General features: G+C 45.6%; 6 protein-coding genes across 18 annotated transcripts in view; 4 read left to right on the forward strand and 2 right to left on the reverse strand.

Annotated features, from left to right (window-relative positions):
* Positions 1–10,830: 10,830 nt before the first annotated feature.
* NOL6 (nucleolar protein 6) lies at positions 10,831–47,417 on the reverse strand. Its single transcript, XM_031557221.2, has 26 exons — positions 47,307–47,417; positions 46,981–47,217; positions 45,394–45,510; positions 45,064–45,243; positions 44,294–44,462; positions 43,417–43,551; positions 43,110–43,273; positions 42,504–42,624; positions 42,148–42,206; positions 41,906–42,007; positions 41,379–41,494; positions 40,913–41,090; positions 40,472–40,594; positions 39,872–40,020; positions 39,053–39,128; positions 37,015–37,155; positions 36,594–36,711; positions 36,235–36,389; positions 35,530–35,693; positions 34,960–35,112; positions 33,573–33,670; positions 31,580–31,704; positions 31,330–31,419; positions 25,035–25,232; positions 12,442–12,543; positions 10,831–11,222 (listed from the first exon to the last, which is right to left on the reverse strand). The coding sequence occupies exons 1-26, from the start codon at positions 47,310–47,312 to the stop codon at positions 11,073–11,075; spliced, it is 3,426 nt and encodes a 1,141-aa protein (XP_031413081.2). The 5' UTR covers positions 47,313–47,417; the 3' UTR covers positions 10,831–11,072.
* A 16,258-nt stretch (positions 47,418–63,675) lies between these two features.
* Positions 63,676–116,729, forward strand: UBE2R2 (ubiquitin conjugating enzyme E2 R2). Its single transcript, XM_085212918.1, has 5 exons — positions 63,676–64,039; positions 105,049–105,135; positions 109,192–109,289; positions 113,013–113,147; positions 114,345–116,729. Exons 1-5 carry the CDS (start codon positions 63,863–63,865, stop codon positions 114,562–114,564), a joined length of 717 nt encoding a protein of 238 aa, XP_085069044.1. The 5' UTR covers positions 63,676–63,862; the 3' UTR covers positions 114,565–116,729.
* A 2,100-nt stretch (positions 116,730–118,829) lies between these two features.
* The window catches only part of UBAP2 (ubiquitin associated protein 2), a 122,746-nt gene continuing 98,354 nt past the window's right edge, over positions 118,830–143,221 (reverse strand). For 3 of the 13 annotated variants that reach the window (XM_085212913.1, XM_085212905.1, XM_085212904.1), the window contains exons 22-28: positions 126,600–126,678; positions 124,915–125,129; positions 123,974–124,073; positions 123,783–123,893; positions 122,290–122,357; positions 120,986–121,177; positions 118,830–119,998 (exon numbers count right to left, since the gene is read on the reverse strand). In XM_085212913.1, coding sequence (XP_085069039.1) covers positions 119,903–119,998; positions 120,986–121,177; positions 122,290–122,357; positions 123,783–123,893; positions 123,974–124,073; positions 124,915–125,129; positions 126,600–126,678 — 861 coding nt within the window. In that variant the 3' untranslated portion in view covers positions 118,830–119,902. Of the gene's footprint in view, positions 119,999–120,985; positions 121,178–122,289; positions 122,358–123,782; positions 123,894–123,973; positions 124,074–124,914; positions 125,145–126,599; positions 126,679–143,221 lie in introns of all 13 variants that reach the window. The other 10 variants (XM_085212912.1, XM_085212902.1, XM_085212901.1 and 7 more) reach the window with 7 other exon arrangements.
* On the forward strand, positions 132,446–133,470 carry LOC109363864 (interferon type B-like). Its single transcript, XM_019610317.2, has one exon. The coding sequence runs from the start codon at positions 132,473–132,475 to the stop codon at positions 133,136–133,138; it is 666 nt and encodes a 221-aa protein (XP_019465862.1). The 5' UTR covers positions 132,446–132,472; the 3' UTR covers positions 133,139–133,470.
* On the forward strand, positions 139,356–140,061 carry LOC104916592 (interferon). The gene has a single exon (XM_010727621.3). The coding sequence runs from the start codon at positions 139,435–139,437 to the stop codon at positions 140,011–140,013; it is 579 nt and encodes a 192-aa protein (XP_010725923.3). The 5' UTR covers positions 139,356–139,434; the 3' UTR covers positions 140,014–140,061.
* LOC146542117 (interferon) overlaps positions 142,728–143,221 on the forward strand; it is a 1,683-nt gene continuing 1,189 nt past the window's right edge. The window contains exon 1 of the mRNA XM_085212919.1: positions 142,728–143,221. This exon is cut by the window's right edge and continues 1,189 nt beyond it. The gene's annotated coding sequence lies outside the window, so the exon portion shown is untranslated.

Here is a 143,221-nt window from a genome sequence, read left to right on the forward strand (position 1 = left end):
GGGCAGTACCCAGCCAAACCCCAGGTTTTGGCTCCAAGCCTGCCCACAGGATACCTGAGCTGCAGGGAGGGTTTTGTTCAAAATGTTCTGGTTTGCTTTTCTGCAACTTCCTGATTTCAAACCAGCAGGTAGTAACCATAGGGAACGCTTGAATTCCGACAGCAACAGAGCAAATTTTGTACCAGCAGATGGAAATCAAAACCAAGTGGGAATGCTCTATTCAGTCTAGTTGCAGAGATACCCACAAGCTGTACAATGAAAGCCAGAAACTTGTTTGTATGCTCCAATATTTAGATTTTTCCAGAAAAAGTAGTTGCGATTCATGGATTTTAAAGCCAAAGAACCTTATAAAATTAGACCTGGAACTTCCAATTAATCCACCACAGGGATAGTAGGAGGGAGCCTCTCCTTCTGGAGATCATAAAGCTACATGTGGTTTAAGTATCATTTTTTTGGTAGCTTTGACTGGTTTTGGATAAGATTTTCTGTTTGAAAGCACTTAATGGCAGGAAATATCTGCAAAAGCTTCCAATGTGCCTTAGCAGCACCAGACTAAATGAACAGGGATCTCACTGCAGTTAACTTGTTGCTGTTGCTTTTAGTGATAACAGCGTACATTCAAAGGAAAAGCAATAAATGTATAGAGAAGGAGATACACTTAAATTAAACAGTTGTGCTTTGAAGTACCATGGAAAGGCCCAGAGGCAAAGAAAAGCTGGGAACTGCCTGATCCGTTGTGTCAGATTTACGGAGAAACTTCATATGCCAACAGGGAGATTGAAAGGTGTCAGGAGATGAGAAATATCCTCCCTGAGGACTGGTTTTGCTGCTGCCATGGGCTTCTAAATGGAAGGCGATTTTCTAAAAAGCAAGAGGGAATTGTACAGAATGGTATGGGTGATGCAGAGGATTCCTGAGCCTTGGAGGCAGGTGGTACCTAGCAGCTCTTCCCATAAGGAAGATCATGAGGACAGCTAGGGTTCTGTGCATCAGATTTAGACACAGGAACATTGAGGTGGCCAAAAAGTGGAGTGGTGTTTTACCTCTGTGGGACCTCCCAGAATCACTAGCAACAGACCTGGGGTTTAAAAAAATAAAAAAATTAAAAAATAAATTAAAATCCATTCCCAATGTGAAACTGTCAGAGCTGGAAAGCTGGAAGGGGACCAAGAGCAATTCCCACATTCCTTATAACAAGCCCTCCCTCCTTGGGGAGTTCCCAAGGGTCTTCTGCAGAAGTGAATGAGTCAAGAGTTTGTGCATGCAAATGTGCACAGGCTGAGCAGGGATCCCAGCTGCCATCCTTGGGCAATGGGAATGGTGAAGGTTATTCAGGAGGCCTTATTACAGCCAAGACCTTCATAGTCTGAGTCAAACAAGTCCTCAGGAGTGCAGACACCATGAGCACATCCACATGCCACCATCTGGCTACAGAACAAGACAAAACTCATACAGGTGATGCCTGCTGAGTGTGGTGGCCATTGCATTTCCATCCACCCACCCTCCTTTTCTTCAAAGAATGGTTTTAGTGAGGGGTTATTCAGTACACAAAGGCTCTTCTGGGCCAACGTTAGTTCACTGAGTCATTGGATGGAAAGCAAATCTGTGGCAGCAAGAGATAAGGGAGTGAGCTGCAAGCTCTTGCATAAGGCGCTCATTTCCCAATGATGACTGGCAGAAAGCTGCCAGATTTGTACTCGAAATGAAATTCTCTTGGAGGAGATGAGACATGACTTCTCCTCCAGCTCCTCCAGCTGGCAAACTGGTTCTGAGGCAGGACCAGGGAAATCAGGCCGTGGCAGTGCTCACAACAAATGCTCTTTTTGCATGGAGCACTGTTGAACAGCCACCTTCGCTCATGCTTTCCCAGAAAAGACAGATTTACTACCCACACCTCTCAGACAAATCCTATGTTCAGGAGATCCCCACTAATTACCAACGCAAACAGGCTTTGCTTTGGGACCTGCACAAGAGCAGGTAGGTAATCACAGGTCACGCTATTCTCATTAAGATCATGCACGAAGCTCTTACTAACACAAAGCTCATACCTAAGAAAAAACAAAACACAAGAGGTTTGGGCAAAATGGTCTCATAGTTGGTTCTGGCAAGCCTTAGGGAAAGTTGAGTAAACCAGATTCCCCATCTGATACACAGGGTGATGCCTTGCAGGGCTTTTTGCCACCATGGGCAGCTCACAATGGCCATGATGTAGACAGCAGGGGGCCCTCCCTCAATGGAGCTAAGAAGGATGGAGACGAGAGGCATTTGGCTCAAACACCTCCATGCTCTTACTGGAGAACCTTGTGAATTTGGGTAACGTGGATCCCCTGCTGTGCACTGCACAAAGGCCAGGGCAGTTAATACTGTTTTTCCTAGATGGAGAAGGCCACTGGGACTGGAGGTTGTCCTGTCACACAGTAATCCCCTTCTCTACGGTATCTCTGTGCCTTGGAGGTGTTGCCAGGATGGAACTGTGCCATGGGCTGACCAAAGAGAGTCACAGCAGCAAGATGGAGGTACACTGTCACCCACTTCCCTCTGTGCCCGGATATGCCTCAAGTTGCCCACTGGAGTCAGGGTAAAGTATAGGGAGATCTTGGAGGCCAGTCCATGCTGTGAGGCCAAAATTGCCTTCTGCGTGGAAACAGCTTCCCTCCATCCAAAGACCCTGCCAGAATAAACTGTTTTTCCCTCCCGCACCCCAGAAACGACTAAGGCATGGCAGTCTGACTAAGGCATGGCAACAAAAAGTGATATGTATATCTGGGTGAATGTAGCAATAACATTCTATGATTCTGTGACATTCGCACTTCCTATTGCCACAATAAAGTATTTTCCATTATCTCTATTAGTTACAACAAATATTAGGGTGTTTGCAGGACTCTGATGTTCAGACACAAGTTCACACACATTACGAAGCCATTATGAAAATGGTCCACGCTGCATAACAGCAGAGTCCATGAGCTTGGCTGGTCCAAATCCTCCAACAGACCTGGGTTTTAACACCACACCTGGTGCTGAGAAAATGGAGGACACTCTTAACAAAAAAAATCACATGCTGAGTTTTGACCAGAGCAGAAGCATCTGCTGCTGAGCAGAGGCAAGGAGCACTGCTGAACAAGTCTGATGATGCCCAGCTGTGGGGCTGGAGCCAGGCAGGGAAGGCTGCACCACTGGTCTCACCGCTCTCCTGCAAGGGGCCTCTTCAGTCAAAGTTAATGAGTTGTTACAAGGCAAATGAGGGTAACGCCTTCTTGGAGGTATCAGATATAGGCAGCCACGGACAGAATAGGCAGATCACAGACGTAACGTGGGAACACTCACCTCACCTTCTTCAGGTCAGCTAGGCACTCTTTGCACCTTCAACTTGATGTGCACCCTCCTGGCTCTGCTTGTGGGCTTGGGTGCTTCTCACATCAAAATGATCAAAGAGGGGAATAAATAGATAAAATAACTTAAGAAAGATCATCTCATCACACTAAGTACAAACACTGTCTACTCATCCAGATACATCTTGTAACCTGCAAGCAGGAACTGAAAGAGATCCTCCTGCAATGTTTGAACCCACATATAACAAGTACGTTGCCCTGGCCAAAACCACCTTCTGCATAGCTGGGTGTGAATGCTGTTATCTGCCACTCCATCACACATAGCCCAGATCTTTCATGGACCATGAGAAGTTCTTAAATTAGGGAGAATGGCAGCAGTGGCAGTATCAGGTCTGTTGTCCTCCTTAGTGCAGCACGGCAGGGAAGATTACAGCAAGAAGGAGGGGGAAGAATGAGTTCAAGGAGCATTTGGACAACACTCCAAGACACAGAATTTGAACTTTTTGTGGTCCTGTGTGTAGCCAGGAATTGGACTCAATGAGCCTTGTGGGCCCCCTCCAACTTGCAGAAGTCTGTGATTCTGTGAGTCAGGGAGAGTCACTTGAACCCCTCACTTGGGGAGAAGCAGTGGGGCAATGAGGCAGCAGGATGAAGCAATGATGTGGGCAGCACAAGGCATGAGCAGGAAAACCTGCTCAAGGACCAGATTCCTTAGTCCAGCCTAGGGGACCCAGAGACATCCAATTCCTGGCATTACTGCCACTGACCCCTGCAGAGCAAACGCTGTCACGCAGAGATCTGTCTACAACCATCAGCACTGACCTCCAGCATCATCTAGATCAAAAAGCTGTACACCCAGCATTTCCTGCCCAAGTCTCTACTTCCTGCTTGTCCAAGAGGGTCTGTTTTCGGACCAACAAGAGACCTTGTTTGAAAGGCCATGCCCCCCATGGCTGTGCTGGACAGGGAGGTTGCAGCCAGCTAACATGAGGTACAGCACACAGAGACCAGTCCTGCCTGATCAACATGTGCTGGGGCACCTCCCCCCCACCATACATAGGCTCCCACACCCCCAGTGTGCAAGATACTCAGAAAGAGAGAAGAGCAAGGCAGCAGAGGGTCTTTAGCTGTCTTAAAAGGGGTCTGCATGAATCAGACCTGCTAAGGGTTTGGACCTAGAAGTGCAATGCAATTATTTATTGGCCAGCACAAGCAGAGAAAAGATAGCTAGGAGTGCTCCAGCTGAGTGCTAGCATGCTCACCATTTTGAAAAAGTGCCCAAAGAGCCTCTGCTCAAACTCCCTGTGGTTCCCTAGGAAGTCCCCTCCATGGTCCTGACCTGCAATAAACTCACTAATTCCCTGAGCTTTTCCCTTTAGGGAAAATGCAATTGGGATAGCACAAGGTAGAGAAGCAGCCTACAAGGACTACGCAATCCAAAGTTCAGCCCCAGAAGAACGAACAGCAGAGAACAGCTGGTGGCACACATGGTCCCCAGCTGCATGTCTTGTGTGACATTCAACAACATCCCTTTGACACCCTAATTTCATTAGGATCAGAACAAATCTGCAGATAGAACAGAGGTAGCATCCATGTGTCCACTAAGAAATCGTTCTGTGGACATGTTGCTGGTGAAATCCTAAATGAAGTAAAGATGACCAGAAGAGCTTGTCACACTGTAGCCACACATGCACCACAAGAATACAAAACCCCAGACTACCCCTGGAGCAGCCCACATCCTTTGTGCTGTACAGAGAGAAGGTTCCACCCACTCCGTCTTTCCCAGCCTCTCCCTGCTGTTCCATAAGATGCAGCAGGATGCAGAAGTAAGTCGCCATGACTACTGGTGTCAGTGGGATCACAAGATGCAGGGGTCCTGCTCATACCCCAGGACCGGATACACTCACCGAGACTCCAGGATGGGGACAGGCAGGTACTGACCTCCAGCCTGCCCAGCTGCTTCACCAGCTGAGATGACACTGACCTGCAGAGGGTACAAGGTGTGAGCTTAATGGGCACAACTTGTGTGTAATCAGGACTTTTGTGGGTAATGCACAGTCAGCCTGTCCTTGTGGAGCCCAAGAGTTTAAGTGGGGATGGGCAAATGCTACAGGAGATATAATGAAAGTAGTATGAGGAAAGCAGAAAGTGCAAGCTCTCTTCTCTTCTCCCGGTACTGCATCTATGTACACCAAGCAGCTGCCACTGCGTGGCTGCTTGCCTGGCCTGAATTCAAGTTTTTTTGGTAATTTGTCACCAGTGTATTGTAAACTCAATTTGGGGGCAAGCAAAGCAGGTGTTAGGGTGTCCCACTTGCACAAAGCAACCTCAGCAGCTGCTCAGGAAGGTCTGTGTGTTGCTGGCTGATAGTTTATCTTAAAGAGTTCCTGAGCACTAGCAGTCCCACCCCAGGAACAAAGCCCTCTTGGCTGCTGCAAATGGCACTGTGTGTGTGCAGCAGCAATGATAGTAAGTTAAATATTGTCATGCCATGGAATGAGCTATATATAAAACTCCACATTGCTCTTCCCCTACTGCAAAGCTACCATCCAGCTTCAGATCCTTTTCTAGAGAGGGCAAGTGGCTTGAGCCATTTCCCCACTGCCAGCTGCTTGCCATGTGGCTCACCCCAAGCCTCACAGCACCAGCTGAGACAGAAAGATAATGACAACTGTGTCCCAGCACTGCTAGACCCTCGCTATGCCAAGTTTTTATGGCGCTTGTCACAAACAGGCTGAAAAAAGGGCTCAGCAAGTCTTCTTGATGTGACTCAGCACAGGAAAGACCAGCAGCCATTCTGCGATTCTGCTCCTTCTGCCCTAGGTGACAAGTTTACTCCACAGTGGATCATTCTAGGACTTCTCACCACAGCAGAACTGGGAAGTGCCACCCCATCCCTCCCCCAAGACCACACAATCCTCCCAGGGCATCCTCTTCTCACACCCCTCCAGTTGCCACGTCTGATGGTGATGGGAAAAGAGCAGGCATACCAACCCTGATACAAGAGAGATAGGCTTATCCTGAGGAAGGAAGAGACACATGGGGTCTATTCTGACGGGCACAAAGAAAAGAGAGGTCAATGAAAAGAAGGGACCAAGCCCAGGACCTGGTGCTACCAGCTGCAAGACATGGAGGAGGTTACCCCTTCTGGAGCCCCAGGTTGACACAGGAGAGAGCATGAGATTCATTTGCCCATTATTCCACCTGACTGAGCATTTAGGAAAGCTAATCCCCATCGACAAGATGTAACAAGAGCTGGCTCGCCATGTGCTGCAGGCTGGCCTTCACACCAGTTCTACAAGTCCTGATCCCACTGGGTGCAGAAAGCCAGCATGACCTGCTCAAGTCCAGCAAGAGCTGACCAGTACAGCAGACCCACAAACCCCAAAGTAGTCAAACTGCTTGGATGATCTCATCATCTTTCCAATCAGACACTCCACTTTCAGCTGCATCTTGTCAGCTTGTTTCCCTAGTTTTGTTTGAAAAATCCTGTGATAGCTGCTCAAAGCTATGAGGGACACTGGGCAAACAGGGCCTTGCTGCAAGCAGAAAGGTTCTGTCCCTCAGCCTCTCATCGAAACCAACACCAGTTGTGTTCCAACAACTGCTTTTTTGTAGCATATCCTTAGCAAAACATGAGTTGATCCTTTTAGCCTGAAGCTCAGATAGAGGCCAGGTAAGATGCACCAGCTTTCGGCAGTGTATGCCAGAAAGCACATAGTGCTGAGACCTGTCTCAACTGACCTCATCTACTGACTAAACGTACCAACATCCCCTCATCACAGCCCAGCCTGGCATTTGGGAGCACATCCCCTTTTGTGCTCAGCCACCACACACAAGACTCAGTGAAGAACTTCTAAGGTTTCTTATTTTTCAGAATTAACATGGCAGCAATGCCTGCACACTCAGTGTCAGACTAGTGACAACATGTTAAAACCCCCTGCCATCAACTTAAGCTCCAGCACTTCCCTCCTCCTAATCCTGCCTCTTGCACCATCCCATGGCTCTCAAAGGTCAGCTCTGTATACATTTCTTGTTTGTCGGTGGACCACAAGTAAGCAAACACAGATAAACTTGCAAGCAATTGAGTGCCCACTCACTGGAAGTGGAAACCCAGAACAGTTTGTCATCAAGCGTACTCTGAATAACCCGGGCCCTACCCCAGCTTTCACAACAACAATTTATCAGGACAAACCAAGAGCCATAAATCAGGCAACAGGAGTTTGTGAGACCTTACTTGTCTTCTCTTATGTTTGTGTTGCCTAGGAGATCAGAGAACATCAATGTGCAGTCCCTAAAAGTACCACAGAAAATGATGCCATGGACTCAAGATCCTTTGGCTTCACTGGTCCCTACCAGGGCAACTCCTTTAGGAAACATCTGAGTTTCCAGAAACTTCAGAACTGGTTTGGTCAAGTAAATGAGCCTTATCCATCACCTCAAGAAAGACTGCCACCCTGGCAAACAAACAACCTCTCATTCTTCCCGTTACCCTAAGACATGCTTCTCAGCACCATCTGCCAAGCTGAGGCTGATCCAGTGCACCACATCTCCTAGACCACATCTGCACCCAGTAGGCTTTGGTGGTATCAAAATCCTCTCATGAAAACCCAGCTCTTGAAGCAAGAGTGCCAACCAGATCAGGACACAGAGGCCATAACGCCAACTCAGGGGATTCATCTTAACCTTGCACATTCCTCTTTTCCCTTCCCACTTCTATGATTTTTTTACAAAATAGTTTGTTCAGCAAAGCCACCATCACCACCTTACTTTCACACAATGATCACCTAAGCACTCCAGCTTGACAGTGTCCCAGGCTGTCACTGTCCACCATCACTGGCCACAAGACTAACTCAAGCTGGTGACATGATCCAAGGCATTTGCAATGTTAGATTGTGCAAACATGGGCTCCAGTAATGGCTTTTAAATACTAGCATACTGCAGTATTTGGGACATTGAGGACTTCCTTCTTCCTCTGAAAGAGGAGGCAGGAGCCCATGGATCAGTCAATGCTCTGGCAACATGAGAAACACAGCTACTTAGGATAATGTATATACTTGGGTAGTTTCTGCTCAAAGATGGATCCAAGTAATGACAGCTGGGCTAGCAGTGACCAGAGTTGCTTATCTTAAATGTTTTGATGCTTCTACTGAAATACCCATGTCAGCCACCAAAATGGACATTCAAAGCAGCAGCCATCTGCACAGGCCTGACCTCAGCTCACAGCTGGCTGCTGTGGCATAAGCTTGTGAAATACTAGCACGCTGGTACTTGCATGAGGGATTGGTTACGAGTGAGTTCACTCATCATCAGTTAACTTGGCATCATTATTTTTATAGGAGGCTAGCCTGGACACTTCCCAGCCCTTTGATGCAAACAGCATGTTCTACCCAACAACAAAGAGGGCAGAATATGGCTGTGTAGTCAAAGGTTTTACACCTTTCTAAAAGCAAAAAGGGAATGGAGTATCAAAACAACATCAGATGGTAACACAAGGATATGAAAGGAGAGGTGCTGCAGAGCTTCCTTTACAGGTTATGTATTTTACGTATCTCACAAACTGCCCTGAAAGGGAGGACAGATAGGGAGAACTACAGAATGGTCCAGCTGCAGAAGCTAAAAGCATCTCTCCATGGCAGGGAAATATGCTAGCAAGCAGCAGCACTTCTACATGTCCCATTCTGTGACACCCCAGGAAAGGAGGGGAGCAGAAACTTTCCAGATGGGGCAGAAGGTTTGGAGGAACTCTGCTCCCCTGCAAGTTAACATGGTCTACAGCACATGCCTTCGGACCTTAAGGAAAAACATCAACAGATTCAGCAAGGAGAGTGCCCCAGTTCCAGACTATTTACATCTAAAGCATACAATAAGTGGAAAAGCAAGAATATAACAGAGCATACAAGGAAGCAAACTTCAGCACACACAACCAATGCAGCAACTTGAGTGCTGTCCAACTTTTGGTGAGTATTCAGGAAGATTAGCCATTGCTAAAGGCATACAAACACCTAGAGGATGATAAAACAAGATAAAGAAGGTTTAGAGATTAATTGTTCACTGCTTCTGAAACCTGCTGAAGTCAATACCTGGATCATGTTTGCTAATGGATTTGTCATCAGTATCTTAACTACAGGGGTCACAGTAGCAACAGAAAGTGCCACTTTGTTCTCAGATTTGATGCGTGTTTCGTATACTAAGTACTTTGGGTGTTTTCAGTTTAGGTGTTCCCAAAAAGATCTTGCAGGTAATAGATGTACAAAGGCACTGGAATGGCCTGCCCAGGGAGGTGGTGGAGTCGCTGTCCTTGGCAGTGTTCAAAAGGTGTCTGGATGAGGAGCTACGAGATATGGTTTAGTGCTTGTGGTAACAATGGTAGTGGAAGGACGGTTGGACAAGATGATCTTGCAGCTCATTTCCACCCTTACGATTCTGTGATTCTATGAAAGGTTTTCACCCTCAGCCTTTCTCAGCTGCTGGCATAAGGAAGAGAGAAAAATGTTTTTCGGATGCTACACATAAGTATCCAGGTCCCATATGACACACTATGCCACCAAACACTGGGCCAATGGGCACTAGCTATGCAATATCAGCCCAGTATCCCATCCCCGACATAGCCTGTTTTGAAATGCTTCAGAGAAAGTACTTGGGAAAACAAAAAAAAAAAGAAAAAAAAAAGCAACCTGCGAGTCTTCTCTACAAAGCTTCGACTCACTTCTCATAGCTGGAGAGGCTGGTAGGTTTTGACAAAAAGATTTAGCATCCCACCCAAAAGCTTCTTTATCAAGCAACAATTCTCTACAGTTATCTACATAACATTCACTTGGCTTCCCAAGTTCAATTTATTTTTGGCTTCAGCAATATCTGCTATCACCAAGTTGGCTTCCTTTACCCTACATTTGATTCATACACATGAACTGACACACGTGCTTGCATTTTTCTGTTTACTGCATGTGCTACCTAAATCGAAAGAGGCAGATGGGACTAGTTCACTCTCTTATTTCTTTTTCCCCATAAGAAGTCCACACAATAATTTCAGCCAGGGGCTTGGTAGGTCCAACACCCCCTGCTCCTCAGGGCTCCATCTGCTTTTCTCCCTCATCAGACATTTATACGTACTGGTAAGATACTCCTGAGCTCTCTTCTCCACGCTGGACAGTTCATACAGCTTCCTTGTATAACTGACATTTCAACTCCTTTATTATCTTCACCGGAAGCCACCTGGGTGGCTGGAAGCCTTCCTAGGACCCACCCCAGCATTTCCATCTCCCTTTTACCGGGGTGCCCAGCGCACTGGACACAGCACACCAGTTGACTGTCATCAGAGCTGAGTAGAAGGGAATAATCTGCTTAGTTTTCAGTGTTGGCTTCTTTAGATGTGCCAGCTATTCACGTGACAGAAGATGCTATGATCTAGGAAGCTGCCTTCCTATTCCGCACTCCAGACAAAATTTTCAGGCCTTGACATTTTCTTATGAACACTGTTTCCTGTGATGAAAAGAAACACTTTCAAAAAAATTATTCCATCTTTATATTTTCTTCAAAATAAAAAGATAATTGCATTCTTAAAAACAATAAAGGTCCCATCACTTTTCTGGACAAGGTATACTAAGTTAAATACAGTCAGATACACAATTCTGAGATTTGAAAAGCCAAAAGCCTTTCCTGGGACTGACTTATAAAATCAAATGGCTCCAGAGTGAACAAAATCTGCTTCAGGACAAGTCCTTCTCATGCTTCTTAATGGCCTCAGACAGTCCATTTCTCTGTATGAGCTTCCACTCTTTTCACCAGGCCTTCTCCCAAAACCTCAAAGTCCTCCAGAATTGCTTCTATGTTGGGAACGCAAACCAGCTCAGAGTTCAGAGTTGTCACTGTTCGTCCTTTCATATTAGAGACCTGCAGGGCATAAATGAACATTATACAAATGGCAACACCAGTTCAGAGCTGCTTTGCAACCTTTACAAGCCCAAAAACAGATGTAAATTGCTCTTCTGGCTTGTTACATACAAACCCCACCAAACCTCTATACCACTTCTTGCTACCATCACTGCTCAATATTAGATGTAATGAAGTGCTGTTGGAGCTGCAGCACAAAGACTGCAAGGGAAGAAGAGAAACAACTGCCAGAGCATGGTGAAGATGGGAAGAGAGTACACAGACACATGGAGAAGCCTGTGTCAACAGAACAGACAGAGAACAGCAAAGGCCAGGCACCAGACCATGACCAAGGATTAGGAGCTGGCTGGGTTCTGCTCTGTAGTTGTATGTCAAGACCTTGAGTTCAAAGAGATTGCTAGCTCCACTAGGATGGGGAAAAAGAAGAAGAAAAAAAATGAAAAAACACACCTCAGGTCTAATCAAGCTATACTCAACACAGATGCCAGCATCTCCTCCTATTATTTCACCATCATGAACAACCAGGTTTCACAACTCCAGCTAAGCTGAATGGCCAATGCCCCCTAGCCATGAAGAGGGGAGATAAATCACCCAGAGAGTAACAGCAGAAGAACCTGGGCTGCCAACTCCATACTGTGAGTCACTACTCAGTTTCTTTGTGTCTTTCTTTCATAGAAAGCACCATGAATCACTTCAACATGTCTCACACCTAGTTTAATTACCCTCTAGAGATCACCAACCCACACAGCATGGATGGAATGCATCTCCATAGATTTACAGGACTTAAGCACTTTAAAGCTGGACTTGATGATTTAACATCTTGCAGACCAGATATTTCTATTAAGAGAACCCAGAACCATGAGAAAGGGTCAGCCTGCTTCACAGAGCAAACATTTTTAGCAAACAATGCATTGCCGATCTCCCAGAAGGGGACCAGAGAAGAACACTTGGGACAGTGAGCCAGTACATAGTAATCATAGTGCTAGGGCTTGTCCAAGAACATAAGTTCGTTCCCCTCTTGACTCTGTTGATGATTGTGGGGAAGCTGTGGCCACATCTCTTTCCTGGTTTCACCTTTCCTAAGGCAGGGACAGAAGTATTTGTTCTATTTCTCAAAGGGCTTTGAGACTGATGAGAATTAGACAGCAACTGCAGGAAAAAGCGCTTCAAGCTTTCAAGGTATGAAGGCAATGTGCCTTTAGCAGAATCAAAAGCTTACCTTAAAAGGCTGAGGCTGAAAGCTCGAAGGTTTCCACAAAACTGCAATCACTTCCCCACCATGCTTGTCATAGAAGAATAAGGCAAGATCACCGAAGGCTTCCTGGGGTGAAAACAAAGAGGTTGCGTCAGATAGCCCACAGTACCTCTGCATGAGCCAGGACCAAGAAGACCACATTTCCAGTGGATTAACAAGAAGGAAAACAGCATAAGGACAAAACGTAAATGCCTCCTGCTGCCTCTATTCCCTCTGTCTTGATGTTCAGAGCCTCCAAGTTTTGCATGAGGATCTGACTGCTGACTACCTCTTGCTGTCCCAGATGGCCATCACCTCCCATAGGTCTGCAAGAACACTCCAAAAATGGAACCAAACCTAGAAACTTGGATCCCTGCGGCAGCAACACATTCTTGATCAATGTCCCCTTGTCAGCTAGATTTGGCACTATTAAGCTAAGTCCGGAGGTCCAATTGCTGTGTCTGAGAAATCACAGTACATCAGATGGTATGGGGCAGGTCCTGTCCAGCAGGCAACCCAGACACAGAAAGTTCCACTAGAAGATAGCAAAGGTAAACCTCAGACAAACCAAAAACTTATCACCAAAGGGCAAAATCTAGAGTTCTGCAATCTGTGCAACCAAAGTATCAAAAATCCATCTGCAGGACAAATCCCACATATGCAGTCAACACCTAGCATCCCAAAAGATATTTAACAGCAGAAACCTGAAGTAATTCACAGCCTCAAGAGCTGCAAATGTGGCAAGATGGGGGTCTTCCAAGTAACAAGCAATAGGACAAGACAGAACAGCCTCAAGTTGCACCAGCGGAGGTGCAGATTGTATATTAGATAGAATTTCTTCTCAGAAAGAGTGGCTAGGCATTGAAACAGGTTGTCTAGGGAAGTAGTGGAGTCACCGCCCCAAGAGGCATTTAAAGAAAACACAGATGTAATACTTACAGACATGATTTATTAGGCAGTATTGGTGATAGGTAGGTGGTTGGACTAGATGATCTTATAGGTCTTTTCCAACCTTAATGATTCTATGATTCAAATACAATAAACACTCAATGGAGGCACTGCAGGAACCTGCTCTCCTTGCCCCTGTGTTTCAGCAGCTATGTCAGTGAGTAACCTATCATGATGGCGCTCAGTGGGAGAGCTCAAAAAGCCCACTGTCTTGTTTCCCTCTAGCCCACACAGGCTGGATTTCCAGCACTGCAAAGAGGTAGAGGATGAGCATTACAGCAGAATTAAACAAATCCATTTGCAAGCAACTTCAAATCCAAAAGGCTTGCCCAACAGCTCAGCACTCAACATGCTGATATCTAGAGATATACATCCCAATCACAGCTGACCAAAACAGCCAAGAAGCTGCTTCCTGCTACCTGTTCATCTCACTGGAGATTAACATCAGGCTATGGCTTACGCTTACTGGGCTGAGCAAAGATGGCCTCCAACATTAGTACATGGTAAGTTTCTGCAAATGGCCTTGCTAGTTTTGGAGCAACCTAACTACAAGAAATGCAGTCCATCTGCTCTCTTTAAATCTTCACATAGAATCACACAGAATGGCCTGGGTTGGTAGGGATCTCAAGAATCACCAAGCTTCAACCCCCCTGCCACAGCCAGGGCCACTAACCTCCCCATTTAATACTAGACTGGGCTGCCAGGGACCCCATCCAATCTGGCCTTGAACACTCCAGGGACGGGGCATCCACAACCTCTCTGGGCACCCTGTTTCAGCACCTCACCATTCTCTCTCTAAAGAATTTACCCCTGAAATCCAACCTAAATCTTCCCTCCCACAACTTCAAACCATTTCCCCTTGTCCTGCTGTTACCTACCCTTTCAAAGAGTTGACTTCCCTCCTGTTTATAGGCTCCCTTTAGGTACTGAAAGGCTGCAATGAGGTCACCTGCAGCCTTCTTTTCTTCAGGCTGAATAAGCCCAACTCCCTCAGCCTGTCTTCGTAGAGGAGGTGCTCCAGCCCCCCAATCATCTTTGTGGCTCTCCTCTGTGTACCCTCTCCAACAGCTCTCTGTCTTTCTTGTACTGGGGGCTCCAGACCTGGACACAGTACTCCAGAGGAGGCCTCACAAGAGCAGAGTAGAGGGGGACAATCACCTCCCTGTCTCTGCTGGCCACTCCTCTTCTGATGGAGCCCAGGATACCATTTGCTTTCTGAGCTGCAAGAGCACACTGCTGGCTCATGTTACATTTTTCATAGAATCATAGAATCACAAGGTTGAAAACGACCTGCAAGATCATCTAGTCCAACTGCCCTGCCATCACCATTGCTACCACAAGCACTAAACCATATCTCGCAGCTCCTCATCCAGATGCCTCTTGAACACTGCCAGAGATGGCAACTCCACCACCTCCCTGGGCAGCCATTCCAGTGTCTGACCACTCTCTGAGAGAAAAAGTTCTTCCTTATTCTAACCTAAACCTCCTCTGGTACAACTTGTAGCCATTTGCTTGGGTCCTGTTTGTTGCCTGGGAGAAGGGACCAAACCCCTCTTCACCCCAACCTCCCTTCAGGAAGCTGTAGAGTGCAATGAGGTCTCCCCTGAGTTTCCTCTTCTCCAGACTAAACAATCCCAACACCCTCTGCCACTCCTCATAAGACCTGTACTATAGACCCCTCACCAGTTTCATTGCCCTTCTCTGGACGTGTTCCAGGGCCTCAATGTCCTTCTTGTAGTGAGGAGCCCAAAACTGAACGCAGTACTTGAGGTGCGGCCTTACTAGTGCTGAGTAGAGGGGATGATCACCTCCCTGCTCCTGCTGGCCACACTATTTCTAATGCAGGCCAGGATGCCATGGGCCCTCTTGGCCACCTGGGCACACAGTCAGCTCATGTTCAGCCGAGCATCAACCACCACCCCAGGTCCCTTTCCTCTTCACAGTCATCCAGCCACTCATCCCCAAGCCTGTAGTGCTGCATGGGGTTATTGCGGCCAAAGTGCAGGACCCGACACTTGGCCTTGTTGAACCTCATCCCATTCATCTCAGCCCAGTGATCCAACTTATCTAGATCCCTCTGTAGGGCCTCCCTACCCTCAGGCAGATCGACACTATCTCTCAACTTTGCGTCATCTGCAAACTTACTGAGGGTACACTCAATCCCCTCATCTAGGTCATCAATAAAGATATTAAACAAGATGGGTATACCAACCCCTAGGGGACACCACTTGTAACGGGTCGCCAGCTGGACTTAGCTCCATTAACCACTACCCTCTAGCCAGTTCCTTACTCAAAGAAGGGTATACCTGTCCAGGCCACAGGCAGCCAGTTTCCCCAGAAGAATACTGTGAGAGACCACGTCAAAGGCTTTGCTGAAGTCTAGGTAGACTACATCAACAGTCTTTACCTCATCTACCAGGCTGGTCATCCAGTTGTAGAAGGAGATGAGGTTGGTCAAGCACTACCTGCCTTTCATGAACCCGTGCTGGCTGGGCCTGATCCCCTGGACTCCACGCACATGCCCTGTGATCTCACCCAAGATGATTTGCTCCATAACTTTCCCTGGTACCGAGGTCAAGCTGACAGGCCTGTAGTTCCCCAGATCCTCCTTATGGCCCTTCTTGTATATGGGAGTCACGTTGGCAAGCTTCCAATTCTCTGGAAACTCTCCAGATAACCAGGAGTGCTAGGAGATGGCTGACAGCAGCTTGGCAATCATCCCCGCCAGCTCCCTCAGTACTCTAGCATGAAGTCCATCCAGTCCCATGGACTTGTGACAGTTCAGATGGAGGAGAAGCTCTCTGTCTCCACCTGAACCACCAGGGGTGTATTCTGCGTAGCATCCCAGACTTCCAGATCAGGGCACAAAGCGCCCTGAGGATAACTGATCTGTCTATTAAAGGCAGATGTAAAGAAGGCATTGAGGACCCCAGCCCTTTCCTTATCCTCAGTGATCACATTCTCCGCTGCATCAAGTAAAGGATGGAAAATTCTCCCTGGTTCTTCTCTTACCATTGGTATATTTATAAAAGGATTTCTTATTCTCTTTTACTGCAATGGCCAATCTGAGCACAAGTTGGGCTTCTGCCCTCCTAACTTCCTCCCTGCATACCTTAGCAACTTTCTTGTAATCTCCCCAAGTAGCCTGTCCCTTCTTCCAGAGGACATAGACTCTCTTTTTCTTCCGAAGTCTCAACAATAGCTCTCGGCTCATCCACATCGTTCGTCTTCCCCTATGGCCCGCCTTACGGCACTCAGGAACAGCCTGTTCTTGCACCTTTAAGATTTCCATCTGGAGGAGCATCCAGGCTTCCTGGATCCCTTTAACCTTAAGGAGCGACTCTCAAGAGACTTGTGCTACCGGCATCCTGACAGGTCAAAGTCTGCCCTCTTGAAGTTCAAGATAGCAGTTTTGCTAGTCAACCTTCTGACATCTCCAAGAATAGAGAATTCTACAATTTCATGATCGCTCTGCCCAAAACAGTCCCCAACCTTCACATCTCCCACCAGTCCTTCTGTGTTAGAGAAGAGCAGATCTAGCAGGGCACCACCCCTGGTAGGCTCTCCCACCAGCTGAGTAGGGAAGCTATCTTCCACACACTCCAAAAACCTCTTGGACTGCTTCCCCTGCACTGTATTATATTACCAACATATATCAGGGAAATTGAAGTCTCCCACGAAAACAAGTGCTGGAGATCACACAACTTCTGCAAGCGAAGTTCACCAGGATCCACAGGTCCTTTTCTGCAGGACTGCTCCTTCCCATCTCTATATGTGCCTGGGATTCCACCAGCCCAAGTGCAAAACACTGCACTTTGCTGTGTTGAACCTCTTTTCCTGGTTATCAACAGGATCATAGCAACTGCATCCCTTTAGCTTCCCCAGCTACACTGCTGTCATGCCCTTACAAATAATTATCTATGCTGGCATCATTGTATAATGGTGTTTTCATGCAGATGTGCTTGGGGAAAAAAAAAAAAAAAAAAAAAAAAAAAAAAAAAAAAAATCAGTAAAGGCACATTTGGTAGGCACCTTTTATGAACATGGCAGTAAGAGGAAAAAAGGTGGACTGAGTTGGTATTACCGCTGATCCCAAGGGTAGCATTTTAAGTGTTAGAAGCCAATAAGCAGAGAGGTGCAGTGTTGTCTGCAACCTTCAGAGATAGATTTATGAGTATAAACTTGAAGTAGCACAAAGAGGGCAATATGATTAGGTCAGCAGGCTGGGATGGTCTAGAGAGCTGCCAGCTCATCCCACTCCACGGGATTTTCATGGTGGCAAGGCTGGTCAGAGAATTAACTGACCAAACCAGCATGAAAAACCACTGACTATAAATACACTGACAATGAGGCAAACCTGCCTGGTGTTTCTCACCTGAGACTAATGGGCAATGCTCAACGCCTAGTCTGAAAAATCCTTTCCCAGCTGGCAAACTCCTAGTTATGGCAAAAAGCAATGGCAAGAAGGAAGGAAAGCACTGCAAAGGCAAATCACTGAGCACACTGACTGCCATCATGCAGGTTTCCTCAGAGGGGACCAGATCATGTGAGAACCTAAAAAAGATCCATTAATCTACCATGTGAAGTCTCAAGTGCCACATGTTGCTATGAGAAAGATATTTTTACAAGCATATCTTGTTGGACAGAAGCCAGGAGCATTTGCAGGAAGGGAACCCTCCCAGGCTCAGCTCATTTCCTGGTAAAACTGTTCCTCTGCCTGATGCTCAGCACCTTTTATAAAAACAGGAGGGAGCAGAGGACAGACAAGAGAACCACAGTACCCAGTTCAAAACCCCAGCAAAAAGCAAGCTCCTGCACTTCTGCTGCTGCCAGCACTATCCACAGGACAGTACTTCAAGCCAGCTTCAAACTGCAGAGATGCAATTGAATTGGAAAACTGCAGCATTAAGATTTGGTTTATTAGTCAACGCATTTCTGTTTGTTCTGAGGTTTGAGAAATAAAAGCAAGCAGAGTTTGCTTCTTTTCCATTTCCCATTCTCTATGCCCAGTGCCACCAGGCTTGCTTCTGCTTCCGAACACCCTTCTCAAGGGAAAGTTTAAAACAAACAAACAAACAAACAAACAAACAAACAGAAAATGGTAGGGAACATATCTAAACTCATGGTTCCTTCTCAAGCTGTTCTATCTTTGGTTACAGTTTAGTTTTAATGGCCCTGCTTAGAAAGATCCCTACCATCAAGCCCTACAGCCAGTTTCCTACTTGCAGAGGTAAGAAGGAGCTTTACCATCTGGGAAAAGGCAAGCAGTGCCTAAAATATTAAAGTCCCTGCAGTCTGCAGGGAGCTACCTGGGTGGAAGAACTGAAGACAAAGAAAGGTGGTGAGTAAAACAATACCCCTCCTAGAATGGGATTATTGAATTTAGCCTTTCAGGCTGAAGCATGAATTTTATAATGAGTTAAGAACTTACACTAGTTAAGCAACTACATTACTGTTGTTTAGAGGTGAGTGGGTTTTTTTCCAGCAATCATTTATCCATTCATTTTTTGATTGTTCCTACTTAAACCTGGAAATTGGGCTCTCATTGCACCACATCTGTTACAGAAACAGGAGCTGTCTGGGGAGACCTCAGAAATGGATCTGTCCGTTCTTGTTGGTGTAAGACAGTTCTAAAAGCAAACATATTCATCAACATTTCCTCAGGGTTCAGGACATTTTAAGTGCTCTCAATCAGACACCTGACAGCATAAAACTATTAGAAGTTACTTACTTCCAGCAAACAACTACACATGTGGTTAACACTTACAAGATCTTGGTTTATTCAGCCCATCCAAACTGTTCTACCTCCTACTGGCTCACCAGTGCCACATGAGAATCCTGCTGCTAAGGATTCATTTTAGAGAAAAACTGGTATGGTAAGAAGGGAGGGGAAAATAAACCACCACCAAGAAAAAAAATGTAAAGAAAGAGAGAAAAACAACCCTTCGCCTATGATCTCCTGGTTCTATCAGTAAATATACCTTGTCCAATGATACTTGACACAGAAGTCTTAAGTTTTTTCCAAGGGATGAAGTAAGGCATTACCAAAACAGAAATGCAAGCAGAACTACCTCCTGATCTCACCCAAGCAGCAGAAGGAGCAGATGCATCAATACACATCTGCACACTCATGTGCACACACTTCTGACTGTAGGCACGGTAGTAAGGCTGATAGCTGCTTTGCAGCTGTAGGAGCAGAGAATTTCCTGTCATTTCTGCCCCTCTGAGGGCAGACATTCAAACACAGAGATTTACTCCATGACATAAAAGCCAACAGAGCTTTTTAATTTTGCCTTTGCCTCTTCAGAAAGACAATATGGAAAGAGTCATGCTTGTCAGTCAAAACTGAAAGGGAGCAGTCTGACCTGAAATTATTTCACTGGTTCCAGCTACATACCGTAAACCACAGCTTCTACACTGTATGCAATGCAGAACTTCTAACATCATTAATTCATTCCTAACAAGCACTAGCAAGATATACATTCCTACACTGTGGGAGGAATAAAGGAAAGGACTGTAAGTCTTCCAAACAGGTCTTGTCTGAAGACATTAGAAGTACAAAACATTGCCTTAGAGGAAAGGATGTTTACTGTAAAGCAGGAAATATACTTCTGCTCATCCATGCAAAAAAGAATCTCCTCCTTACAAGATGGGCAGCTCCTTTGCCATGACCTCTTTGACAGGCAGGTGCAGCCAGAGCAAGCTAAATCTCTCAAACAATTCCTTTAACAGCCATTGCAGGTACACAGACTGACAGGGCTCAGGCAGCTTCATCGAGTTTTCCCTTTGATGACAGAACAGCTCGGGATTTTTGTGAGACAGTAAGAGACTCTGGGCTTTGTGAGCTCCCAAAAGCATGCAGACAGACATAACTGCATCCACAAACTTGCTGGATCCAGGCAGAAAGATTTTATCTCGAAGAACAGAGGACATCCAAGCCACCCTTGAACAAGAGCTGTGCTGACTGATTCTTCCTATACTACATCTCTAGCAAACTCAGCAGACACAGAGGCAGTTCACAGTTCTGCAACTTGACAGCAGCCATGACACAAACCTACAGTCACAACAGGGGGAACACTGGCTGAGTTGCTTAAAAATATAATTGTTTTGCTGGAAAATTTCTGTCAGGACATGACCAGGTGTTTGATCACCGAAGCTCTCAGGACTATAGGAACTGGGGAATCTGGTTATGGGTCAAAGTTCCAGGGAAGCCCTCTTTGTGGGATGTTTGACACCTGCTTTCCTTCAAAAGCATGTCTGCAGAGCAGAGCCTTCTCATCTGGACCAACTCCCAGAAAAGATCGCCTTTTCCATTACATCTGCTTTGGAATTTAAGCATTCACTGTCTGAATGCCATGACTGGCCTTTCATCTTTACTCAGAGTCTCTCAGGCACGAGTGCAACTTGATCAGACCAGCTCCTGTAGCACATCTTCTTGGAGAAGGATGAATTGAAGCAGCCAGGGTTTAACACCTCCCCTCCTTTTATTTCCTCCTCTTAGACTGCCTGGGAAAAGCATGCAGCAATCCTCCAGCTCCAGAGCACTCCTCTTCAGCCTACCCCTTTGATTTGAGAAAACCAGGGCACTTGTGGTGTACAAACAGAGAGGGCAGACGTGGGTCTCCTGGTTACTGGAGAAAGGAGCTGCCTCCTCCTTGCTCCTTTCAGCTTAACATGTCCAGGCATTTAAAAACCTTTTCACGTGACACTCTGAAAAGGACAGATTTTTCTTTTCCACTCATAAAAGAGAACACAATCCCATAGAATTGCTGCATAGCAAATATCTCTCTGTTGTTCTAAAACCACTACAGCTAAAACCACGTCAGACACTACTAAACTTCATTGCTCAATTCTGTGGTTTGTGCTATTAAGGCAAAGCAAATTACTCTGAGTCAAAGCCAGCCACTTCTGTGTCCAAATGCCTTCTTGTCCAAAGTCCCTTGTTAAGATTCACTGTTGTCACTGAGCTGTTCTCACAACCCTTTCCAGCATCTGCATCTTGCTGCATTCATATCAGCCCTAGGGCTCCCAGCCTCCAAGACAAGGAGGAGCTCAACTGCTTTGAGCAATAAAAAACAGGGGAAGAAAAACACAAGGAAAAACACAAAGCTATGACAAAGGCCTTGCTTCTAAGCAACATCAGGACCCTGAGACATCGGGCTGGATGATTTCTGACAGGGTAGTGTCTACCAGCAGCTCCCCATCAGCTGCCTGTTGGTATCTGCACAGCGCAAAATCAGCTTTTGGAGCACTCTGACACAGCTAAGCATGGCTGAGTAATCTGAGAGCAAAGGTGTCCAACAGCAACTCCTTCATGTGCAGCTGTTACCTTTGGTATTTCCAGAAAAAATACCAGTTTGCCCAGACAGATATTCATCAGCCTGATCAGGTCTGCCTGCTGCTGACTTGGACGCTACAGGAGCAAAGTGAACTGGTATTGCAGGATACCTCCAATAAAATGGCCACAGAGGAACACAGCTTGGTCTTCTGGGAAATCAGTGACCAATTCCTGCTCTGTTCCTCCCAAACACTCTCAAGCCAAAGACAAGAGATGCATGCTCCTCTTTGGGAATGTAACACTTCTTCCAGTAATGCAACATAACCATAGCTTTTATCCATGTTTCTTCACTGGGATGTTAGTATTAGGGCCAGCTATAATTTGTAATAAAAAAAAATCAAGCCCTACTCCAAGCTCTACTGTTACTACCTGCATAGGTAATAAAAGGCAGTAAAAATTCACTGTTTGGATGCCATATGTGACTGGTTCAACTAAGTAGCTTTGTTTTGTTTTTAACAGGATAATTAAAACTGCTTTCTAAGGAATCTTCTTTTGCGCTTTTCTCTTTCTGGAGCCATTGTTGACACCTCCTTGAAGGCACCAGGTTGACTAGAAGCACAGAAGCACTGTAACACGCCCTGATGAGTTTCCTGACAAGTTTCCTTGTAAAGCCAGATTTGCTGCAAGCCTATTAAAATGCTCCTCAAGAAGCCTGCTCTCCCCATTAGCTTTTCCAGTAGTTGCCAATTCCTCTTCAAGTAAGATGTCAACCTCCTGCCAGGTTTCCATAAAAGTCACTTAGCCCTGACCTCTCTGAAGATGCAGTAGCTCTGGCCCTGTGCACCTTGGCAGCTGCTGAAAGACTCCACTCAGCCCTAACCCTTCAAGTATGGGATGGAGACAGATTTCAGACTTAAGAAACTTCACTTTCTACCCAGATTCATTCCTCCTTGTCCAAGTTTCACAGTGGTAGGGGAAACTAATCATCTGGATAACAAAAAAGGGAGCCTGGACTGATACTCTTTCTCAGATCCAGACATCAGTAGTGGTTGAAATAACAAACAGCTCCCAATCACTGGGCTTCCTGCTCCATTTCAGAAGTACTGTACAAAATATTTCTTCTTCTTCTTGCATATCCTGGACCCCAAGAAATCCCCCAGTGGTTTCTACTATCTGAGCTTCCCAACCACCTTCTTTCTTGTAGGTAGGACAGCTCTGGACACCTCCTTTTCTTTCTCCTCCACATCATTCCACAAAAACAAGCAATGCCACTTGCAGGGACATTAACGGACAATTATGATGTTTTCCTCAACTTAAAAATACCTTGATTACATTCCTGTCTTTTCCCTCCTCCCAGACAGCCTCAGTCTGCTGTGGGTGACAGCATGCATACTGTTGTGCCTGACAGTTCTAGTGAAGCCAAAACGTACTCACATGGACAGGGCAGAAATCGGTACACAATATGGTTGGCCGACAGCTTGGGAAGTAATGAGGCTGTGCCCAGAGTGAGGAAACCTACAGAGAAATCCTTTCCAGTTTTCTTTGGCCATCTCCTAAGTTATCCGACTTAAGGTGAAAAGGGAGATTCCACGAGAAGGGCCCAGCATTTTCCAACTTCAACAGGAGTTTAAAGTGAAGCAGCTCTGCAGTTCCCTCTTTGGACTTGCAGGCCCTTCCTGCCATCTCTTTCTGCAGCTGCTGCAACCATCAAGACTGGTAGCAGCAACAGTGAAACATGCAGTGGCTGTGCAGCATTAAGCAACCTGGGGACAAGCAAATGCGGAACCCTGCAGGCCCAGAAAAATTACAACAGTACCCAAGATCTGTTTTCTTTTGTGGGCACACTTCCTACCCTGACATGAGCTTGGAGAGAAACTGATACAGAATCTTCAGGCAAGCAAAGCATATGGGAAGGCAGACAAAGCCTTCCCAGTGTGTTAGTTCAGGGAGGGGCAAGAGCCCCTGTAAACCCTCAAACCTGCTAGGAGATGCAAGAGCACAGCTCAAGTCCACAGGGCTGACAGACCTAGTTTTGCCTTGCGAAAAGCCACCCCCAGAGAAGTACAGCCCAGTTGTTGTGATGGATTTCAGGAAGCAATGTGCATTGCAAGAAAGGAAATCCTAATTAGATACTAAGAAACAAATTTTCAGAATACTACTGACTAAATATTGGAACAAAGCTCACAGGAGCGGGAAATTTCCAGACCTGGAGATATCTAGCACTCAACAGGACTAGGCTTCCCTGATGGCAAAGCTCAATCTGCTCTCCGTGGGAAACAGGACTGGAGACCTTTGCAGTACCTTCCTGCCAGAGATAGCTTACGGTTCTTGTGTTCCAGTACTGCTTACAACACTCAACAGTACTGCTTACAACACTACAACAAACTGTTGTAGGAGATGACAGCAGCTGAAAGTCTAGACAACTTTCGAAAATGGGGCATCAGAGCCTCACCTATTCACACATTAACATTCAGCTACTGCAAGCAAGGAAAGGAAGTGCCAAAAAGTCATAGGCTGTACGTTTGCAGAGCACTGGCTTGGAGATCACAACTGTTACTCAGCATCTTGCCCATCTGTCATGGCCATGTGGTGGAAAAGCGCTGGATTGATGACTTTCAGACACAGATGTTCTCAATTTACTCCTTTCACCAACTTCCTCTGCCATCAGACACATAACGAGGCCTAGATAAACCAACCTGTGGCCAGTATTCGCCCTCTATGGTTCAGGCAACCATTGGATTTACAGCAGTAGGCTTACTGTTATCATATTACGGTTATCTATGGCAGACACTGCCTTGTACATCACCCTAGAAAACGTGGCTAGTTCTGTCTGCAGTGCAAGAAGCAAGAAGCCAGCAAGAGTCAATAAACTGAATGGAAAGAAATGGCTTACAAGATACTTATGCATTGAAATGTCATATTCTTCAACAAAGCTCTGGATGTTTTACATCTGAGGTCATTCTCATAGCAGCAACACTCCTATTTCTAAGGAATGAGGTTTTCTGCTGAAAAACTGATTGCAGAGTGTATAAAGAGTACCCATCACATGCAAAATACAAAGAATCATGAAATGGTATCATTTCGAAAGGACCTTGAAGTCACCATGGCTAATGACCAGGTTTCCCAAAGCCCCACCCAACCCAGCCCAGAACACTTCCAGGGATGGGGCATCCGCAGTTCCTCTGTGCAGCCTTGGCCAGCACCTCATCTACCTCTGTGTAAAGAATTTCTTCCTAGCATCTGATCTAATCTAGCCTCACCAGCAAGGGCAGGCAACTAATGCCCTAAATTGCAAAACACAGTTCTCTCTTAGACAGGCAGCCCATGTACAGTCCCAAAGAGCTATGCTTACTCTCAGGTCCTGGAGGTAGCATTGTACAGGGTCATAATCCACGACAGGAAAGAGGATCCTTGCTCCACTGCTGTTCTTCACCACTCCCCGGGAAAATGACTTCACTGGCTGGTCCACACTCTCCAGATGTCGAGGAATCTGATTTGAGTTCAAATGGATGAGGACATCGTAGAGGTCCAAAGGAGGGCGGAAGACAGTCTGCAGGGAAAAACAGACCAGTGCCACTTAATAGAGGACACAAGCAAGCAGGAGCAATGAGAGATTTGCCAAGTCATTGTTTATATTTTATTCCCTTCTCCCTAGAAAGCAGTAAAATCACAGCTGAATTTTTGCGAGAGTATGTTAGAAGTTAGCCAAAACATCCTCAAGAAAACATATCTGTACTGGACTGATGTGGAGCTCCAATCCAGGCTAAAACACATCCCTGTCCCAGCACAAGCTCTGCTTATACCAGAAGGATGTGACCCTCCATCCCCTACACCCCGTGAGTGCTGTAATCAAGACACGGTCAAGAGAAAGGCAGTATCACCTACAGCCCTCTCCTGGTATACCAGCTAAATGTTTCTTGGATCAGAAAAATGCGCTGGGAAGGTCTCACTTTACTCTTGCAGTTCAGCTGTCCAGCAAGCTAGACCTTTTAACAAGAGAGCTGTTCCTTACCCACACCAGACATCTAGACAGAAGGGCTACATCTTCTGCTCCACCAGTCTTCCAGATCTGCAGAAAGAGGTAACCACTATCCCAGGATTACAGGACTGTCTCTAAAGAAGAACCTTCCAAAAGGCCAAGCTGGTCCTCTCCACTTCTGACCCAAGTCTCCAGGAAGATCACATGAGAGCACAACAGTGGGGTGGGAAACTCAGCAAGCTAAAAAAGGTAACCACATTGATGCAGTTTCCCAAAACAAGAGAAGGGAACTGAAAAGTTAACAGGAGCAAAGCTAAACCTCAGAGGACATAAAGAGACATCTAACAACAGGACAGTCCTATCTGTCCAACAGGCAACACCCCAAAGGGCGGTAGCATCTTCCAGCAAGCAAAGAGAGGATGAGAACAGTCCCTTCTAATAGAAGAGAGCAATTCCAGACACAAATCTTTGGATACGAGGAATATGGAATTCTATATACAGCTGTATTAAAACGGAAATCTTAAAATTATCTGTATATTTTCATAGAAATGATGTACAGGGGGACACGTACAGAGCCACTGGACATTGTTCAGCATGAGTTGGTTTCTAGCCAGGCTGGAGAACACACACAAAGAACACTGACCAGCACCAAATCTCAATGGTGGCCCACCAAGCGCTGCTCTCCCACTCACTCTTTTTAAGTCTGTAGCTTTACTGCATTCCTTCTGAGAGTAAAGAAATGGAGCTCACAAACCCATTTCTGCATCCACATGAGAACTGGCACATCCTCAAGTGACCCAAACATAAGGGGCAAAAAATAAAATTAAATTAAAAAGCCTTGGAGTACCCCATTAGACATATAAGAAGCATCTCCAAGTTGCCTTGGTAAGTCTTCTCCCCCTGTCCCAGGCTCATGTTTTGCTTACAAACAGATCAGCAGCTCTGGAAATCCCAAGTTATCCCCAGGAAACATGACAGGCCTGGGAGGACAGTGGTACAGACCAGAGAGATGAGGAGGAATTTCACCGCAGTGGCCAAGAGGAAGGGAACGGGATTAAAATCAGAGGACACCAAGTCAAGGGTTTGGGAGAATGCTATGGTCAGGCAACAGGTTGTTTCAGGAACAAAGCCCTACAAACCCAGCTCAAATACATAGTTTTGGTCTCATCTCCCTGCTGTATTTGTGCCACACCAGGCGTTTCTCATACATACAGCCAAGTCCATACATACTCCTCCCCACAGCGGGGTTCAGACATCAAGCCTGAAGTCCTGAGAAAGACCAGACCCTGGGGCAACTCAGCCTCATCTCAGCACAACGCAACAGTAACGTGAGGTCAACTGCAAAAAGCTGGCACCCAAGTAAGAGTTTTATACCAGAACAGCAGCTGCAGTGACATCTCCTCCCTAACTCTGGGCTGTTTCTTTTCCTTACCTCAGCTGAGTCAAAGGCTCCTGACAAGCAGTGGGTGGCTGGAACAAATGGGGCCCAGAGAAGTAAGAAAACACTCCTGAAGCCTCTTCCAGAACCATTTCCTAACCTCCAAACAAATGATGCTTCAAAAGGGAAACTCATCCCAACAGCAGCACTGCTTTGCTCCACCATACACAAAACTACCTGAGTTAATCTGCTATTTTCAGCTGGCCTACGAGCACTCACAAAACAAAGCTATGAGTTCAGAAAAAAAAAAAATAAATTTCTTCACAGCTCTGTAACAGACAATGCTCCCACTTCAAGTAAGTTTCACCCCAGTACTATTTCTAGCAAAGGACAAAGCAGAAGTGAAAGCAGTATCAGCAAGTCCATTATTCACTGCTCAAGCAGAAGAAAAGCTTCTAAACCAAGTACCTCTATTGTCTAGATATTGTTTGGCTCTCCAAGTCCTGTCAGCTTTAACTGCCTACTACTTAGTACACCAAGACAAGCTCCCATCCAAGACTGACATGATCTTTTTAAAAGAAGAAATAAATGTATCTTAATCTCCCACACCCATTTGAGTAATGGATTAAAAAAAAAAAAAAAATCATGGTAAAAAAAAAAAAAAATCAGTGAGAAAGCAAATAGGGATAAAATACATACAGACTTTCTCCTGTGCTCAAACTATAATGAAGCCTTCTTAAAATGTATTAGCAAAATCTCAGCCTGGGACAGACTTGAGCACACAAGTCAAAGTTGCACAGCTATGCCGAGGCAGTCTCGGAGGTACTGTTTCCCCCAGCCATGGAGATGTGACCAGTTTGACACACAAACATCATGTGCTTGCTCACACCCAAGACAATTAGAGAATACAAAAAGCTTCAGGGTAAATAAGCTTGGATTACACATCGTCAGTTAGGACAGAGCTGCTGTGCACAGTCAGGTCTGCCAGAAGCCAAGGCACCAGCCTCTGTGTTACCATCATCACTGTTTTTTATCCCAACACAAGTGCATGTGGCACAGGGTGAATCCTACTAAATGCTTCTCAACTATCATCACTAGAAGACCAATTTTTTTCTTGTTTTTTGGTTGGTTTTTTTTTTTTTTTTTTTTTTAAATATAATGTATTTCCTCCTTCAGACTAATATAATCTATTTTCTCCTTCAGACTATGGTTGCAGCTCAGCTTACCACAGACCAGACTCCTATTCTGGAGCAGAAGAGCTGGCAGCTACAGAGGATCTAACAAGAGGAGCTGAAATGGCTGCAGCTCCCTTGATTGACAACAGCACCTCTGACTCACAGGCACAGAAGATGCCTCTTTATCCTCAGCAGTTTAACTAGGCATGAAGCATTATAGTTCAAATACTCTTTTTTCTTTAAAATAACTTTTCAGATATATGGGTACAGATAGCAGAGGGAAGGTGGAATACATCTGCCCATTCTTCCAGGTCACTCTCCTACAGACAAGCTCACAGATGAAGAGTGAGGAAGCTTTCTGGGTTTTGTCATTTGATTCACTTCACAAAGTCAGTTTGCAGATCACTTCTCTTCCCAATCAAGCAGCTCAACAAAAGAGCAAGTAACCTCATCTCATAGTGCGATTCAGTGATTTTACCATGGCAGCAGCACAAGTCTGTGGTAGAGCCAGAAATTGATCCTAATTACGCCCAAGCTCAGTCTCCCAAAAGACGTCTTTCTCCCTCACACCTTTTATCTCTTCTCAGGAACTGGTAACTCAACCTCAGCCAAAAGAAGATCCTACAAATACCAGGGTTCAGAACACCCTGCTGACATCCTAAATAGAAGAAAATAAGCCTGTGAAGCCCAAAGTATCACTATCATGGCCAGACACCGGGCAACAGCATCATCAACTGGAAACACTACATCGGGTATGTTCACTTACCAGCAAGTCCAAAACCTCTTTTCTTCCCTCACTATCATCACTCATACATCCATTTTCTAAAGTACAGGGAGTGTTGCAGGTAAACTCACCCTTTAAAAGGCATCAGGAGCCAGCAGGTTTGTTTCCTTCAGTAATAAGTAACAATGCAAGGAACAGAAAGCTACTAGCACGGGCTTCCCCTCAAGGGGCTGCTCAGAGACACCCACCCCTGCCCTAGGATCAGGACTAAAATAGATATCCAAAGCCCATAATGATACACAAGGGTGGTCAAAGCGTTACAGCTAGCCATAATGCTAATTCCAGATGATAAAGACAAGCAATGGGAGGAACCAGGCAAGTCTCAGCGGAAAGCAGCATATGGGTGAATAAGTCCCCTCTCTGCTGCTTCCTATTTTAATTATTGTGGGAAACATCACTACTGAGTCTGCAACCCACCCCTGTGACCTCGGTCCTGACCTATCCAACCCTGACCTTTCTTGAGGCCTTGTACTGAGTCTTCAGCTTAAGTACAAGCTGTCTCCCACAGGACAAATCAACTGCAAATTGAGGCCCTTCTTCCCAGATATCCAGAGCACAAGAAGATCCCATCACCACCTTGCATGGGAGCAAAATGGCAGGTAGCTGCAAATTCACACCAAAGGCAGCCAATAATCACCACATAACACAACATCCTGGATCCCTTTCAATCTGGAATTTGTCTGGCCATGAATCAGAAAGGAAGAGTAGTTACCGGCCATTCTGCCCGTTATCATCTTCCTCTTCCTCCATCCCACAGAGGCCTCCCAACAGAAGGGGATGTAATGGTTACTTGGCTATGGGAAGGTGCAAAATCTGTATGCAAGGCCCATGCACATGCCTTGCTCCATGCAGCTCTTCACTAGAAAGCAGCATACCTCTCAGATGCAAGGAATGAATCTGTACCCTGAGGCAAGCCCCCTGCCTCTTTCCTCATCCCTCTTTGCCAAAATACCCTCATCCCTCCTAAGCAATATCAGGTTCAGCTTCTCAGCATCCAAGCATATGGCAGGAATTATAAGAAAAAAATGTATGTGGAAGGAAGGAGGATGCAACACCAAGCACTACTACATGTGAGAGTCTCCTCCTACCTGCATCAACCTTCCTCATATCATTCTCATAACCCTCTGAGGAAAATGCCAACTGCAATAGCACCACGCCCAGGAGAGGAGATACAACAATCACAGTATTCACATTCCTGACCAGCACATGCCACTCTTAAACATGAACAGTGCTGCCAAAAACAGCAGCACTTGGCACTGCAGCCCTTCACACCTCAGATCCTCCAGCCCAGATCTCAGCTCAGTTGCACTGCTCTGCGGCTTTATAGGCAGCCTCAAGCAAAATCAAGGGTTCTCACAGTGCTAGATGCTGCACTGAAAAATACTGTTTTGGCACATACTGCAGTGTATGCTGCAGATCTAAAAGCAGGGGATAGGTGTCTCAGAACATGTGTTTTATGGAGGAACCTGGTACACTAAAACCACTGTTTGCGAGATGACTGAGCTCGTCATGAACAGGCTACAAAGCCAACACTGAAAGCATCCACATCACAAATCAGAATAAAACCAGAAATAAAGCATTTGTCCCATGGGCAGAGACAGAAATGGTGCTCCTGTTTAGCAGAAGAGAGCACCAACACAGACCAGAGAATTTTGCTCATGGTCCTGAGAGACAATGAAAGAAACTCTATTTCCACATTTCAACTTGATCTCTACGTAGCAAAGATGCAATGACTTGGATTTTAATTCTGCTGAAGGACCATAGTTCAGCTACACAGGGGACCATACAGAGTTGAGCACTCACTTCTCAGCCAGGTATTTCATGCATCTTTTTTTTTAAACCAGTTTAGGTAAACAGCTTGTTTCCTCTAGCCTTCTCTAACCTTTTTCAAACAAGTAGAAAACTCCACATTCCTTTCAAGAGTTTCTAATTGAAGCTGCTTCACTGCAAAAGCTCACTGTCAAGACAACAAGGTCACCCAAAACTAGATACTATCAGAAGTCCTGCAACAGCATTTGCCACTGAGCTCAGTTCAGATTAAACTAGAAGTGCTGGGGAGAGGTTTCTGATGCTCTACAGAGGGCAAGCGGGGAGCCAGGATGAGCTGTTCTTCCACTGCAGGAGATGTGGAGAGAGAGAGGATTTATAAAATTGCAACTGGGCAGAAGTTTTGGAGCTCAGGTTGCGCACACACAACTGCACATGGGGTCAGGACTGGTTGGGCAGCCTCCAGCTTCCATCTGGATGGCTGGAACTCCTCCATGACCAGCTCCTCTCCCAGTCTGCTTTGCCAGAATCTGGAATCCCTCACGTTGTGCCCCAAGGGATTACCTTCACATCCTGGCTGCTGAGCGGGTCCATGAGCTGCTCCTCAAGGGCCCGGACAGACTCTGAGGCCAACACAAGAAGGCGCTGCAGGATCTGTGGAGGAAAGAGAGCTGAAGGGTGAAACTCATGACGCCTTGGACGTAGCAGGAATCCCACTTACCTACTGGGCCAGGGGAGCTCACCAGCACTGGGCGTTTAGAAATGCCCCCAGGCAGCAGGCACTGCAGTGCACAGACAGGGGGACCCAGCTCACCTGCGCTGATGGTCGCTCCTGGGTCCATATTGAGTTCCATTTGTCTTTGGGGGTGGCAATGAACATGACAGGAAGGTGAGAGCGAGCAGCCACAAACTTGTTCTTGATCTCTGTGCAGTCAGCATCTAGAAAGGGCAGGTAGATAGGTGAGATGCTCCACTGACAGGTGTCAAGACCAGCAGTAGAAACTACCTTTTGCCCATTCCCACTGAGCCTCGGCTGAAGCATGGCCTTGGCACTGCTCTGCTGTGTGGCCATATGAAGCTGGATGATGCTGGAGCAAAGACTGACTGCTGGATTTGCTAGTAAAGCAGCCAGTAGCACCTATAAAATGCTGAAGGACATACCTCTGCAGCATAGCAGCAATACCAGCAAACGCTGCAAGCGTCTGAGAGAGAAGCTAGGAAATTATTGCTCTGGGGCTTGCTCTGCTGTCTACAAATATCTAAAGGGAGATGGGAGGCAAATGGATGAGGCCAGGCTCTTCTCAGTGGTATGCAGCAATAAGACAAGGAGCAACGGCCTTAAACTTGAACATAGGAAGTTCCATGCCAACATGCAGTAGAAATTCTTTACAGTAAGGGTACTGGATCAGGTTGCTCAGAGAGGCTGTGGAGTCCCCTTCTGTGAAGTTATTCAAGGCCCCGTCTGGATGTCTAACTGCATAACCTCATGTAGGATACCTGCTTTAGCAGTGGGTTAGGACTCAGTGATCTCAAGGTCCCCTCCAACCTCTGTAATTCTGTGCTCTTGCATTTCACTCTGCATTTGCTAACAAAGAATTTTGGTAGCTGGATGCAAAACTCAGTGAATCTTTGCTCTGAGGCAAAGATTCTCATTCAGGCACTTTTGCATGCGTGCAGGCATAGACCAAGGTGCAGTCACTGGGACTAGCACGGGCTGCGAACTCAGACTATAATCTAATGAACTAGTTCACACCTAAATAATCTTCTATTTTGCTTTTTAAGTGGAAAAAACAGCTCTTTGGTCAAGAAGACTTCCCACTTTGTTCACTGACAAAAAAAAAAAAAAAAAAAAAAGGTGGAATGTAGAAAAATACAACTTTCCAAAACCCATCTCTTTCCCAAGAAAAATAGAAAGTTGGGGGAGTGCTGAAACCCACAGAAACAGCTGCTCCCTTCAGGAGCTTGCTCACACTCCCATGCAGGTTCTTCATCTCTTCTAAATTAGCCTTAAAAGCTAGGTGTTGTTATCTCACCCACACCAGCATCTCATTAAAGCCAAGACAATCGCACGGTCTAATCTGGCTCCTGAGAAAGACTGCAGGTACCTAAAAGATGATCAGACAAAATACAAGGAAGAGAGCAGGATCGTGAGTCTGCTTGGATGCATCAACACGCTCCTTTGGAAAACAGACATATCTATTAGGAAATCCTCAAAGCTCATGAATAAACACTGGAGGATTGTAGCCCTCTTTCCTGGCAGGTTTCACAGCTGGGGACTGGTGGACAGACCCTGTGATGTGTGCTGGTCAGGAACCAAGATAGCCAGGAGGCTTCAAACTTTCCTGTTTAAGAGCCCAGCTGCTCCACTAGCAGCCCAAAGTGACTAGCTCTTCCCACTCAACAAAAGATGTGGCTTCGAAGAATCAGGACAAAGCCTCAAGCCAAAATGCTGGCGACAGATGAGTGGAAGACTTTAGAGACTCAACTGCATCCAACACTCAAATCTCAGCAAGAACAAAAGTGGTAGACTATTACCACCAAGATTCAACTCTTCACAGGCAGATATATGGGAACAGGGAAGAAAGAACCAATTAAAAAAAAAAACAAAAAACATATTCACACAAACCCCAAAGCCAAGTTATACACAGCAGGATAAGAGGGAAGGAATGGAAAGTCTTCTTGCCCTATTTAGAAGCTGTAAAACGCTACATATTCAAGAACCCTGGAACCAGGGTTGACCAAAGGAGGGCACAAGACCCTCACACTGCGGCTCTCCCACAGCTGTGGCCTGTGTACTTCCTGCTTACCTGTGAGGCCAGCATTCAGGTTGACGATGAGCGGACTATTTCTCCAGTCATAGGTTGCCAGTAGGTTGAGGAAGCGCAGGAACCCAACCTGGGGAGAGCTAAGGCAAGACAAAACAGTTCAACGCAAGCATTTATTTCCCCTAATCTGGCACCAGCTTCAGGAACAGGGTTCAGGAGTGTCATAGCACTGCCCAAAGGGATGTACGAAGTGAATGGGGAAAGCCCAGGACTATAGGGCACTTACCCCTTTTCCAGGACATCAGTGAGAGTCCTCTCCCTTGTTCTCCCCCAGCCCACGCAAAATAGCTTAAACCGGAAGCCGGTAGGTTTAGACTAGATATTAGGAAGAAATTCTTTACTGTGAGGATGGTGAGACATTGAAACAGGTTGCCCAGGGAAGTTGTGAATGCCTGCACCCTGGAGGCATTCAAGGTCAGGCAGGATGGGACTGTGAGCGACCTGGTCTAGAGAGAGGTGTCACTGCCTACAGCAGAGGGATTGGAACTAGATGATATCAAAGGTCCCTTCCAACCCAAACGATTACTATGATTCATCCCTTGCATCACCAAAAACCCAGACTCTTGGGAATGGAACAAGGGTAAACTAGAGACAGGGCTTGTCCCATCTCCAGTAGAAATCCAAACGAGCTGGCCAAGCCCTCACACCTGCCTCCCCGCAACCCAATTCGCTCACAAAGCAAAGCATCTGGGAAGGCAGGGCTCTTGCTAGCAGTGTATTTTAGGATACAGGAAAGCTTTCCAGACATGTTGCTAATTTGGGAAGGAAAACAGATCTTTAGCACAGGTTAGCATAACCCTTTGCCTCCACACAAAGCACAGAAGCAATATAACTTGATACTTTAACATTCCACCTGCCAGAAGACAGCACGCAATAGGCCCCAAGGGGATTATTTCCCAACATGCTGCTCTGTTCAGCTTCCAGCAGCTGACCTTCTGCCCTTCCCTTGGGAGTTCTTTCCAGGACAAACACAAGCTGCAGCCATGAGCACTGCTGTAACATCCTTCCCAGAGAACCAAGGATGGCCAACACTTTGCCACCACAGAGCGTTCACCCCTCCTTCTCCCAGCAGTCACCCCTAGGACAGGGAGTCCCACGAGTCCTCAAGAAAGCAGAAAACACCCAGCAGCTGTACTGCCAGCACCCAGAGCCCACAAGCATGCTTGCTCTCATCCTTACCTGCCTTCCCCATTACAAAGGGAAGCACATCCCCACACACCAAGTATTTTTCTCCTGCACTCATTCTGGCAGCAGTGGCCCACAATTCACTGCTGCATGCCCTTCCAGCACCTCCTGCCTGGCAGCATCAAATCATGAAAGAAAAAGGCATTCAATGCCCACTGTTTCACTCCGAGCTCCTCATCCTCACCTGGGCGACGTGAAGGGGGCTGGGTGGAGGAAGAGAGATGCCACGAGCAGGTCCACGCACTCCTCAGAAATGTTGTCACTCAGCAGCTGAGCACTGATCCAGCGCTTGGCCAGCCGGCAAGTGCTGCCAAAGGCAGGATGCTGCTGCTGGAGCCTGTAAGAAGGCAGAGAAGTACCCATGGCTGCTCAATAGATACACCCCAGGACTCCAAACATCCTCATTTGCATTCAGGACAGAAAAAATAACTGCTAGGAACATGAGTCCAGCACCACAAGCACGAAGCACTCCATGGGTGTTATGATTCTGGGAAAACAAAGGGGAAATGCTGCTATATGCTCCCCTTTAACCGTATCACTCTTTGGTACTTGTTTTCCCATACCAGAGGCCTTCCATGTGCCAAAAGGGACAGCCAGTTCCCCTCTCCCCTTCCACCAGCTTACAAGGAGGGTTGAAGAACCGCTTCCCACACTAAGGTTCTCTCCACATCACCACCTTCCACCATGGAAGGGCACTTCCATTCTATACAGCTCCTGGCAGTACCCCACACCACAGACTCCCAGCCTTGCCTACCCATGCAGGGAGCTGGTTAGATGGGGCTGATGCAATATCTCCAGCTCCAGCCGCTGAGACTCCTCTGTGTCCTGGTACTTCAGCATCCCTTCTGGAGTGACTACTTCCTTCAAGATTAGGGGCTCACGATGGTAGGCCACTTGGAGACGGAAAACATAGCCATCCTGAGATGAAGACAGGAGGTGAAGTAAGCCTTGGTGGCATTACACGGAATCACAAAATGGCCAGGGTGGGTAGGGACCTCAAGGATCATGAAACTCCAACCCCCTGGCCACGGGCAGGACCACCAACCTCCCCACTTAATATTAGACTAGGCTGCCCAGGGCCCCATCCAATCTGGCCTGGAATACCTCCAGGGACGGGGCATCCAGGCAGCCTGTTCCAGCACCTCACCACTCTCTCTGCAAAGAACTTCCCCCTGACATCCAACCTAAATCTTCCCTCCCTCAACTTCAAACCATTTCCCCCTTGTCCTGCTGTTATCTACCCTTTCAAAGAGTTGAACCATTACAACAAGACTGTTGTTTTATGCTGCACTCCAAGAAAACAGTAGTGGCATCCCAGCAACAAAGCATTATTTCAGTGCTTCCTGCTAATAAGCCAAGCATCCAACTCCAGTTTTTGTTCACTATGACTGTCTCCATAACCCCGTCTCCTCTACAAATCACCCATGGATCTAGAGAAAGTCTCCACCATCTCCCATACCTTGTATACATCAGTGTGGGTGACTGCAGGTCTGCAGATCAACTGGTGCTGCTGCTGGAGAAGCTCAGCCAGCTGAAGGTGGAAAGCTGCCTTGATGCGCTTGATGGCTTCTTTGTCCTGTGGCCACTGACCACTGCCTTCCATGTGACATATGACTGGATGCAAAGAGACAACAGACCAGTGAGGCTCATGTAGAAGTGAGGTGCTGGATTTGGGTGGCTGGGACTAGAGCTTATGGCAGGAATGCAGGATGAGCTGGGGCTCTGGTCCTGCCTGCAGCACACAAACAAAGAACTCAGCAACACCACTTCCCTGTTTTCCCCCACCAAATCATCTTCTGTTCACCCCTCCACACTCACTTTTCAAAGGGGTTATATAAGCAGGACAGGGCTTCTCCTCTGAAGGAAGCAGTAAGTGCCTGATCTTGACTTGCTTATGGAAGGAGTAAATTGGCTTCATGGGAACAGGAGGGAAGACCTGTGAGAAAGAGCCATCAGGGCAACTGAGAATACATAGCACAAACCCAGTGGCACAACACACCCTCACCCCTAAACCTCCTGCTCTTGCAAAGCTCCTGTATGAAAGGCTTGGCAACTTAAACACAGTCAGTCCTAGAGACTGGACGGCAAAGAGCTGTATCACCCCAAGCACACCCAGTAGGCACAAAATAATGAATAATTCTCTCTGTCCCCCCCACCCAGTCCAAGACCCAACAGCCAGGATATTCCTCCAGCTCCTTACAAACTATCCCCTCTGTGTGCCATGCCCAGGCATACTCACGTCCGTGTACCGAAGGGCTGGGTGGACACCTTGTACAGCTGTCACTGTTAGCGGCAGCCCCTCCAGGTTCCACAGCTTGCGGCTCAAGTCATCATAGGAGCAGACAACGCTGACCATGTCCTCCTCACCTGTCCCTAATGCCTACAGACACACAGAGAATCTTTGTTTTTACTTCTCCCACTATTGTGGCACAGGCACTCACCTTGCATAACTCATGGGCTGGCATTACAGTCAAGTTCTGAGGAGCTGGGACTGCAACCCAGCAGCTCCTGGACAGTGCATTCAAGGGAGAGGGAAGCCAATGGATAATCTGTCTGCCAGCTGCTACAGGCATACAAGATGGATTTCAAGAGAGAAATGAAATTATTTCCTGTGCAGGACACTAAAGCAGCAGTATGAGTTTTCTCCCTAGAAAGGGAGAAGTTTAAAGTGATTTGGGGATAAAGAGATCACACGCTAGTGAGAATTCTGCTGCTGCCTCCTCTCTGGTTGCTGCATCACAACCAGAGGCAGCAGTTAACAGAACATTGCTCTGACTACATCCTTAGAAAAGGCAGTGCTGTAAAGCATGGCGAAAATAAGATCAGAAAATACTCATCTCAAGAACTCTGGAGAGAGTATATAGGAAGCACTGAAGGGAGATCTGCTGCTGTCTTTGCTGCTTCTACCATCCGGAAGCACAGCAGAAAAATGTAAAAGAGGAGGAAACATTGCTATTGTAAAAAACAGCTCAGATCAGACATGGTCGAACCGAGACACATGCATGTGGCTTGCTCAGGCTTTACAGCAGAGCAGCAGCACCCTCTGCGGGGTGCACCACAGATGACAACTCCTTGATTTGAGAGGCTGCCTATTTCTAGAACTAACTATCCATCTTCCCTCACACATGCCCTCTGACCAGAAGCTCCCTAGACTGCCTGTACATGAAAACTAGAAAGCAGAGACAGTAAAACTCACCAACAATCCTGTATAAACAGGAATAAATTTCTCCTTTGTTCCTGAAGAACTGGTTATAATCAGACTTCTGAATACCTCTCAGGCAAGCATCCCTTCTCACAATGGAATCTATCAACCCTGCTTATCCCAGGCTAGCTTGTCGGGAGAAAATGCAGCAAAATCTGTGTGCGCTGTTACACAGTCAATACAAACTGCCATCTCATCCAAAAACTGACACGTGGCTCTGCCCAGACTGCAAGTGAAGCTCATTTCACATCACCAAGCTGGTTTTAATAATAGTCCTGGTGCAGAAAACTCCTCAGTCATATTTGCTACTCTTTACTCCTAAAAAGGTGAAAGGAACAAATTTCCTCTTCCATTCAACAACCAGATTGAGTTGGGTAAAAGCCCCAGCTTTTACCAAACATCAGTAAAGTAGAGCTGAAGTACTTGTGTCTTATCTCCAGGCTTTAATTTCACATGTTGAAGAGCTGAAGTACAAATTTCCTAGCCTACAAGATGCATCTTTTCTGTTTCAAAGTGACATTTCTTTGCTTCAAGTGCACATTCAGCAGCAGCACTAGGCATGCATGATCAAGTACTTTGCACTGTGACAGGAAATACCCTCCTCCTGGGCTTCCCAGTGAACTTGCGAGAAAACACAGCAGCAACCAGCCAATGCCCTGAAGGATGCAGAATACGAAGAGGTGCAGCCAGAGGATCACAGGAGGACCATGATATAACCATAGTTTATGTGGATGTACTAAACACAAGCAGAAATGGAAAGCTGGAGGAATATTTAGAATCACAGAATATCCCAAGTTGGAAAACACCCATAGGGATCATGGAGTCCAATTCCCAATGCTTGCAATGGATGCTTACAAGGGATAATGAGGTGTGGATGCTTGCCAGAGCCAGAGTACTTCAGCAGCTATACCTTGGGTTAGCAGAAAAGGCTTGGCAGATCTACTTCCCTTACTCTCACTACCACCTCAAGACTTCCCCAGCTCTGCCTGGTGCATAAAGCAAAGCTCCCTACAGCTCTTCTCAGATTATCTCTCTCCCTGAGAAACCAATAACCCAATTTTGTGAGCAACTGTACCTTTTTCCCATTCTTGATCACAGACTCCAGCAGCGCTCCTGTGTAGCAGATGGACGATTCAGGAATGTCCGCATGGCTATGTGAAGGGAAGCAACTGAGCATTAGAGCTATGGCCTGCCAATCCATCCACCCTGCACTGGCTGTATACAGGTGACAGTCAGTCCAAGCCAAGGAAACCCTCAGTACAGGAAAGTCATGGTGAAGACATTAATATCCCTGAGTTCTTCCTATACTCAATTATCCACTCAAACTAGCACAACTTTGCACCTTCACAGGACCCAAAGCCAAAGCTGACAACACAACCTTTCCTTGCAGAACTCCACCTCAAGTTGAGACAAAAGACCTAGGCCATCTCTTTTTAATGTGCAAGATGTTTCCACTTTTGACAAGTCTAAGCTTCCAAGGTAGGTTACTGGGAGATCCAATCTTTATTACCATTTCAAGGTCTCACATGACTTCAGGAAATGTCCTAGGGTCAGAGTGTCTTTCTAGCTCTGCCAACAATAAATGTCCCAGCATTCTCTCTGCATTTAAGGCAAGAACCTTGCTTCCTCCTTCCCCTTATCATATTGCAAGTAGCAGCTACTGCACTAAGTGGCTATCCTTACTACCTCGTCCTAGGAAGCAGATAGCAGTATCAGGACCACAATACTGAAATGAGTTCTACCCTTCACAAATCTGAAATGACCTACAACTTTCTGTAAAGTGCAAATCTGACAGTGGGGTTACCACAGATGTGGCACAAGCCAAGGAGCACAGCAGTGAACTCACATACAGCAACAAGCTTCTAAGCCTCTGCTGCTGCTCAGCGTTACTTACAGTTTCAGTAGGTGCCTGACGATCTGCTCAGGAATGAGACGTTTCTGGCAGATGGTGCTGGCCTCCCACACCACTGCCTCACAGATAGTGCCATCCTGGAATCGTCGTAGCTCAGACTTCTCCCCCCAGAAAGTCCGGAAATCCGTAGCCTGATAGGAAACATTGGCCAAGACAGGCCAGGAGCACAGGTCACCACCGGGGCTGACAAAAGTACTCCTGTGACTGCCAGCAACCCCTACAGCTACCCATAGCTATAGCAGGGCATCAGGTATGCTCCAACCTCCTAACTCCCTTAACCAAAAGGAAGCCTCAGGATGGGTGAAGCAAAAGATCAGCTCTGGGGCTTCCCACTTTTCTTAAATGTCCCCATCCCTTCCTAATCATCATTCATTCCACAGTAAAGAGCCTCCTCACTCCTCACTGCCTTCCTCTGATACCTCTCAGACCATTAGAGAGCACCATCAGTTCAGCAGTCTTCTCATCCTTGACCTGTAACAGTTTATCCAAAGCAAGCACTCAAAAACACACTTGGCATCCCAAAAGCTACAAGTCCCCCCCATCCACTGCTATCCCACTCCACACACAGAGAGCTGGCCTCACCTCAGGGCGATCAGCCTGTGGTCCCTTCTCTAGCTTGCTAGCAGCAAACTCTGGGGCAAACAGGATCCCAAACATCAGAGATCCAACATCCTTGTGTTTTGGGGGTTCAGCATCAATTGCCCACTGAAAAGAAACAGAATACAACGCACATGGGGAGATTAAATGACAAGATGACAAGATAGCTACAAAGGAAATACAGAAACCTCACCTAACATGTCTTCCTGATAAAGGACAGGACTTCCTCCTGGGACAGGACTTCTGCCTACACCAAATTTCCCAGCAGTACCCCATTCCCGAGTAAAGGACTCCAGTCCCTGTGTCCCCCACAAAGGTCCATTTTCTCCCCGGTGACCCAAGATTCCCTCCCCAGCATCCAGCAATGCCATATATAAAGAACCTCACAGTCAGCAAAGGATGCAGTGTCGCTGTTCACTGTGTTACCTCAGGGGTCTCAGGCAAGGAGTGAGCCACAAGCAGTGCTCTTCTGGCCAGCCCACGTGTCAGCAGTGAGATGATGAAGGGAAGAGCTGCAGCCACATAGTTCCCACCCCGATCCATCAGCTCATTCAGCAGCTCCATCTTTTTGCAGGCACTTTGCAGTTTGGAGACATGTTTAAGGCTGCAGGAGGAGAAGAGAAGCCAGTCAATTCCCTCTCTCTGACACCTCCACCAAATCCCTCCTGGGACAGAAAGACCCTAGAGGATCAGTGAAGTGAGGAGCAGTGGGTCCTTGCCTAGGATGGGAGCTACAAGAAGGGAACACAGCACTTTGGTATCCCAGGATCAAACAGTCACCCTCTTTCTCTCCTACTAGACAGGTCTGAATCCAGTTTGGCTGGAAACTAAAAGTAGCCCACTCCTCTCCAAAGAGGCTCCCTCAGCACCACCCAAGCATGAGGAAACTCACTGGAAGACATGGTCAAAGGTTCTAAGCATGGGCTTTGAGGTCATGAGCAGTGCCTGGAAGCCATCCACCATTCTGTCATCCAGAATTTCCATGGAGCATTTGGCCTCAAACTGAACCTAAGCAAAGAAAGAACAATAGCATGAAGGAGGTAAGCAAATCCTTCCAACAGCAGTTATCAGTGCTCTCCCATAAACTACGGTCACCTCAGCTCTGTGCTCACGAGCAGGACATGAATCAAGAGAGCCTCTATCCTTAGCACACTGCCAATCTACCAGTACATATGCTGCTGTCTAGACAGCCTCTCCTTGATATCTCTACCAACAAGGTACATTTTTCTCTGCTCCAAAACAATTATTTCTGCTAAACAGATGCTTAACTTCATCCAAAGATGCTCACATAGAATAATTTTTCTCCACTATTCAAGCAAAACAGCTAAGCTGCAAATTCAAGACTTAAAATTTACTTCTAAGCTTTAGAACTAAGGATGGATATTAATATCTTACTATGTTCTTTCAAGCCACAAGTACCTGGTGATATTTGCTTGCAGTCATATCCGCACAGAGGTTCACTAGCCCAGAGGGATCCACAAAGACCACTTCAAATGCATGGTGGAAGTCAGCCAGGGCAGGCTAAACAACAGACAGAGTCTTTATTGCCACAGCATAGCCACCAAAGCACCACCGCCCCACCACATCCCTATAATAAGCATGTGCTTGTCACAGCAGAACTGATAGCACAGCCAAACAAATGCAGTCAGACAGCTGCTCACCAGGCAGGTATCTGTGTCCTTTGCAAGGCTGATCCCTGTCACACACAGGTCAGTGGTAGCTGTAGAAAAAGAGAAAACAGCAAGTCACACTGCTTATCTACGTCTCTTGCAGTGGTCAGGGTGGTACAACCACTTGCCATCTATAACTACAGTTAGACTCAGTAACATTAAAAACAGGGCTGGAATGTGATGCTGATCTTCACCATGGGAGATAGATCTATCCATCTCACTCCTGTCTGTCCTACCTAAAAAGGGAGAAAAGCCAATCTTCCCACTCTTCCACTCTGTTCAGGCACCACGCAGAGACTCAACTGACACTAGCCTCCCATTACCCAGAGGGGCCCCTGGAAACTCACCTAGGAACTGAAGGACATTTCTCAGCACCTGGTAGCCACTCATCACCTTGACAATCTTGCGTTTCACCACCAGGTAGGCAACAAGCATCGAAACCAAAAAGCCACTAAAGCATCCCAAGCCCTGTGAAGGCAAACAGCTGAGTCAGCAAGAGCTCAAAGAGGCACCACAAGCTGCAGAGCCCAGCCTACACAGCTGCTCCTTGCCTGTCATCATCAGCAAAGCAGCCCCAGAGCCCCAGCCCAGATGACATGGTGGAGAAGCCCTGTACAACAAGCAGATATGTGGATCCTCTTGCACAGAGGCAACACCTCAGTATGCCAGGAAGTGGGACAAGTTCCCTGACTCCTTCCCCACCCTCCCACCCCCCAACCAAAAAAAAACCCACATCACTTCTAGGATCTCAACAAAGCATGAGCTTCTGATTCACATAGACATCACAGTACACAGGGCAGGATGGAGGTCCTTGAAACCTAACACAGCTCAAATCACAAAACACCACCACCACTCACCATAGCCAAACCATCAGCTTTCCAACCCTAAAAGAGAATACGCTGAAAGCACATTTACCGGGCAAAACCTGTCCAGTCTCCTGAAAGGAAACTCACCTTGCTGAGCTGCCTCTGGTTCAGCCAAACTTTGAGAAGAGCCAGGCCATCCTTCATGCCTGGAAAGTCAGTGGATACACTAGACAAGAAATGCAGGTGGGACAGCAGCACCGTGTCACAGAGAATGGAGTTGTTGTAGTGTGGAGTGGCAGGCTCAGCAGCTCCTGTGCAAGGAGATAACAGCATGTTGACCCAACCACAAACCTCCCATTCAAATGAAAGGGCTGCAGTAAACTCAACTCCTAGCACTCTGTACAGGCTGCAGCTGAAATGAACAGTCTCATGCTCCCCTAGCCCCAAGCCCTACCTTCTTTGGGTGTGCTCTGCTCCAGGAACCAGGCTGTCCGGACATTGTTCTTGCTAGGATAAAAACGGCTTGGCTTGAAGAAATTCGGGGCAGGACAGGCATGAAGTCGAACAGTAACCAGCTTTTCATCCTTGCCTGTAAGCATTAAGTGTTGGATATGTGGGAGGAAGAAATGTCAGAGATCCAGAGGCTACAACTTAAGAAAAAGAAGCAGACTCCAATTGGAAAACAAAAAAAGCTTCTTCCCAATGAAGCAGTAGTGGAAATCATCTCAGAGCTGACTGAGCACATCCCAAAGCCAACTTAAGTGCAGTCATACATCCCTGCTGACCAGCCAGGTACACATGCATTGCCCAGGACCCTCTTGCCTATACTGGCCTTGCTATGCCACTGCCTACCAGATCCACACCTGCTATTTCTTTGGACGTGTGGAAAACACAACCAACACCTGGTAGTCTATGCATTTCACATCACCTTAGAGAAGTACCAGACTGCATATAACTCCCTTGTGAAAGCAAGAGGATAGTGGTAAACAAGGGCTGGGGAGAAGGGACAGGAAGAACAGTGCGAGACACAGCCACACTTCTGTCTGCTTCAATTCATGAAATACCCAAAGCATGGTCCAACCAGCAGGGCTGGGAGTACAGCCAAGCTGCAGAAGACAGCTCAGAAACCATAAGAGGGGATGAGACCTTTAAGAGTCGCATGCGTGTGCAGAGAGAAGAGAACTAGGAGCATCAAAGCTCCAAAACCTATCACCAATTGCAGGGACAACTCTGAAATGACCCCTCCTCAAGGCGCCTGTTACATAGTGCAAGACCACTACTCTCCATCCAGTGCCAGATTACAACCCGATGGAGAAAGAGACGAGCACTACCTTGTGGCCTCAGGAGCAGAATGGGCTTGAGATGGTTGCTGTTCATGTAGGCAAACTTCACAGAGCCAAAGAGATTCTCTTTCGATAAATGCTGGGCAATGTGAGCCAAGTATAGAGCTCTCTTGCGGTGGTAGCGCTGGTTCAGGTTGTCTTTGTCCTGGAAGATTTCCTGCAAAGAGAGGGAAAAGGGAATCACACCTTTCCTGCCTCTGGAGTCTGAAGAGGCCTAAGGCACTATGGCACCTACTACTCTCCACAGCCCCACAGAGCACTACGTCAGATGGGCACCTACTGTCCCAGAGCCTCAAGTCAGTCAGAAACACTGCTTTGCTGCTGGCACTGGAGGCTCTAGGAACACAGATCAGAGCCATGCAACCTAACAGGACATTATGATATACCAAATACTGTTAAGAACAAGAATGGACAGCAAGAGAACAGAGCTCTGCTAACAGCCTATGAACATTACTCTCCTGTTAACACAGACTTGGGAGTATGGCCAAAGTGCAGTCTCATACAAAGCCAAATTGCATTCTACTTCACCAGCAGGATGGAAGTTTCAGCTGAAGCAGAAAAAATGAAGACTGTAAAGAGCTAAAGCCAAAGCAGCTGAAAGCTTTGTAAGCTTTGTCAGTAAAGCTGACATTCTGGGTGACCAGACACTTCAACTTCACTCACAAATTGAGACACAGGGCAAGGACAACAGGGGAACAGGAAGGAATGGGGTGCAGATAGGCACCAAGCTGCTTAGGAACTTTCACATCCAGACTCACCCGTGGCATGGTCACTGCCACATCCACATTGATCTCCGGCTTAATGCACGTGCCTAGCAGGTAGCTGCCCACTACACTCAGCTCGTCTGGGGGAAGGAAGCGAAACTTTCCCTTCACGTTGAAAGGCACTTGCAGGAATGGCACCTTCACACCCTTGGGAAGCCAGGTCTGGTCAGTGATCTGAGGACAGGACACATGTAAGCATCACCAACAGCAGAGACCAGTGTCTCACATGGTATAGATCAGTGCTGGCAAACACCTGCACTCAGGTGATGGAGCATTCCCCTCTTCCCTCCAAAGGGAGGCCTCCCCCATCCCTCTAGGACCTACATCAGTTTCTGGGGTCTCTGGGATGGCGCTCAACAAGCTATTAATTTCATGGAGGAAAGCATCGATCTTCTTTTTCTTTGTCTCCTTCAGTGTCACCTCCTTTAGAAGTTCTTCAATCTACAAAGGAAAGGAGAAAATTAAAGAGAGCTGCAACACTGAAACTGCACCTACACTTCACCTTGGCTTCTGACACTGATAGCAAGCAAAGCAAAAAAGTGGTAGGTGAGCAAACCAATATCCACGTCTCTTTGAAAACCCTGCTGAGAGCTGCGAGACTGTGATCAGCCCATAACACAGCCCTACTATTTTTGGTGAAGTGACAAACGGAAATCAACTCCATCCCATTCACTTCTGTGTGAGGTCCAGTCACAAAATGTGCAGTTATTCTCACATTTGCTCTCAGAAAGATTTTTGTATGACAAAGCCTCAACTTCAGGAAAAGACCTTGGCAGGTTCACAGTATGAACAAGGTTCTAGAAATCCTGCTACCAGAACTCACAAGCAGTCAGGAGACCAGAGCTGCTCTTCATCAAAATCACTATGGTGAGAACTAGCAAAAGCTATTTAGTTACCTCACAGAATCACAAGGGGTTGGAACAGACTTCTGAAGATCATCAAGTCCAACCCATGCTAAAGTATGTTCCCTAAAATAAGATGCACAAGAGAGGATCCAGATGGGTTTTCATTATCTCCAGAGACAGAGACTCCATAACCTCTCAGGGCATTCTGTTTCCGTTCTCTGTCACCCTCACAGACAAGAGTTTTCCCTCATTTTTGTATGGAACTTTCCTTGTTCCAGAGTCCAGTGACTGCACAATGGACAACACCTGACAGGACCTGGTCTCATCCACTTGACATCCACAAATTACAGATTTCTAAGCATTGATGAGATTGCCCCCTCAGTCTTCTCCAGGCTGAAAAGACCCTGGTCTCTCAGCCTTTCCCTGTAAGGGATATATTCCAGGCCCCTCGTCCTTGTGGCTGTCTGCTAGACTCTCTCTAGAAGTTCCCCCGCTTTCTTGAACTGGGGAGCCCAAACAGGACACAGTACTCACCAGGACAGAGAACACGGAGAGAAGAACCTCCTCCATCCTGCTGGCCATGCATCTTTTAATGCACCCAGGATATCACTGGCCTTCTTGGCCACAAGGGCACAATGCTGGCTCACGGTCAACCTGTCATCTACCAAAACCTCCAGGTCCTCCTCCACAGAGCTTCTCTCCAGCAGGTCAGACCCTAACCTGTACTGATGCACGTGGTTATTCCTCACCAGGTGTAGGCCTCTGCACTTGCCTTTGTTGAACCTCATCAGGTTTCTCTCCATCCAACTCTCAGCCTGTCCAGGTCCTGCTCCTCCTAACACAGGTTACCTATCTTCCCAGAACACAGAAGATGATGTCCACAACAGCCAGCTGCACCTGATGATGTTACTTCCCCAGTAAGCAACAGAACAGCTCTCAGATCAAGAGGGCCCGGGGCCTGACTGTAGCCAGCACTGCTTGTCCACGTCCAGAAGCCCAGAGCCCAGGCCTCGCTGCTCCCAACCCCCAGCTCTGCCCGCGCTTGGGGAACACGCGTAGGACTGACCTGCAGGCGGAGCAGGCTGGAGTGGAAAAGGTCCTCCGTCTCCTTCAGCTGGTTCAGCTCCTCGTTGGTGGGAGGCTTGTACAGTTCGGCCCGGCTCAGTTTCACCGGCTGCAGCGCTGGGGCCGGGGCTGGGGTCGCCGCCTTCCTCTTCTTGCCCCGTGCCGCACCGCGACCGGGGGTGTGCGGGCCTTGCTCCACCTCCTCGGCCTCTGCCGCTTCTGCTGGCTCCTTAAAGCCCTGTGAAGAGAAAACAGCATGACTCAAAGCGCCGGATCCCGGCCTGACCGACGGGACCGATCCCCGCAGCCCTCCCAGCACCCGCGTACCGCCATGGCCGCTTCCTCTCAGCCGCGTGCAGCACCACCCGCTCTGCCAGCGGCGCCACGCCGCCCTCCCATTGGCTCTCATTCCGCAGCGCAAAGCTTCCGATTGGCTGCGCGGCACTTCTCATCCCGCCCACGCGGCCGCCGAGATTGATTGGGAGGAGTCTCCTGTCACTTTGCGGCAGGTCGTGCGGGGAGCGGAGTGCTTTGCGGCAGCGACCTCTAATGTGTTCACAAGAGGGCGTGAAGGAGCCAGGACAAAGTGAGGTGCTGCCTAATGAATGCACTGCTAATAATCCCAATTAAAGCTTGCACTGTCTTATGTACAGTTTGCAATAAAACACTGTGCCAACACATGTAGTCCCAGGGACATGTAGCATCACGGGTGTGGCTGGGACAGGTGCACTCCTAGGTTGTCTGTGGCCCTGAAACCTCACACCTCTCCAGAGCTGAAGTTACTTCAGAACTGGATTTTTTGTAGTTTTGTCTCATTTCCCAGCATGAAATGAGACATGCTGAGACATCATCTTGGCATGTGAGATCTGTTCCCAACTTCCAGGCAGAAAAGCCAAGCCCTTCTTTTCAAAAGCTGGCCTGCAACAGATTTCAACCCACCCTGAAACAGAATCATGGAATGGCTCAGGGTGGAAGCAACTTAAAGATCATCCAGACCTCCTGTTGAAGGCTGCGTTGCCCCCACCAGCTCAGGCTGCTCAGGACCCCATCCAACCCAGCCTTGAGTGTCTCCAGGGATGGGGCACCACAGCTTTTCTGGGCAGCGGTGTCAGCACCTCACCACCCTCTGAGCACATAATTTTCTCCTAACATTTAACCTAGATTTCTCCTTGTTTAAAGCCATTCCCCTTGTCCTATCATTAGACTATAAAAAGTAATTCTCCTCCTGCTTGTTAACTTTCTCCAAGTACTGGAAGTGAGGTCCTCTTCTCCAGGCTGAACAAGCCCAGCTCCCTCAGCCAGTTTTCACAGAAGACGTGCTCCAGCACCCTGATGGCACATCCCTGGACCCACCCCACCAGCTCTGCATCCTTACTGTACTGGAAGGCCCTAGACCTGGATGCAGTACTCCAGATGAAGCTTCATAAGGCCAGAGCAGAGCATTTTCCAAAATTCCAGCAGCGCAGGGCCATGCCCACTGCCCTCTGGTGCAGACCCCTTCCCCAGTCCCCTGCCCTCCCCTGACACAGCTCCATGCCGTTCCCTCGGGCCCTGTCGCTGTCACACGGAGCAGAGCTCTGCCCTTCGCTCTCTGTGAGGAGCTACAGCTGCCGTCAAGCTCCCCTCAGCTCCTCTGCTCTGTGCCCAGCACACCCAGGGCACTCAGCCACTCCCCCAGACCTTTCAGCACTATTGTAACCCTTCTTCAGATGCTAGTATTTTTCTGTACTTGTGAGAGTTAAAATTGTATTTTTTTTTTTTTTTTTTTTTTTCCCAGCCTCTCATACCAGCTAGGGTATGTTTAGATAAACAGATAAGCAGATAGTGAGAGGCTCAACTGTCAAGATTAGGAAAATGAATGGGAGAAACATGATAAATGAGTAAGCACCTGGAAAATTGTGGACCTGGAATACGCAATTAAGGAGGAAACAGGAGGAATTCTTGGAGTTAGGGGATAGGGGATCTAAGGTCATCCTGTGTTTTTGGTTGTGTGCTCCTGCCTGCAGAATCCCTGACGCTACAATCACAAAATAAAACGGTTTTTTTTTTCCACATACTGTGTCTTCTAAACCTACACTCATGCTGGATGTGAGCCCACACAGCACAGAGCAGAGCTCTGGTGCCTTCACCTGGTGGCAGTGCTGAGCCTGATGCACCACCCTAAAATTGGCTCTTTGGGCCTTTTAACATGGTACCTTTGCACATGTAACTCCAGATCTCAGGTTCAGACAGATTCATCTGAGTTGTTGGGTTACTTAAAGGCCAACTCTACCTGCATACCCTAAGGGACGTCAAAGATCTGGCATTCAGGCGATTTTGGTTCTATTTCCAGCCCTTTGAATGCTTGCCCACAGGAATGTCACCTGAGCAATACTCACTCAAGCACGCCTTCGGCAGTGCCCACACCCTGCCGAGAGCCCCGAACGCCTCTCACGGCTGCCCGGGGACCCGCGCCCGTAAATGCTTCGCCGCTCCCAAGCCTCGCCCACCCACTCAGAATCCGCCCGTGACCCAACCAGGGAACAGGGGCAGGAGCTGGGGAGGGGGGGTGAGGTGCGCGGTGGGAAAAGTATGAGGCTGGAGAAAAGGGTGAGAACAGAAGTAGGGAAACAAAGATGGGGTTAAGGACAAAGATGGGAATAGGACAAGGACTGGGGACAAATAATAGAATCGGAGACAGGGAGTTGGGGACAGGAAGTGGGGACGGAGATTGGAATTGGGCGGGGATGGGGAAGGACAAATTGGGTGGGGTGGGGTTGGGGACAGCTTGAGATAGGGCTGGGGACAGATTCAGAAGAATGGGGTGGGACGGAGGTGGGCACATAGACAGGGCTGGGGACACCCTCACCCCCATTACACGTGCAGCCCCAAAACCCACCACGGAACAGCAGTGTCACCGCATTGCCAGGCTCTGATCCCAGGGCCACCAGCAGAGGGTGACACGGGAACACCCTGATGCCACCCCCACACTAATGTGGCCACAGCATCTCAGGACCACTAGAGATGGGTGGCTGGGGGGGATATGGTGCCTCCACCTCTATTAAGAGCACTAGAAGAGAAAGGGGGGGTGGCAGATTGTGGGTACATTGTGTGTGACAGCGACTAGTGTGATAGTGGGTGACAGTGTGTGGCAATGCGACAGTGGGGTGTTGATGCCCTCAATTGAGTGCTACTCACTGTGGAGAGCTTCTGTGTCACTCAGAAATGGAAACGTGGTTCTGTGGAAGGGACTGGCATCCCAGTCCTTGCAGTGGTACATGTCCTCACCCCCAGAATGATGTCCCTTCAGAAATGACACTCATGCCAGGCAGCTGATGTTCAGTTTGGGTGTCATCACCCTGGATTGGCCTCAGTTATGCTTGTCCCCTCAGCACTGGTGACACAGATGCCATTTGTCCCTCCATGTGCACGTGTTTCCCTGCACTCCATCAGATCCCAACATCACCTACAAGGAACGACTTCCAGCTATTGCGGATGTTTGACTCCCAGCCAATTTTGCAAGTAATTATTGTGGACAGGCCTGTGACTGCCAAGTGTGAATTATGGCATCAGCTCCTACCTCAGCAGGAATTCGTCCTCAGCACTCTTGAAAGAAACAATCTCCTGCCTCCCTTCCCTCCCAACCATGACGTGCCAAGGTCCCATGCTCCAGCTCAGCTCTTTTCCTAAATTTCCCATTGACTGTGTCCCAACCCCAAAGTGCCATGAGCTCTGCCCAACACCATTAGCTGCTATGGTCATGCCCATGGGGTCAGGTTCCTCCCTGCTTCAGGGTGAGGGTGATTACAATCCAGCTCAGGATTTTTAGGAAGGCTAGTAAAACTTGTTGGGTCATTGCTGCCACACAGTCACACCCCTAAGCCGCTCAAGAGCAACAGGAGACTAGGGACGTAGCCACTAGGGAGGGTGGATAACAAGGATGCCCGCGGGCATCAGGGGTGTGAGCCCCTTGGCATTCCCTAGGGGCTTCCTTTTAGAGGCACACACACTGCCACGTGCACATACATACACATATGTACACGTATACACTTAAATATGTACACACACGTGCTGTCCCAGAGTGGCCTGGCCGGCCCCACAGCAGTGCCAGTGATGCCTTCCCCACAACAGTCTATTTAACAAAGTGTTTCAGCACCAGCAAGTCATTAATTATGCCCCATCCTAACATGCTAATACTAATAATCATCGTAAGAAATGACTTCCTTGTATGCCTCTCCCCTATCCGCCCTCGCAAGCACTGCTCACCTCACACCACCACACCAAGCCCAAAAAGACGTGTGATCCCATGTTAGGCTGTGCCCCAGCCCAACACCCAGACAGCACCAGGTCTGGGAGGCATCCTTCCCCTGGCTTCATCCCCAGGAGCTCAGGGATTTCCAGCCCAGGTGATGCCATTCCCAGGGTGATGCCAGCATCTCCTTGGCACAGCATACCTGAGCATTCCTAAGGGGTGCAGGCAGACAGATAGCCAGCATCAGCACACCCCTAGGGAAATCCTTCAACACTGGCTATCCAGATGCTGTAGTCAGTATGGCATCTTACAAATGACAAAATTTCACAAAATAAAATGCGTAGTTCCTTAAAAACTTCTAAAGTGCACTAAAGAAACCACAACACAGTGGTTTAGTAGCCACTGGCTACTGTCATTTGCCTTTGGCCAAGTCACCCAAATATGTGACCTGACCCCAAATCCCAGAAATTATACAGCCACCGGCCCTTCCTGGGGCAACCACATCCGTTTGCTCCACGCAGATAGAAACTGCTTTGGGGTACTGAGCAGGGAGCAGGGTGTTTGGATGGGCTGAGACCCAGTGGCAGCATCACTTGCAGATGTCCCACATTTCCCACATGCAAAACCGGTTCCCTACTTGAGTTTTGCATCCATTCGTGGCCCCTTTGGTCACCCCATGGCCACAGAAAGTCACAGCCCAGCCACACAAGGGCATGGCACTTCTGGTCATGACTGTCCCATGCCTGATCCATGCAACAAAGCCAAAAGTCAAAAAGTCTGGAGCACAGTAGTGTTTGGCTCCTGGTTCTATTGTAGATTTTGCCCAGGTCACCCAGTCCCAGGTCCTACTCGAGTGATAGGCTGAAGGACTCAGGTCCCCGTACGAGGACAGGTTGCAGGTCCTCTGCTGTGTCTCACCAGCACCAGCCACCGCTGATGGCATGGCAAGACCATGACCTGCTTCATAGCACTGGGGTCCAGGAGATCCCACAACATCCAGAGCCCCCTGGGGAGGACCATGCTCCAGGAGACTGCATTACATGTTCCTCCTATATAAAAACAACAAAGAAGCCTAAAAGGTCAAAAATCCAGAGAAGACCAATCCATACACATTGGCTGGAGAGGAAAGAGAAAGAATAATCATGACTGCTCAAAGCCAGCAACTCCAACAGCTTTATCACAAAACTTGGATGACCAGAATTGCACAAAGAGAACTGAAGGAAAGTTCTCATTTCATAGCACGCCAGCAACATCTATCTGCTTTTAAATCATCTGTTTGCTTTTTGCATAAATGGGTTTGTGTCCTTGTTTTTATTTTCTGCCTGCTTTTGGCTTGCTTTCTGTGACAGGCTAGAGAGTGAGCCTGTCTGATTTCCCTGCTGTTACTGTGGGCTGTACACATAGCAACAAGGAGGAAAAACTCTTTTCCTTTTTTTTTTTTTTTTTTTTTCCCCTGATCCTGAGAAACAACATGCAGCCTCCAAAAATCACACCAAGGGACGGAAGGGACCTGCAGAGCTCTGATCCCTCTTGTTTTGCCGTAGTGCAGAGCTTTATTGGCGATACTTTTTTGGTCACAGTACCATCAAAAGAGCCCTCGGCAACCTCCCTATAGCAGAATATAGCAGAATACATTTTCCAAAACAAAGAGATAATTCAATCTCTATGGCAGCTCCTGGGAGTGGATGTGGTGGAGATAACGAGGAAGATGAAACACAGTGCTTATTCACCATGGCTTAAACCTTCCAGTCCTAGGGCACTCAGTGATGCACACCTACAACATTCCCTCCCTCATTTTCTTTGGTGATGTTTTGGGGCAGGAGTGGGCAAATGGTGTTGAACTGAGGTGAATGGTGCTAGAACAAAGGGATCACCTTGGCAATACAGAAAAACATCAACAGGGTGAAGAAGATGTTGATGACTTGATTAATTGAAAGCATGCTTGGTTCAGATTTGACAGCTCTGGCTCTTTTATCTCTGTCCTATTTCTCTGTAGTCCTTTAAGACCACTGTGGTCCATCCTTTTTGCTAACCAGATAGAGAAACTGAGACACAGCAGTGGCAGGGATTGCCAAGGCACAGGAGAGCTGAGCCAGGGATAGCACAGGTGGTCAGGCAGCTCACTTGCAGCTCTCATTCTGCTCTCACCTCCCACAGAAACAGAGATGATACAGCTATGCTATTGTCACTGCCAGATCCTTCCTGCTTTGAGCTTTGAATCCACAGAGCAGTTTCACCCTCAGGTGCAGACAATTTAGAGATGTGCTGTGGGAGCAGCAGCTCAGCTGGGAGGAGAAGAAGGACCAAAGGCAGTCACTCCACTGCAAGGGAGCTCGTGGAGTGTGCTGAACTGCATTAGCATCTGCAGGAGACTATACACAAGAGGGTGCTAGTAGAAACCAGGTCTCAAAGCTCTGCCTCTCCAGGAGCATCTCGCAGAAGTGAACAGGCACCACCGTTCTCTGTACTCACCAGTCATTTCAGGATTTCCTTGCCTTCCCAGTGCTCACTGTATGCCAACACAGAGACAAATTCCTCCAGTGTTGCAGTCTAGGTTAGGGCAGCAGCATCCAAAGGAGAAAATACAGGCAGGGATAATTTGAAGTTACCTGGGTGGTGACATCTCACTTTGAGACATTTTCTCTTTATTTGTCTTTTAGACTATCTGGGGGTGGGGGGTACACCCAAGATCCTCATGATCCTTATTATAAGAGGGATGGAGATAAAAGAGAAGTCATCTCCAGGTGATCTTAACACCTATGGTCTCAGCATCCATAAAAGGATCAGCTGTGCAGGTTAACTCTCCTGTTCACAAAAGATACGCGTGGGAAAGGTTATGGAAGAGTCTGTAAAATACTGAGGGGCAGAAAACAGTTGGGTAGTACAGGGCTGGTCATCATCTCCTCCAACGTAAGGATGAGGGCATCAAAAAGGTGGCAGGATCAAAACAAACCAAAGGAAATGATTCTGCACCCAAACAGGTCATTAGACGGGGCAGCTATTTGCCACAGGATGTTGCAAATGCTTAAAATTTATCCTGCTTCAAAAATAACCATACAAATTCCTGGGAGAAAAAATCTACTGAAGACTATTACATACAAAGACATACATGACTCAGGGAGAGGAGCATCACATCTTCTAACATCCTTCCATAGTCGTCAAAAGGTCACAGGGAGGCACTGAGTTTGACAGACCATTTCAGCATTCAATAAAAGGAAGATGTTCAAGGACTAGTTGTGATTTCCTTTTCTCTGCACTCACCATTGCAAATCCCTCTTTGTGCTGTAAGAGGAGATGGATCAGTTAACCACAGGCAGTAAATTAGTCCCAGTTTCCCAATACTGAAACACCACATTGGTCATGATAAGTTTGTTATCCAGCTGTGTGGATGCAGCCTTGGAGCTTAGCCTAGGACTGAGGCACAGAGCCTGCTGGGATCAGGGCACAATCAGGTGAAGCCTTCCCAAATAAACAGGGCATGCAGACAGAGAGAGATGTTCTATAAAGAGCTGGAAGAGTGAAGGTGCTGAGAGATGAGTGACACTGACTTGCACCAGCAAAACTCAAAGCCCTGGCAGTTTCAGGGCCAGAACTTCAGGATATTTTCTGTCTGCAGAGCTGGGCAACCATCTCTGGGAGGCATGCATGAGTGGGGAGAGGAGATAGCACTTGTCAGGAACCGTGTGTTCTGGCTGCCAAGATAGAGCAACATGGGGTATCGCTTGTTGCAGAAGCTTGATAGAGCACCAGCTGCTGAGGTGCCGAGCCTGAAGGCCATGAGATAACAAAGGAGAGGAGATCTAGCTCTGACTTGGCCATGAGAAATTCCAAATCTCCCCTCTTGTTCCTGTAATGCGGAATAAAATGAGTAGGATAGGACAAGACAGGACAGAATAGAACTCAACAGAGTAGAATAAGTTTAGTTTGTTATGGGCCTTCAAAGATAATTGAGTCCAAGTGCGTGACCATTTCAGGGCTAATCAAAAGTTAAAGCATGTTACTGAGATCATCATCCAAAAAGCTCCTGAGCACTGACAGGCTTAAGGCATCAACCACCTTGATAGGAAGCATGTTTCAGTGTCTAACCACCCTCACAGAAAAAAAAAGGGAAGTGTTTTATGCAATTAATGCACTAGACCCAAGCAGGTCTAGTCCAGTTTAGGCTTCCCCAGATCTCTGTCAGAGAGCCTTAAGGTCTCTGGTCTCTCTATAACCACCTCTAATGTCAGTAAAATGCTGTCAGTCACACTGGCAGTGCGGTAGACAAGAAACTATCCATGCTGACATTAAAGATCAGGCTGGTCCAGGCTCTGAGCACCATAAGCTCTGAGCTGTAGATGCCCCTACTCATTGCAGTGGAGCTGGACTAGATGGACTAGTCCAAACTCTCCACCAAACTCTGTACCAAACTCTCTCTTCTAATTCCCATTGTTCATAACTGTTCAGGTAAATGAAAATACAGCTCAATCTAGAGAAAAACTCTGCATTTCTGAGTCTGAGCCAGTGCTGCGCTGCCAACAGAAACATTTGAGTGCCCTGGCAATGCTACTCTTAAAGAGGAAAATGAAGTCAGAAATTTACTAAAAATGGATGCTGAGAGAAAATCACACTTGAGACCAAGAAAAGAATTAATCCAATTTCTGTGGCCTTCACACTATTTTTGACTCTTCTTTGCAGTAAGAGAAGTTTGCTCAGTACACCATGCTTGGTGCTCCATGCAATTCTCTGTCTCCAAATCTTTGCTCGTTTCATACAAGAGGGAAACGTAATACTTGCTTTTTGGGATCCTTTTTTGTGTGGAGACAGGACGAGGGGAAACGGCCAGAAACTGCAGCATAGGAAGTTCCACAGAAATGTGTGCAAGAACTTCTTTATGGTGAGGGTGACGGAGCACTGGAACAGGCTGCCCAGGGGGGGTGTGGAATCTCCTTCTCTGGAGATATTCAAGTCTCACCTGGACGCCTACCTATGCGACCTGGTGTAGGGAACCTGCTTTGGCAGGGGGGTTGGACTCAATGATCTCTGGAGGTCCCTTCTACCACCTATGATTTGTGATTCTGTGATTCTGTGATCCTTCCCACCAGCCAGCAAGTACATTCAGAGGTGTTTTATTTTCCCTAGGGCAAGAGCAAAGAAAGGTCCCTTGATGGTCCTGGAGATAAGGGCAGCAAGAACCAGCCAGAACTGGGCTGCAGTCAGCTCACCCAGCTGAATGCCTCCTGCAGCACTGGGAAATGCATCAGCCAACCTAACTTAATCCCAGCCTCTACTGGAGAAAAGAACAAGGAAATTTTGTCTTACACCAATTAGGCTGCAGAAATGAGAGTCCAATGCAAAAGTTGGGGTTGTAAAGGTATAACAAACCCAAATGAAATAAAATCCTCCAGCTGATAGTTGCAGCAGCATCAGAGCCTTCCCCCCACCTTCAACAGGAAAGTGCTTCTGCAGAGGGGACCAGCCCTGGTGAGCACCTGGTGCAAGCATGCAGCTCAGTGCCAGCTCCCTCTGTGCTCTGCCAGACTTTGAGCACACAACCGGTGTTCAGAGAAGGGGAAGGACTCCTCCTGCAGAGGACCTGGAGGATGCTGAGATATCCTAGGTGGGTTATGGACATGGGATGAGCAAATCCACCATGAACTGAGAGGTCTCAGTTGTGCAACCAAAGAGTTTCCTGCAGGATAGAATATCACAAGGACAATGTATGGAAACAACCTGGCTAGAAAACAAGTCTGAAGAAGATTTATCTGACCCGAGGAGTAGCTGTAGTAGGACAGTGACATAACCAGGGTGTGCTCAAGGTCTGCAAGAGACCAAGGGGCTGGTGGAGAAAGGGGGACCAACAAGGAGTGGCTGGAGGGAATATGAGGTGTATGGAAGCTGGTGGGGACAAGGGACAGGACTTCAGCCCCTGACCTTGCAAGCTGGCATTTGAGGCTCATGTCCCTGCATGGTCTCTTCAGAAAGGTTTGTGAGCACTGCTCTGCCATCTGTACAAAGCTGGAGGATTTAGGTCTTAAGATCAGACCAGTCATACTCTAGTTGATTTTTTAGACCTCTTAGAAGCTCTTTGCAAATTTCCAAAGGACTGAAGTCCCTGGCATGAAGATGACCGAACCATTCATTATGTTCAGGTCAGGTGGTGAAGCTTCTCCAGATTTGTTTGCCTGTCTATGAAATTTGCATAAATTACCTGCAGGGTGATTCAGGCTCCAGCAGGAACATTCAGCCTCCTCTTAGCCATGTGTGGACACACAGAGCAGAGTGCAGGGCTGCTGCAGCAGTTCTTCCCGTTTATCCAGCCCATTGCTTCTGAGCAGGGCTTCACATGCACTATTGTGTTTTCCAGAGCTTAGAGCCTGCTCATATGCATGGATGAGTGAGATACTGTATCTGTCACACAAGCCCTGCAATCGATTTTTAGAGGAACATCTTATTTTAGGAAGCTGGAGGTGGAGGCTCAAAGGGAAAATCTTGTGTCTCGTCTCTGGACCTTCTCACCCAAAGCCACCCAAGCCTTTCACTTGTTTCTGGAGCTCAATGGTTACACTGCAGTTTTATTTCTTCCTTCTGAAACCGTTCATGATTGTTGTGAGAAAGATTGTGGAAAAGTCAAAAGGTCCTGGGCAGGACCTGAGCTGTCCATCTTCAGCTCCAGAAGCAATGTGAGTCCCAGAAGAGCTTTCTTCTCTTGCTTGATTGCTTTTTGCATTGTTTCAGGATGCTCTGATGAGATGTCAAAGGAACATTTATCTCTGATGTATGTATTATCAGAGAATTGTGGAACCACAGAATGGCTTAGGTTGGAAGAAACTTAAAAGATCATCCAGCTGCAACTCCCTGCTGAGAAGAGGGTTGTCCCCCACCAAATCAGGCTTCCCATAGCCCATCCAATCTGGCCTTCTCATGTCTCTTTCGTACCTCCACACCCACCTCTCTAACCTCCTGCTGCCATCTTCTCTAAACTCTCCATTCAGCAAAGTGTGAATGCCCAAGCAGAAGCCATGGTATCTTCAAAGAAAAACAGAGGTCACCAGCATTTCTGGGTTATTAGGGTGTATTGCCATGCCCTGTCACAGGCAGGAGACTGCTGCTGTTCTGAAGATGAACACAGGGTCTGATGCATACAGCTGCCCCATGGGCTCTGGCCCCTGTCACTCCTCTCCCAGCACTTGCCCTGCCCGAGGATAGGGGTAGTTAGAAGGTCCAGCCCAGTAGTTACGCATTCTGAAAAAAAGTCATCCTTCCCCAAATAAACTATACCACCAGTCTTCAGCATATAAACTAGATTGCATGGACATCTCAGGTACATTACCATCAATAAAGTCACACACATCTCTCAGATGGAAACAGAAATCAGATCAGGAACCACTATGGACCATGGCATGTGCCACCTCAGCTAAAGGACTGTTCCTGCAGCCAACAGGACCCACAGGCTCAAAGTGCACCGAGCCCAGAATAGGAGGTGTAAGAAGACCTGAACAGTGGGTTACACAAACTGTTTGGAAATACAAACCACAGTCTGACAGGCATAAGATCACCACCATCATGCCTCTGAGCCCTGGAATCACAGCTGAAATAGCATTGTAATGTGTTTATAATTTATTCATCAGCTGAATGAGCGCAGCAGCAGGCATTTTCATGGCACTCTTTTATCAACCCCTGTGATGGACTTCATCCTTTTAAAAGAGCAAACAAGAGTAAAAAGGAAAATAAAAAGACAGATTTATTCCGTTCAAATTTAAACAAGCAAGAGAAAGGACAAATCAAAATAATGCTTAAAAAAACAAACAAACAAAAAAACACATTTTTTTTCTTTCATTTTTCTTCTGCTTTGTTCTGAATCTCCCAAACTTTGCATTTCTTTCCTGGTGGCTACTTTGATGCCTGAAGCCCCTGTTAACTCAGATGCTGCCAACTGCCTATCTAAAGCATCTCTTCATCTCTGTGACGAATTCTGCCTAAGGATCTGCTTGTCCCATTTTTAGGTGAAAGAGAGACAAAAGCTGAATTGTGATCAGACCTTTACCCTCAGAGGTTCACAGCTGCTTCCCCTCCCCCTATATCCAATCACTATTTATGTGAGAATTTCATATTGATTCCCCTCACTAAATACTTGGTGAGCTTTTGGGGAAATAATTCCTTGGCAGTGAGACCTCAGTGCCTGGGATGAGCTCCATCACCATGGTACTGGGGTACCTCTGGTCTGGGACCAAGGTTTCCAAAATGCTGATGGTGATAAATATTGGTAGTAGATGGACAGTTGGACTAGATGATACTGGAGGTCTTTTCCAACCTTGTTGATTCTATGATATTTCTCTGTCACTGTTTTCTTCTTGGCAGAGAACACAGTCTGTGATGTATGGTAGGAGATCTGTACCAGCAAGGATGACAGCACTCCAGAGAAGGGGTGGAGAAAATACCCACTGCTTGTTCTCCATACAGCATGCATCTTACAGTGTCCAGGCCCATGCTGGATTCTCAGAGCCACAAGAGTTCTTGTTGATGCCTCATCAGAGCAGAAGACCAGGGAAGAGGCAGTAGGAAATGAGATGGATTCATCTTTTAGCCTAGGCAGGTCCTATTTCCTGGAGGAAGGAACAGATATCTCATCCTCAAAGCCACACAGGAAATAAACTGCATACAGTTCTGCAGAGAACTGTGTGAGATGATTGTGCCCTGGGATCTGAACAGTGTAGGTGGGACTGGCCCTGTCTTCCCACATCCTGTCCCCTCGCTCTTCCAGCTCGTGGGACAGCAACCCTCCAGTATGACAGTGATGATGCATTTGCATTTTCAAAGCTCCTGTGGCAGAATTCCGCTGTTGCTAAGCAGAAGAGTTAACTCTCAGTTTGTCATTGTTTATGAATGCAGCACTCAGGAAGGAGGAAAGAGAAGAGGAAGAGAGATATTAAAAATAGATGAGGAGAACAAAGCAGAAAGGGCTTGAAGTTTTCATCTCATTTTTATATAAAAGTCCTAGTGGTACCTGAGGTCAGTCCAGTGTACAGCAACCAGCTCTGCACTGGAGTCTGGATTAAGGTTACATGCAGCCTTATCTCAGCTGCTGAGATTTCCCCTTACTGGAGCCACACTTTTCCACACCAGATCCTATTTCTCCCCCAAAGAGCAAAGCAAGTTATTCAGAAAAATAAAAAAAAAAAAAAAAGGAAGAAAAAGGAAGATGGAGAAAGAACAAGTATGAGGTGTATGAGAGCACATCGCACTGAAAGAGCAGTGCCATGGCTTCCAAGAACTCTGTTTCTGTGACAGTTTCTATTTTTCTGTGAAAAGGGAATGTTTCTGTGAAAGGGAAAAAAAAAAAAAAAACAAACAGGTTTGAGGAAAAAGAGCATTATTCTCTCTAAAAGCTGTTCTGATTGAAAAATTTCAGCCTGCCCTATTGAATACACCTGGGTTTTCTTTACTTTCTGTCTTGCATGACTACCTCGTTTGTTAACATTCAAGACAGGCAGCAGGCAGAGATAAGTGCCTAATGGCAACAAATTGTTTCTCCCATCTTTCCCAGCATTGGACCAGTTCAGACAAAGCCTTCAGTGGAGGCTAGCTACAATGAAAGGTGAAACTATTACCTTCAAAATAGAGGCAAGCACAATCCTGAAAGGGTTTGGCTTCAACCAGCTGGATCAAACCGAAGGGCTGAGTAAAGCTGTTGTTTCTTCAGCAAGCTGCGACGTCATGTTAACAGACCGGATAAAGACGGTAATTATGGTCTAACATCAGCAGTGAAGGGCACAGCACAATGCTCTGGGTTGAATGCTTTCCCAGACTCAATAGTGATGAAAGCAGAGCACATGGAAGGGCAAGTGGAAGTGGACACCAAGGCCTGCATGTCTGGGAATGATGGTGGCCATGGCATTAAACCTAGGTGTTTGGGAGATGAAGACGGTGAGGGTATGTGAATGGTTTTAATAAGGCTTAGGGAGCAGATGAGAGCAGGATATTGGGCCTGAGAAGAAGTGGGATGAAGCCAGAAACTCACTGATGGATGGGACAGGACAGGAAGGTGTAAGATGGGATGAGATAAACAGAGAAGTGCTTTCTCTGACTGCTGAGAGCCTGGAGCCCTTCCAGATGTGGCCAGATGTTGAAGCACTGAGTAGGGTGGCCAAACCTGCAGCACAGGCTGCCCCAGCCACACCACCAGATGCATGACAACCATCCCATGCATTCAGGAAAGCCCATGGGTCTGGAAAGGGCAGATGGCAGTGTAACAGTTACCCATACTGCTGTCCTCAGGATGGGAAAGCAGTGAGTAGTGATGGAGCAAAGTCAGAGGGGTAGAAGTACACAAAGGTAGAGGGATGGCTGAGTCCTGCTTCTCCACATGGTTGTCTGCTGGTGAGGACCACTGCCATGCGTAGAAGGATGAAAGCAGTGCATCTAATTTTAAGTTTGAAGTGTCCTATGAATCCCACTCCTTATTAAGTAGTATCTGTTACAACTGATACTCTTACAGTCTAGATACAGGTCTTGCTTCCAGTTCACAAGTAACGTCCTGCAACAGTGAATCCAGGGAAGGAACTGTTCTCTGTTACCATTTCCCACTTTGTGGGCTGTCCCTGTGACTGCTCTGGTCTTTCTAATTAACCTAATCTTTAAAGTAAACACACCTCAATCCCTCTCTATGCAGCAGCATCTCAAGGTCTTTTACCATTTTATTCCTGCACTCCATGTAATCCAATGTCACTGAGGAATTACATGATTTTTACTTCTATTCATCCACAATTTTTATTTGACCATAAGCAGAAAGACAGCAAATACTTCATGGAATTATAGAATAGCTTAGGTTGGAAGGGACCTTAAAAATCCATTTCCAACCCCCCACCAAATCAGGCTGCTAGGTCTCCATCATGCCTGGTCTTAAACACCTCCAAGGATGGGGCACCCACATCTCTCTGGACAGCCTGTGCCAGTGCCTTGCCATCATTTGAATAAAAAAAATTCTTCCTGACATCTAATCAAAATTTCTCCTCTTTTCAAAAGAGCTTAAAGCCTCTTGTCCTATCACTATCGGACCATGTAAACTGTTGGTCCCCCTCCTGCCTGTAAGTTCCAATCAAGTACTGGAATGCCTCAGTAAGGCTTCCCTGGATCCTCCTCTTCTCCAGGATGAACAAGCCCAGCTCCCTCAGCCTGTCTTCACAGGAGAGGTGCACCAACCCTCTGAGTATCTTCATGGCCCTCCTCTGGACCTACTCCAACAGCTCCACATCCCTCCTGTGGCGGGAGCCCCAGGCCAGGACGGTACTGCAGATGGAGCCTTACAAGGGCAGAGCAGAGGGGACAGTCACCTCTTTCCCTCTGCTGCCATCTCTCTCTTGATGCAGGCCAGGATACTGCTGGCCTTCCTGGCTGCATATGCACACTGCTGGCTTATATTTTTTGTCCACAGTGGTCCCAAGGCTTCTGCAGGGCTGCTCTCAGTGTGTTCTTCTTCCAGTCTGTACACATACCTAAGATTGCCCCAACCCAAATGCAACACTTTGCACCTTCAAATAGCATTTTGGGGGATGTGGTAACTAAATCAGAACTCATCACAGCATGTCAGCTATTAAAACTACCGCTGTTATAATCAGATAAGCCCTGATTGGGGCAGGGCTTCCAGCACACTGTCTGTGCAGGCCATGCTGTGTGTTCCCATATGTTGACAGGCAGGTGTGTGGCTCAGTGCTTCCAGAAGTGAAACGCAGATTGGTGCCATCTGCAGCCATGTTATGCTGCTTGTCCTCCTTCTGGATCACTGCTTTGTTATTTAATTTGTAAATACATGCTGCAGAACACCAGCTCACCAGCACTGCCAGAGGTCTGTGCTCACAGCTCTAACCGTGCAGGGCGATGCCTGCTCGCCTCTGGAAGCTTTGATTTGTCTCAAGGGGAATGGCAGGAGTGAGCCCAACTCTAATTCAGAGCTGCAGCACTTTGTGTATCTGCGGAGCGCTATGTAAACAGAGCCCATGTCAGAGCCAACGCTCAGAACCGCTGTTTCACTGTTGTTCGGCTGTGAGATTGCTAAGGGATGCCGACTGAGCACAAGCCCACATCACTGAGGCCACTGTCTGAAAATGGCTCCCCACCATTAGCCTCCCATCCTCACGGCTCAGCCAGAGCTATGCTAGGGCGGCAGCCGCCCACCGCGACCACAGCTGTTGGCTGTAGCTGTTGGCTACAGTCACCGTGCCGATCGGCAGGAAAGGGAATAACGGGCTGCTCCGGCTGCTCCTTCCCGAACGAGTGCCGACACGGCCGCCTCCCGCAGGAAGGCCCCGACCTCACGCACGCAGCCCCGCGCCGGCTAACACAGCCCGGCAAGAACAAGATGGCGGCTATCGTCGGGCGGCGCTGCCCCTTTAAGTCCTCCGGCGGGGGCGTGGCGCCGGCTGCGCGGGGGCGTGGCGTCTCGCGAGAGGGGCGGGGCGACGTGGGCGGGGCGCGGCGCGGCGCGCTGAGGTCAGCGGCGAGCGGGCGCCGTCACAAAAGGAAGTGGCGGCGGCGGCCGTCAGAGCGGGGAGGGGCGGGGGCCCGCGGGGCAGCGCGGCGGCGGCAGCAGCAGCAGGAGCAGCAGCAGCAGCAGCAGCAGCAGCAGCGGAGGTAGAGGTTGGAGCGGCGGCGGAGGAGCGGCGGGGGCCGCGCCATGGCCCAGCAGCAGATGAGCAGCTCGCAGAAAGCGCTGATGCTGGAGCTGAAGTCGCTGCAGGAGGAGCCGGTGGAAGGCTTCCGCATCACCCTGGTGGACGAGTCCGACCTCTACAACTGGGAGGTGGCGATCTTCGGGCCCCCCAACACCCTCTACGAGGGCGGCTACTTCAAGGTAGGGCTTGGGCCTCTCCGCCGCCTTCCGGCCCTCCCGGCCCCGCGGCTCGGCGGCCGGGCCTGCGCCGCGCGGCCTCGCTGTGGGCGGCGGGCGGGGGCCGGGCGGGAGGTCCTGGCTTTGCGGGGGCACAGCGGGCCCTGCCTGCGGCTCCCGGCGCCGGGTGGGCTCCTTCGGTGCTTTGTGATTTACGTTCTTGTTATCCTTCTCTTCTTCTGAACTTCGGAGGGCTGCCACGAGGGTGTTTAGTTTGTGAAGGTAGATATGTGCTTTCAATTCCTCTCTCAATTTTCCTGTTCATCCTGGAAAAAAAAAAAAAAACAACAACCAAAATACAACAACTTTTGTGGTGGTGGTTTCCCATCTTGTAAATAGAGAAAGAAACAAATCTGGCACTTCCTTACCCAAACGGAACTGAAGGGAAAAGACCTGAAGAAGAATTGCGTGGTTTGCTGAAAAGAAACAAAAGCTTGGATGCTCACAGAAGATGAGCACTGGGCATGTCCCTGTGCACTGTGTGCCCACTCGGTTTCTGACAAAATCGTGTCACTCTCAGCTCCATTCTCTCAGCACTTATTGGTTTAGTCTTCCAACCCTTATGGCTAGAAGAAAGCCTAGATGATGCCTTTGCTTAGCAAACATGCATCGTCAGTGCCTCTTGGCTTCTCTGGATCGAGGTTTAAGCACTCCATAAAAACAAAGTAACCTGTAGCTTGGGGAATATTAGATTTGAGTCACGTTTGGTTTGGCCTCGTTGTTTGGAAGGAAGGGAACATTTTGGCACCAGGCTTTCCTTTTGTGATGAGTTGGCTGACTTACTCATGTAGGTGTGATATGTGTATTCTTAGACTCACCTCCATTATTCCTCCTTCAGGAAGTCGCTGCAGCCCTGGGTCAGTAACTGGGTCATTTGTACATCAGAATGGACTGGTAACCTTTCCCTGCACTTACATTACTCATCAATTTTTCAGAGAAATCACAAGCGGTCAAAATATTTGTTTGGTTTAGAAGCTGCCCGGACCTTGTGTCTGTAATCATTCTTGGAAAGTAAGCTGAAGCAGCCAGTGCAATAATCTGAGGATGTGCCTTCAGCAAGTACAGGCTTTGGAAAGACTGCCAGTGTTACCTTATCTCAGCACTGTGACTGCATTGGCTTTCTGCTGTTTGTTGTCATCAAGCTGTAGTGCCTTTTATTTTAATTCTTCTCCTCTATGAACACTCATCCTATGATACTAATTTTGAGAATAAGAGGTTGCTTGATGCTTCTATCCTCTCTGCAGCTCAGCAGCTACTTTCAAGCAGCATGTTAAAGGCTGTTTTATGGAGTTAATCTGTTTCTTTTTCTCTGCTTGGTAGTTTTCTTTTGATAGCATGCGATCTCTGGTAATTCATCTTAAATTCTCAATTTCTGAAAAGATCAGTCTCAGCCTCTAGTTATGTCAGGATAGTGAAGGTTTGTCCCAGTTGTGAAGTTCTTTGCTTGTCTTTGTGTTGGGCCACTAAGGCAATGCTTTAAATAAGTTTGACTTAGCGTACTGAACATCTTGAAGTTTAGGATATCAGCTTTATCTTTATTTGGTGGAATTAATTTTTCATGATGTACACTTGTATTTGAGGTGAATGCTAGTTCAAAAACAGTTTCTGATTTTTTTCTTTTTTTTGTAGTTTCTTCGCTCAGTGACTTGAATATCTCTCTTTACTGTTTTGTATTTCAGGTTTCCAAATATTAACTAAGTAGGATTAGAAATAATAAAAAGTTCCATCCTGTAGTTGTGTAGGACTTTGTGGCAGTGAGAGTTTGGGAACTTTCTTCCATTTACTTGAGGTGAGGTTTGAGGGAAATAACAGAATCTTCTAGTTAAACTGAAGTGTAAATATTTTGGGGATTTTGTGCCTTTAAAGTTACTTTAATACAGAAAGTGTTAATGACAGTTGATAGGGAATGCAAATCCTTTGTTCACATGAAGCTTTCACCTGCTTTGGTACCTTGTTTATCCTTGGAGAAATATGACCTTTCTCCTTGGATTGTTGAGCTAGCTGAATTAACTGAAATGAGGAAAGTGCTCTCTCTGCACCTCTTTGAGAGGTGCTACTGCTGTTCAAAGCTGGTGTAACGTTTCAGCAGACTCTAGTTTCAGTTGCCAATCCAGGAATTGTACCATTTGATAAATTTGAGCAGAAAGCACGTCTTGCTAATTTTTATAGATAATTTGTATTGGTTATCAGTACCTTAGTAGGGGCCATAATAAAATTAAAACTTCAGCATCTGGTTACATGAGCTTATATCACTGATGGCTGTATTCTGCCTAGCTTTGCTGCAGAACCTCTCAGCTGGCTGGGATGGCAGTGTTCCCAAGTGACCATTTGAGCAGAGCGTGGTGTGGAACAGAACTGTCCTGAACCACGTGTCCCCATTACAGAACTAGCTGAAGTGGGGGCTGTGCCATGACCCCTGGGGTTTTGGTGTGACATTCCTCTCTCCTGTTAATCTCTTGCTTAATTATTGAACTTAATATATGGCCATTCAGTATGACTGGGAATGTTTTGAGCAACCCTTTGCTTGAGTTCAACATTGCCATTGTCAAGGAAGCTGTTTGTCTCCTCCACTGGCTGCCCCTTGTTCTTTGATGGCAAGGCAAAACTAGCTCATGGTCAGTGGTGCTAAATCCTCCTCCTCCATAGGAGAAGTCCTATGGTGGGAGCAAACATCTGACAAACCTCAGTTGCTGTTAGCAAGGACCTGTCTTGGCTTTGACCAAAGTTTTTTCTTCTGTTCTGCCTCAGTAGATTGCAGTTGGTTGTGGGTGCTTGACTGCTGCATGTTAACTTCATTTTCTTTTAATATCTGGTTTACTGGGTTTGCTTAAGCAAAAGCTGGGTAGACCTCATGTATTTAAGGTCAGGATTTCCACCCAGTTTATTCAGTTACTGAGCTCACAGCATGTTCTGAGTTCACAATTTACAACAATGTGACTGTTTTCTCTGGCTTCACAGTAGACAGCCAGATTACACTGTAATGTGCAGAACTGCATGTAAACAGTTTGTCCATGCTATCTTTAAGCCATAGGCATCTTCAATTGAAAGGGTTATTTACGATGTGGCTAGAGAACTTTTATTTGTTTTGTGTTTTTTTTTTCCTTTGTTTGGCATCAGCTGCTTAAATAGGTAGCAATAGAAGAGGGGGTTGTTAAGCTGAAATCTGGTGGTAGTAGGTGCTGGTCTCTGGAGTGGTTGTGATACTCTTCAGTAGTAGAGGCTTGTGTATGGTGGAACTTTCTCTGTCTCACTTCCCTCTTGTTCTATGGATAATGTGTCCCTTTACTCAATATCTTTTTTTTCGTGCCTTCAAAGCCTGAAGAATGATGAACCTCTGCCAAGTGTTGTAATTGAGTGATGGTCTTGGGATATCAGAAAAATAATTGGAATATGCATCCTAATGGCTACTAAAAACTCTGTATGTTTGTGCAGTTGCATCTTTGCAACACAGCTTTAGATTGCTTTAAAAAAAAACAACTAAAGTACCGGTAATTTTATAGCTGAATAGTATTCTGCTTGTGCAGTGAGCAAACCTTTCAGGTAAAACAAAAACACGTAGAAAATTCATTATTAATTACATAGCACTGCCTAGAAGCACAGTCTGAGCAAGAGGGCTGTGTCTAGAAACACGTTTCTTGTAGAGCAAGAGTCAATATTAAAGGCTCCTTCAGAGGTGATTTACGCTGGGTAGATGAAAATGAGTACACACAACATGAAAGGAAACAAGTAAAATTTAAACTGTACTGTTAGGGTTGCTATTTGATAGTTCTTTACTTAAGGCAATTTGATTCACAAGATATTTTTGCTGCTTGAAGGAGCAAGTCTTGACTCATAAGTTGGAGGGGGGAAGCAAGCATCATGCTTAATTTTCTTAAGTAAGGTGGGGGCTAGAACATTATTTTCCCGTTTTTTTTTTTTTTTTTTTATATAACTCCTTAGCCATGGGCTCTTTTGAGTTCTATATTGTTTGATCTCTGCTTCTTTCAATGGATTGGTTTTGAATTCACAGCAGTTTGCAACCTGTGAGAAAATGTTTTTCAGAGCAGATCTAGGTAGAATTAGAAGATACAAAGAATAAGCTGTGTGTTTAAAAGTTTGGCATCATAGGTCACTTCCCAGAAAGCCTGCAATTGGGCAGATGAAATTTTCTTGAGTGCTTGAGTATTCTCCTGGTTACATAACTCTAACTTCACAGAAATATTACTTCATGCCAGGGAAAAATTGTGTGGTACTGTCTGTACAAAAGCTGAGTTCTGTGAGCCTCCTAGAGAATTTCTCTTGGTCAAGTTAATTTTCAATTTTTGTTGCCTTTAGGTACCACAGATGCTATAAGCAAAGGTTTGCAACAAAAGGGAATGAAACTACACATGAGTAGTGTGGAACTGCTGCTGCAAATCTAAAGTGCTCTTTGCCCTCTTTGAACAAACTATAGGAGAAGAAAAGCTAAGCCATCTACAGGGAGGGAAGAAATATGAGTGTATCTCACTCACACTAAGCACTGTTATGATCCCTAACTCTAAGGCCAAAGAAGTACTTGTCTGGCTCCTGCTCTGGTGTTGCATGTAGATTTGTCTGATTACATCTATAGGCTGCATGGTCTCTTCCAGACTGTCATTCACAGATCCTGTCCTGGGCAGCTGCCTCTCCTCAGCAGGCAGTGGGCAAGGCAGTGGCAGTAGCCAGCTCCTACTTCTTTTCTAGGGCTTTTCTCTTCCAATTTGAATTATTCTGCATGCGATGAAGACAGGCAATGGTTTGCTGTTCTGGTACGGCTTCAAAATACAAGTATATGTGCAATTTGACACCGCTGTATGGCAAGAGAAGAGCTGTGGCACAGCCTACCTCTGCCATTAGACTTAAAAATGGAAAGCTTTCCATTTGGAAAGATTGAATGTGTTGGCTTGCATATTTTTTTCCTTTGTTTGGCTCTATTTCCATGAGTTTGCACAGAATGATCCTTGGAAAAGGTTAAAAAAAAAAAAAAAGATTTTTTTTCTTGGATAGCAGTGCAAAGAACTGCCTCTTGAAGGTTTGTGCCAATTTGTTCAAGATATAGTCTGAAACCATCGACATTCTTTGAATGACTGTACTGTGAATGATTGGAAATATTTACTTTATAATGTTAGGAACGTATTCTTAATTTTTTTGTTCATCTAGTAAATCTTCAAGTTCTCAATTATTGCAATGACATTATGCAATGAATATCAAACTTCCAACACTTAGTCATCACTCTTCATTATTATGAATACCAGAGGACAGCCAAAAACTACATGGCCAAACTGCACATCACCAAAAACACCTCAGTTTAAGGATCAACAAAGTTTTGCTTTTTTTTTTTTAATGCAAAATGAGCACCATGCAGTAGAGACCTAAAGTGCTATTAAAAAGAACTTGAATATAGTGGAAATATAACTGTGATACAGATGGGTTGCATTGTGGATGGATTAGGGGTTTTGTGACTTATAATTTGGGCTGTGTGTGACCAGATGTGCATGCACAGACATATATGCAGAATTAGCTTTCTATTTTCAGAGTTCTAGTACTTCATTTTTAATACCCTAGTATTTTATCCAGCAATATGAGTTAGAGGAATTGCAGTTAATCTTACTAAGCTTTTGCTATAGCTACTTGCTGCAAGTATCTAGTCTGACCAGACTAGTTTAACAGTACTAACACTGGTATTGTGTACTGTCCCCTGAAGTAGTAGTACCTATGTCTAGCCTATCTTATTTTCTGAAATAGTTAAAATACATAGCTTTGACAAAAATGGTCTGTAAATGGGAGAAAAAATAGAACTACCAAATGGGGGTACGTATAGGATACTTCATGATCAATTTGAAATGTGATTATAGGAGTTGCTGAAATTTTTTTTTTTTTTGAGTTGAGACTATCAAATACAGAACAAGGGGATCATACAAGGGCTGTTGTAAGTGAATAAAACTCTTAAATACTGTATCTGTGATTAACAAAGGCTGCCTGGATGGCAGGCTGTGTCTTACTCCTCAAGGTCTTAGTTCTGAAGGAGTATTGAAAGAGTAGCACTATATTCTTACTGGTCTATTTTGTTCTCTTAGAAGTATACAAGTAATTTAGAACTTCAGATGAAAGGCTTTTGCTGAGAGGTGAAACTTTGAAATCGTAGGCATGTGACTCATCCTAACTAAGATACATGTCCTGGATAAAGAACTTCTGCATTTTTGTTAACTGTAGCAAAATGTTTTTCATTACCTTTCCAAATTGTCAGAATATGAAATAGTGTAAAGACTTAACAGGTTGTACCACTTTGAATTTATCGTTCAAGAATTGATTCTGTTTTGCAAAACTTCTTGGTTTTAAATTAATCTCTATACTTTTCTACAACTGGAAGCCTTCACTGTTCAAGCTGAGCAAGGGCTGAAGCCAAGATTCACTTCTGCATCACTCCCTTTGGCCTTGTCAAAGCAGGGCTGTGCAGTGGAGTATCTACTGCTTGCAACACATTCCATGAAGATGCATTTGTTCTTGCATAAATTCTGCTGGCCTATGCTTCTAATTTATGGATGTAAACTGTGCTAGTGTGAGAGTGTTTGCTTATCTTGAGTAGAGTAACTATTTCCAAAAGCACTCACCTTTTATTAGAAGAAAAGCCCTCTTATAATGTGCTGAAGAGAACAACTTCGTTTCGGTGCTCCTATATCTCTTGCAGAGTAGAAACTGTACCTGCTTAGTAACTGAATGCCTTTCAGTAGTGCATTAAGCAGTATAACCTGAGAGGTTAACATCTCTTTTGTGCCTTTAGGTGTCCTGTAGCTATTATCTAAACCCATTCTAATTTTTTGTTCATGTGATAACAGAATGTCCAAATCTTTCAGATAAAGGTGTGCAGCACTTCATGGTTAAGTTGGAAAGAGAAGGTCTTGTCCGTTCTTAATAATACTGCCACTTCACCTGAATCTACCTAACATAATCAATGAAATTTTCTGGCGGCAAGGCATATTGTGGCCACAAGTTACTCAAAATGCTAAACAAAAAACAGCATGGAGGCTCAACTTGTGTAGAATATTTAACTGTTAAAATTATGTGAATGACAGTAATACTTTTTCTCTTGTATAATTCTGTGTCAAATGGCTGTTTCTTGAGAAAACCACAGCCATGTTTAAACAATCCTATGCAGATGACCTGTTGTCACTTCTCTAATGAAAGACTAGTGAACTTCTAAATGAAATTAGGCATCTTATATTGCTGGATGAAGCATATAAAAATGAAAGCTCTGAGACCAACATATGGAATGATTTCCATTTCTCAATGTCTGCCAGGAACCCAAGAGTTTATGTGCTTCAAAATTTGACTAATATGCTTCTTGTGAAATATAACTTTTTTTTTTTCTTGTAGCAGTCTTGCGTTTGTATGGAAGAAGTTTTAGCTGCTTTTAACCTGAAATACAGTGGTAGAAGTGCTACCAGGGGAAGATGGATAGATAGAACTTCGGAGTGAGTGAATGTTTGGGCTTCTGCACTGTAAAGCAGGCTAGATTATTTTTGAAAATTCATTAATAAGTTTGTTTTGACCCTCAGAGGTTTATGGACAGACTCATCAGGAGCTAAACACCAGCCTAGGCAGGATTATTGTGGAAAGTCACTCTGTTGGAGTTCCGTTTTAAATGGCAATAATAGCACAGTTCGCTGTCATAAACACATCATTCATGGCTGTTCTCCAGTTGGAGAGATTCTGTAGTTGTATTGGCTCCTACTGATGAGAGATGAGATCAACAGGCGGCTGGGCTTGGCTGCTTTTTTCTGGATATTATGGAATAAATCTGGCTTATATTGTTATTAGGGTAATATTCAGATTTCACTGATTTGAAGCAGCCTGCTTAATGTTCAACTTTGAACAAATTTAACTTCTATCTAAGTTGTAAGAATATCCTGTACCTACTAAGTATGTAGATGTTCATTTTTTTTGATGTAAAGCATGTTCTTTTTCTTCAGCTTTTAAACTGGGGACCACATTTGGCCTTCAGGGGCCAACTGAATAACATGCTGGTGGCCAGTAAAAACTGAAAAGCCATCCTACTTAATAGAAACATACATGGAAACCACAGCTAAATTGCCTTCAAGAGGTGCTGTGTGCCTGAGCCAGGGAGCTGCCTTCTGGGAAGTGCAGGAGTAGTGCTGAGTGGTGATCAGGTCAGGTAGGAGTAAGAGTTGTGAGTGACCATTCCACAGTATGGTATTGCCTACTCCCAGGCCTGATGAGGACACAGTGAAATACCAGGTGATGTTTTCTTCAGCAGTCTTTGTCACACCATGCTCAAAAACTTCCTTGCTGTCCAAGTAGATAGTGCTTCACACTGTGAGGTCACATGTTAACATCTCGTCAGGGGCATTTGGGCATGGTTGGCTTTGAAAGATCTATCACAACAATGCTGTCAGGCCTCTTTAGCTCTCTGGGGTCTTTGGGAATCCAAGCCCATCACAGGTGCCTTCTTTCTTCCTGCATCTCGTTTCCTGTACTGCTATGACTCTACTTTAGGACATAATTGAAGGCTAACCTAAGGCTGCCACATGTGACCTCCTGAGAGCTCCTACCTATGGTCTGTTTGTTCTGTTTTGTCTTTCCCTCTGTAGCTATCAACTTGCTGACAATGTGGATGATTTGCACCTGTTTCCAACAGAGCAGTGAAGTATTTTTGACCTGTCTACTCTAATCAAGACTTCTAAGGTGTATAGTTTCTGCTATTGAAACAACAAGCTTGCAGGTGAAGTTAGAGGAAAACCTGTGAGTTATGCTTCAGCAAATCTAACAAAGCTCCAAGTGGAGACTGGTTAACAGAAAGATACTCTTCAAGTGATGGAGCCTGCACTGATTGTATATTGAACTCTTGCATGCAATGATTTGTAACTAACTGTACTGTTCAGTGTGAATTAATTAATGGATGGGAGTATTGATGAATTTGTTTTTTTTCTTCTCTTTTTCTTAAATATAAATAAATTTTCTGTTCTATCAAGAAGAGATGCATCATCTTTCCTGGATAAAACTGTGTAAATGGCTTTTTCTTTTTTGTATTTTTGTAGTCTGAACTGTTATAGCTTGCTCCTTAAATATAGGTACATCTATTTTTTTATATATATAGAATATGAAGGATACATTTTGTAACAGAAGAGCATAATGATAGCACTGGAAAGAAGACTCCATATGCTTACTGGGATGTAATATGTAACTTGTGCAACTGTGGTAATACAGTAAGACCGAGGACGACAATGTTTAGACAGACCTTAAAGCCTACCACCAATCCATATATCATAATTTGCAGATTTGTAACTAGATTATGCCAGCTTGAAATAAAAGGGTTTTGGGAAGTGAACTTAGTTCTTTCAGGAAAGGGTTGTGTGTGTTACCTGGAGCTTTTTGAGCCAACCAAGTATGTTTTGCGAGCCAGGAGACTTTCTTCAGAACTTTTGTTAATTTTTTTATTTATTTATTTTTTTGTAAAGCTATTAAATACTGCTGTGTCTGGCAACAGTCTGATGTTAGACTGGGTGAAAAGGATGCACAGTCCAGAATTCATCCTCTGTTAGGCCCTTTGTGTGGATCAAGCATTGCACTTGTTGAGAACGGTCTGTGGACACTATACAAACAGGATGAAAGAACAATGCATTGTTCTGCATCTGTTGATGTAAGAGGTGCTCTTCTGAAGGACGTGGAGCTAGGATTAGAATAGTCCTATAGAAGTGTGAGGATTTGGCATAACTGTGCTTCAGTGCAAGGTAGGGACAAAGTGTTCCTTGACAGTAAGAGGAGACAGTGTGGTTTAGTGAACAGGATTTGGATTAAGTCTCTTATCTCTAATGGGTTTGTGTATATAATCTTTGAAAAATTAACATTTTTATGTAAAATGGATATGTCTTATAATAGAACTGTTGACTAAATCTGCAGGTAGAAAATGTTTTGCTTTTTATAAATAGTACACAGGAAAGCTTTCTTTCTAAGTAAATTCAACTTGTATATTTACAAGTGCAGTTCTTAAATTTGGAAGGGCTGAAAAAACTGTCAAGTAAATAACTTACAGCCTGCTTAAGCAAAGGTGGTTTTTGGTGGTGTTTTTTTTTTTTTTAATAAGAACTTCTACTTATTCCTGGTATTAAAAAAAGAAAGGGGGGGGAAAAAAAAACTGAGCAGTTTTCTGAAGCAATCCAGCACGGATCCTGATGTACTGACAAGTCACACTCCTCTGCACAGACTTTGTCCGTGAGGCAGCTGTAGCAATTCTCTAAGAGCAAAAAAATAAAGCTGGGGTTGTGTAACTTAACCTGGGGGAGGAGGAGGACATTCCTGGTGTTGAAGAAAAAGCTGTCAAGGCCTGGGCATGTAGGCTTGCTGGGGGAGACTTATGCTGTGCAGGCTTCACAATTCTCACAAGCAATGTATTGGGGAGGTAATCTGGGTGAACTTCTGAGTGTTGGAGGAGGCAGAACTATTCCTTGGCTGCCTCATTACTTCAAATGTCAGAGGGATCTGCACTGATTTCAGATCTACCCAGCTTCTGCATTTCTCACCTCGAATTCCTGTTCTGTACTGTCTTAATTGTTCCAGCTCCTGTGCTCTTCTACTAGAACTGTCCCAGGTCTTCTCTCCTGTGCTTTGGAAGATTAGGTTCAAAATAAAGCCTCTCAGCATAGTGAAATTGGCACGCAGAATTTGTGTTAAGTGTGGTGGCACAGCTCACAGCACTGTAGCATGGCCAGGAAGCAGCCTGGTGCCCTGCTTCAGGGAACTGGTGCTCTTACAGAATAAGATTGGTCTCTGGTAAGTTAAGATGAGGTTTAAAGTGTGTTACTGAATGCCTCTGAGTTCTGTTATGCTTGTCACCCAAAGTGCAATTATCCAGGCTATGCCACAACACTGAGCTTAAAACACATGGGCAGAAATCCAAATTCTACACTTAGCAAGCACTTTAAATAGAAAACTACAGCACAACTGACTTGCAGGTATGTTTTATAAAGAAAGCTGGTATTCCTAACTGCTAAGGGCTTCTTCATTTAATCATGAACGCATTGATAAATGCTCTTTCAGAATATATATTCAAAGTAATGTTTGGTTGTAGCTTAAAGTAACTAAAAGTTACTGCAGTGTAGGGTTTGAGTTTCAGGCAGAGTATAAAATCTTCACCTGTTCTAATTTTACGTTTGTATTAATAGGTACAGCGACAGGAGCACTCTCTACTTACTGCTCTAACACTGTATAAACCATGGCAAATAATCAAGGTTTACAGCACTAAACCACTGAGATCATGTAGTGTTTAAGTATGTCTGCATTGCAGCAGTGGTGTAATGTACCCATCTCAAGCACCACACAGCCTAGCAGCAGCAGTGTGGTGTTTAACACTGGTTGTGAAGTGATCCAGTGTGCAAGCTGGTTTTGCAGTCTGTGCCTAATCCTATGTTGCCATGGCTAACCAGCCACCAGATCTGAGCTCTCTGGGGCAGTGCTTGTGCAGGTGCAGCTGTAAATCAGTGTGAGAGTTGCAGCCACAATAGCTTTGTAGGTGTAAGCTTGAGAGACTGCTCTCACACTCCTTCAGATGCTGATGGTATGGTTGCTTCCTGGCAGGAGAACTGAAGCTGGTTGTAGTGCTTCTGCTGGCTTTTCCTACATTTTAAAAGATGTAAATTCTGATCAAAGCACTGTGTGGGGTCTTACTTCCCAACTACTTTTTTCATGATAGTAGTGGAATCTGAGGCCTTGGTCCCAGGTAACAGCTTCCATGGTGACACAGGGATCAGAGGATGACAGGGACAGCTTAGGCTTCTCTTTGTTAAAACACAAACATCACTGTGGGGATTATTTGCTTATTAATGTATTTGTGAAAGTTCCGTGATACTGAAATACAAATGTGTATGGGAGCTTATTTTAAAGATCTAGCTGAGTTCAATTTTATAACATACTGAGTCACTTTCTGCTTCTCATGGTAACAGAAAACAAAGTAAAATTAGGCTTCAGTAAGTTATTGAAAGCTACTGCACAGGCATGCATGAACTTGATTTAGAATTTAAAACCTCTGTGATTACAGTCTTCCCCTTCATCACCTCAGTGCCGTGGAATTTAAGCATCAGACTTCCAGCTTAACGGGAAACGTCACTTTCAAGGATGTAATCAAAACAAATCTGTTTCTACAGAGGAGGAAAAGTACCTAGGGAACTTGAGTTCCTTGGGACAGGAGATCTCAAAGGCTATAAAAGCTTAGGAAAGAAGGCTGATTTCAAAATGACTGCTGATGGCTCCCAGTTTCTTAGAAGTCATGGTGAACTGAAAGGAAGCCCAAGATAGATGAGCTGAGGTGCTGGTGTTGATGAAGCAGTTGTCTTGGCAACTGCAGCCACTTAAATATCTCTGGGAAAATAACTAGCGAATATTCAGACTGGGAGATGTCAGAAGAATCCAAAGTAACAAGTAGCTTGAGATTTATACAAGGAATGCACTTGACTACAATGGCAAGTAGCTGTTCTCAGTAGTGGGATCCTTCAGCCATGCAATAGTGATGGCTCTCCTCATACAGCCATAGCATGTCTTGCTGTCTTGCTGCATGAACTGACCTCTCTGGTTGCATTCGTGCCCATAATAATGGGAGGTGTGCTGGGAATTCTGGAACAACAGGGGTGCTTCATTTTGTAGCCCTACTGTTCAATGGAGACATACAAATACTGCAGTAAAAACTGTTGTGAAAAAAAACTATGGGGAAAAAAAAAACTATGGGAAAAAAAACCCAACCTACATATGAGAATTGTATTTTATTGTCAAATTGCAGAAGCTGTAACTGATTGAAAAATTGTTTTTAGGCTCCTAGTGCTTATCATGGTGAGAAATTGAGACTTCTTACAATGTGTGTTTTGTTAATTGTGACGGTACATGCTGTTTTGTGGTTCAGTAGGTAAAACTGGTAAGATTTAATCTTTACTCTTACTTATGGAACACTTAATTCTCTTTTATACTGGCACAAAAAACAAACCCCAGAGAAAGGCTGAGTAAAATGAGCAGAGTTTGAGCCAATTGTTTCCTGCTGCCACAAGCATATAACTGCCAACTATGACAGGTATTTCTACAGGCAGTGAATCTTAAGCAGAACTCCAGGTGTTAGTAGATGTTACAGAAGACTAAGTGTACATTTTCTGCCTCTCCTCTAAGAGCTGGCTTGTGAGCTTCTTTGTGTGACTTGTGTAAAATTGTGGTCAAAATCTTTCAAATGAAAGCATGAACTCTAAAGTTGCTACTTACAGGAAAAGATGGTATGGGGTGAAAGCTGGTAGTAGGATCCATTTCCTATCTACATTTTCCTTTCCTCTCTTTAGCAGGAAAAGCCCAATCCTACAGCAGTAAGAACAATCACTATAATCACATATGTAATTTTCTAACTTGTGTATTTAAAACCTACCTGGCTCTACTGATGGTGTACAAGATGCTAGGCAGGTTTGAAGTTCCTGTGATATAGATCCAGTTAGTGTTCTAAGTAAAGTATCCGCCATTTGATCAGCTATTTTTTCTTTTACTGTACTAAAAGATACAGCTAAGTCTCTTCTAACTTTCTCCACTAGCAATGTAAGCCTGTGTTACAATTTATAGTTGATTGGACTTCTGTATACTTGCCAAATTAAAGGAAGTTTTCCTTGGCAAGTGACATCAGCTTCTGCAGTATTGAAATGTTAAAGTAAAAAAATTCCAGTCCTTGGCATAATGCAGATAATGATGGCAGATTTGTTTTTTTGCTGGTGATTTTATTTTTTATTTTTTGTAACTTTAGCTGAAGGTGCAATGGCAGAGATGCTTAGCTGGTTTTCCCTCTGTCTGGCTAATAAGCTGTTAACCTCTCTCACATCTTCTTCTGAGCTTCCAAGGTGTTCTTATACCAGAAAAGTGCTAATAGCAGATGGTGTGCTTGAAGCTTTTAAGGCTTCTGAAACTTCATCTCACTCTATGATTAAGGTTCAAAAATCACCTTTGGAAATGGTGCTGCAACTTCCAAAATCATCTTATTGTGGGCAAAGAATATGTTAATAAAAAGTGAGAGTACAGAATGAAATCTATATAACCTGATGTGAACTCTTTGAATTCTGCACTAATAGTGAGCTGCTCAGCTGTTAGGATCTGCTGTTCTCATTTTGTCTACTTTGACTATTTTAACAGCTGAAAGTTCCAAAAAGGCCTGGTACAATCAAAACCACCCTCTTGTCAAAATGAAGCTTGATATAGGGAGCTTGATAAGCTTTGCACATGAGTAGTCTGGGTTTTCTGAAAAGAGCATATGGTAGCTGACACTTCAGCTGGAGATGACTTGGTAATTATAGCTCCTTTGTCAGAATTCCTTTGCCATTTCTTGGGGCTAACAGCAAATTAAGCATCTCTTTGTATATGTAAGGAGAGGCATGCTACTAAAAATATTTGGTTTCTGCACATCTTCAGTTATTCTATCCAATTGTATTGGGCCAAAAGCCTGGAGCCAGAGCTACGAGTTCTTCTAAAATGTATGAGTAATTTTATGGGTGGCAAGCTTTATTCTGAATGGAGAGGGGTCTTTATTCTGGTTGAGCTGTTCTGAAGCAGGACAAGGCAAGCATGGTATTTATTCTATGATTCTATTATACGACTTTGTCATGATTCTGTGATTTCTTAGAGATATTTTCCTTGAGTTTTTTTCTCTAGCTTCCAGCTCATTACTAAAATCAGCAGTGAATTGCTTACCTGAGTGTTTATTTATCATGGTTTGGGTTCAATTTTGGTTGTTGTGATGATCTAAATTTGAGAGTGATTCTATCCAACAAACTGACCTAAATGTCTGAGTTCTACCTTGTGTTACAAGTATTTGTCTGGTAAACAAGTCCTGAGTTGCTTTTATTCCTAGATGAATGTAATTTCCATTGAAAAAGCTCACTTAGATTTGAACCTGAGCAAGTAAAGTCTGGTTGTTTGGTTTTTTTTTGTAGTCTGATCCTTGGTATGATTTAGTGAACAGTTGCTGGAACAATGAGTATGGTTTCTACTACTCTACACAAAGTAGAACAATTGGAAAGAACAATTAGAACAACTTAACTATCATATACTGGCTGATGCATGCCACAGAGATTGGTATTCATTTAATCCTTTTATGTAAAACTGTACTAATGTGATTGTGGATGTTCTTATTGCCCATATAATGTCTAATCCCTTTTGAATTCTGCTAAACTGTTGGCCTTAATGTTGCTTTGCAATGATTAACAAAATACAGGTGTTCTGTACATTGTTTAACTGTCGATCGAAGCTTTGAGTTTTTTTGTGCTGGCCTGTTACATTTAGGTTAGTAGTATTCCACTGTTGAACATGTTCTGACTGATGCTCACATCAGCCTGATTTGCCAAATCTCATCTCAGATACGTTAAGCTTTTCTTTGGAGCACCTGTGTTACGTTTGCCCTTGATATGGAAGGCTTTTAAGAGTGCTTGATGGTATCCCTTCTAAACTATTGAGTATTTTCTATGCATCTTCAAATGTGCGAAGAACATAAAGCATCTGCATCCTTTTTTAAGCACTTTCATGAGCTGCATAGCTGAATCTCATTCTGCTACTTCCAGTTTAACACTAAGGTTAAGATAAAGGATGATGCTTTTACCCATTAGCTTGCCGTAGGGGGCCTGCTCTGCAGGGGGGCTGAACTCGATGATCTCTAGAGGTTCCTTCCAGCCCTTACAGTTCTGTGATTCTCTCTTTCTGTGTGGCACTGATAAAGAGGGAATGGTAGTTCTCATTCCAGTATGGTTGGTATCTGACTTGAAGAATGTTTAGTTTTGCTAGAACTTCGGAGGAATCTGTGTGTTCTTGATTACTGATGATCTTTCTCAAATTCATTTGCCTCATAGGCAAGTTGGGGTGTTTGAGGTCAAAGTTCTACTTAAAGAAAAGGAATACTATAGATTTCTAAAGTAGTCCTTGCTATGTTTGTTCCAAGATTTTTATTCATTCCAACTCTTATCAGAGTTCTAGAACAATCTCTAGTAAGTGAGATGAAGAACTAAGATTGTGCAAAACTGCCAAGTATGAACAGGTTCAGAATTGAAAAGTAAAGGCCATCCCCACCTTTTTGAGGACCTATCTTTTTAGTGAGACTTGAAAGGGTTCCACCATTGCTTCTCTGGGGACAATGCCCTTCTCAAGGCTTTGTTTTGTACAAGAAGTTTAGTAAGTGGCTCTCAGCCAAAAGCAGTGGGTTATTGCTTAGAGAGGGGTTCATTTCTCTCCTCAACATGAAGAAATGAAGCACTTTTCTGGGTGAGCAACATAGCCATCAAGCAGTCAGTTGCTGCAAGGTACTTCTTTATTCCACTTCCCCTTGCTGAAACTTCACCTTCCGTGCAGGGGTGGGACTGCACACTGGGTTAGGATCAGCTCCCTTTCCAGTGTAAAATATTTATAATCCCAACAGCTTTTTTCCAAGCCCTGTGCTCTGTAGACTCCCCTGGCTCAAACCCGAGCATTCCTGTCTGGCCAGGAGCCTGACGCCAACGGGCAGCCTGGCAAGCACTGTGCTCCATGTCCTCCAGGGCAGGCTTCCACCCAGAGCTGGACGATGCAAGCTCAAGTGTGTTTGAGCCAAATGACCCACTGCTAGCTGGGACTGAATAAGGTGTCCCAATTTAGCTGCTTTTTGAGGAAATAGGCCAATCATCTGAACCGAATGTGTGGTGAAGCTGGTCATGTACAGGATTTCAGGCTCTGAGTCAGCCTTTTACGAATACCTGCTGGTAACCTGGAGTTCAGGATTAAGTTCATTGAGTTTGGGACACTTCAAGGCATTTTCTTTCCTGTCCTGCTATTGAGCAGTTCACCAAGCATTACTGAGGAGGGATATATAGAGAATCCTGTGTTTAGGCATGGGGTTTCCTGGTGTGGCTCCCTGGGCCAACACTTACTCCTCTGATGTACTTTGTAAGTTCTGGGCTTGTAGTGCTCATCTGTCTTTCTTGCTCCAACTCTGTCTAGATCTGTCTTTCCTGTTCCAGCACTGTTCAGATCGTCAAAGGATGAGCTACTTGTAAATAGCTATTAATTAATAGCCTCTTTTGGACAGTGCAGGATCCTTTTTTGCTTGTACATATGTCTTTTTGGAGGACGCTGTGGAGATAAGGGGTAAGCAATAGCCTCACCATTTGCTGTTTTGAGCTCAGTGCTGTTGTGTATTTATGTGAGAAACTCTTTTAAAGTCATCTTCCTTCTACACTGAAATCCATCCTTAAACAACTGATTAGTCACCTAATTTTATTGTAATTTTTATGCGTGTTACATGTGGCTGGCTTATTTGCATATTGATTTTTAGTGAAATTTTCTGTTTGGTTTGCAGTATTCAGCTGTCTCTTGGATGAAGTTTTGACATTAAAGAAATCAGTTCACACTGGAAGCAACTTTAATGTCCAGTGATAACATGTACAAGAATGACAGATCTGTCAGTGTTTAATTTGCAAATTAAAAATCTTGTAGTTGTTACTTATTGTGTTAAACTACTGAACTGTAAGGATAATGAACTAGTGATGCGGACTGCCATGATCATTAAACTGATATTGTGCTGGCTGTGTTTTAAAGCTAACTTCACAGCAAAAAGCAAATGAGCTATGTGTTACCTTAGATATAATTAGATATCCTGCTTTGTATGTTTATTTTGGAGATTAGAGCAGAAGAACAAAAAAACCTTTGGTACAGTCTGCCGTGCTCATTGCTAAATTGAATGTACAGTGGATGTGAACTCTGCAGCACAGAGCTTAGGTAACAGTGTGTGTTACATTGCTTTGGATTTTATGAGATTTTTTTTTCCATGCTGATAGGAGACTGATAGTATTTTAATTTTCCTGGCTGTGCCCAATAAAATGGTCCTGCATGAAACATGAAATCTGTTGTCCACACATGGGCTGCTCTGAAAGGCTGAGCATTATTTCAGCAAACACGAAGGAGCTTGTGCTGCATATGTCACTGCTTGAATATTGCTGAGGTCACTTCCACAGCATCTGACTCCTTGGTTTTCCCTTTGTGGAATATTTGGACTTTTGAAGCCTGAAATGCCATCCCATTTGCTTATTACTTTGGGCTGTAAACAGCCACTATGCTCAACCTTTGTATCTCTGCAGGCTTTTTATCTTGAAAAGATGGCATGACTTTGCTGAACTACTCTAAACAATAGTTAATTATGTAAATGTCTTTCAGATATTTGTTTCAAGATAAGCACTTTGAAGACATAAATGTATTGGATCTGCAGCAAAGCTATCAGTACAGTTGCCTTTAGGACGAGAGCCATTTTGCCAGCAGGAATGTTGTTTTTCCTACATTTAAAAAATTAAAAAAAAAAAATAAAAAAATTGCACCTTAACTTGCAGTTGAAGTGTTATCACCAAGAACCTTGCAGTTTACTGCCCCACTATGGAATGCCTGAAGGTATATTGCTGAAACAGAGTCAGCGTGCCAGAGGCACTATTCTTTTTGCAGTTGGAGAGCACAACCATTACAGAAGGCTGCTGTGCTTGGTGTACGTGTTCACATGTACAGCTGTGGCTGTGCATAGACAGCTGCAGTGTGCCAACTAATACAGATAGCACTAGAACCTGCAGTAACAAAACAGAGCTTGTTTGGCTTTATAGTCCTCCAACAAGTGAAGACTAATAGGCACTACGTAAGCAGCTGGGTGCTCAGCAGGGCGGCCAAGCCCAGAATCCCAGTCTAGAAACCAAGCACCACATTACATGTGGTTTGTCTCATTGGGACACAATCAGAATTACTAAGACAGAGTTAATGTAGCCAAAAGAGATAATTAAAAGCTGGGTGAATAATGACATAGCATGGGTAGCACTGTTACAGGCATTTGAACTCTGACCCATCTCAAACAGAAGTGCGTGAACTGTTGTTTCTGCTCTTTGCACTGAACTGTGTTGTTATAAATCCTTAGTTATAAAAAAAAAAAAAAAAAATTGTCCAAACACTGTAGGTTCTGAACAAGAGTACATTGGGAAACCAGTACAAGTCACAGCTGCAGTTCTTCCACCAGAGCTGGCACTAGTGCTTGCACTGCAAATCAGGAAGTTGCTCATTTTAAGCTAAATGATTAGTGATCACTTCCAGCTTTATTTCTTAGTTAACTGTCAAGACTGTAGGCATAAGACTCTTCAACAAAGCTGACACTTTTTTTTTTCCCAGTAAGTGTGGGACTGCACACACATGGAAAAAGCCCAGTTGGGAATCTTTACCAGCTGTTGAAATCCTCTTGAGATGTCCATTTTTTCTCCTACTAGAAAACTCATGACAGGATAATTTTTTAAACTGTCTATGGAAAAACAAATTTACATGTTACTGATGATCTGAAAGTTGCATTCATTCAAACATGTAGATAAATAGATAGGTAGTACTGATTGGTACTTTTCCACTCTGGGTTGGTACTTTTCCATAGGTTTCCTTCCTCCATCTCAGTGCATAGGCAACACCTTGGGATGCTCCAGTCTGAAGTAGGTAGTGGCAGGGTGGAATAGCTAAGTTAGTGACTTACTTGCTGTATAGTGATATATAGCCAAACCAGCAATATTGGCCACACTTAGTGATCACTTGATTTAGAATGTAGATTTGAAAATTATGGCTTCAGGAACATGTGTTCCTCCACAGAGCATGTCATTAATGTGACATGTTTGTTTAACGTTATGAAAGAATACAAAAAACAAGAAGCCAGCTTTTGCATTGCTTAGTTATAGCAAAAACAGCGATCTGTCAGCAACCTTCAGAACACACTGGCTCTCAAAAGAGCTCTGATTTACTAACATACTAGCATACCATAAACTGCAAAGTGGGCATCTTTTTTGAGTTCATTAATAGCTCCTGACCCCTTCTTGCATTGTGGGCTGGATTAACTCCCCATTTGGGAACACCAGGCAACCCAAGGTCTCATGGCACTGAATTTTATGTCATGTAATGTACATCTTGCCCCTAAGATAAGCCAAGGACACCATAGCCTCCTGCAGCAGTAGGGAATTTATGTGTTTCTTGGCTTTTGGTATCATAGAATCATAGAATGGCCTGGATTGAAAAGGACCATAATGATCATCGAGTTGCAACCTCCTGCTATGTGCAGGGTCACCAGCCACCAGACCAGGCTGCCCAGAGCCACAGCCAGCCTGGCCTTGAATGTCTCCAGGGATGGGGCATCCACAATCTCCTTGGGCAACGTGTTCCAGTGCATCGATACCCCCTCTGTGAAAAACTTCCTTCTAATGTCTCACCTAAACCTCCCCTGTCTCAATTTAAAACCATTCCCCCTTGTCCTATCACTATGCACCCTCGTAAACAGCCATTCCCCCTCCTGTTCATACACTCCCTTCAAATATTGGAAGGCCACAATGAGGTCTTTTTGGAGCCTTCTCTTTTCCAAGCTAAACAATCCCAGTTCCATCAACCTTTCCTCATGGGAGACGTGCTCCAGCCCTCTGATCATCTTAGTGGCCCTCCTCTGGACCCGCTCCAAAAGCTCTGCATCTTTCTTTTGCTGGGGGCACCAGGCCTGGACACAGCACTGCAGATGGGGCCTCACAAGAATTGAGTAGAGGGGGACAATCACCTCCCTCTCCCTGCTGGCACCCCTTTTTTAATGCACACCAGGATACAGTTGGCCTTCCAGGCTGCAAGTGCACACTGCTGCCTCATGTCCAGCTTCTCATTCACCAGGACCCCCACTTCCTTCTCCGCAGGGCTGCTCTCAAGGAGATCTTCCTCCAGTTTGTATAAATACCTGGGATTGCCCCAACCCAAGTGCAGCAACCTGCACTTGGCCTTCTTGAACCTCATTAGGTTTTCATGGGCCCACTTCTCCGTTCTGTCCAGGTTCCTCTGGATGGCTTCCCTTCCTTCCAATGTATTGACTGCACCGCTCAGCTTGGCGTCTTCTGCAAACTTGCTGAGGGTGCACTCGGAGCCATCATCTGTGTCATTGATGAAGATGTTAAAGAGCACCAGTCTCAAGACCGACCCCTGAGGGTCACCGCTTGTGACCGGCCTTCATCCTGACACAGAACCATTGATCGCAAAGCTTTGGCTGTGACCAGCCAGCCAATTCTTAATCCACCGTACAGTCCATCCTTCAAATCTGTATCTCTCCAATTTATAGAGAAGGATGTGGTGAAGGACTGTGTCAAGGGCTTTGCAGAAGTCCAGGTAGATTACATCCATCGCCTTTCCCCCATCCATCGACACCACCACTCCATCACAGAAGGCTGCCAGGTTGGTCAGGCATGATCTGCCCATGGTGAAGCCATGTTGTCTGTCTCAGTTCACCTCTGTCTCATATGTGCCTTAACATAGCTTCTAGGAGGATCTGCTCCATGATCTTCCCAGAGGTGAGGCTCACTGGCCTATAATTCCTTGGGTCTTCCTTTTTACCTTTCTTAAAAATGGGAGTAACGTTTCCCTTTTTCCAGACTTTGCCTGACAGCCACGATTTTTCAAATAGGATGGAGAACATCTCGGCAACTGTGTCAGCCATCTTGCTAAGAACCAGCCTTGAGTACCAGATAGTTTGCTTCTGATTGAAACACTCAAGTTACTTTGCTGTATTTTCAGTTAGCCTCTTCCCAATAAGGGATCATTCTAAACAACCAACAATGCGCTTGCTTAGAAAAAGAAGAGAAAAAAAAGAATCTGATGCAGGACTACCCATTACAATAAAATCTGCAACTGTCTATATAACTGCTGGTCCTGTGTTAGTCTCAGGCTTCAATTTCTTCTTTCTTTTTTCTTTTTCCTTTCATGTATTGATGCTTGCTTAGGTAGCAAGCAAGCAAACTTGGTGCTGAGAAGTTGCATTATGTTCTTCGAAGATAAGTGGGGAAGGAGGATGTCTTTGCTGAAGAGAAATAAATTTACACAGGTTCAGATTTCAAAAGAGATTTTGGCCCTATTTCATTAGACGTTTATCAGATAGTAGCACGGAGACTTTTTGCCATCATTTCTTCTGGATAACTGTGACAATAAAAGTGCACCATGTTCTCTTGGTGATACCTTCTTAGAATTGAAATTTCTCTCTTCAACTGAGAAAATAGATTCATGTCTTTAATGTCCTTTTAAAACTTGTTTCTGTCTCTGTTCACCATCCGGTATGCCTTGAGCTTCCTAAGTGCTTTAATGAGTTCACTGCAACGCTTTCTGTTATTTTAAAATGCCTTCTTGCTGTTGACAGGCTCTTCGTGCTATAGAACACTGAAGCTGACTGCACGGAAACTAAGCTTGAAAAAATCTGCAGATCTGTTCTTGGCACTAATATGCACTTTCTTCTAAACAGTTGACACTTGAGTCTTGCTGTCATATTTTAGTTTGTTGTCCTTCTTGATACTGATTTATGCAATAAATCAAAGCTGCATGTCTTCTCAGTCCACTGCTCTGTTCTTGCTACTATCTCATCTGTTTTTACTGGAAGGTAATGCAGCTATGCTTGCACTGAGTTGCATATACTGGTGAAGAGGAGCAGTGTGTTAATAGAAAAGCTTTAAAAAAGGAGAAAGGCTTCAAATACGGCTTGGTCACCTCATGTAAACGATGATAGACATTAGTGAGCACAGCTACTTTCAGCATCAGATCTGCAGCCCCTTCTCCAGTGAGTGGAGGCTCAGCTGGGGTCTTTGCAATGTTTTGATTGCAAGATTCTGATCTCTTTCATATTAGCTGCAGAATAATTCACTGAATATCTCAGTTAAATAAATCTCAGTTTGTAAATCTGAATTTTCCCTCAGTCTTTTTTTAAAACTATGTCATAACTGCTTGTGAAGTACCCCTTGAACTGTGTAGCAGCACACTGAAAATAATATTGCACTACATATGTATTTCTGAGTACATCCTGTAATAAGGATTCAGAAGTCTAAATGCTAGCTTCTGGAGTTTGCATAGTCTGATGTTACTGTACAAGAGAGATCCAGGGGAAACTCTTAAAGGCTGCGGAGAGGTAGACTGAAATGGTGTACATACAATGGCAGCAATTCTGTGATCATACTTCATACTTCAAATTACTTTGATTTCAGACTAGTCTACAGTATTCAAACTATTTTAGAATTTAGTGACCCAGCAGTTCAATGAGTGGAATTCAGAGCTCTTAAGACACTGAAATTTCAAGCTAAATACTACCAGGTGGAAAACCGTCCCCCTGAAGCTTTTTGCTTACTACCTGGGAAGGGGTAAATGTTTAATGAAGACGATAAGAAAGTTTCCTTGAGTAACAAGGGGTGACAAGGTTATTCCAAGCTAACAAGCTAGATGACCGTTTAACTTCTGGTTGCCTGGAATCACAAGCTCCCATGCTTTGTTAGGCTGCTCAGTGCAAGTGAGCTAGCTTTTATACTGACGCCCCTGCAAATCTCATGTAATAACTGCCTGCTGCAGTTCAGCTGATGACCTAGCTGAAACATTTCTGAGACTAGAGTGCCCTGACTTTACAGGTGTACTCTGCAATTGCAAGCCAGCTCATGCTGCAGATTCTACAGATTCTGCTCTGCCTTATAAACACTTCTTAGCAGCTGAAGAAATAGTGATTATTAGAGCTGAATTGCAGGCATTTTTGCCATAGCACACAACTTGAACCCAGCAGCTGCAGCTGGTTTCCTGGGATACCAGAGCAGGGCCCATGAGCTGATAAAATGTTCCCCTTTGCTGTTGGACTCACTGACTGGTTTGTCAGTGTTGTCTAATGCCTCACTTTGCAGAGCTCTCTGAAGTGTACAATATCTGAAAACATCAGCAAAATCAATGTGATAACTTGTTTTGTTGCACCTGAGGTTGAAAACTGGCAATGTAGTCCCAACAGTTATCTATCTCCTATACTTTAGTGTAACTTCCTAGTATTATGTTAGCAGGTTAAGCATTCCTTGCAATGATGTGTATTAGTGCGATTGTGGTCTTTCTTAACATGACAGATGATAACTAGCCAAGTCTTCTGCTTTTTTGATACCCAAGTGATTTGTGTACTGTTCTTACTTTAATACCAACACTTGCTTTTAGACAAGCTTTGACCTGGCTGCTTCAAATGTTGAGAACGTGAAGAAGTCTCTTGAAGAAAAGTGGTCTTTTTTAGACTACTCTAAAACTTCTCACATAGTGGATGCGGAATGATAACCTTTAGAGTAAAGTTTGGATACTCCTAAGCTACCAAATAGGAATGTGTAGGATATCTCCTGCCATTTGTGATGGTAATTGGAGGGAGAGCTCCAGCTTTTCCAAACTTCAAAGCATAGTATGCTAATTTGAAACTGCATTGAGTGTGCTGAATTACAGTTTAAAAAAAAAAAAAAAAACACAACAATTTCTTACCCTACTGCTAAAACCTAGATTGATTTGAATGCATACATAATACAACCAAAAATCAGAAAACGGAGGAGCGACAAAAGAAGATAATTAGGCTGTAACTTCAATTATGCATTCCTGTGCAAGGCTCCCTGACCTTGTGTGAACTAGAGTTGATATGTTTTGAAATCCGTAAGTATCAGTGTGGCCAAGATATGGTGGCTGAGTATCCAGAAATCTGTAGCTGAAGGCAGGTGCACTGTCTGGAAGGGGAGAAGGTCCTTGTTGAGAAAGATTCTTCCATTTCATCAAATTCTAAATCTGACTTGAAACGAAAGTATATGTCATGAATGTTGTCGACAGTATATGCAGCTTCTTCTACTTCCTGTGATAGTAATGGCTTTGATTTCCTCCTAAGTTCACATAACCGTGGTAAGTGAGCTGTCTCGCTCTCCAGCAGATTTCAGAAAGCAGCAGCTTCTGCTGACCTAATTGATGCCAAAGGTGATAATTAAGCTTTCTATAAAGCTCTGAAGGCAGTCCTATTTGAGTATTCATGAGTGTACTGATAGGTGGGTGCAAAGTGGGAGTTAAAAGGGATTCTCTTATCTCTGTGTGATTGCTTCACCATTGCCATGCAGGGGAGGAGAGCTCATCTGTTACTGCAGAGCATCTTGCAGTAAGGAGATAATAGTATTAAAATAGAATCAATGCCTCTGGGTATTTTCAGGTGCACCAAAGTGTAGCATTTAAAAAAACCCAGAAAATATCATTTTACTTTCTGACTTCCAAGAAGTTATTTTTTTTATAACCAAATACGTCAATTTATAAGAGCAGCATGATTTCTTTCAAAATTAACAAGTTCAAGATGATAATGCTTGTGTGAGCATTAAAATGAGTGCAAGCAATGTTATTTATCAATGGATGTGGCGCACTCAGAGAAGAAGCAGCTGTTTCTGCATGCTTTTTTGTTGAACCACTTTGTCCTTTAAAGCGTGATAGGGTTGTTGAGTTCAGGGTATTTGGTGTTTAAAAAAAAAGCAAGGTTTTTGTCCTCAGACTTTCAGTGGTGTGAAGTTGGGCTTCTAGTGGGACAGTTAAACAGCAGGAGTTACTGCAGGATGCTCTGGAACTAAAGTGAGCATAATGCTGAGCAAGGCATGGATGGAGAGTAAGGCTTAGATATGTTGCAGTTCTTACAGGCTCTTGTTTTATCTCTTCTCATGCCTAGTGCAGAAAATGAGCCTGGTGGCACAGCCAGGATCACTGTTTCCTGATTCTTCCCTGCAGTGTGCACGAAGGCGTATTTTGCGCTGATCATATGAAATGCTGCCTTGGTGTATCTTGTAGGCATCACCAGGACTGTTTCTAGGAGACGCAGCATCTTTATTTTGCAGGGCCATTTTGGGTGGGAGGGATATGGAAGCAGATTGCTGATCCATGACAGGCATATGCCTTCTGGTGAAGGAAGAGAGACTCTCGGGTCTGATACTCAGCACTGACTGCCAGCAAAGGTTACTGCCATCACTATCTCTGATGGAAACCATTTTGCTTAGCTGAAAAACTGGGACAGGGTGGTGTAGGAGAGACTGAGCTTTGGTTATATTCAATGCTGAATTCCCAAGAGTGGGAACAAGAGTGATTCTAGGTGGTTTTTTTTTTCCTTGGGAAACGTTTAGGTCAGTTCCTGCAACTGTCCCCCCCATGCTGCTGCTGCAGGTAGCACAGTAGCGCAGGTATTTCCAACACTTGTTATTACTCTGAGCTCTTTGCAATGTGATGGTGCATAATCCACGATGATTTGGTGAGCTGATTATGTTCCATAATCAGTCCTTGTAGAACCAGTGGCTAAATACTTTCTCAAACCAGAACCATACGTATATCATAGCACTCTTCCTACTCTAAAATTTCCAGCACATGGCTGCTCTTGTACAGAAACACAACTAAGTGAAGCACGGAGTAAATGGAGCTGCAGGAAAGCAGTTGACAACTACTAGTTCTCCCATCCCAGTAAGCAGCATGTTGATTTCCCTCCAAATCTGCTCTAAATGCATGTCGTTGCATCTTTACTCCACAGCAGCATATAAATTATTCTGATTTTTTTCAGGAAATAAATGCCATACAAGAGCATAGTTGTGACTAACTGGAACTATAGATTTGCAGACTACTTAGGGAGGAAAAAAATTGTGTTTGGCTTCCAGTCAGTTTGGAGTGTAATTTTCATCCAGAGATCTAACACAGCAGCAAGGTTTACTGTATTTATAATTTAAATAATGCATGATACTTAGCTTTTTTTAATATATTATTTATTAAGCAGAGAATGCCTTAAGAGCTATACTTTCTGTTGTAGTATATCCAGGTCTTGTAAAGCAGGTCTTATCAAGTGGCAGTTGCTGTAAACATACTGATCATGTATAGATGGCTTTTCATTCAGTCTGCATGTAATGGTATACTTTCTGATAGTATTTGAAAGATAATTCAACTTCAGTTTTTGTATGTGTGAAATTTTTGTGTATCAAGTGCAGTCATGAGAAGATAGAGATCTTTGGTTTGTTGTGAGATAATTCTTCCAGAGGCTAAAAAACAAACCTCTCCAAAATGCTTGAACAGTATCTAGTCTGTAGTTGCTATTGGAAAGTGCTGGATTAACATTTGCAGCATCCAAACTTTTTAACAGAAGTCAGCTGTTTTGTTCAGTGCCTGGAGCCACATGTCCCTTTAAGTCCTCCAGTTCTTTAAGGACTAGGAAGTAGAAACCAAATGGTTTCTATTACACAGGTGCAAGCAGATCCCCAAATTATTTTTGTTGGAAATATCCAAATAATTTTCTAGGACGGTATCTCTGATAAAGCAGATTTTATTCGCAATTGCAGTGGCGGGCCTCCTGCAAGCAGGAGGGCATCAGAAAACAGAGTTACATCTTTTATTCCTGTTCCCCGATGCTTATCTCTTTCTCCCCAATTGGCTGAGTTCCTCATTGGCTGAGTACTGCAGGTTCACAATCTTCTCGACACTTCACTAAACATGTAAATACTGGACAATATAAATTTTTGCTGCATAAGCGTAAGTCTGTAGTTAATTAATTAACTTATTCCACACCTGCTCATTATTTTGAGGATATCTGCTTGTCCTTCTTTCCACAAAGATAAGCTTGGGAGAAAGAGAGGGGAGTATCTTGGTGCCTGCCTGTCACATCCCAACCTTCTCACGGGGTGAGACAGTGCGGCCTTGTGTAGAGGCCCTGGCTTCTTTGATGTTTGCTAAATCTGTTCTTCGTTTGCTGGGAGTTTCTTATCCTAACAGAACAACTCTACAGTATGTTTTCTAATCCCTAACACACTATCCTCGCATTGTTTGGAACATTTAACAACTATTGCAGTTTTGCAGGAAAGAATTAATCACGTAATTCAGTATTAATGTTTGTAAAACGTGCCGCTAACATATATAGTATTTTACTTCTTAGATCAACTATTTCTAAGGATAAGTTACAGAATACAAATGTATTATGTTCTACTTCTTCAAACCAATTGCTCTTCTTAATATCAAATGCAGAAACAACATTCCATTCCCACATTTTGGATTTGGCTTTTTTGCTATGCTGAAGAAAGCATTATGATGTTGCAATTAGTATTTATCAAAAAGTACGGTGTTTCTGAGCTCCCTGAAGGAATAAAGTCAGTTTTCCAGTTTTTGCCATGCAGAACGCTGGTATGGCTAATTCATACTCAGATTTCAAACTCTGAGAAATTGTGTAGCTTCTTTGTGTTCTTGGGCTTGCCAAAACTGTGCAAACAGGAGCACTTAACAGTTGACACTGTCAAATAGAATGCAAGCTTTGGAAAAGTCATCTTCCAGCAGCAAAGCGTTCTTCAGTGTTGGCACATATGGAGCATACTGTCTGTGTAAAGTTGTTCCAAGGATTTGTTTCTGCAGTGCATACCTTGAACATCCTTACTTTCTGTGTGCATAGTCACAGTTTAATTAAAAATGTTGTTCAGCCTCTCAGTATGTGACTTGTATAAATCAGATATAATCACTGCTTCATGTGCTGGCAAACTTTGGATTTCTTTGCTCAGTTTATATTTTAAATGCGATCTGCAGTCTGAGGAGGACAAAAGTCCTCTTTATTGAGTCAAGGCAATGTAAAATTTGTAGGCAGAGCACCATTTAAGTCAGCTTACTGGGTACCAGTTGTTTCTGTGGCTTCCAGTTGCTGGCAGTCTGACTAGAAGCAGTGCGTCCGAAGGCTAGCATGAGTACCTGCAAGGTTGTTCACTTATACTTGAGTATCTGTTAATTCATAATCACATCTGCTTTATCACCACTAGAGGCTCCTCCAAGTCATGCTTTGGATTTGTTTGTCTGAGGGGAAGCAGCTTGTGTTTTAAGTTGGATGCAGGTGTTTGACAGCCTAACACCTTTTTACAAGCAGTGAACTAATTTTTATTAAAAACAATAGCTCATCCTTTTGATGGGGTAGTTGAATAGGAATCATTGGTTAGAAATAATTACTGACCATTAACAACTGGTGAACTTTAAAATGGTGCTGAGTGGAAACTTACAGAGTTGCTTACCATTAACTAGAAAAAAACCTAGCACAAAAATGTTTGTGATGTTGAGTGTGGTCAAATCATTTTCATTCAACATCAGCATACTTTATCCTGGCATAGATAAGGTTATGATTAGTTCAGAGTTCAGGTGTGTGTTGAGGGTGGGATTCCCCTGATAGTGATATATATGCATATGTTCACAAAACATTGCCAGCTTCTGCTGCAATCTGATTGTTACTGCATTGCAACTTGGTAGGATCTAGGCATTTTACATTTTACATTTTACAGGTACCATCAAGCCAAGATGCAGACTTGGTCAAGCATCTGAACAACATTAGGACCAAATTTTCAAAAATTAATCTTACAAGACCGAGAAGAATGTCATTGAGTGTTCACAGTGAGCATACAAATCAGGATGAATCTTCTGTTCTCATGCATTCCTGGGTTTTGATAGCCTCAGCTTAGTCCATATAAAAGCCAGCAAGTCCTTTGCTTGAGTTTTAGGCTTTATAGATGTGCAGATACAGTTTTTCTCAGAATGAAATATAAGAGGTGTTTATTCCCAAATGGACCATGCAGATGCTACATTTTGAGCACTGTAGGATGCTGGAGCACATATTGGAGACTCTGTGTGCTTGTGGAGTAAGTGGCAGCGATCTGTAGTCACAGATACTTGTGTGTGCTCATCATACCACTTTTTTAAGCAACAGAGGAGAGTTTAGACGAATCTTTGCAGGAAAACAGCGTGAGTTGTTTCCGCGGAGCCTTAGAAATAGGAACATGCTACGTGGTTTCTGTCATGTATGGGAGGACTTATGGGAAGGCTGGCTCTTGCTATTTGTTTCACCAGCATTCAGTTAGTGCTCTTAAACTCCAATGCCTTAAAAAGAAAAGCTGAAATTGAAAAGTAGATCTTGCAAGATTCCCCAGAGAACTCTAGATAGAAAGCAATATCTCACAATGTAGAACTTGCTCTAAGTTCTTGAAAAATCATTTTCTTCAGGCATGAGCTGTTGCTACACATCTCCATAGACATAGCTGTAGCATCTCTTGTTGAGTTCTCTTTGAATCTACCTCTGCTGTTGAATCTTGCTGCTCCATGTGGATTACTCTGTTAGATTTTTGCTGCATCTTTTTCCACTGTAGTATTTGAAATTGTTTCTTCAGTCACATTCCTCACTAAATGCACACTATCAATCTGTGATAATCTACCCTTCTTCCTGATACGACACTTCTATATGATTGCTTATCTGTCACTCAAGTTTCATCCAAAGCTAAGTCAGACTTGCCATTTTGAATCGTGTATTATCTGTGACATATGTTTAAATACAGAAACAAACTTATTTAAGTTTAATTTCCTCCTCTTTCCTTTCCGCTTACAGGTAGGCACTAGTGTATCACTCTTGCAATTGCTCAGGATTCCTCTGGTGATCAGGCAAGGTCCAACTTTCTCTGTTCATACACTCAGCAAACCTGCATGTTCTCATCTTACACATGCCTCACTGAACAGTTCTGGTTTGACCTTGAGGGCTGCTTGACCTGCAGTAGTCTGCACTGGTTCTTCCTGGCTGTTAATCTTACCGGCTATGCCTTCAAATTTAATATAAATGATTTAAATTAATTACGTATGATTTTAATTTCAAGAATATTTGTTCATGTACAGAACTCAGCTTTTATCATCCTGTCTTTACTTTAATCAGAGGGGCAAAGGTTACCTTGGTAACTGTGCTGCACTGCAGAGGAATCAACCTGCTTTTCAATCTTTTGCCCGCGCTTTCAGGAGGTATTTCAGGAAACTGCAAATTCTGGCTTTATCTAGATGTCATGTTAGCCATTTACACAGAAATTTGTTGGAACACAGGCAAGAGTATGAATGCTAACTCTCAATTCTGTGTTGTATTTTCTCTCATCTGGCCCGAAAGATGTCTTATTAATCATCCATGTACTAGTGATGATCAAGAACAACCATTTTGTAGATGTTTTTTCTCTAGCCACTGGTAATAAAATTTCAAATGGTCCATGGTCGCTACAACAGGGAGATGACAGGGCTGTGCTGCAAACATAAGGTCTGTACTACCCTGTGAGCTTCAAATCATCTAAAACACATGGCAGGGGTGAAAAGAGGTAGAGAGTGACACAGTACTTAATGCTTTTTTAATTTGACTCACCACTAAGGGGGGAAAAAAAAAAAAACACCCTGTTACCGTAGAAACAATAGCCTGAGGCATGAGGATGGGTATGTATCAGCTGAAGGACTTATTTTGGCTTAAACTTAAACTTGATATCTCTGAATACCTATGATAATGGAGCTGAGAGGCACATTGTTATGCAATAATGTGAAAAAATGCTCAAATGCAAGCTTCTCAACAGTGAATACGTCATGATTTGATGCTATTTTCTGCAGCCAGCTAGGGGACGCTCAGCAGGGTGGCATTTTGCATGATGTGTCAAAGTTTGCGTGCTCATAGAAAACTAGGGACATTCTACAGACAGCTGCAGCATACAGTTGTATTGGTGCAGGATTATAAGGCTGCATGAATCCAGTCCTTGTCTCTACTCTAGGAGACAATGCTGCTGTATTTATCTCTCTAGGTTGCAAGTGGTAGAGCCCTGCAGATGTGTTTGCTTCTGTTGCTATGTGTGATCTGCCTCTGCTTGTGACTGGCTAAGAACAGCTCACTGCTGGTAATGCAGTGGCTGAAAGGTCGGCAGTGTGGCTGCCCAGTGCTTAGTTGGCTTCTGTGTGTCAACCAGCTTAGGTAAGTTTCTTAGAGACTGCACTTCCTGAGTGCTGCAATTCAGTTGCTAGATACCTATATGTCTTGTTTAAATAAAAGCTGGTATGCAAGCTTGAGAAATCTCTTGAGAAGAACTGCTGCTGGCTGTGATGAGAAACGCGAAGTTGTGTAACACTGCAGCACTGTGTGCTTTGGTTTACACTTGCAATGCTATAAATATTCCTTTCCCCTTGCTGCTTATGAAAGAGGTTACTGCATCAAGGCCTGCCCTGAGTTTTTAGCAGAACATGTGATTGGTTTCCTTTGAGGAATGCTTTCCTCTTGCATACAGCCTGGATTGCATATGAAGAGAATCAAGGCAATTAGTCACTGACTGACTCATGAATGGTTAGGCTGGTATTTGTTTGAGAATTCTCTAAAAATAGTTGAACAGGCTGAAGCAAATGGTGTTTATTTATGAAGCTAGTTTGGACATCATCTTTTTGCTCAGCAGATGCAAACTGCATAGTTTACCTCACTGAAAAATAGGATAATCTACTGCATTTTAGTGAATGTGCAAACTACTGGAGTGAACAGTGGAATTCATAGGAACTCTGTCACACCTGATACAAAAGGTTGTGAAACTCTTTTGCTCCTGATCACTTGAATTTGTGCAGACTGATCTATAGAAGTGACCAGGATAATTCTCAAGTACATCCTAATGTCTGCTGTTCAACCATTCCATATATGCATGGCGTGTATCTATGTAAATCTGCTTACAAGAATTTACTTACCAGATCACGGAAGTTTAAAATTTGAGATTGAATGGAATATTGTATATGCTGTAGGCTAATGCAGCTCCTAATGAGATGTTCTGCTGGACCCTGAGGACTGGCAAGTGGAGGCTGATGCTCTGGACATACGCGCTTAACTGGGGGGCTTGCACACATGCTGCCAGAGATGCCAGTAATGCAACACAAACCTTTGAATAAGCAATTTCAGATATTCACAAATCTTGATTATTTTTTGAAACAGAGTTAGAATATTTTTTTTTTTTTTTTCCTCTCAGAAATGGACACAAGCAATTTTTAAAACAACTGTGCTTAGTACCATAACTATACCAGGTCAGGCATCCAATGGTGTACCTGACAGTAGGACTGCTTTGTGTGCTAGCTCCTCCTTTAAAGCAGAGACCCAAGTGGAGATGGAAGCTTTAGGTGCAGCATTGCTGGGTATCTTCAGCTCCTTCAGTAAGACCTAGACAGTACAAGGAGACCCACGGTTTCACATATAGGAGTTATTCTTTCTATTCTGTCCAAACAAGGAAGCCAGTATTTTTGTACAGATATAAACAAGAAGTGAGTCAGTTGTTTCTGCTTGAAAAATAGTCACAGAGACCCACCTCTCTGCAGAACACACTCCAAGTGAGCCTGACTTTGTGTGATACAGCTTGTGTATAGACTACAGGGAAACTGGAAATCATCAGTCCCAAGAACTCAGTCTCAACGTGAGGACTTCAGGAATCATAAAAGTCCTCTCACGTCTAATCTGACAAAATTTGATCTTTCCATTCATTCTGCTCTTAATCAGATCCAATTCTGGAGCAAGACTGAACTAGAAGCAGAATCTAGTGATATTTCATGAAAATTCCCAGTAAACCTCAGCTGGCATCTGCTTTTTCATGTGCGAATATGAAATCGCTTTATCACTGGGCTACGTGGGTGAAGTTTAGCAGAGCTGTTGGGCCTGCAGCTTGCAGTACAGAAGAGGACCGAGTCATTCGGTTTGTTTTTTGTCTTATATAGCTGCTGGTAGCTGCCTCTTTTGTGATGAGCCAGCAGACAAATGTAAAAGCCAAGTGGAAAATGGACAGGTTGGAAATTTTTGTTTCTCCATTTCCAATTCAGTAACTCCTGCTGGATGCTACCTCTCTTGCAGCCTAGGGCATAGTGCTGAGGCAGGAAAAACCTCTTTGCATCAGAGCTCAGGCATTGCAGGTTTGAACCCCGAGCAGCTAGCAGTGGGCACTGGCTGGTGAGGCCGTGCTCAGCATTGTGATGGGATATGAAACATCCCCAGAAGTATGCAGGTGGCCTGATGCCAAGGGCAGTCGTTATTCAGTTTCCAGCTTGTCCCAGTCTCTCTGCAGTAAACTTTCCAAAATGCAAGTGCTTGCAGCTGCCCTATCTTCAGCTGGATGTTCCTAGCGTGAGGAGCACTGACAAGGAGCATTTTTAACAGGAGCCAAAGTGGCTGTCTCAATTAGCTGGACAATATTATGGAATATCCCTGCAGTAAAATTCACTGCAGAAAGGAAATGTATTCTCTTAACTGCTAAACTGCTTGTGATCCTAAATGCAGCTGACTTGTGCAGGCTAACTCAGTCTCTCAATGAACAGCAGCTGTCATGGACAGTTATCACAGTAAGACTAAAATCTACAGACTTTTTCTAGGATATCAAACAGCAACAATATTTAAAAAAACAAAACAAAACCCCTTCTGTTTCTTCTGAGTAATGTTAGAAGATCTGTTTTCCAGGCACTGCTTGTTCTGACTGACTTCATTGTTTAGAGCAGTTTTATTTACTCAAATCCCTTGAGATGCTCCAGACAGCAGAGTGTGAATGTATGAGATCACAGGAGCCTGGATGCAGTCCAGCTGAACAGGGCTGCAGCCCAGCTGAACAGGGCTGCAGCATGTTCCCCAATCCAGAACCATTCAGTTCAGCCACAGGTTCATGTCAATTGTTAGTCCTGTGATTTCAGAAAAAGCTACAGATTAACACGGAATTCAAGATGGTCATATCACAGATTTGCTGCTTTGGTGTAGGTTGTGTGACTTAGCTGTCCCAGCTTTTTTAAAAAGAAGTTTTGCTAAAAAGAAATCTGTTCTATGCTTGAGTAGCCTTCCCTTGAAAATGTTTGCTATTGCCCCAGGTAATTGCATTAGGACATATATGTAAGATATGACTTAGTTGGAGCAAGAATGAACTCCTCTGCCTGTCAAACCAGTTTCTGATTTTGTTAGTTAACCTCACGTTTTGAGTCATCTTTGGCTTTCCCACTTGTTGCTCTATTTCTTTTTTTTTAACTTTGTTGAACTTAGTGTCTTTTTTGAGTTCTAGTTCACTTCACATTCAAGTCTTCATGATCAGGTGATACAGAATATAAAGCATTTAATACTGTTCATATGGCCATTGCAGCAACAAGGGACTTTTCTGAACTTGACAGGCATAATTCTCCCGACCTTCTAACGTGGACTAGAATCATAGAATCATAGAATGGTTTGGGTTGGAAGGGACCTTTAATATCATATAATAATTATATAATAATAATAATTCCAACACCCTGCAATGGGCAGGAACACCTCCCATACAGCCTGGCCCTTGAGTGCCTCCAGGGACAGCACATCCGCAGCCTTGCTGGGCAACCTGTTTCAGTGTCTCACCACCCACACAGTAAAGAATTTCTTCCTAATACCTAGTCTGAATCTACCCTCTTCCAGGTAAAAACAATTTCTCCTCATCGTGTCACTACATACCTTATTAAAAACCCTTCCCTGGCTTTCTTGTAGACCCTTCAGGTACTGGAAGGCTGCTATAAGGTCCACCCAGAGCCTTCTCTTATCCAGGCTGAAGAGCACTCTATCGGCTTGTCCCTGTAAGTGAGGTCCATGTAGACGACATCATTGCTCTTTCTTTATTCACTGATGGTGTAACTCCATCATAAAAGGCCACCAAGTTTGTCAGCACGAGTTGCCCTTGGTGAAGCTGTGTTGGTTATCACTGAGATGATCACCTCATCTTTATTTCCCATGTGCTTTAGTAGAGCCTTCAGGAGGATCTGCTCTATCACCTTGCTAGACACAGAGGGAAGACTGACTGGCCTGTAGTTCCCTGGATCTTCTTTTTTCCTTCTCAAAAACGGGGGCTAATATTCTCCTTTTCCAATCAGTGGGAACTTCACCAGGCTTCCATGAGCTTTCAAATATGATGGACAGTGGCTTGGCAACTTCATCTGCCAGTTCCCTCAGAACCCGCAGATGGATCTCATTGAGTCCCATGGACTCCTGCATCTTCAGGTTCTTTAGATGGTGGAGATGTGATCCTACTACCCTAAAAGCATAATCAATGTCAATACGATGATCTGGTGCTGCTGGAAAGTGATGCCAGAATGCACAGAATCACTGAATTGCAAGGCTTGGAAGGGACTTAAAGAGATCAAGTCCAACATCCATGCTAAAGCAGTGTTCCTGCAATAGATCACACAAGTAGGCGTCCAGACAGGTCTTGAATATCTTCACTGAAGGAGACTCCACAACCTCTCTGGGCAACCTGTTCCTGTGCTCTGTCACTCTTACTGTAAAGAAATTCTTTCGCATGTTGGTACAGAACTTCCTATGTTCAAGTTTTATGCCATTGCTCCTTGTCCTATCGCTACACACTGCCAAGAAGAGCCTGGCCTCACTCATTTGCCCCACTCCTCCCTTTACATGTTTATAAGCATTTACCAGATCCCCTTTCAGTCTTCTTTTCCCTGAACAGACCCAGGATACAGACCAGGTTATTCACTAGGGTTGTCCCCAGTTCTACTACAATGAAGTGCTTGGGTCCTAGGTCATAATATCTGGAGCTGAAATAGCAACATTGTTCTTACATTCCTTGTTACCTTTTCCAGTAATTGACCTTTACTGGAAAAAGTTATTAAATTAATATTGAGCCATTACAGTGTGCCTAGCCTTAGTGCTGCTTTTCTGGTTCTGAAGCTGAAGGACATCAGGGTGCTTTAAACCTCACTGGTGTGCAGAACAGGCTGCTGACCTCTGCTAAATGTGTTTTCCAACACATGGTGTTTAATACTGCATGCCATAATCCAGGCTTAATGTGGAAGAGGAAAATCCACTAGATGAATTGTATAAATGCTGGATGTGCTATAAGCAATAAAGGGCATTTTGTGGGATTACATATTAACACTAAACCCCATGGTGGTCTTGTAGTTCCTGCTGTTGTTGGCTCTCTCTGTGTTAAATGCATGGTGCAGGTAGCACTGTATTGGCAGGAATGCACAAAATCTTTTAAAAATTCAAACGCTTCCTTTGTATCTCAACTACAGTTTTCAGAAGATGCTCAGTTTAACTTGTGTGGCATCTTCATAGGGCTTGTGTTGAGCTGATCATGTTACAAAAGAGAAATTACTTTAACTGGCACTGTCAGAAACGTCAAAAAGCTGCAGTTTCCATTGGCCACAGTTAAAAGCTTCTGGCTTTCCTGATATCACCAAATCAGGTCAGTTGTTGTGATGCTGGTGGCTTTCCAGGAAATGGGTGCTTCCCTAACTCTCCCCCCCCTTGCCTTTCTGCAGAGGACAGATAGGATGGATTCACTGTTCCTGCCCTCACTGCCTGAAAATGCAGCATAGGTTTTCTCAGCATGAGGGAAGTATATGAAAACAGTGTCAGACAACAAAATGTCATAGACAGCTGGCAATAAATACTGGATTTCTGAACAGCTAAGTTAGGAGTTAGTCCTGCTTCCATTAGTGTTCCCACCAAGAGGGTGATGGTATTAATATGTAAGTGTTGGTTCAGTTATGTGGCAGGACCTCTGGAAACTCAAAGTCACTGCAGTAGTTATTCATAGTGACTGAATCAGGGCTTCAGAAGCTGGTAGAAACACTGGGTTTGCATTTTCAGTCTGATGACTTGGATATCTAGTAGGATTTTAATTTTCCTACATATGTAGATTTCACTATGGCTGTGCCTTACCAAGTATGGAGTCTGAAGAAAACTTAAACAAATCTGAAGTGTGATCACCACTGACAATGCCAATGAGCAAGACAGTAAAATAGGAAACAGCAGAAGTGAGGATGCTGCCAACAATAATCTTAAAATGCTTTGTGGAGTGATTTGGAGGTTGAAGCTCATGCAGTAGCAGTAGATGCCTGCAGAGGTCTGAATCTTCTGCTAGTCTGGTCTGTGTGACATAGCATTTGGTGAGACTATGCCTTTCTTTCTCGGGCCTGTAAGTATGACAAGTTATAAACTGGGGAAGGAGGAATGGATGAGTGACCTTGCTTCTGTCAGGTGCTTCCTGTGGTGTTAAGGAGCCAGGGTAAGAAGGCAGCTGAAATCAGGACGCTGAAATAGGATTATGTCTGTAGGAGTCAAACACATGGTAAATGCAGTGGTGGCTGGAAACTTATGGGGGTGCCTGCGGATGGAGATGAGTTAAATCTTGAGTACTAGGTTCATTTGTCTGGATGCAGGCAGGCTGACAAAGAGCTCCCCTGCAGCTCTGCTACTTTCAGTATGTAGCAGTCCAGTCCTGGCTGAGCTTGCTGGGAACAGGAAGCAGTTTTGAGAGCTCAGCTTGAAACTGTAGGAAGAAACCTCATGAGCTATTGCTTAGTTTCATAAACGAAGTTATTGCCTAATTAGTCTCTTTTTTTTTTTTTCCCCCCTCTTAATACACTTAGAATTGGGCTTGCAGTGGAAAAAAAATGACTTGTAATTGAGGCTGTTCCTTTATCTTTGCAAGCAGTCTTGCAGTTTGTCTTGGAAATTCTTGGCTAGCTTAGCCCATCAGAAACTCAAATAGCATTTGGTGAGTACAGAGTAGTGTTACGTAATTTTATGGGATTTTCTCTTACAGAAGAGATGCAGAATAATTCTCTGGAACTTGTTTGTAATGCTCTGGAAAAACAGCTGTTTCACTTTTCATCTTCTGAATGATCTCAGCATGGGGATTTGAAAGTGGCACTTATTAGGAAAAAATCCCTGCTTGTAATGTGGAGTTTCCTACTCCAATAGCTTGTGGCTCTGAAACTGAGCTTTGTACAGAGGCTTCATTTGCTTTGTGTTTCAGTACTGCTTCTGAGTGTGCCAAACACGCAGGTTAGCTAGATACATCTCATAGAGTGGCCCTACCATTTCTCTAAACAGGATTGATTACAGGCAAGCTGGTGTCTCAGCTGCCTCTGCAGAAAGATAGAAGTTTTCTGGAGCATTTTTTGGAGCTTGAGGCATTCTTCCCATAGCAAAACATCAGCTTTCATTAATTCTGTGATGATTGCTATGCAGGCAGTACAGTAGCCATCTCCTATTGCAGAGTTGTGACTGCAGAACAGGATTTAGAAACTGGAAGCCATCTTCCAGTGTCTAAAAGCATGATTCTGCCATGCACAGAGACCATAAATGCTGCTTTGACTTGGCTTTTTCAGTAGTCTTCCTGAGGTGAAACTCTCAGGTTTAGATGACATGAGAGCAGAGGGTCTGTACTGGCTGGAATGAGGTCTTCTTCCTTAGCATCCAGCCATGTATGTGGGTTGTGAACATGACAAGGCTGACATGCTACGAGTGAGGTCTTTTCTTAGTCAATTAGAAACTATACCTGTATGTAAGACCGTACAGCGCCTGCCAAGAGTTCTTCTAGCTAGCTCCATCCTGAGCTTTGTAGTCTTTTGTGTTTTTAATTTCAGTCCTTGGGCTATTCCATGTCTTAGATCTCACGAAACTGCATGTAAGCACAGGAGTGGGCATGGGAAAGCCCCAGTGGTCTGAAGAAGTCTGCACCTATGATATGCAAGCACTTGAGCTGAACTAAACCTGCCCTGCCCTTTGTAAATCTTTGCTCCGCTCCAGTCCTGGGCAGCACATTCCAGCTACCTTGCTGCAGCACTTGCTTGCTTTTACAGTGATAACAGGCACTTGCCTGCTCTTCTTGGAGCAGTGCCATGCACGTAACTGACCTTAAACCATGGGCTAGGATTGTTTAAGAAGATGTGAATCATTTGGCAGTGAATATGTCAGGGCAAATTCTTGTGGTGTAATGGCTTGATACTGCTGTAACATACCCATGTGCATTCAGTAGCATGAGAAGAGTGCAGCGTGTTAGCTGTGTGAGCCATTGAACTTTTATCAGCAAGTTCTGCACTTGGCTACCTGGCACTTTGGCTTAATAAAATTTGGCTTACTGTGCACAAGCATATGCCAGTCTGAGTAAAACTGCAAAACTACTTAGGTAGAGTCATAGAATCTTTTGAGTTGGAAGGGACCCTTAAAGACCATCTGTTCCAATTCCTCTGCAGTGAGTGGGGACACCCATAGCTGTCAGGTGCTCAGAGCCCCTCCAGCCTGACCACTCAAAATGAATTTTTTTAATGTTTCTGGAACTTTGTTTAAAAAAAAAATAATAAAACTTCCCATAATCTGTTCTATGAACAGGATCAGCGACTGTTTCTGGGGTAGGTGGCTCAGAACTGAATCACTCAATCATAGAATCATCAAGGTTGGAAAAGACCATTCAGATCATCTAGTCCAGCCATCAACCCATCCCCACCATGCTCACTGACCATATTCATCAGTGACACATCTCCATGTCATCACTCTGGGCAGCCTGTGCTGGTGCCTCCACATTTTTTGTGAGAATAGATTTTTCCCGATATCCAACCTGAAATGGCAGAACTTGAGCAGAGGTTCAGGCTTGTTCCATGTGTGACTTGCTGGGGGTTTATTTCTTGTGTTCCCAATCACAGCTTTGGGGCAGAAGATGAGGAGTGCTTCTCTGGAGATCCCATCTGAGGCTGGTGGAGGGGCTTCAGGCAGGTTGAATTGTGCCAGGAGATGGTTTTGGGCTTTGCTATGCAGAACTATTCCCTACTGGCTGGCTTTCTTGGCTGTTCTGAATGGCAGGACAGCATAGAAGATAATATCCAGTGCTGGGATCTCTGCAGCCTCTGCACAACAGACTCAGCTCTGAGTCTTGTTCCACCAGCATCTGCTGACAGCACGGGTATTGGATGGCAATGTTTGCTGTCCTAGCCTATCAGTATTTGGTTCATTGGTTTGCACAGATTTATTAGACACAAAAAGAGTATTCAGGCATGTTTGTTGTTGCAAGAAGTACAGTGTTAGGAACCTAGGCAGATAGACCAGTCCCTTTTACATAAGAAAAGCAAAACCACTTGGGTCTCAGCTAAGCAAGTGTTTAAATCCCTTTTCTGCACAAAAAGATTTGTTTAAAAGTTTTGCACTGGCACGTGTAAAACAGATATTCTCACTATAGCACATGTTTTTAGCCTGCTTCTGAACCCAGCAAGAAGCAGTGATATCTGGAGTTCTGTCTCTTTGCATCTGTTTTACCCTGCTGAACAACAGCTGTTGGATAATGCTGCTTGAATTAGGACATGGTAAATAACCTTTTAGTTTATATTCAGGGCTGAACTTGAGCTGCTAGGGCCCAGGTGTTCAATTTTTTTCCTTATTTTAGTTACTGTTCTGTTTAGACTAAAACTGTGGAGTTGTATTGCAAGTCCACGTGGACACTGGTATATAAAGTGAACTGTTTTGCGGCCCTGATGGAAATTGTAATGGTAGCTTGTTATCTCCTTTTGTCCTAACTAAGATGTTTTGCTTTTTCCAGGCTCACATTAAATTCCCTATTGACTATCCGTATTCACCACCTACATTCAGATTCCTGACCAAAATGTGGCACCCCAACATTTATGAGGTAAAAGTTCATTTGTTTGTTTTTTTAAACAAGTTTTTCGCAGGCACGTGGGAATGTTTTCTAGTTTTTTAAACGTATATTGTTGGTAGTCAGTGTCTCTGGCCGTAACTGAAGCAGTTAGCAATTTATGTTAAATGCCAGATTCATGGTTGAACATTAATTCTAAAACCTGTATGAAATGCTGTTCTTGTAGGCAAGGATGGAGCCTTTATTATACTGGCAAGTACAGGTGAAGCACTGTACTGTGAATGCCAACAGTTTCAAGGGGTCCTTGGATAAAGGTGTCTTACTCTGCTGTGGTACATAAGCAACAAGTGGTTGTTTATATGCTTTTCATTATAATTTTTAGCACGTCCCACAAAACTGTGTAAAAAAAAACAATATAAAACAGGGAATGCAGCAACCAGCCTACAAGTGGAAAGGTTTAGTCTTGGGGCACTTTGACTGCAAGAGAACTAGAGCTGTGTTGGAGTTCAGCTTCAGAAGTCTTGTGCAGCTTGGTTGCCAATTTGAAGCAGCCCCTTAGATCAGTGATCATTGGTCACACTCAAAGGGTAATATTGTGGGTCTGTGAATCCATAACTGGATCTTGGTATAACTAATGGGAAGTGGAATATTTTTATATAAGTGCTCTTTGGCAAGCAGCACTCCTTAGCTTGAAAGCATTATCTTGGAGCAACTTAAAGTGATTATTGCAATTGGTTCAAAACCAACCAGTTTCAGAAAGCCAGATTTGAAAGCTGAAGGCCTATTGTAGATGAAAACAAGCTTTTAGAGGCCAATCAAATTCCTGCTGAACTTTTGAATATTCTAACCAAATGTCAGCCTGCTAGGACTGTATCAGAATACTTTTCAAGATGCTAAAGGCCCTTCAAAAATGCTCTTGTCCCTTGTCCTCCTGAAAGAGATTCTGCAAGCTTCCTATGGGTCCAAACAGGAATGTCATTTCCTCACTGTGAGCTTCATTTGATGCCTTGGGCTTCGAAGGCCCTTTGCTAACAAGTCACTGCTGCTGGATGTCCGCCCTGGATGAATGCTCTCCAAATGTCACACTGAACTTCACTGATCTTTTAGTCATAAATAGCCAAAAGCTTAACCAAACTTCAGTGCAAAACAGGATTGAAATTAGTTCTAATTACTGGATGCACAGGAGGACTACTGCCTTGTTAGGCACAGGGTCTTCCTAAAAATCAATCATCTAGTAGTTCTGTTGTCTTCAGTTTTGGACTTCACACCAAATCTAACATGTAGCCAAGGACAGCATTTCTCTTTAAGGATCATTTTCAGTAGTATGGGAGTTTGATCTATAAATAAACTTTAAAAAAAAAAAAAAACACAACAAAAAAAGTCTTGGCACCTGCAGATTATTGCAGAACTGTAGCATAGATGTTTCTGAATCCAGACATTCTCATGCAGGAGGTGAGTGGGAAATGGTTACCAAGATGGTACATACAAAATGAGTCTTGGAAAGGACCTCTCCCAGTGCCAGTGGGAAAGATGAAAAATTGGCTCTAGAAACAGCTGAAGGTAGGAGGAGAAACTAACCCAAAACCTAATGAGTGTTCTTTGGGTTACTCTTCAAATACTCCAGCACTCATCTTTGTTCTTTATGTTCATAGTGATATTTCTTGGAGCTGAGGGAATCTGAAACAGCTTGCAGGCTGTTTTGGAAACAATATATAAGCACTGAAGATGAGGCACTGGGATAACTCCAAATGAAACTGAGAATAAATCAGCAAAGGGCTTGAGGTTTGAGGGTTTGTCATGAGGAAAAAAACATCTTTCAGTGTAGTGGAGATGAAAGAAAGTAACAGTTTGCAGAATCTGCTGGTGAGACCAGATGGAGAGGTTGAGGCTGACGTTCCAGTTCTGAGCAAACACTTCAGTAACTTACGCATTTTCCTCATCCCACTTGCTTGGTCATCTAGTTGAATTTCATTAAAACTACATTTAGCTTTAGACTTTTATTTTTAAGGTAACACAACCTTCTCATTCCATCATAATAGATGTATAGGCTCTTCCTTCTTCTGGTTGATAGAACAGGGAAAGTGATACATTTATCTTTCAAAAGCATATGTAGGATGACTGCACTGTCTACTTGACTACACTGATCCCTAAATCCTTGTGCTGACTTCATCAGGTCCCACCACACTTCTGCTTCTTCAGTCTCAACCTTGCCCTGTTTGTAGTCTCAAACATGTAACACTAATTGTAGCAAAAGGGAAAAATCTTTGCTTCCCTCTTCATACTACAGATATTTGTTGGCCCAGATATTGCTTAACCTGATTCTAGGAAAGACTTCCCACAAGTGCTGCAGCTCTTTCTCGTGGTCAGCAACACTTTTTCCAGGTCAACATCACTAAATTTGCCTGGGAAATTTTTAAAGGAGAACCTGTGTAAACAAGAGGGAATTTGGAAGAAAGCCAGAAGAGAACATAAACATTGCTTGAGTAAGGTTAATTTCACCTTAAAATGATAATAAAAATATTTATAGGTTGCACAAGTCTTTTGAGATCCAGAAAGAGAAACTGCCTTGTTATGGCAAACTGTTCCAGCAACATAAACGTGTGCTTGGGTATTCAGCAGCTCCAGGTGCTACTTTGCTTTTTGTAGTTACGTTCTTGATGAAAAGATGCTTCAAGATGATGACAGCTTGCTAAATTAGTACACCTGGCAGGTTCAGTGAGTAGCTGAATTCTGGATACCGATCACAAGCCTGCAGTGTTGAAGTAGGATCTCATTTGACTGTACAACAAATGTCATTCTTTAAGCTTACTATGAGGAACATTTCGGAAGGCTCTTCAGGTGAGCTGCTGCTATCTGCAGCCATGATCACTGGCTGGAGCTCAAAGGCACAGATGTTATCACTGTGAGCAGTGCTGCTTTGTGCTCCATCTTCTGTGGGCAAAATAGTGTTGGAGAGTTCTCAGGATGCAGCCAAGACAGAGCACTCGGGGAACTGCCCTACCTGTTTTCAGTCTTGGACCAAGCTCATCTGCAGTTTCTCTTGTTGGTATGACCAACCCATTAGGTGAGGGTGACAAAGGGACAGCATGAACACTTCCTGTCAGCCTGGCCTACGCCACCTGAGGATGCCTCTGAGAGCTTGTAAGTAATTCTTGTAGCTGGCTGCAAGAGGCAATAAGCCAGCAGAGCTTGGAGGCGATGTCTTGGCTGGACATGAACCCATCTGTAGCTTCCCTTCAGCCTGCACAAAGACACTTGGTGTCAGCTTTACTGGGAAACGTCAGCTGTGACGGATATTGCTACAGTACTCCTATGAAGTAATCATGACAGGGTGCTGTTGCAAACAGAGGATTGGTTTTACAGGCTTCTTAAAGTATTTATAAATTGTGAAACTTTAAATCCGTATTTGGGCTATAGCACTGGTGAATTAAACACAGGTTGAGGATTGTGTGGCTGTATGGCTTCCATATACTGCCAAAATATTCTTCCTCTTGCATGCTGGAAGGGATTTTCAGTGGAACCTTCAGAGCATCTCCTGCTTTTTCACCAGATATTTCAAACGGCTCTGTCACCAGGGAGTAGTGTAAGCCTGCCTTGCATTCTGTTCAACTTGCATACATCCCAGGAGAAGCATTGTTATGATACCTGAACTAGGATAGAGTGTTGAATCCTTGGATTTAAAGATTCCTGTTGCTAACTCAGTCATCACTGGGGGAAAAAAGACATGGGGACATGGGGTCTCATGACTAAAGTTCATTTCTATTACTGTGGTAGTATATGCTATCTAGAGACTAATAGAGTTTTATTAGCTACTATTCTTTTTGTTTGCTTTGCTACATTCTTTTAAAATTCTTGACCTGAGATTGTTTTGTACCAATCTGCAGTCAAGCTCTAAAACAAGGAAAACTTTGAACATGTTAATACAGTAGACCCAGGAAGAATTGAGAACCATTTGCAGTTCCTGCATGGTTTTTATTGTCATTTGGGATGTTCATATCAACAAGATTTCTGTTCAAATATAGCCAGAGATTGAATTGAGTCTTCAGACCGTTAGCCAAGCTATTCTCAACTTTCATTTCTGTCTTTCAGAATGGAGATGTATGTATTTCAATTCTTCACCCACCTGTGGATGATCCACAAAGTGGAGAGCTGCCATCTGAGAGGTGGAACCCTACCCAAAACGTCAGGTAACAGTGAGAAGCAGTGATGCACAAAGCTGACCTCAAAGTCCTGTCATCTTTCTCCTGAACTAAAGCCTCTGTTGGGAAAAAGCTTGGAAGGGAATGTAAGGCTTAGGGGGGTTTTCAGGGCTTGAACCAAGTAGGATCCAGACTTAGCAAGCGGTCTGAAAATACTAGAGGCTCTGTATCTTGCTGCCATGTTAACAATGAGAGCCTTCTGTACTCTTCACAGGTTTTTGTGTCCTTAAAGCAGACACTTCCAAATCCTTCTAAGGTATCTAAGGTATCACTCATCGAAAAGGACATCTTGTAGTATTCAGGCTTGGCAGAAATAACTTTGTGCATAATCCTACCGATGGTGTACCTTCTAGTATAGGCCCGTATCTCTGTCCTGTAGTGCAGTGTCTTGAGCAGTTAGCTAAGTGTTTCTCTAGGTACCAAAATGAAAGGATCATTAAGCACCAGAGGCATTCAAGGCTATCACACCCATTTTTTAAAACATAGCTGGGTTTCATTGTAACCTTAAGACATTGCCAATAAAGAACTGACAAAACAAATATCAAATAACAAACCACTGACCTGTGAAGCAGTAGTGATGTAGTGGAAAATCCTTGAACTCAGGTACTCCTGTTTCAACTATTTGATGTGATTCATTATCCAAATAAGGTTGAAATAATTGTCCCTAATTTTTCCCATATCATATGGGAATTACAGTTGTTTTCAGAATGATTTATTAGATGTTTTTTTCGATTTGAATGGTAGATCCAGCCAAAGCATCTCAGTCCCTGTGAGGGAATGCAGCAGTTTGAAAAGGGTTGTCTGAGAGTTTGGGTCTGCTTTTATCTGACTTAGCTTCATTAAATTAATCTGAAAAGAGCCTTTGTCAAAGCAAAGATCTAGCAAGGGGGGTTTATTGGATTCTTGATCCTTGGAATAGGTTTGTAACATGCACTGCAGAGTGCTGAACTAGGACTAACGTGGCAGGAAACTGGGAAATGTTAACAGTCAGCAGATTATAACAACTGATGTTCCTTCCTGGAACACACTGTTTCAGGGTTAAAAAGGCTCAAGCAAAATGGTGCATTTTAGCTGTGTGAAGTTGTGAAGGTCAAGGCAAATGTTATCCAATCCATCTAAAGTAAAAGTCAGTATGAAGCAATCTCTCAAAAGTTCCACCTCAGTTTTGTTTTTAATTTTCTTTGAAATAGCTTTTAAATTATGTGTTGCTAAGCTACATTCAGTTGTCCCTCTGCTCACATGGCTGCTAAATTGTTCATGTGTTTGATGTGATTATCTCCTCCAGTTATGATGACTAGATGACAAGCCTCAATTCATAGCTAAGAAACAGAATAAGGCATTCATTATTTAGGTCATTTTGACTATTTCATCCTATGCAACACAAAGCTTAACCTTTCTAGTTCTGATTGCTGCTTTTTCTTACTGTGATGCAATTTTCAGTGCTTATTCTACGAGAACACATTGACATAAGGAGAAAGCATTCTTTCTGAGAAGAAAACATTCCTGAGGTGCATCAGCAAGTGGGAACAAAATTTGTCCTTACCCCATTGCCTGCATCACCCACTGGGCTAAGTGCTGCATACAGACCTTCCTGCTGGGGTCCCATCTGGCTCTGCAAGCCTCTGGAGTCTGTCAGATAGGAGGCAGCAGGACTGAAGGTGCATGAGGGGAGCACATTTGTGTGTAATAAGCTGTGTTCACAAGCCAGAGCCTCTCTTCATTTTCTAAGTCCTGCTGAGTATTGGCAGCTTACTACCATGCTTGAAGTGTTTATAGCGGGGGGATATCATTCTTATCTTTGAGTGCACCTGTGCTCCCACCTCTAAAGGTGTCAAGCATAATTGTGTTTTGAGCACGATAAATACAAACTTTCCTATCACTCATAGCTGGATGAGTCAGCTCTAAGTAAATTCAACAGAAGTCCAGCAATGTGTACAGGAATGCAATGTGACCTGTGTGGCAGATGTGCTGTTCCTTTTCGTGTCTAATGGGCCATAAAGCTGAGGAAGCGGTGGCAGGACTTGGGAGCAGAGGATCCTTGATCATATTAGTTGCCCTTCTCCCCTGAGTCCACTGTGCCCTTTGAGGTGTCCAGCCCATTTGTCATCAGTGTGTGCACTCAGCACAGTGTTCAAGGTGCTGGTACTTCCATGTCTTGTGAAGACAGGTGATGTCCTGCCTTGCTGTTCTTTGCTTTTTGAGGATGCTAATTCCTGTTGGCTTTTTCAGCTGCCTTAGCACACACTGAGCTGACAGAAGCTATCCAGACCTAACATTACTGTCAGTAATGCCAAAGCCAAGACTTTTTAAGTGGAAATAAGAATATGCCATACTTAGCTCTGACAAAGTAACTGAATCCAGGTGCTAACTCCTCTCCTACCTGGGCCTTCTCCAGGCTGTGCTTGCTTTGCAGTAAAACCACTGCTGGAGCTGACCTGGCTTCACAGCCTGCCGGCTAGGAATTGAGGGCTTTTAGATGTATCCTTGAGATGAAGTGGAAGATTTGTCTGCCCATCATTCCAGTCTGGCAAAGCAGTTTTTTTCCAGAGCTGTCATTCTCTTCCTACTGAATTATATCTTTTGGAAAACAATCTGCAGAAGACTCCTGGTAGTTGTGCTTAGCAGTCTGTCCAGGCGTGTTTAGTTTCAGAACCTTTCAAGGAGCAGAGCATCCAAATGACCGAGCATTTCCTGGAATTGTACACCAGTTACAATCTGCTAGATGTGCTCAGCATGCAGTGCTCTGAGCGCACCTCTAAATCACTGTGAGTACAGTAGGAACTGAGTCTCCTTCATCTAATTCTGCAGAGCAGTTGCTGTGTTCTGCTGCATTTCAAGACATATTACTTGTCTCTGTTCTTTCCTTCTGTTCAGGTGGCAGTGGGGCCGCTGCAGAGGGTCATAGGAAACGCAGGGACTGGGTGAGAGGTGGTGTTTGCAGAACAATGTGCCCAGTTATCTCTGTGCTGTGGACAGAAATCCAGGAGAGTTCTGTGCTGGGGTTATGCAAGTGGTTCATGCTGGTGTTGCTGAAGTGTTGCAACTGAATCCAGCTGAGTGTATGGTGCTTTGCCTGGGTGTTAAAAAAGAAAAAAAACCAACCCATCTTCATTGCCTTCCTCCTGCTGTGCTTGCTGCCACAGCAGCTCTGGAGCTGCATGTGTGGAGGAGAAGTGATGCCTGGCTCCAGCCTCTGAGCAGGGCAGGGAGGCCTGGCTGCAGGGCTTTTGGTCACAGCAGGATGGGAAGAGAGCCTGGCATTCTGCTGGTAAACTGAATGTCACCAGGAGCAGGCTCCAACCCTGCACCATCCACAGGCAGTGTGGATGAGATGAAATCTGGCCTGATCTGAGCTCTGCTGGCCACCCCCGTCACAGACGTGAACAGAAGAGATGGGCCAGGTGCCAGAGCATGCTTAGCTTTGTGCTCCCTCTCCACACTTGTTCTCTTCTAGCTAGAATATGAGCTCTTGGGTCAGGTGGTGAAGGAAAGGCCTTGGCAGTTCAGTCTGGGGGAACCCTTGGGCATGGCAGCTCAAGTCCATAAGTACCTGCTTTCCCTTCAGCTGTTGTTCACTTATCCTCAGGTTAAGTTTTGACTTCAAACAATACATTTTGGTGCTTTTCTGATGCATCACCTAAAGAAGTTGCCATCATCCAGAATCTATGAGTGCTTTTGCTCTGACAGTGTTGTTATGGTTGCCTTTTTCAGGACTATATTACTGAGTGTAATCTCTTTGCTTAATGAGCCCAACACATTCTCTCCTGCCAATGTGGATGCATCAGTCATGTTCAGAAAATGGAGGGACAGTAAAGGAAAAGACAAGGAGTATGCAGAAATCATAAGGTAAGTTGTGCAGCGTATGATGCTGTGCTACTCGCCTCCTGCTCCGAATCCTACAGAAGGACTGCTTGCGGAACTTGCTGACACCAGCTCCTCTCTGTGGCTACTGCTGTAGAAGTGAATTTTAGTCCTATTCCAAGCCCAATTTTCTGGTTTCCGCAGAATAGGTGCAGAAGAAAGACCTGTCTAATCTGTCTTTGAATTGTTCTTTTTTCACATTAATCTGGCATGGTACACTGTAAAATGTATTGGTGGCTAGTAAACCCCAGTCGAAGTCCATGCTTGCCTTTGAGCACAGCCTGCCTTGGTTGCGATTGAAACTGACTGCGTCCTACTAATTCTGTGCTTAATGCACTCATGAATCATAATCTTGTCCCTCCAATTTGAAGGAATATCAGCAGGATTTGGCAAATGCTTACAAAGCTTGGAGTTTGTTTAGCTTGAAGCATTGTTCAGTCTTGACTGTCCTTTGCTCAGAAGCTCGTGGTTTGTCAGGTGCTGCTGGAAGACAATGCAGTTTGAATTGAGGTGGCTTGGAAACACAACTGAGCAGCCCCTGCTGCAGAGCGGCTTTTTGCCACACTGCAAAAAAAGACACCAGGATGGCTGCTGGCCTGACCTAAGTGAGAAGAATGGCTGGAGTCTCAGCCCCGGCCAGCCTTCTTGACTTCAGCAGGACTAGGAGTAATCTAGGAGCGGGCAGGAGGGGGTAGCCTGACCCCTGATCCCCTGGCCCTGTGGCCTGGTAAAACACCCTGATATTGGGGTGACTCCATGTTCCTGCCACTCTCACTGTACCATGACAGCTGAGAGGTGCCAAATACTTTTGAAAATCCCAGTTTTGAGCATACTGAGATGGTCTTCAGTGGTGGAGGAGGCTGTGGACAGCAGCTTGGAAACCCCCTCAGTAAGTCATCTTAGGAAATCCCACAACAGCTCTTGTGCATCAAGGCAGTCAGTGTAGTGAGACTTGCTCTGAGCTCTGGCAAGCCTCTAGCACAGAGTTTGGTATAATAGCTGACTGTATGTTGCTGGAAGGGTGCATGCCACAAACAAACCTGGGGTGCTCCCAAACGCGGGGGCTATGGGAACTCAATCTGCTGTTGCTGGCAGTGCCTCAACTGGCTGAGGGCTGCAAATGGAGCTGTGGGAGGTGGAGAACCCTGCACCCGCTCACCCTCCTGCTCTGTCCTCCCCCAGAAAACAGGTGTTGGCTACCAAAGCTGAGGCAGAGAAGGATGGCGTGAAGGTCCCCACTACGCTGGCAGAGTACTGCATCAAAACTAAAGTGCCTTCCAATGACAACAGTTCGGATTTGCTTTATGACGACTTGTATGACGACGACATTGATGATGAAGACGAGGAGGAGGAGGACGCCGACTGTTACGATGACGACGATTCTGGCAACGAGGAGTCGTGACCTGCTCCCTCTGTGCCCCTGTACTGCCCTGCCAACTCAGGCCAGAAGGGAGCAGCGGTAACCTAGCAGCAGTCCAGCAAAAAAGTGTGGGGGGGGGATCAAAAAACTTTTGTCTCCTGCTGTCTCCTGTTGTATGGATCTGTTTGCTCCTTTTTTATGGACCTCTTAGAGACCCTCCACAGAATGTCTGAATTCTTGCATTCTTAACCCTTTCATCACTGTATTACAATTTCTTTTTGAAAAAGAAAATCCCCTTTTCACTTCTCTACGAAACGCTCACAGCGAAAAAGGTTTGCTCGCATTTAGGTTCTTGAGTTCAATACAGTCTTGCATTGAGGTTTTTAATGTATTTAAAGCTGGAACAAACACATTGGAAGCTGTGTTTTGGGGAGCTCAAGTGCTGCATTTACTGGGAAGAAAAAAATCCACACAAAGCAAATTGCCAAGGTTTAGCTGCTCCATTTACAATAATAGCGTGTGTACATTCGTTTAGCCTTGTGGTGGTGGCTTTTCCTTTATAAGGTGGGGGGCGGAGAGTGTAAAGCTACTGTGTGTTGAGCTTGATGGGATGTTACTGAAAGGTACAGTATTCCTTTTCAGCCTGCTCACAATAAGAAAGAGGTGGCTTGTGGTATGAACCCTAAAATAAACACTTAACACTTCACGTCTGTACAACTGAGCCCTGGATTGCTATTTACTTCTTGTTTCCAGATTAAATTAGGGTTAAAAAGAAAATCCAGTTTAGCTATGCTGCTTCCAGAAACCTGCAGCCGGTGCTTATCCCCAAACTGTCTTTGGCGAGGGGAGAGGCTGATGGCCACCTGTCCCTGTGCTTGCTTGCAGCCCTGCTTCCTGCAGCCTGAATCCCGTGCTGGCCTTTTCCCGCTTGCTTGTGTAGAGCAATGCTGTGCTGTTGTGGGCTCTGGGGGCAGGCAGAAGGGAAGGCTCCTGCATGTTCCTATGAGCTGTCAGCCCAGCTTGCAGCCCTCTTGGGCAGGGGATCCTACACACTGTCTTCTGCAGCACCCTCCTGTTCGGTCCCTCCACATTGTGACCCCTTTGCCACGTGCTTTTGTTTGGCTGTGGTGTATTGGCTTGACTTGACTTCTAGGGTGGTGTTCAGCTTCCCTCCTGCCTTCACCAGGGCTGGTGAGACTCCCTGCTGAGATCACCAGGCTCAAGCACGTGGTTGTGCTCTTTGTATGCTGTGGGGCTCTCGATGGTACGGCACCATCTGCAGTATGGTGGTGGAAGCAAGCCTGGTCCTGGGTCTGCATGCATCCCTGGAGCAGGCTGAGAACAGGAGCTGCAGAGTGGTATGTCTGCAGTGACGTGCATAGGGGCAGCAAAGCTGTTTGCAGAATGCTGCAGCTGGGGAGGGCTGGAGGTTGGTGGCACCTCAACCCTGCAGTCAGCAGCGTGGCTCCGCTGCCCCAGCTATGTGTGCCTGCATCTCACCTGCAGCTTCCAGTGGGGCTTGGGACCACGCTGCTGACCTGGTTGGAAATTAGGATACTGCATCTTTCAGGAGCTCCCATGTACTTTTGACCGTCTTCACTGTATACTCTCCAGTGACTTGTATTTTCAAGCTTGGTGTTGTAAGATGCATTATCATGATTCTTCTGTTACCCTTTTTTAAAGACAAAAAAAAAAAAAAAAAAAAAAGACAAAAACGAAAAAAGGAAAAAAAAAAAACCAACCAAAACCGACCTATTTTGAGAGCTCCTGCGTTAACCAGAGTAATTTCTCTTCCCACTGTCCCCTGCAGTGTCATTGCTTGTTGACTTGCTGGTTTCCTTTTTTAGAGATACAAACTGAGTATGAGGTTTTTTTTTGAAACTATTTAAGAGATTGAGGAGAAATGTTTACCTGAGCTGTATTCTGGTTTTTCTTAACCCACTCCCGGTCTCAGCCCATGTTAGCGTTTACATTTGCAACCACAGCCCTTTCAGATGCAGTTTTCATCCATTCTGAAACCAGCAGGGTACACTTAGGGTTCTTAGTAGTTTTCTTAGCTGAAATCCCAGATGTTTTCCTTTTTTTTTTCTTCAATATAATTTACCAGAGAGAATTAACTGATGCATTTTTGTGTTGTCTTCCCCTTCAGTAGTTATATTTTGTCTTTTCTGCACATCTGTCTACTAATAAAAAATGTGAAATGAAAATACCCCTGTACAGTCACATCACTGTTACTCGAGCTTTTCTGTTTGCATGGGTTTACTTAAAGCTTTGAGTCACCACCACCGCGCTCTGTGTTGGGTGTCTCTATGCAGGCACAGGTAAGGGGTGCAAGAACATCAGGCCTGCTGTGCAGTGTGAGCGGCAGAACAACGTCCCAAAACCAAAGCAAAGGGAGTGAGCAAGTTGAAGAACGAGTCTGAGCTCGGGGCTGCAGTGGGAAGCAGCAGTGATGCAGGGCTGCTGCTGGCATTGCACACTGCAGCAGCGCAGGGCAGGGCTGGAATGTTAGGCTGCAGCCATGCAGGGGCCCTGAATTCTTGCAACAGTGCAGAGTTAGAGCTGAATTTCCAGAGGTGCTGTTGCAGGGGTTGTGCCCGACCCGTCCAGCAGGAGGTGGGACAGTAAATGCAGCACAAATTTGGGCACATGAGGTGCTGGGAGCTTTTTTTCCCATCATTGGTGGCCAACTGGAAACAGTGGAAAGCAGTGATGTATGCAGGTTGCTGCCAAAGTGATACCTCCTACTTATTTTCATGGAAACTACAACAGATACACAGCGCACAGTAACACTATTTGATAGAGCAAGTTCTCAGCTACAAAACACACAACTTCTCAACAATAGTCACCACCGTGACCTCTGCATTTTTGCCAGAGATAAACAAGAGCCAGCAAGCTGTGCTTGTAACAATCTACGCCAGCAGAGGTGACCGTTTGTCACTACTGGATGCACCACCCACTGCCCCGCTGTGTGCACAGCCACCATAAACATTCAGCAAACATCACTGAATGTCAGTGGGTGGTATTGTTTTTTCTTTTAATCTTGACACGTTGATCAGTGCGCCCAGGTGAACCTGCTGAGGTTCAACACATCCAACGCGAGGCGTCGCAGCCGGGTCGTGGCAACCCCCGCTGCCAGTACGAGCCGGGGGATGTAGGGATAGAGCACAGCCCTGCCGGAAAGGACCTGGGGGTGCCGGTGGATGGCAGCTGGGCGTGAGCCAGCAGTGTGCCCTGCGGCCCACACAGCCGGCCGGATCCTGGGCCGCATCCAAAGCAGCGCGGCCAGCAGGGCGAGGGAGGGGATCCTGCCCCTCTGCTCTGCGCTGTGACACCTCACCTGGAGCGCTGCGTCCACAGGCGGAGTGCTCAGCACAGCAGAGACGGGGGCCTGTTGGAGAGCGTCCAGAGGAGGGCCGCACAAAGGATCAGGGATGGAGCAGCTCCCTACGAGGACAGGCTGAGAGAGCTGGGGCTGTGCAGCCTGGACAAGAGAAGGCTGAGGGAGACCTGGGGGCGGCCTGTCTGTGTCTACGTGGGGCTGTAAGAAAGATGAGGACAGGCCCTTTAGCAGTGTCTGCTGTGACGGGACAAGGAGAAATGGTTTCAAACTAAAAGAAGGGAGATTTGGACTGGATATAAAGAAAGTTTTTACAATCAGGGTGGTGAGTAACCAACAGAGGTTGCCCAGAGGGGTGGTGAATGCCTGTTCCTGGAGACACTCAAGGTCAGGTTGGAGGGGCTCCGAGCTTTGGGTGTCCCTGCTCATTGCAGGGGAGTTGGACCATAAGATCCCTAATCTGCCACCTCAAACAACTCTGTGATATTTTTCTGCACAGAGGAATAACAAAATAAAAGGTATTACCTTCAGAGCAGCTGCAGTAAGCAAGGCAACATGGTGACACAGCTGGAAGACCTCAGGGCTGAGCATGGCTAGGGCCAGTGCCAGTGCAGCCTCCCCGTTTATTTCATCCTTCTGAGCAACCACAGCTACCACAGCAGGGAAGTGCATAGAGCTCCATGCCTGCTGCTTGGCCAGATAGAGCTGCACAGTGCTTGCTGCCAGGAGCAGTGCTAAGCTCCCTCTGCCTGCAGCAGCTCAGCCCCATAGGCATGAGGCCACAATCCCTCCTCCCCTTCCCCACTGCAGGCACCAAAATGGGGCACAGTGAGGACACAGTGGGCTAGGGTCAGGGCGCTGTGTCACAGCCCTGCTGCATCAACACAGCCTTCGTTCAGCATCCATCATGTCCCTCCCTGCTAAGCTTTACCAGAAGGGCTGAGAAAATACACACAGACAGCAGTGATATGATCATAACTTTAATAGGTGGAAGAAAGACTAAGAAAAAACAAAAACTCCTAAACCATCCACTGCACTGTGCAGGAGCAACAGCACCAGGAGGTGCCATCCTGGTCTTTGTTTAGAAGAAGTGGGGAGGGACAATGAAGGTCCATCCAGCAGCTCTGGCGCTCCTGGGCAGGGGGCTCAGGGCAAAAAGAGCAAGGAGGCACAGTTCAGACTTATTTAAGAAACCACTACATAGTTTCTGCCTCACATGATGAAAAGAAGGTTGCAGGACACACTTAGCCATGGGAAATCCCTTGCTCAAGGGAAAAGAAAAAAGAAAAAGAAAAACCAAAACAAAAGAACAAAAAAAAGATATTAAGAAAAAAAAAGTCTTCTTTATTATTTATTTTATTTATTTAGAAATTGAAAAAGGAGGTAAGGGCAGAGCTCCTGGCTCAGCGGCACTTTGCTAGCTGTGGTCACTGCAGGAGGGAGGAGGGAGACAAAAGAAAGGGAAAGGCCCACAAAACATCATCGTTTCTTTTTTCTGTTGATGTTTCTTTTAAAGTAACAGCCATACGGGGACGTGGGAGCAAATAACCAGCCAACAGGACATGCCTTGATTCTGTTTGAAGGAGCCAGGCCTCCTTATTTGCCCGAATTTAGAACTGCATCAAACAAATGGGCCCTCATCAGCTCCACTAAGAATGGTGCAGTTTTATTTTGGACAGAGATAAAAAGCCCACAGAGCTTAAAAAACAAGGAAGGATGCCCTGGTGCAGATGGGAAATAGATAATTAGTTTTCCTACAAAGAATAGAACAGGCTGCAAGATGCAGAAAACCACATTTAGGCTCTATTACATTTACAAATACATACATAAATATATTACATACAACAGCAACTCAAAGAGGAAGCGGGCGAGTCACACAGAGGATGATGGCTGCAGTTCTCCCCGCACAGACATTTGGCTGAGCAGTTACTTCTCCTAATAATTCCAGGAATGGGCTTCGGCTTTTCTTTCTTTTTTTTTTTCTTCTTTCTTTATTTCATTTTTCTCCTTTCATTCTCTCCCCCCTCCCCGGTTTCGGATTTAGTTTGTCCAGTATGGAGAAGTGCCGTAGGCGGTTTTGGTAGCCTGAGACTTTTGCTGCATGGTGCTGGGCTGGTTGCGCTGGCTGGATCCTCCCTAGAAGCAGAAAGGAAGTGACACTGAGGCCATGGAGTGTACCCAGAGAGGGGAAACAGAGCTCTGAGGGGTCTGGAGCACAAGTCTTATGGCAAGTGGCTGAGGGAACTGGGATTGCTCCGTCTAGAGAAGTGTCAGGAGAGACCTTATCTCTCTCTTCAACTACCAAAAGAAGATTGTGGTGAGGTGAGGGTTGGCCTCTTCTCCCAGGTATCAATGATAGGACGAGGGGGGATGGCCTCAGCTTGCACCAGGGGAAGTTCAGGTTGGATATTAGGAAACATTCATTTTCTGACAGTGTGGTAATGCTATTGGCATGGAGGGTGGTGATGCCAACGTCCCTGGAGGTGCTCAAGATACATGAAGATGTGGCACTGATGGCTGATGGGGAAGGGCTGGGGTTGGACTAAATGATCTCCAAGGTCCTTTCTAACCCTAATGATTCTATGACATCAGCATTAGCCATGGGACCCTAGCACCCACAGGCTGCACTTCTCTGTGCTGTACCACCAGAACAGCAGGACTGCATAACGTCCAGGAGCACTCTCAAGGCTAACGCACCAGCCATGGATGTCAGCATTCAGAGAGACCAGTCATTTCCTCTTTACAGACTCTACAGCAGAATGCCTTTTTTTTTTCCTCCTAGGGAAAATTTATAGTGAGGAAACACTCTGGCTGATGAAACCAAACCAGAAACTGGAACTGTGATGCAATCTGCAAGCAGATGCTTTGCTTTCCCCTCACTTGCAGTGCAAATGCTCACTTCCAGAGAACAGCAGCAGCTCACCCCTCTGCACCCACATCATAAAGGCCTCTTCTGAGCAGGATCCACCCAATAGCCCTCCCCAGTCCGCTTAACAGCACCAAGCCTTCCCAGTGTACCTTCCCAATGGGCAAACCAAAAACCAACTAACTCAGAATAAAGCAAAGATCCCACACCAAGAGGTGAGTGAGCACAACATGCACTTTGTGAAGGGGCTGGCTCACCTGCCCATCCTGCTGAAGGTGGTGATGCAGCATCTGGGAGTGAGGCTGCTGATGCGCAGGCAGGATATGGAGAAAAGGGGCTGGAGCATAACCTGGGGCAGCACCAGGGTTCAAGGGCCCAGTAGATCCAAGAGCAGAGGGCAGGCTGAAAGGAGGCGGTGTGCCAGCATGGAATCCCTGCTTGTCAAACGTCTGCACAAACAGGCAAGATGGATACTGTCAGAAAGCAGCAGGAGCATGCACAGACCAGACAAGAACAAGAGAACACAGATCCCTACGCCTTTCCTACACCCCATGACCAGGTCAGGCCAAATGCCCACAAGCACTTCAGCAGATGAGTTTCAACCGCTGTTCTCACTCCTATTTCTGCTCTAATGCCTGTAACTTTAAAAAAAATATCCATACTTTATTGATCACTGTGTTGCTTTCCCTGACCTCTTTTCACTTAGTGGGACATAGGATTGCAGCAGCTGCCTAAAATCAGCTCTTCACACCCTAAGAGGGTCCAGACTACTCAGGGCAGCCTAATTGCAATAACATTTTCCTTCCTCAGGCCAGAGCTCTGCCCCTGATGCTAAGCATATGTAATGGGGCTGAAGTCTGACCTGCAGTGGTGAGGCCCTGGCACTGCTGCCCAGAGCAGCTGCAGATGCCCCATCCCTGGAGGTGCTCAAGACTGAGTTGGATGGGGTCCTGGGCAGCCTGAGCTGGTGGGGGCAACCAGCCCATGGCAGGGGCTGGGTGCATTTTGAGGTTCCTTCCAAACCAAGCCATTCTGTGATTCTATGATCACAGCCAAGCACATGGTGGGTCCCACTATCCTGGCAGGAAAACAGCTGAATGCCCTCATTGCATACCACAGCTCCTCCAGGCACTTTCTGTATGCACAGCAAGAGCCCCACAGGTGAGCAGAGTAGTGCTGGTACTACTCTGTAGTAGTACCCCATGCAAGAGGCCTTGAGGCACAGGGGGAGGCACTGCTGATTGATCTCTGGAGAAAAGCAAACATGCTCTTCACTCACCTGTTCTGGGGGCTATTCTTGACTAAAATCAGTGGTACTACCATGTTCTACCTGCCGCCAGGGAACAGAGTGTGAGGTTGCAGGTGACAGGACAGGGAGCTTTGTATGTCAGAAGATGCCGCAGATGGGAGATACTCCTCTCCAGCAGCAAGCAGAGCCAGCCCAAGGAAAGCCAAAGCCTGCTGCCACCAATCAGCCAGGGACATGCTCCTGGATGCCAGCATCCCACTGAGCCACCAGACTGGCCTTAGGCCACGGGGAGGAGAGTCCAGCATTCCTCACCTGAGTCTTGTTATAGACTGAGCCACTGATATCAGGCACACCTGTGTTACTTGAGGTCACAGAAACACCTGGAAAACAAAAAGCCACTGGCAATGAGAAAGCTAAGCAGCAACCAGCCTGAATCCTGTGTGCTTGCTTTCCTGTTGGTGCTGAGGCACCCAAACCTGCAGCCTCTGCCCCATACACCTTCTGCTCTGCACTCTGAAACCCACAGGAGTGAGAGGAAGGGCACAGCCTCTGCTCCTGCTGCAAAGCAGGAAACCAGCCCACTGGGATAGGTTATCCTCTACTACAGCTGGGATTCAAATTCACCTCTAGCTGTGCTGAACACTCATTTAGCTCACAAAACACCAGCTCTCCCCTAGGATTAGGGATACATTTGGCTCTATCATAGCATTAAAGAGCTTTCCAATAATGCACTCAGCAGTGAACCTCTGCATCTGCTACAAGCTTGTGCTCCTGTCCTCACACATCAAACTGAAGGGTGAGGTCTGCAACACTCTTCTGGCCCTTCAAAATTAATATCACTAACTCAAGCTGCCTTCCACACAGATTAGCTGGTGCCACAGAAGCAGAAACACTCTGTCACCAGCAAGTTGACTCAAATTGCCACTCATTTGTGGGCTTACAAAGACAGAATCTGATGGCTTCACTTGAATCCGTACAAAAGCAGTAGTTTCTCCAGCCAATGAACCAGAGGCCCTGACCCAGTGGGTTGGAGATCCCTATCCTGCACCATTCCTAGGAGACAGCTCTTTTGCAGGCCACTGAGTACAGTATCAGTAGCTTTTAGCTGAAGGCCTGCATACCAACCAGCTGATGTTTCAGATGCACACAAATGCTTGGTATTTGCTTAAGCCCAAGGATGAACTCGCTAGTGCCAAGCAGTTCAGTACAAATTTCTCAGGTCTAACCAGCATGTGCAGAACAAAGCTGTGTACATTCTTTAGCCTTGGCAGTTACGAGGAAACATTTCCACGCATGAAACAATGCAATGAGTTACAGAGCATACGGACAGCAGCTGAAACAACAACAGCCCAGAGATGTGTGAGCTGCCCTGCTCACTGAACACACAGCTAACTCATGTGCCTACCAACAAACCCAAAATCCAAGTCAGCATTTGGCAGGTGACCATTTCAGCAGCAGCACCAGCTGCCTTGTCTTCAGCGACACAGCACTGCTGTGAGACCGCTTATTCTTCACCAAAGACAACTTTGGCAGGGAAAGCAGCTCACCACTTCTCCCACGTGTAACTGAGGACAAAGCTGCACATCAGCCACACAGGTCCTTATGCAAAGTTCAGGCATTAGGTTTAGAAGGAATTCTTGGGCCATTAGGAGAAAAAAAGCATTTTGTATACGGGAGATGGAGAAACAGCTTGGATCTTGACCCTCTTTAAAGCTGGACGCTATGTTCACTGCACAGCACTGGCAATACTGGGAGTTTGCCCTACTAAATCCCACTCAAGAGTCACCTCTAGTCTCATGTGTTACCTTTCCCAGGTCCAGTGCCAGTGGATTTGTTTTGTGCTTGAGATGACCCACTGTAGCCTCCTTTGCTGTAATCTCCAGCTGCCGTTCCCTGCGTTAAGTCATCATAGCCTGCTGGTGTGTACAAGACAATGTGTTACAGTGTGCAAGCAGCTCTGCAGATGCTCCAGTGAAAGGCACAGTGATGAGCATACCTGCTCCATAGCCATGCTGACCGTAGCCACTCGCCTGCTGGAAAGGAGTCGAGGCCGTGTTCAGGTTGACTCCGTGCTGCTTTGCTGATGCTGGAGGTACCTGAACAAAAGAGGAAAGGAACAAAAGGCACAGTTAGCTGGGCACCAAAAGCAAACTCCCTCTGCCACCTAGTGGGGAAGGCACCTCCAGCTCACACGGGAAAGGTAATTTGGAACTGGGAACACCACGATCACATGGGAGGTGGTGTTCAGGCTGCCAGCAGCAGATTGCTGCAGCAGATCCCTGCAAGCCACAGGCTTCTTGCTATAGCTGCCCCCGGTCCTGCATCACATGGCTTTTCTTCCTACTGCAGTGCAATCACATCTCAGAACAGGCTGCACATTCCTTTCATAAGTGTAATAAAACTAACTGCAGGCAGCAAATTCTTATCCAGAAACCAAAAAGGAGCAACGAAAATGCTCTCCAGAATCAAACAACACACCAACCAGCTCCCACCTGAGGCTGTTTCATAAAACACAGTCCTACAGTGTCCTAAAATAGAATCACCTACCGTTCTGCCCGGAGCACAAGATCCTCCCAGATAACTTCCTCCCTCCTGAGACTACCAGTGCTGCTCCACGGCTTCGTGGGGCATCACTTCCTCTGAAAGATGTCCTCAGCACTCTCAGCATGCTTGACTCAGCTTTTGGTCTCTGTTTCTCTACGGACTGAGAGTTTTCAGGAACACTAAAAATCCATAAGCTGCAGCTACCTACTACTTACTGTAACCTGTGCTTCTGGCTTTTCAAATTTCCTCTTCTCTTGGAGAAGGGACAGCAATTATTTTCTCAAGCTTGGACAAATCTTTTGGAGATCCCTTGCAGGATGGAGCAGGTTTTGCTGGGAGTGTAAAACCAGAGAGGCACAAAGGGAGAGTTACAGCCAAGGCTGCGACACTTACAAACATGGTTGGCCCATACTGGAACGCACTGGGTACACCTGGAACTCCAGCGTAGTAAGGTAGCCCAGTGTAGCTGTAGCCTGGTGGCAGGGTCGGGTTGAGGAAGGGCTGCTGAGTGGTGTGATGAGTCTGCGTCTGGTTCTGCTGTGGCTGGGCTAGGGTCGTTGCAGGAGCAGGAGAGGCAGAATCCCCACGGCCAAATTTTGTTACATCACCTGCAAAAGAAAGAACTGATCAGAAGAATGATCAGAGCTTTTGCACAAGGAACTTCGATGTACAAGTAAACAATTGAAAAAAAGAAAAAAGAAAAAAAAGAAAAGGAAAAAAAAAGCACATCCTAACTTGAAAGGCTGTAGGTTTCCATGGGAAGAGCTCTCCTGGTCTCCATTCCTGACAGTGCAGGTATGTCACCCATTTGTGGCACAGAACTCTGTGACGTGACTAATTCATCAGTAAAATGTAGACACTAATATCCACCTATTTCACACACACTGAGTAGATTCATTACTATCAGACCACTGCAACAAAATATGCTAAAAGCAGAAATATGGTAAAAAGCCAAAGTGCAAATGGTTGTTGGTTAAAGTGTGACTCTCCTGGAGGTTAAACTGATTAGCCAAGGTTCATGGGCTGAGAGCAAGTTAGGATTTACAGGCACTGATGGGCATATTTTTGTCAACGTCTGTTTATTTGTGAAGCATGACTAGTTAGATATCTGGTTCCTCACACCACCAAAGTTCTGGAGACAGTAGCTGAAGGCCAGGAAAGCGAGGCTTGCATCGTGGACCACCTTACTGAAGAAGCAGGAAGGGAAATTTGGTTATTAACCCACAATCAACCTCCCAAGAGAAGTGATCATGATGCAGAAAATTTCAAAAAAATACTTCTATTTTCTGACAGCACTCAGAACAGCCTGTTTATGTGTTTGGTTTTGTAACACATCTGCCTCACATCTGTCTCCTCCTGACCAGTATTCCCTTTCATTGGTTGCAAAGAAACATGACAAGATTGAATGCCCGCATCATAGAAATTATAATTCATATGGCTACAGCTTTAAGCTGTAATCAGATGGCAGCAGAAGAAAACTACTTGTTAAACATGCTGCAGTGTAATCTCTGCACACTGATAAATGAAGAACAAAAAATGAGGAAGGGATTCTTAGACCACTTTTGAGAATGAAGTCCATTAGACTATGAAGAGGGCAGGAGAACAACTGCAATAGACAGCTCCTGGTGGGAATACTGAAGTTATAAAGTAGCAATAACTAGGAATAGAGAGCTGCTGAGAGGGTTCTGAAAGGGTCTATTCCCCTGCCAAAAGAGGAAAGCAAGAGACAGCGGAATTTCAAGAAAACATATTAAACTATCCGGTATTTTCCAAGCAGTTGTATGTGCACGGGAAGGGCACTAGATGACACTGCCATTTACATTTTTAACAATTTTGCACTTGCTCTCAAATACTATCCAACCTTATCCCAAAAGAGAGGCCGTATGAATTACTAATCAGAACTATGCAGAAAAATCCACATCAAAACTGTGAGAAGCTTGCTTTTATTTGCCTACTTTGCTTGGGTGAGTATAATTGCCTACAGAAGGGAAAAACAATTGCTCTTTCAGCAACAGCTGGATGACCTGAATTCAAGAACCAGCACATCTCACTTATCTCTGTCTTACAAGAGCACTCACCTGAGTATGGGTTGTTAGCAAGGCTCCCATCTCTGCCTGTCAAGGTTGCAGGAGCAGGGAATGTAATTCCATAGTAATCCTTAAAAAGATGGAACATTATTTATAATAATTGAAACCATAAAAGACCTGAATAGTTCTTACAAATCCTGTTTTCCAAACATAACAATTTAAAAGCAAGAAGCTATAAGGTCAGCTTCTGCTCAAATTTACAACAGAGCTAAAGATTTACCTGGACCCTTGATTTCAAACTAAACCTACTTAATGGACACTTAGTATCACCTACAAACACTTCATCACTTAATGGTAATTTTACAAGGCTGGTCAAAGCTTCTGTCTTTAACCTGCTAAAGCATCTAGGAGGAAGGAAGTTTAGGGCCTGAGACACAAGAAGAGTCATTACTTTTATTTTCCCTTAAACACACAAACTGAGTCTGAGAGGTGGCTGCTGACAAGTGCATAGAGTTAATAACAGCTTCTCAACACCTCCTGCCAGCAGAAAAGCCCTAGAGGTTCTGCCGTAAAGGTACAGAGGAGCGACACTTCTCACTGAGTATTCGCTAGTGCTCAAAGGCAACAACCAAAAGCTCTTCCTTCCAAACCTGCAGCTCAGAGCCAACACCGTCCAGCAGGACTGAGTCTGGAAGAGCAACAGGCCATCCAGGGTGCCAAAGACTTGAGGTCAGGCCAGAGCCATAATTGCAATGTGGATGCAGTCTAACAGTCATGTACTATGTCCTATTCTCTAAAAGTAAAAACATCACCTAGATAAAGAGTACAGATGTATGAGAAAACTGCAGCAAACAGAGCTTACTGAAAAAAGTATTTAAACTATATGTTAGAGGAGACTTTGGAGTAGAGGTTTCCAAAGCAGAGTGCCCAAGACAATCCCCTGCTGTGTACATGCTTTCAGCATCTAAAGCGGAGCTGCAGAAAGAAGGGGACAGACTCTTTAGCAGTGTCTATTGTGACAGGACAAGGGAAAATAAAAGAGAGGAAATTTAGACTGGATATTAAAAAAAAAAAAACCATTTTTTAAAATAAGGGCAATGAAGCACTGGAACAGATTGTCCAAAGATGTGGTGGAGGCCCCATCTCTAAAAATAGTCAGGGTCAGGCTGGACCAGCTCTGAGTACCCAATCTAGCTGTTGGTGTCCCTGTTCACTGCAGGGGAGCTGGACCAGACCTTTAAAAGTTACTTCCAACTCAACTGTTCTTCAATTCACTGCAATGCTCATAGACTCTACGATGAGACATTCATTGGTACCAAAATTAAAATTAATAACAATTAAGGGGATGGGTGCTCAGATTTTTTACTGATTTTCAACCAACAGGGTTCATGATGAAAAATGCTGAAATACAGAGACCATGCCTTAAATCATTCTTCTAGGTCTCATACAGAAAGTTAGGACAGCCTTCACCCCGGCAGGCCTGCACTCCAAGATGATAGGGCACACTAAGAAAAACAAAGCAGCATTTTGTTTTCAGTTTGGGTGGAGAGTTTCCCTTTCCCAATCTGGGTGAGCTGTGGGGTATCACACTATATAGTGGTTTCCCTTCTAAGTGGTTCACTTGTTCCTCACCATTTCTGATGCACACTGAGCTAATGTTTTAACCACTCTTGTACCTGTTTCCATACATTCTCCAACACTGGAAAAGCATCTTTTTTTACAGTTATCTCAGCAAATTCCCTGACAACTCAAATGCTTTCTCAGATTCAACTTTACCTTCCACACTGCTACGCTTGTGTGTCACTGCCCCATTTCTCACACATAGTCCTCCACCACTGAACATGAAACAATTCGGCAAAGATTTAGTATTGCAGGCACCTTCTGTAACTTGAAACCACATTTCTTCATCCTCTCCATTCCAAATAATTCCCATTTTATAAACTCCAGCATCAGTCACTTAACAAAACTCAAGCAGATTCCTATTAAAGATCGTAAAGGTTTAGTAGTATTTCCTGACATGAAAATGCCATAACATAATGAAGAAAATTCTGAACTGGAACAGAACTGCTAGCATTTTTGCCTATACAAATTGCACAAAGTATAACAAAATTTGCCTGAGAATAGAGTTGAAGAGTTTCAATTATTCCCACTGCCCCACAGGTGGGGGAAAAGCAGTAGTCTCCTATGAGTTCCACAAATCTCTACCTCACCCACTTATGCATACACACATCCAAAACAGAACTCATAGGAAAAGTACAAGACAGCGAACCACCACAGAATGGCTTAGGCTGAAGGGGACCTTAAAGATCATCCACTTCCAACCCACTGGTTGCCCCCCATTAGCTGAGACTGCCCAGAGCCACATCCAGCCCAGCTTTGAGTGCCTCCAGGGACGGGGCACCACAGCTCTATGAGCAGCAGTGTCAGGGCCTCACTGCCCTATGAGTAAAACATTTCTTCCTAACATCTAACCTAAATCTCATCTCATTTAGTTTAAAGCCATTCCCTCTTGTTCTATTACTATTAGACCATGTAAATTGTCGGTCCCCCTCCTGCCTATAAGTTCCCTTCAAGTAATGCAAGGCTGTAGTGAGGCTTCCCTGGAACCTCCTCTTCTCCAGGATGAACAAGCCCAGCTCCCTCAGCCTGTCTTCACAGGAAAGGTGCCCCAATCTTCTGTGCATCTTCATGGCCCTCCTCTGGACCTGCTCCAACAGCTCCACATCCCTCCTGTGCTTCTGCAGGACACAGTACTACAGATGGAGCCTTACAAGGGCAGAGCAGAGGGGACAGTCACCTCTCTCCCCCCGCTGCCATCCCTCTCTTGATGCAGCCCAGGATACTGCTGGCCTTCCTGGCTGCATGTGCACACTGCTAGCTTATGTTTTTTGTCCACAGTGGTCCCAAGGCTTCTGCAGGGCTGCTCTCGGTGTGTTCTTCTCCCAGTCTGTACACATAGCTAAGATTGCCCCAACCCAAATGCAACACTTTGCACTTTGCCTTGTTGATCCTCATTAACTTAATATCCAGCTCCAAGAAAACATCAGAAAAGATGCTTTGTTCTTAAATTCAACGATACTAACAACTCCCCAAGTTGGAAGGGACCCAGAAGAATCAAGAAGCCCAACTCTTGCACAGGACCACCCAAAATCCAAACCCTGTGTCTGAGAGCAGTGTCCAACTGTTCCATGCCCACCGCCCTCTGGTGCAGAGCCTTTCCCAACCCCCGGCCCTCCCCTGGCACAGCTCCATGCCGTTCCCTCGGCCCTGTCGCCGTCACGCAGAGCAGAGCTCAGCGCTGCCCTCCGCTCCCTGTGAGGAGCTGCAGCCGCCACCAGGCTCCCCTCAGCCCCTCCGCTCTGTGCCCAGCACACCTGGGGCCATCAGCCGCCCTGCACACACCTTGCCCTCCAGACCCTTCCCCCCTTTCTGGGAGCTGCTCTCCAGCCTCTCATTCCCCAGACTGCATGTACAGTCAGGGCTGCCCCTTCCTGGGTGCAGAATCCGGCATTTGCTCTTGTTGAGCTTCATGCTATTGGAGACTGTCCAGTTCTCTAATTTGTTAAGGTCCCTCTGCAAGGACACAACCCTTGAAGGAGTCACAAACTTACTTAGTATGCCTCAGAGTCCTATATCCAAGGCACTGATGAACGTATGAAAGAGAATTGGTGCTAAAATGGAGATGTGAAGAACCCCACTAGTGTCTGACTACCACTCTGACGTAACCTTATTTACTACAACAATTTGAACCCAATCTGTAAGCCAATATCTTATCACACTATGTTTTTGCCGTATTTATTCTGGACACTACGTCCAGAAAGATACACTGTGACAAACAGCATGGAAAGCACTGCTGAAATCTAAAAAGATAGCATCAGTTAGCTTCCTTTGGTCACCAGGCTAGTAATCTTGTCCTAAAGGGAAATTAAGTTAATTAAATAGGACTTTCTTCTCTTTAACCTGTGTTGGCTGTAACCAATGACTATACTGTTTTTAAGGTGTTTTCTAATAACTTACAGAACAATCTTCCCCATAATTTTACCAGGCATTGAAGTGTGTTTCTCATTCTTCTTGAAAACTCTGACAACATTTGCCAGTCTTCACTTGACTGGGACCTCTCCAGATTCCTAACACCATGGAAAAATAATTGAGACATCTCATGATAGCACCAGCCAGTTCTCTGAGTTCCCTGGAATCACAGAATCCTTAGTCAGGTGGGACATTTAAAGGTCATCCAGCCCAACTCCCCTGCAGTGAGCAGGGACATGAACAGCTAGATCAGGTTGCCCAGGGCTTGATTCAGTCTTGCCTTGAAAGTCTCAAGGGACAAGGCATCAACCACATCTGTAGGCAGCCTGTTCCAGTGCCTCACCATCCCCACTGTAAAGTACTTTTTCTTTATAACCATCCAAAATCTAGCTCCTAAATGGAATTGACCCCTTCAGGCTCCATAGACTCATATGCATCCAGCTGGAGCAGCAAATCCCACACAAGTTCAGAGTTCACTGGAAGTTTATTGTTATTGTAGGTCATGATCTTCTATTCTGGGGTACTGGGTGTCTCAGGCCCTATCATCAATGTAGAAGATGAAGTGAAGACATTAAATAGATTTGCTTTGTCTGTGCCGATATTTGTGATGTTATCATCCCCATCAACTAACAGATCTATGTTATCTTGGGTACATACTATGCTGTTCACATAATTTTAAAAGTACCAACATATTTCAGACAATATAGCTATATCCTGATGTACAGAAGATGCATGGAAGAAGACATCCAAAGTCTCCAAAAAAGGAGAATGTGTCTAAACACCATTTGGATGTGGTGCTCAGGGCCATGATTTAGTGGAGGGTTGTTAGAGTTAAGGTAGTATGGTTAGGTTGTGGTTGGACTTGATGATCTTTAAGGTCTTTTCCAACCTGAGCAATTCTATGTTTCTATGATTCTATATCAGAAATACCTCCTGATATCAAGTGTGAGAGAAAAGGACTCAAAAGCAAGAAGCAGTCTAACATTACAGACTTAAGCTTAAACAACTAGCACATCAAGTACCATGCACACCAAAAGTCTTTGGTCCCACCACCACTTCTACCACACAGTCTGGATACACAGAACAGAAAAAGAATTACAGCAGACAAGATTATATAATCCAATAACAAAAAGTTATCATACCAAACATGCAAATTAAGAAGTTGAGTTGAATTTTTAAAAAAAAGCATGCCCCCCAAAAAGGGAACTCCCATTTTGGTTGCATCAGTGCTACTCATTGCTGGAAATATCCCACACGTGGTGACGTCTGCATTTGGACCTCTGCCAACTTTCACTTTCAATACGGAAACAAACTGGCACCTTGAAATTCAGTATTCCCTGCTAAGGAATATGTTTGCTATACACCCAATAAATGCAAAACATAACAAAAAGACAAAAAAAGAAACAACCAGAATGAACACAGGAATGATTGATGACAAAACCTTCCCAACAATCAGACATACATGTTTCCATAGTAAAACAGAAATAATTCAGATGGTACAGGGGAAAAGACATTGGATTTCGGTAGGCAGGGAAGTGTACAGATAAAACTTAGAATTCTAAGTCCATGAAAGAAACAAAAGAAAAACTCCAAAGCACACAAAGTGCAGTTGCCTCAAAAGCATCTGCCCCAGTACTTTCACATCCTGCACTTAACCACAACAGCCTGGCTGCAAGCCAGCCCACAAGCAGGCACACTAACAACAGGGTAGACTGCTTCTGCCTCCATTACAGCCACCACGTGGTCTCACCTTGCCAGACTCAAGCCTGAAGGAAAAAAAGCAAATAGAAAGCAAAACTAAAAATGGAAACAAGGGAATTCTCTACAGATAATGATGAAAAGAAACATGCAACTTCTCATAAAGCTGGCTTCACAGCAGCAGCCCATACACCATCATGAAGATTCACCAGGCTGCTGCCGAGCACAAGACAAGTCCCACCAAGGCTATGCCTGTAAACCCTCAGTCCCCAGGGATGCACAGCATCCTACTGCTCTTGCTCCTTCTGCCAGCTCTCACCGCTGCCTTCTCCTGTAACCATCTTCGCCACCAAGATGCCAACTTCTCTTGGAAGAGCCTCCAGCTCCTTCAGAAAGCGGCTCCACCTCCACCACAGAATTGTCCACAACAAGACGTGACTTATCCGTTCCCAGAAACCGTTCTGGAAAGCAAGGACAAGAAGCAAGCCGCCATCATCACCCTCCACATCCTCCAACAGCTCTTCAACATCCTTAGCAGCCCACACACTCCAGCACACTGGATTGACCACGCACACCACAGCCTCCTCAACCAGATGCAGCATTACATCCATCACCTCGAGCAATGCTTCGTAGACCAAGGTACGCGTTCCCAGAAGCAAGGACCTCGCAACTCTCACCTCAGCATCAACAAATACTTCAGATCCATTCACAACTTTCTCCAGCGCAACAACTACAGTGCTTGCTCCTGGGACCATGTTCGCCTCCATGCTCGTACCTGCTTCCAAAATGTGGACACACTCATACAACAGATGAAAAGTCAAGATCCTCTCACAGCCTCGTCCAAACATCTCAACATCCAGTGACTGTCCCCAGACAACAGCAATGGCCACTCAGCGAGAGTGAGATGCAGCAAGGGCTCGGTCAGCCCAGCACCATTTGCTCAGCCTTCCTCCATCCAAGGATCATAGCAACAGGGAGACAGGCATGACTGAGCCCAACCCACTGGCACCGTGTCAAGGCCTGAGCCTGGCTATGGCACAGCCCATCCTGCCAAACGCCTGGCCCACACCACAGCCCGAACTTGTTTGGAATGGAAGAAGGAAGTCTTTGTGATGTTGCACACCTGGGAGACAATAGGGATAGGATCAGCATTTATTTTGAGGCAGTCTTGTAGACAACATCCCCTGATGGAGAGGAAAGGTCTCAATGGATGTTGTTGGACTTGGATTTGCGCATGCTGATGACTTGCTATTTATAACAGAACTTTATTTATTTGCCTATTTATCCCCCATTCTATTTTTTTATTATTTATTTATATTTATTAATCAGTTCATTTATTTATTCACTTTTTTTTTTCTGGAAATAAAGACCTGATATTAAAAAAAAAAAAAAAAAGAAAGTGTCATTCTGTACGCATGCATAGACAAAGGCAGGCTTCCTGCCCATAGGCAGAGATTAGCTTCCTGACAGCTCTCGGCTGCTGACCATTATCATGGACCACAAGGCTGCAGGAGAGCAGCACATCCCCCTACCCACAGACTCCATGCACTTCTTCCATTGCAACAAGACCCCAGTGGTGCACGCCCAACACAGCAACATACTGTCATTTAGGTTAGAAAAAACCTCTACAAGTTCATACACTACCCAAGAACTACCAAGTCTTCCATTAAACCATAGACATCCAATATTTTGTCTTACTTGGGCCACAATGAGTGAAGAGAAACTGTCTCGAGTCAGGTATAACATAAATAATATAGACAACGTATATAAGTAACAAAACTTACTTTAAAATAACTTTTATTAAAATGAAAAAAATGTGCAACAAATCTAGTGGGATATCTGACCTTTTTTTTCTGAAACTAATGCACCAGTCCCATTCAATGGAAGTGACTGTAATACTTACTGAGTTCCCAAAATGCTTCTTGTATTTTTCATGAAATTTTATTCATCTTATACTTAATCCTTAAAAACAGTTCACAACTGCATATACTGCAAAAAGCAATGACATGAATATAGTGTGACTGTGAAATAAGGGATAATTTTATCAGGTAAGATAGGTTTTAGCCTAATACAGAGACACAATGAAACTTTGGAGTTGAATCTCTGATTGCAACTCCATACATTCCATTTGAAAATTACCAGATAATGTATTTATGACAACTGAAAACGCAGCTACAAATATACAAAAAAAAAAAAAAGAGGACTTCGTTTTTGTTTTTTTCTTTTTTTTTTTTTGTTACTTTGTGTTGCAATCTTTGCAACTGGTTCTCAAACATCAGGACAAAAAGAAAGGCAGCATGTTGTTCACTACTCCCTGGATTACGTTTAGCAAAATATTGAAACTTTTTGTCATAACTTGAGCTGACACTGCACTGTATCCTCTCCATAACCTGGATGCAGCTGACATATTGCTAACAGCACACAGAAGTTTAACTGTTGCCAAGATTGTGTCAGGGCTGTGCTTGGCCTCTTGGAGGGAAAGAACCACTGCCACGATGGTGTGGGGCAGGGCAGTGGCTGCAGGACAGTTTGGGTTCCTATTCTTCCCAACCCTTCCTGTGAAGAAGTTTTTAACACTATTCAACCTAAAACATACTCTGGAATATTCCAAGACAACGTCCTCCTGTTCTGTCACTTACTACGAGGGAGAAGAGACTGATCACAACATCACTACCGTCTCTATTCAGATAGAAGAAGAAAGTGACAAGGTCTCACCAGAGGGTTAAATTCTATAGGCTAAATAACCACATTAGGTTCAACCACACCTTTTAAGACATTTTCTATAGACAATCAATGCCAGTTTTACACAGCAACTTTGTGCGTGCACTCAAAATTAGATGCTCTTCCTGAAGAAAAAAGAACAAAAATTGAATTTACTACTTAAGCTGAAAACTCAACAAAAAAGAGTACAGCAGAACAATCACCACCACAGTCAGGAACTTCACATTATTTCAGATAAAAGACAGAAACAGGCAGGCCTTCATAGACAGCTGAGTATATACTTGGCTAATACAGAAGCAAAACCAGGATATTTACAAGAATAAATTCAAACACAAGCTGAGGGAGCATGGCGTGTCTGGTCTGGAGAAGATACTACCTACTCTGACCACAACAAGATCTGGCCCCAACACTCCAGCACACTGGATCGACAGCCAACGCCAAAGCCTCCTCAACCAGATCCGGCGGTACGCCCAGCACCTCGAGCAATGCTTGGCGGACAGCCACACACGCTCTCGGACACGATGGCCTCGCAACCCTCACCTCACCATCAACAAACACTTCAGCTGCCTCCACGCCTTCCTCCACGACAACGATTACAGCGCCTGCGCCTGGGACCACGTCCGCCTACGAGCTCGTGCCTGGCTCCTGCACATCCACGACCTCGTGCGCAACACGCGCACCTAGCCCCAAGCGCACCTCCCACCCTCTTCCTATTTATCTATTTATTCAACTATTTATACAAACCGCTATTTATTCGTCTATTTATTCTTCTATTTTTTCCACAAAATAAAGCTCTCCTTTTCAAAACTGCCTGCGAGTGCCTCCTTTCGCTCAATCACTGAAGCCTCTTTCAGGGGCAACCAACCCTGGCATTCTCACACACAGCTTTGAAAACTCTGGTACCCACCTGCTTCTTCTGTAAAGTGTGGAGCTTCTGTAAAGCTGCTTCTTGCACGTGGAGGGAGATCCATGAGTTCGGCACAAAAAGCAGACAAAGGAGGGACACCTGCGGCAGCAGGACCGTCCGGCTGGCTTTGACTAACAAAGTTGAAGGAAGAAGCTGATAACCACTTTCAGCACAGAAGCTTGACGGCCACAAGCGGTACCGCGGTGACGGGCAAAAGTAGCCCTACACTTAACTCTAGTCTTGAGTACGGTGATGAAGAACGCAAAGGCGGCGTATGACTGCACTCCTTGACTCTTCACGCAAATCCTGTCAAACATCACCCCACAGAGAGAAACCCACAAGCTTCAGCTTTAAGGGGAAGCAGAACCATCTTGGGGAAGCAGACAAGAGCAAGGTAGGGAGAAGGGAGGAGACAGGAAGCTACAGTTATCTTACTCCACCATGGTGGGGCACCTTCTTGGCAACCACTCCGCCTCACCTCGGGGTGGAGAACACCGGGACAGCATGGATTTGAGTACCGCTATGTCTTAGTTTCAGGCTGGGACAAAACTCTTTTCTTCAGAGCGCCCGACACGGCGCGGTGGTTTGGTTCCACGAGAAAAACAATGCTGCTTACACAACAACGCCTATTCTTGCTGCTAAGCCGTGCTGCACAGAGCCAAGGCCATTCGCAGCAAAAGGCCCAAGGAGCTGGGGGGAGGAGAATTAGCACAGCTGGCTTCAACTGGCCCAAAGGGGTATTCCCTACCATGCGACATCAAGCGGAAGGAGATTTTGGAGGAGGGTGGCACACCAACTCGCTCGTCCTTCCGCTCCTCAACTGGTTCCAAAGCTGCTCTCCGTCCAATCAGAAAAGTCACGGCTGTCAGGCAAACACCCCGGTGACTGCAAAAAGGGAAACATCACTCCCCGTTTTAAAGAAGGCAGACGCGGGGAGCTACTGGCTGGTGAGCCTCGCCTCTAGCCCTAGGAAGATCACCGAGCAGATGTGCCGGGAACAGAGGGACCAGCAGGTGATCCCAGACAGCCTGCACAGCTTCACCAAGGGCAGATCGTGCCTGACTAACCCAGTGGCCTCCTACGATGGAGGGACTGCATCGGTGCCCAAAGAGAAGGCAACCGACGCCATCGATAAGGACTTTCTGCAAGGCTTGCACCACACCCATGTCATAAATTGGAGAGACATGGGTTCAAAAAGTGCACTATTCGGTGGATGAGGAATTGGCCTGAGGGCTGCGGTCAAGGCTCTACGCCCAGGTGGAGGCCGGACACAACCGGTGTCCCCCAGGGTGCGTCCCGGGGCCACTGCTCTTCAACATCTCTAACAGCAACACAGGTGATGGGATCGACTGTACCCTCAGCAAGTTTGCAGGCTTCACGCATCAAGCTGAGCGGTGCAGCTCATATGGCAGAACAAAGGGATGCCATCCAAAGGGACTTTGACAAATTCCAACCCACCTGGCCCCAAGGATGTTCAACCAAGTCAAGCAAACCCGTGGACCTTCAACAAAGTCAAGTGCAAGCTGCTGTAACTTGGGCGGGGACAGCACCAGATACGCACACACCATGGGAGAACAACTCCTTGAGGGCAGCCCTGCCAAGAAGGATTTAGGGGTCCTGCTAGACAAAAAACTTAACATGAGCTAGCAGTTTGCACCCGCAACCCCCAAGGCCGACCGCACACTGGTCTGCATCGAGAGGAGTGGCCAGCACGGAGAGGGAGGTGACTGTCCCCCAGCCCCGCTCTGCTCTGCCCGCGTGACACCCCGTCTGGGGTAATGCGTCCAGGTCTGGGGCCCCCGGCTCAGGAAAAATGGCGAGATTTTGGTGAGAGGCCAGAGCACGGCCACAGGGATGATCAGAGGGCTGGAGCGCTTCTCCTACAAAGACAAGCTGACGGAGCTGTGCCTCTGCGGTCTGGAGAAGACAAAGCACCAGGGAGACCACGTTACAGCCTGCCAGTGCTTACAGGGACGTTATAACCAGGAGGGAAATCAACTTCTCACACGGGTAGATAGCAATAGAACACGGCTTTAAAATAAAAGAGTTTAAGATCAGATGCCAAGGGGAGACGGAGGTGAGGCACTGGCACACGATGCCCAGAGAGATTCTGGATCCCCCACTACCGGAGGTGTTCAAGGCCAGCCTGGATGCAGCATGGGAAGCTTGCTCTACAGCTTGACTTTGGCGGTTGGCAACCGTGCCCTCGGCAGCGAGTGGGAACGACATGACCTCCGAGGCCCCCTCCAACCCAAGCCATTCTATGACACAAAGGGGGCCTACGGGACACCTGCAGTGGGAACCACAAACACGGAGACTGCAGTGGCAGGACAGGGGGCAATGGCTTTCAGCTACAAGAGAGGAGGTTCACGCTAGACGTTAGCAGAGGACTTTGTCCTCTCAAAGGCGGTGGGGCACAGGAAAAGGTCACCCAGAGAAACTGACCACACCCCAGCACTGCACGCCTCTAACGTCAGGCTGGACGGGGCTTTGGGCAACCCGCTCTAGCGGAAGGCGGCTCTGCCCACGGAAAGAGGGTTGCTTGGAAGCCGATGGTACGTGAGGTCCCTTCCAACCCAAACCACCCTCTCATTCCATCATCTCCTCAAGTCTCCTCATCCTCAACAGGCGCGCTTAATAACTACATCAGGAGGCTCACCTCCATCAGGTGGTGGTGGGCTCCTCCTGGACAGCAACAAACCTTTGGCCTTCGCAATGTAAGATCCTTGCCTTGCAACTATCCGCCTGCTGGTACATTTCCTCCTTCTCACCACAGGCCACAGGAAGCAAGGAAAAGAAAAGACGATGGAGGAACGAGACGCCGCGCCTGAGGAGCACCACAACCGCACTACCCGCTCGGAAGGATACTTTCTCATTCCTCCTCAAGCACGAGCCCTTTCTACATATTCTCAGCAGCCTCCAACACAGGCCGCGCTGCCTACTCCGACCGCAACAACAGCCAACCCAGAGTTCCTCACACCACCGGAAACTACCCAAGGTTCTTCCAACACGCTTCACTTTTCAACGCTTTGTAAAAAACAAACGCAGAAAGCAAGCCACGGGCAGCACACGTCTCACTCAAGTCGAAAGGCCAGGACGCATTACAGCATTATGGCGTTACGTAAGAAAAGTAGAGTTGAACAGGAAGAGGGATTTCACTGAAGGATGCACCAGAGCTCTCGCTGCAGGCCTCAGGGAAAGGATGAAAAAAGATAGCTGCAGAACAGCTGACCCAGAAGATTCCGCCCCACCACTTTCACATCCCCCTTCCAACCCTCGCAGCCAGCCACCCCAAAACACACCGTCGCACAAGGATCTCCACCAACAGCCCCACACACAGCCAAGCCATTTGCTCCCAGACCACAAAAACCAATAGCCAAAAGTGAAAGCCACAGACAAAACCTCTCGGCAACAGGAAAACGAGGAACGGAAAGATGACACACCACATAAAGCCGGCACCGCGGCACCACACAGACCACTGCCACCACCCAGCCCCACCAGGCTCCTGCCCAGCACGACCCGAGTCCCGCCATGGCTGTGCCTGCAAGCCCACAGCACCCACGGGGGTACGGCATCCTGCTGCTCACGCTCCTTATGAAAGCTCTCGCCGCCGCCGCCGCCTGCAACCACCTTCGCCCCCAGGATGCCACCTTCTCTCGCGACAGCCTCCAGCTCCTCCGGGACATGGCTCCCAGCCCACCCCAGCCGTGCCCACAGCACAACGCGCCATGCTCCTTCAATGACACCGTCCTGGACACCAACAACACCCAGCAAGCCGACAAAACCACCCACAACATCCTCCAGCACCTCTTCAAAATACTCAGCGGCCCCACCACTCCAGCACACTGGATCGACAGCCAACGCCAAAGCCTCCTCAACCAGATCCAGCGGTACGCCCAGCACCTCGAGCAATGCTTGGCGGACAGCCACACACGCTCTCGGACACGATGGCCTCGCAACCCTCACCTCACCATCAACAAACACTTCAGCTGCCTCCACGCCTTCCTCCACGACAACGATTACAGCGCCTGCGCCTGGGACCACGTCCGCCTACGAGCTCGTGCCTGGCTCCTGCACATCCACGACCTCGTGCGCAACACGCGCACCTAGCCCCAAGCGCACCTCCCACCCTCTTCCTATTTATCTATTTATTCAACTATTTATACAAACCGCTATTTATTCGTCTATTTATTCTTCTATTTTTTCCACAAAATAAAGCTCTCCTTTTCAAAACTGCCTGCGAGTGCCTCCTTTCGCTCAATCACTGAAGCCTCTTTCAGGGGCAACCAACCCTGGCATTCTCACACACAGCTTTGAAAACTCTGGTACCCGCCTGCTTCTCCTGTAAAGTGTGGAGCTTCTGTAAAGCTGCTTCTTGCACGTGGAGGGAGATCCATGAGTTCGGCACAAAAAGCAGACAAAGGAGGGACACCTGCGGCAGCAGGACCGTCCGGCTGGCTTTGACTAACAAAGTTGAAGGAAGAAGCTGATAATCACTTTCAGCACAGAAGCTTGACGGCCACAAGCGGTACCGCGGTGACGGGCAAAAGTAGCCCTACACTTAACTCTAGTCTTGAGTACGGTGATGAAGAACGCAAAGGCGGCGTATGACTGCACTCCTTGACTCTTCACGCAAATCCTGTCAAACATCACCCCACAGAGAGAAACCCACAAGCTTCAGCTTTAAGGGGAAGCAGAGCCATCTTGGGGAAGCAGACAAGAGCAAGGTAGGGAGAAGGGAGGAGACAGGAGAGCTGAGAGACGGGAAGCTACAGTCATCTTACTCCACCATGGCGGGGTACCTTCTTGGCAACCACTCTGCCTCACCTCGGGGTGGAGAACACCGGGACAGCATGGATTTGAGTACCGCTATGTCTTAGTTTCAGGCTGGGACAAAACTCTTTTCTTCAGAGCGCCCGACACGGCGCGGTGGTTTGGTTCCACGAGAAAAACAATGCTGCTTACACAACAACGCCTATTCTTGCTGCTAAGCCGTGCTGCACAGAGCCAAGGCCATTCGCAGCAAAAGGCCCAAGGAGCTGGGGGGAGGAGAACTAGCACAGCTGGCTTCAACTGGCCCAAAGGGGTATTCCCTACCATGCGACATCAAGCGGAAGGAGATTTTGGAGGAGGGTGGCACACCAACTCGCTCGTCCTTCCGCTCCTCAACTGGTTCCAAAGCTGCTCTCCGTCCAATCAGAAAAGTCACGGCTGTCAGGCAAACACCCCGGTGACTGCAAAAAGGGAAACATCACTCCCCGTTTTAAAGAAGGCAGACGCGGGGAGCTACTGGCCGGTGAGCCTCGCCTCTAGCCCTAGGAAGATCACCGAGCAGATGTGCCGGGAACAGAGGGACCAGCAGGTGATCCCAGACAGCCTGCACAGCTTCACCAAGGGCAGATCGTGCCTGACTAACCCAGTGGCCTCCTACGATGGAGGGACTGCATCGGTGCCCAAAGAGAAGGCAACCGACGCCATCGATAAGGACTTTCTGCAAGGCTTGCACCACACCCATGTCATAAATTGGAGAGACGTGGGTTCAAAAAGTGCACTATTCGGTGGATGAGGAATTGGCCTGAGGGCTGCGGTCAAGGCTCTACGCCCCGGTGGAGGCCGGACACAACCGGTGTCCCCCAGGGTGCGTCCCGGGGCCACTGCTCTTCAACATCTCTAACAGCAACACAGGTGATGGGATCGACTGTACCCTCAGCAAGTTTGCAGGCTTCACGCATCAAGCTGAGCGGTGCAGCTCATATGGCAGAACAAAGGGATGCCATCCAAAGGGACTTTGACAAATTCCAACCCACCTGGCCCCAAGGATGTTCAACCAAGTCAAGCAAACCCGTGGACCTTCAACAAAGTCAAGTGCAAGCTGCTGTAACTTGGGCGGGGACAGCACCAGATACGCACACACCATGGGAGAACAACTCCTTGAGGGCAGCCCTGCCAAGAAGGATTTAGGGGTCCTGCTAGACAAAAAACTTAACATGAGCTAGCAGTTTGCACCCGCAACCCCCAAGGCCGACCGCACACTGGTCTGCATCGAGAGGAGTGGCCAGCACGGAGAGGGAGGTGACTGTCCCCCAGCCCCGCTCTGCTCTGCCCGCGTGACACCCCGTCTGGGGTAATGCGTCCAGGTCTGGGGCCCCCGGCTCAGGAAAAATGGCGAGATTTTGGTGAGAGGCCAGAGCACGGCCACAGGGATGATCAGAGGGCTGGAGCGCTTCTCCTACAAAGACAAGCTGACGGAGCTGTGCCTCTGCGGTCTGGAGAAGACAAAGCACCAGGGAGACCACGTTACAGCCTGCCAGTGCTTACAGGGACGTTATAACCAGGAGGGAAATCAACTTCTCACACGGGTAGATAGCAATAGAACACGGCTTTAAAATAAAAGAGTTTAAGATCAGATGCCAAGGGGAGACGGAGGTGAGGCACTGGCACACGATGCCCAGAGAGATTCTGGATCCCCCACTACCGGAGGTGTTCAAGGCCAGCCTGGATGCAGCATGGGAAGCTTGCTCTACAGCTTGACTTTGGCGGTTGGCAACCGTGCCCTCGGCAGCGAGTGGGAACGACATGACCTCCGAGGCCCCCTCCAACCCAAGCCATTCTATGACACAAAGGGGGCCTACGGGACACCTGCAGTGGGAACCACAAACACGGAGACTGCAGTGGCAGGACAGGGGGCAATGGCTTTCAGCTACAAGAGAGGAGGTTCACGCTAGACGTTAGCAGAGGACTTTGTCCTCTCAAAGGCGGTGGGGCACAGGAAAAGGTCACCCAGAGAAACTGACCACACCCCAGCACTGCACGCCTCTAACGTCAGGCTGGACGGGGCTTTGGGCAACCCGCTCTAGCGGAAGGCGGCTCTGCCCACGGAAAGAGGGTTGCTTGGAAGCCGATGGTACGTGAGGTCCCTTCCAACCCAAACCACCCTCTCATTCCATCATCTCCTCAAGTCTCCTCATCCTCAACAGGCGCGCTTAATAACTACATCAGGAGGCTCACCTCCATCAGGTGGTGGTGGGCTCCTCCTGGACAGCAACAAACCTTTGGCCTTCGCAATGTAAGATCCTTGCCTTGCAACTATCCGCCTGCTGGTACATTTCCTCCTTCTCACCACAGGCCACAGGAAGCAAGGAAAAGAAAAGACGATGGAGGAACGAGACGCCGCGCCTGAGGAGCACCACAACCGCACTACCCGCTCGGAAGGATACTTTCTCATTCCTCCTCAAGCACGAGCCCTTTCTACATATTCTCAGCAGCCTCCAACACAGGCCGCGCTGCCTACTCCGACCGCAACAACAGCCAACCCAGA

The sequence above is a fragment of the Meleagris gallopavo genome, chromosome Z, assembly GCF_905368555.1.
Source record: "Meleagris gallopavo chromosome Z, MGAL_WU_HG_1.1, whole genome shotgun sequence".
NCBI classification, from domain to species: Eukaryota; Metazoa; Chordata; class Aves; order Galliformes; family Phasianidae; genus Meleagris; species Meleagris gallopavo.

Coding starts and splice junctions, on each gene's coding strand:
- NOL6 (XM_031557221.2), bottom strand. Junction 43,274..43,416: donor GCAGAGCACACCCAAAGAAG/GTAGGGCTTGGG, acceptor CTCCTTGCACAG/GAGCTGCTGAGCCTGCCACT. Junction 25,233..31,329: donor TCAGCAGCCAGGATGTGAAG/GTAATCCCTTGG, acceptor TTTTCCCTGCAG/ACTGTCTTCCGCCCTCCTTT.
- LOC109363864 (XM_019610317.2), top strand. CDS start 132,473: ATGAAGATTCACCAGGCTGCTGCCGAGCACAAGACAAGTCCCACCAAG.
- LOC104916592 (XM_010727621.3), top strand. CDS start 139,435: ATGGCTGTGCCTGCAAGCCCACAGCACCCACGGGGGTACGGCATCCTG.
- UBE2R2 (XM_085212918.1), top strand. CDS start 63,863: ATGGCCCAGCAGCAGATGAGCAGCTCGCAGAAAGCGCTGATGCTGGAG. Junction 64,040..105,048: donor ACGAGGGCGGCTACTTCAAG/GTAGGGCTTGGG, acceptor TGCTTTTTCCAG/GCTCACATTAAATTCCCTAT. Junction 113,148..114,344: donor GAGTATGCAGAAATCATAAG/GTAAGTTGTGCA, acceptor GTCCTCCCCCAG/AAAACAGGTGTTGGCTACCA.